Source organism: Dipodomys merriami, unplaced genomic scaffold (assembly GCF_024711535.1).
Source record: "Dipodomys merriami isolate MVZ:Mamm:240054 unplaced genomic scaffold, mDipMer1.0.p SCAF_5, whole genome shotgun sequence".
Classification (NCBI taxonomy): domain Eukaryota; kingdom Metazoa; phylum Chordata; class Mammalia; order Rodentia; family Heteromyidae; genus Dipodomys; species Dipodomys merriami.
Window position 1 is genome coordinate 15348178 of NW_027206068.1, and position 144179 is coordinate 15492356.

At 37.0% G+C, this 144179-nt stretch overlaps 1 protein-coding gene across 7 annotated transcripts; it reads left to right on the forward strand.

The window, feature by feature from the left end:
* The first annotated feature begins 30693 nt into the window (after positions 1 to 30693).
* On the forward strand, positions 30694 to 107581 carry Macc1 (MET transcriptional regulator MACC1). Of its 7 annotated transcripts, XM_069996130.1 has the most exons (8): positions 30694 to 30759; positions 44125 to 44340; positions 44439 to 44545; positions 71337 to 71450; positions 76259 to 76380; positions 79210 to 81233; positions 84455 to 84643; positions 100854 to 107581. In XM_069996130.1, exons 5-8 carry the CDS (start codon positions 76266 to 76268, stop codon positions 101067 to 101069), a joined length of 2544 nt encoding a protein of 847 aa, XP_069852231.1. In that variant the 5' UTR covers positions 30694 to 30759; positions 44125 to 44340; positions 44439 to 44545; positions 71337 to 71450; positions 76259 to 76265; the 3' UTR covers positions 101070 to 107581. The 7 variants fall into 7 exon arrangements, with proteins under 7 accessions (XP_069852231.1, XP_069852229.1, XP_069852232.1 ...); XM_069996131.1 differs by lacking the exons at positions 44125 to 44340; positions 44439 to 44545 and having other exon boundaries at positions 30695 to 30759; XM_069996129.1 differs by lacking the exons at positions 44125 to 44340; positions 71337 to 71450 and having other exon boundaries at positions 30700 to 30759.
* Positions 107582 to 144179: the final 36598 nt, after the last annotated feature.

Below are 144179 nucleotides of genomic sequence, written 5' to 3' on the forward strand. Positions count from 1 at the left end.
CCACTTGAGCCACAGCTCAATTTCTGGGTTCTTGATGGCTAATTGAAGATATGAATCTCAGTGAGATTTCTGCCAGGCTAGCTTCAAACTGGGATCCTCAGACTTTAATTTCCTTGGTATGTAGGATTACCAGCTTGAGCTACCAGTGCCCAGCCAGATCTTTTCCTTAAACCTTGGTGCGTTAGTTATAAAAATCAATGATGAGTTAGTTTGTAGAAATTTATCATTGAAATCACCATTAACAAATACCAAGCAATTAAGCCTTCCACTTCCATTGTGATACTTCATCACAATGACTTAATTAATGACATAATTTCATTTTTCAAATATTAGCAGTGACAAATGCCAGACATACTCACTTAAACACAAGCATAGCTAGATACAGAAAGCATGGATGTTCATGAAAGCAGTGAATTGCTTCTTGATGCTAAATCTACACCAAAAAATACTTGATGAAAAGAAATATTATACTTTAAAATGCATATATTCCTTATATTTTTAGCACAAACATTAATTTTTGACCTTAGAAAAGGGACCCTACTTTTATATTATATTTTATTTCATTTTTCTACATAGGCCTATCTGACTTGGGTTTTTGGTACTTGCCATTGAAAAGTATTGATAAGTACAATGAGTGAATAAATGACCAACATTTTAGCACTTCAACATCACTGTAAATTTCATCACTACATATCCTATATTTCTGTTATTTTCAGAAGTTATATTGGCCTTCAAACACACACAGAAGCCTTAAATAGTTACTGAGTTGTAGTAGTGACCCCTTATTCAATAATGGCCTCTTGACCAGATCTCTGAAACTTAATGTTGATATGCCTACTTAGTTTCAAAGAATTTAGACTAGCATTTTCTCTAAAAGTAGATCAAGGCTGGTATTTCATATATATGCACAAAATTGTCAAAATTAGTTTTCACGATTTTTCTTTTTGGGTTGGTCGTGGGGCTTGAACTCTGGGCCTGGGTACAGTCCTTGAGCTACTCAGCTCAAGGCAAGCGCTCTCCACTTGAGCCACAGTGCCACTTCCAAAATTAGTTTTCAAAACAATAGTATTTCTCTCTCTCTCTCTCTCTCTCTCTCTCTCTCTCTCTCTCTCTCTCTCTCTCTCTCTCTCTCTGTCTCTGTCTCTCTGTCTCTGTCTCTGTCTCTGTCTCTGTCTCTGTCTCTGTCTCTGTCTCTGTCTCTGTCTCTCTCTCTCTCTCTCTCTCTCTCTCTCTCTCTCTCTCTCTCTCTCTCTCTCTCTCTCTCTCTCTCTCCCAGCACTGGAGTTTGATTTCAAGGCCTTTTACTCTAACTTTTCTTTTTCCATTCAAAATGGTGCTCTACCACTTGAACTACACATACCTTCATTACAAGTTTTTGTTTGGTGAATATTAGGATATAAGAATCCTGTGGATTTTCTGCTCTGGCTGACTCCAAAGTAAGATTCTTAGATATCAGACTACTGATAGTTCACTGTGAATATTGATATGGCCATTAGAACCATCAACAGTTCCTCAGAAGTTCTAGGCTTCTTCTCAAGTCTTGGCTTTTCCATATGCTATTTTCTGCTTCTAAAAGATTTTTTGTCTTGCTTTTCTGTGATCTGGCTTCTCCAGAAATGAGCTCAGACATCCTTTCTTCTAGCAAGCTTTCCTGGATACTTAAAGATTAGGGTACAAACTGGGTACCAGTAGCTTGCACCTGTAATTCGATCTACTCAAGACACTGCGATCTAGAGTATTAAGGTCCAAATCTAGTCTGGGGAGAAAAATCTGAGACTTCATCTCTAATTAATCAGCAAGTGCTGGACTGGAGATACGGTTCAAGTAGTAGAGTACCTGCCATGGCAAGAAGATTAAGCAAGAGCATGAAGCCCTGAATTCAAGCCACAGTTCCAGCAAAAAGATTGGGACACATACTGCTTTTATATGCTCTTCCAAGTGTTCTCTGTTTAAACCAGCTGCAAACTTTGAGATTCTGTGTTGGAATTTTATATGCTCTTGATTTTCCTGTCAATGTTTAATGATCAATTATTATTATTATTATTATTCTTTTCTACCCAGTACTGAGTGTATTGTTTGACACACAGAAACACTCAGTAAGGTTGGGACAATTTGTCCAAGATTATATAGAAAATAAGGCTCAGATCTAGATTCAAGTCCAGGTCTATTTACCCCTAAACTATGTATTTTCTACTGTGCTGAGAAACAACTTCCCAGAACACATAGCTATTCAAATCCAAATCTAGAAAGTACTGCATGGCAGGGAATGACAGTCTTTGTTAGAGAATGATCTACAACTAAAGTATATTATTTCGATCCTTCTGAAGCGTGACAAAAGTTGGCACTGCATAGTGAATTTCTACTGAAGGGTAGCTTTGGCCCAAGGACCCGCCAAGTGCATTTCTCGTATGATGGAACAAGATGTGATACCTACGGACCAGCCATGCAGAATGGACAGAAATGTCAGAAGTGAACTGCAAAAATATGTCATCCCCTATCCCAACAAGGCTAGTCAGTAAAACAAATCAGAATCGTAGTGATCTGTCCAATTAAGTTTGCAGCAATGAACTGCTCTGCCAGTGTTTCTGATAATAAAAAAGAGGGACATTCTAAATCTTTTCATTTGAACAAAGTGTATTTTAACTGAATTTTCATTCTGTGTTTCAGTTTGTAATATATTTAAGCTATAAGACATAGGTCTCTCAGCCTTGGCTTCAAAATGAATTATGCAAGCCTGTCTAAGTGTCTTTTCTTCTTTATCATTTTGTGCTCAACTTTCAGACTGTGGTAGCATCACAGACCGTTGCAGCTGTAGAAAGACAAAAAGAGAACCTGAAAATAGCTCTAATAGTTGGATAGAATGTTTTGCTACCCTTGTCCATAGTTCTTATAGCTATACCAAGTGTATTTCATACCCGCACCAGTAAGAAAGTTCCTGTGTCATTCAGATATGCCAGGCTGAACACAATAATTCATTAGATAATGCTGTTCCCCAATATAATAGATTTGCTCTCTGAAGACCTTCATTGCTAGGGTTCTACATAGTGTAATGGTTGTCAATCACTTGGTGTTTAAAAAGTAGTTGGGTAGTAAATTTTTAACTAGGACGTTTAGCAGCAAAATTCTCTATTTCTGACATATATTTTTTAAAAAGCTGGCAATTGGGGCTAGGAAGGTGGCTCAGTGGTAGAGTGCTTGTCTTGCATACCTGAGGCCCTGGGTTCAATTCCTCAGCACCACATAAGCAAAAAGAAAAAATCCAGAAGTGGCGCTGTGGCTCAAGTGGTAGAGCACTAGACTTGAGCTGAAGAGCTGAGGGACAGTGCCCAGGCCCATATGCGGACCCCCCCCAAAAAAAAAGCTAGCAATCGGGGTCAGTCACTCATGTAACATAGTATTGTGAGTAGCATGGCTGTTACCTGCCTTACCACTCACAAATATCCCCAGTCCAACAGCCCTTATATTTTACTTGGCATTGGTTTGACATCTACTATATTCCTGCTTATATTAATAATTATAACTTTCTCATCCAACCAAATATGGCCAAACAAAATCTGTCTTACCAATCAATTGGCTACTGAGATATTTAACCTTCATTTTTCTAGAAAGCACTTTTTTAATTAAGAAAATATTGAGATTGGCCAAAGGAAACATTTGGCCAATATTATTTTTTCCTATCACTTGATTCAGTGTAGTAAGTGTTTATGAAGCATCTATGAAGCCCTGCGGATACAACACCATCTGATTTCAAGAAATGAGATGCATGCTCTACCATTAAACTTTTAATTTTAAACAAATCTAGCAATAGGACTATGGATCCTATTCAGTTCAATAACAATTAGAAGAATAAAATTTTAGCTCCCTATTAGGATTGTGTTTGTTCATAAAGATCTTATAATATATTAAAATTAATTTTTAGTTTTGAAAAAATGTGTCTGTGCATTATTTTCAAACAGAGCTACAAAAAGTAGGTCATTGATTTCCCCCAACAAATTAACTAAATATGTTGGCCCTTAAACTTGAAAAAAAATTCACACTTCAATGTTATAATAGTCATAGTGTTTTTCTATTCTCCTTTGGGAAACAGTTGTTTACATGTTCTTTGGCTTGTTTTGTTGGATTGCTGTAAAAATTCTTCTGTTTTCAAGACAATATACAGAGATTGGCTCATTCTTGGCACTGGTTCTCTTGGATAGGGTTATCCTGTGGTATTTTGACTTTGGAATTTCCCACAACTTTGATCTACATCTCTACAATAGTGGAGACAGAATGAATAGACAGAGTACAAATCAGTTATCAGACATGTATTCTATTAATTTAGATTTTTTAATCTCCTTATAGATGGTACTGGTAGCTTATGCCTATAATACTAACAACTCAAGAGGCTGAGATCTGGGGATCATTATTTGAAGCTTGCCCAGGCCAGAAAGTCTGTGAGATTCTTATCTACATTCAATCAGCAAAAGACTAGAAGTGGAGCTGTGGCTGAAGTTGTAAAGCCCTAGCTTTGAGCAAAAAAGCTCAGGATAGCACCTAAGCTCTGAGTTCAAGCTCAAGAACCAGTACACACACACACACACACACACACACACACACACACACACACACACACACACACACACACACACACACACACACACACACACACACACACACACACACACACACACACACACAATCTCCTTATAACAAATACTTCCTCTAAGAAGATGGTATTGATCACGTGGGTAAGTGGAAATTTTATACAGGTCCCCATTTCCTTATATTCATACTGATTTTCCTACAACTTAGATCAGAACTTTTGTTCTTAAGGTTCTGAGTGAGATCCCAGGACATTTTCTGCATTCAATGATTTCCTAACTCTCTGAGCCTTTCCCCCATGTCTACCCTTGCCATTCTTTTAATACATTTGCATTGGCTATGGTCTCTAGGGAATTGCATCTTGCCAAATTCAGGAGGTCTTGCTCAGTATTTGTCTTGTTGCTCTTTGTGTAATCTAACCTTCCTCTTGAAGCTTCTATTATCTAGCATGACATCTTGCCTTGTGGATGTGAATTCTCTCCTCTCTGCTCTTCTCTCTGTTTGTTACACGGAATTGCTTCCTCTGCCTCTCTTAAATAATATAGACCATATTTTGGACCTATGACTTCTCCCCCATTCTCCAAGTGCTTTGTTACATCTAAAGATGTTTTTCTTATCTCATCAGCTCCCACAGCTGTATCTTGGGAATAGAACTTTCTTGTGCCACATGCTTATGTTCAACTCTTGCTACACTTCTGCTTAAATGGGCTTCAAGTACTTCAGCTTCACGTCAGACTTTGTACCTAAGTTTGAAATTACTCTTTTGCTCTTTATCATGAGGAATGCATGGATAAGTGCAAACTTTCAGGTTAAAACCCAGGACTAACTCTGATCTTCTTCCTAAACTTGATTGTGATATTTTATTCCAGAAAACTGGATTTTTAAAGCTTATTCAGTTTCAGTTTCTGTAGCAAGTTCTCCATTCTGCATACTGTTGTCTTGGATCTTTCACCTTGGCATACTGATTAATGCTGTTATCTGACCTTGGTCTTTCCCCCCATCTCCCCTGAAGACCTATGCAGTGGTTTACTTAAATGTCAATCTGCTCTTAATTATTCTCGATTTCAAATCTTTTAGGGCTCAGTGCTTATCACACAACTTATGAACTATCTTTTTTTTATATACAAGATCCCATGTGAAAGCAGCTTTTATTTCTCAGCAGGTTCTGAGGTGACTCTGCTCTTTAGTATTTGAAAAACACTGACCTGAGATATGAAATTTAAATCCTCCCTTCTGGTCTTCTCTATCTTATCTAATCCTGCCTCTACTCCCCTTCTTTAACTTGCTCTACACTTCACTGATCTCTAAGTCTTTCCATAAACTGGCCACTTTTGCTCTGAGCTTTACTATAGTTCCACATTGTCTACTGGCACGTGAATGTTCCTTCTTACCTTGGGTAGCTGACCCCATCCAGCTCATCTTTTGACCCAATTAAACTGTCCCTCATAGGCCTCTCCCAATCTCTCTGCCAACTCCATGTCTCCACAGTAACCTGAATTATACCTACTTTTGAAATACATAGTCTTTTTCTATGTATCTGTGTGTTTCCCATTGCTACTGTTTTGTGTATACATTGTACATGCCATAAAATATATTTTCATTATTGTTTAAAATGAAATATGGAGTGAAAATCCCCTGACCTGCCTTGTTTTCCCCAAATAAAAAATTATTTATTAATTTTTTTGTTCCTTTAAGTTATTGTATGTTTTGAGGTTACTAAGGGTTTCAGGAGTCTCACATTCCTTTCTTCTGACAGTGCACACTGTGTTCCAGTTTTTGTATATTATGAAAAGAAGTTTGCTATCCAAATATGAGATTGCCATAAGGACGCTCAGTTCTAGAGAGAATATGGGGAACTAATGGGAAGTTTTATAGTTCATTAGGTCAGGAATTCAATATGATATTTTTGGTTTCAAAGTATTAAATACATTGCTGTTGATAGTTGGCAGTAGAATCTTGGGTTGAAAATATTAAATATATAATTGTTTTTTGATTTCCACTGTTTCTCTCTGCATCATACTAACAATAAGTATACTAGTATACTAGTACTTGCCCACAAACTTAGTATAGTAACATACTTCTCCATGGCTACAGTGGCTCATGCTATAATTCTAGCTACACAGGAGGCTGAGATCTGAGGATCATGGCTCAAAGCCAGCCTGGGCAGGAAAATCTATGTGACTTTTATCTGGGGAAAAAAAAACAGAAAGAAAGAAGAAAAAGTTGTAAATAGGGGTTGAGTATTGGCCTTGAACAAAATGTTCAAGTAACGATGCCAGGCCCCGAATTCAAGCCCTAGTAAAGGAACAACTGAAAAAAAAAAGAAGAATCAAGATGAAGTAGAACTCTCCCTCTTTGCAGATGACATGATCTTAAATTTAAAGAATCCCATGGAATCCACTCCCAAGTTATTTTGGCAAAGGAGCAGGGTATAAAATTAACCCTACATTGCATGAAATTGCAGAGCTTCTGCATGGCAAAGGACATAGCTAGCAAGATTAATAGAAAACCCACTGATTGGGAGAAGATCTTCACTAGCCATACAACAGACAAGGGTCTCATATATAAAATATACATGGAACTCAAAAAAATAAATCCCCCAACAACAAATCTTCAAAGAAACAACTGCCCAATAAATAAGTGGGCTAAAGACGTAAAGAGAAACTTCTCTAAAGAGAAAGAAGGATAGCCAAAAGACACATGAAGAAATGCTCAACCTCCCTAGCCATAAAAGAAATACAAATCAAAACAACATTGAGATACCACCTCACCCCAGTTAGAATGGCTATAATCAAGAACTTTAACAAAAACAGATGCTGGAGGGGATGTGGACAGAAGGGAACCTTCGTTGTTGGTGGGAGTGTAAACTTGTTCAACCACTTTGGAAAGTAGTATGGAGGTTCCTCAAAAGACTCCACATAGAGCTCCCCTATAACCCAGAAATCCCATTTTTGGGCATTTACCCAAATGATCACAAACAAGACCATACTAAAGCTACCAGCACAACTATGTTTATTGCAGCATTATTTACCATAGCTAAGATATAGAACCAATCCAGATGCCCCTCAGTAGATGAATGGATCAAGAAAATGTGGTATATATACACAATGGAATTCTGTGCCCCCATTAGAAAGAAAGACATTGCTCCATTTTGTTAGGAAATGGAAAGACTTGCAAAAAATTATATTAAATGAAGTAAGCCAGGCCCAAAGAAACATAGGTCCCATGGTTTCCCTTATTTGCAATACTGGCATATGTCTGAGACAAGCAGAAAAGATCAGATAAGGTGATGTTAGGTGAAATGAACCCCAAGATAAGGACTCAAATGTTTTCTTTCTTGCTATTGTTTCTAATATGTTTATAAGATGATATCTTTGTTGCTTTTGATGTCCCTCCTCCACGGTATAACCCCTGTTTTCACTGTATTTGATGTTGGTATAATTTGTGGAGGGGAAGGGAAAAAACAAATTGTTTAAATAGGGATACAGGTGGACCTATTGCAACAATGAAATGTACAAGTCGTTATGTTGAAAAACCAACTTTACAACTTTGGCCAGGGGTGGAGGTGGGGTGGGGTGGTGGTGTGCGGGGGTTGGGAGATGGGAAAGGATGGGAAGGGGAAACAAAGGAGGAGGCAACAATGCTTGATAAGAAATGTACTCATTACCTTGCCATGTAATTGTAACCCCTCTGTATGGTATTTTCACAATAAAAATAATACATGTAAAAAAATAAAAAATGAAATTAACCCTCAGAAATCAATGGCTTTCCTGTATGCCAATTATGAGAAGAGCGCAGCTGAAATTAGGAAAGCAACTCCTTTTGTAATAGCCCCACAAAAAAATAAAATACCTAGGAGTTAAAGAACAGCACTGAGAAATATCAATTCCAAATCTCAAACTCTACTACAAAGCCATAGTAATAAAAACAGCTTGGAACTGGCACAAGAACGGACCTGAGGACTAATGGAATAAGACTGAAGACCAAGAAATGAACCCATAGACCTATAGCCAGCTAATCTTTGACAAGGGAGTTAAAAAAATAGAATGGAAGAAAGACAGCCTTGAAAAGGCTGAAAGTAAATGGTGCTGGAAAAATTGGTTAATCCCTTGTAGAAAACTAAAGCTAGATCCATATTTATCACCCTGCAACAGAATCAACTCCAAATGGATCAAAGACCTTGGAGTCAAAGCAGACACCCTGAAAATATTACAGGAAGGAATAGGAGAACCTCTAGGACTCCTTAGCACAGGATGAAATTTTCTTAATAGAGATCCAGAAACACAACAAATCAAAGAAAGGTTGGACAAATGGGATTACATGAGTGCAGAGTTTCTGCATGGCAAAGGTCATAGCTAGCAAGATCAATAGAAAGCCCATGGATTGGGAGAAGATCTTCACAGGCCATAAAATGGACAAGGGTCGCATATCTAAAATATACTTACAACTCAAAAAATTAAATCCCCCAACAACAAATCCTCAAAGAAACAACTGCCCAATAAATAAGTGGGCTAAAGACTTAAAGAGAAACTTCTCTGAAGAGGAAAGAAGGATGGCCATTGAACACATGAAGAAGTGTTCATCTTCTCCAGCCATAAAAGCAATGCAAATCAAGACAACATTGAGATTCTAACTTACCCCAGTTAGAATGGCTATAATCAAGAAATCTAGTAACAACAGATGCTGAAGGGGATGTGGCCAAAAGGACATGCTGTTTGGAAAGCAGTATGGAGGTTCCTCAAAGACTACACATAGAGCTCTACTATGACCTAGCAACCCCATTTTTGGGCATTTACCCAAATGATCACAAACAAGGTCATACCAAAACTAACAGCAAAACCATGTTTATTGCAGCATTATTCACCATAGTCAAGATATGGAACCACCCAGATGTCCCTCAGTAGTTGAATGGATCAAGAAAATGTGATGTGTGTGTGCATATATATATATATATATATATATATATATATATACATATACATATATAATTGAATTCTATATTCTATGCCTCCATCAGAAAGAATGGCATTGCCTCATTTGTTAGGAAATGAAAAGACTTGGAAAAAATTATATTAAGTGAAGTAAGCCAGGCCCAAAGAAACATAGATCCCATTGTTTCCCTTATTTGCAATAACTACTTCATGTCTAGGACAAGCTAAACAGGTCAAAAGCTATGTAAATATGAACAGATAAGATGATGTTAAGTGAAATGAACCTCAAGACAGGGATACAAGTGGTATTTTCCTTTCTTGCTATTGTTTTTAACATACTAATAACGCAGCATGTGATTCTTTTGTTTCTTTTGTATATTCTTTCCCTAGGGTATATCCCGTTTTCACTGTATCTGATTCACTGTATCTGTGTCCTGCATCTTGTATATACACTTTTATAATATGGAAAGGGGAAATGAAATAACAAAATGCTGAAAGAAGGATATAGGTTGACCCATTGTAACAATGAGACGTACAAGACACTATGTTGAAAATGAACTTTACAACTTGCTGAGGGCAGGTGGAGAGGGAGGAGTTGGGGAGGTGGGGTGGGAAGGGATAGTAGGGGAAAAACAAAGGAGGAGGTAAAAATGCCAGACAGGAATGTATTCATTATCTTACTCATGTAACTGTAACCCCTCTGAAAAGTATCTTTACAGTAAAAAATTAAAAAGAGGAAGATAAAGAAAGAAAAGAAAAAAGCAAGCAAAATATATGAACATTGTTGCTGGTGCTTTTTCTTTTGCTTGTAAGTAAAGGAAGCCCATTATTAAAAACAAATTGCAATTTGAATCAATAAAATAAAATAAAGAATGGGAGAAATCTGGCCTGTATTTTCATATGACTACTTTTGTATTTCAATGATTTTTACTAAAAATACTTCAAATTAGAAGTTGATAATTGAGTTTTTGAAGTAATTGAGCTGTAATTTCTTGCTATGTACTAACTTGGTTAGATTTGGCTTGATTGTCAATTTTACTTTTTCAGAATAGAAAATGAAATGAGAAAAGTTATGGAACTTCATTCCTGTGTCCCATTCTTAAGTTAATTTGTTTGTGTGTATGTGTGTATAACCCTGTATGTTACTATGTATGTTTGCATATTAGATATAACTTTCACATATATGAAAAACAAACATTGTTTCTCTGAGCCTCAGTTATTTCACTTCGCATAACTTTTTCTAGGTCCATCTATTTTCTTGCAAATGGCATTATATAATTCATTCTCATTAGATGAGTAAAATTCCACTGTATATATGCACCATATCTTCATGATCTGTTGTAGGGCAACTGAGTTGTAAAACATCTGAAATTTTGAACAAAAATTAGTCATGCAGCATCTCTTCCACAATCATGCTTGTGCATATCTTTCTCTTATCTGATCAAGTTATCATCAGAATCCACCAACATTCTTTACTATATTTATACCTTTCCATTCTTTCATGGCCAGATCTTCCTGCTCTGCCTTATATTCACATTCATGTTTATGTTCCTTCCATGACACTCAAAATTAGAATTTGTTTTCATATATAGCGCACATATAAGTGTCATTCATTACCTGGCAGCATCTTTTTATCTTACTGTTCTTAGCACCTATCTCTCATCTCTTCCTGAACAATAGGATTCACACTGATTTCTCCTAACTAGGCTAAGTTAAATAGTCCAGCACACTCCTTCTAACCAGGTATCTGAAATGGCTAGTATCTGAAATGAATGGGGCATGTGACCATTTAGAGTGAATGAAAAAGAGCCAACCTTAAGTAAATTTTCTGAGGACAAATTTCTTAACTTTTATTCTGTGAAGTTTCAAGTGATAACATGGTGTGAGTTCTGGAGCTCATCTTAAAATCAGTTGTAACTTTCAGCCTAGACAAAAGTGACCCCTGCTTGAATCCAGTGCTCTGTCTCTTCCTCCAGCTGTGCTTTTCTCCACCGTGGTCAAGAAACTCATTATAAAGCTATTGGGGAAACAGACACCTCAGAACCCATGATTACCCCATGATGCTCAAAATTCTCCACGGGACCAAAACCTGTGTGGACAGAATCCCTCAGGCTTTCTCCAGTAAGCATCTTGCTGTTAGTGATGTGTATGCTTCCAGGCCTGAGGAGAAAACAGTGAAAGTTTTTGTGCCAGCCTTGGTAGTATGGACTGTGGTGAACATATATATTTGTGTAAAGGAATTATCACACCTCACTCTGAAGAATGGAAGAGGAGGGGAAAAGAAAAGCAGCCAACAGTCACTAACCTCTCTTCACTAACTCATAAATTCTAACCTGTATCTCTGCTCCAGAATGGCACCATTGGTGTCTTCATTGCCACCATTCTCCCTTGTTTTCTTGAAGTTTAGGTCACGTCATAAACCAGAGAGCTGGACAGGGTTATCCCTTTCATCCTCATGTTTCTGGCTCACTTTAAAATTCTTCCAATTAAAAATTGTTTTTCTTAATCACCTCTTCTCCTCCCTCACTCTAGACATTCTGGTTCAGTCACTTTTGTGGATTCCAAACTTATCTCATTCTTCTCAAATCATCCTCTAACATAATCATGAGAATGACCTAACTGGAAACGAATTAACTTCTTTCCTACTTAATCATCAGTAGAGCCTCTCCACCCACAGAACACAGATTACCCTAATCATAGTCTGAAATCCCTTCACACCTTGTCCCCTAATTGTATGTCCAACCTATTTCACTCATTGACCAAATTTGAATGAGTGCTCACTTGATGGCAGGCTGAATTATAGCCGCCAGGGATCCCATAGCTACAAAAAAGGATTTCTTAAGAAAATGTAAATGAGCAGGTGAGTCAATGACAGAAATTGACAATTCTAATAATTACTGTTCATTACATGAAAATAGGTCTTTTAATTTCTAGGGTGATAGTTAAATGATTTAATTAGTTTTTCTACATATCTAATCTGAGACTCAAGTGACTAGAACAGACATCAGAAGTAAAAAAGCATGAACCATCTGATTAGAACAGATTTCACTGTTCTCTAAGGTAGGAGGGACTGGGGGCAACCCAAAATAGGATAATCCACCCCGTGCTTCAGGAAATGGGAGAGCATAGGGAAAAGGAAGGAGACTGGGAAGGGATTGCCCTTGGTTCTGATAGAGAAACTACCACTCACTCTTAAAGCTATGTTGTATTCGCTTCACCTCAAACCTGCAGTTCCCAGAGAAAAGCAGGCTGATACCACCCACTGCAGCTATGTGCATTCTCTGAGTACCTTTCCTTCACCCTGTCCAGCCAATCACTACTCTTCTTCCTGGCTAAAAACTGGTTATATCCTGTGCTAATGCTAACTTGACCTTACCCCTTATCTAAGCAGACTGAAATGATTCCTCCTCTGTGTTTCTTCTTAGGTATATTTTCACTATAATTGCTCCTTGTGGTATTAAGAGTCTCTTCAAGAGCATATTTTATTATCTTGTTTGTTAGCTTTGCATAATCAGGTCTCTCTTTGTATCAGCACAGAATTGGCTCCAGGATCTCAGATGAATACAAAAATCCAAGGGTGTCTGTTGGATAAAATGCCTAAGTATTTGCAAAGATTTTTTAAATATCCTCCTGTGTGTTTTGAGTCATCTCAAGGTTATATATAATTACTAACACAACATAAATGCTATGTAAATGATTGTTATACTGTAATGTTTAAAGGAATGATGATAAGAAGAATAGGTCAATAGATGCTTAGTCCAGATGCAGTTTTTTTTTAAATTTTCTAACCTGGTTTAGATGACTCCAGTTGATTGTACAGATGAAGAAAACACTTCTGAAAATCTCTATACTTTATTTTTTTGAGAGAGAATTTTTTTATTGTGAAAATACTGTACAAAGAGGTTACAATTACATGGGCAAAATAATTAGTACATTTCTTATCAAGCATTGAATCTCTATACTTTAGAATCCTCATACCACTTTGATTTCCTTTCTTCTGCTTAATATGTTATTTTCTCTTTGTCTCTTTCTCTCTGTCTTCATCTCTGTCTGTTTCTATCTCTCTGTCTTTCTCTTTATCTCTGTCTCTGTCTCTCTTTCCCTTTCTCCCTAACTAAGACTTTACAATTTCCTAGGGCTATTTATCTAGCATTTATCCTGTGCTAAGAATTATATATAACTTGAAGAAGAATTATTCAGAGATCTCTTGAATTTTCACTACTACACCAACTGTTTCTGTAATAACGATTGAAAAATATTTTTTCAGTAAGAATCTACTGTTTTCCTTTAAGGCTTTTATTCATATTCAGTTTATTTTCAGCTTCTTGTTTTATTCCTTATCTGATCATCTTGAACATCATTGAGAGGACACAAACCAAAGTCAATGTGTATTTTCAAGCAATTTCTGGGTTTCTAATTATGTGGTAATTCTCAAATAGTTGTGAGTCATATGAGTTAAGAGTTTTATAAGTATTAGTCATTTAACCTTTGCAAGAGTCCTACAAGATAGGTATTTTTTATTCTTTCCACTTTACAGATGAGTCAAATGAGGCTTAGAGAGATTAGGAATTTGCTGTCAGCTTCTGGTTAATACCAGAACCTGAATTTTAACCCACATCTATCTCCTCAACTATTTCAACTATTAACCGTTATCATGTGTACTTTAACAGTAAGCATTTTGTGACAATGCTTTAGCTCTCCAATTTACTATTGCATCTGGGTCACTTTCAAGTGAAACTAAGAATACGATAACATTTCTGTGATTGTTCAGTACTTGAGGTTTATAACCAGTCTTTTTTTTATCATTCTTTGTTGCAATGACCTCCTTAGTCCAGTGGATATTTGGGCCAGATCCCAGTACAGAAATGTATGTGCTCCTGTGAATCAATGTCAGACTCAAGGTTAAGCATTTCTAGATTATTTAGAAGAAAACCCAAGGGGGAGTCCTGAGAAATGTCAGGAATATTAGATTGGATTATTTTTTTTAATTTAATTTAATTTTATTTGTGAACATACTGTACAGAGGGGTTACAATTACATGGGTAGGATAATGCGTACCTTTCTTACCAAGCATTGCAGCCTCCTCCTTTGGTTTACCCTTCACATCCCTTCCTAGCCTCCCCCTCCCCCCCAATCCCAATCCTTCTCCTTCCCCCCCTTCCCCCCCCCCCCACCGACGTTGTAAAGCTCGTTTTGGACATGACAACTTGTACTTCTCATTGTTGCAACAGGTCCACCTGTATCCTTAAACAACTGGTTTTTCCCCATCTTCTCCACAAGTTATACTGACATCAAATATAGTGAAAGCAGGGGTTATACTCTGGGAGGGGGGACATACAAAGCAACAAAGAGATAATCTTATAAATGCGTTAGAAACACATGCATGAAAGAAAAAAAAACATTAAAATACATATCTAAGGATTCATTTTCCTGACATCACATTATCTGACCTTTTCCGCTTGACTCATACATATACTAGATATTGCAAATAAGGGAAACCATGGGACCTATGTTTCTTTGGGCCTGGCTTACTTCACTTCATTGAGATATCACCTCACCCCAGTTAGAACGGCAAAAATCAAGAACTCTAACAACAACAGATGCTGGAGGGGATGTGGACAGAAAGGAACCTTACTTCATTGTTGGTGGGAATGTAAACTTGTTCAACCACTTTGGAAAGCAGTATGGAGGTTCCTCAAAAGACTTCACATAGAACTCCCCTATGACCCAGCAATCCCACTTTTGGGCATTTACCCAAATGTTTACAAACAAGACTACACTAAAGCTACCAGCACAACAATGTTTATTGCAGCATTATTTACCATAGCTAAGAGATGGAACCAACCCAGATGCCCCTCAGTAGATGAATGGATCAAGAAAATGTGGTATATATACACAATGGAATTCTATGCCTCCATCAGAAAGAATGACATTGCCCCATTTGTTAGGAAATAGAATTGGATTATTTATATTGTCAGTCCTGGGGCTTGAACTCAGGGCTTGAATGCTATCCCAAACTCTTTTGTTCAAGGTTAGTGCTCTACCACTTGAGTCATGGCTCTACTTCCAGGCTTTTTGGTGGTTAATTAGAGATAAAAGTCTCATGGACTTTTCTTCCCAGCTGGCTTTGAACACTAATCCTCAGATTACAGCCTTCTGGCTAGCTAGGTTTATAGGCATGAGCCACTGGCATCGGGCTTATAATCAAATACTTAAATACCAGTTCTACACTTTCATTAAGGAATTAAAATACAATGGAAACAAACAAATGTAACTAGTTATATTACAGATAGTTGAGAACAACTAGCCTGATTTGTAAATGCACTAGTTAACATCCACCTGAACCTCCAGTTACTTGATAGATCACAGGAACCAGATGTATGCATCAGAAACATAACCCCTTATGTCTTTGAACCTTTGAAAAACCTTCAGGACTCAGCAAAATTGGGACTAATAAGAGATTTTTTTGTATATAACCAACATTCATATACAGAGGACTGAATTAAAAACTGAGTTAAAAAATTGGGGAAATAGACCAGGGACAGCTTACAGAATTGAAAATTCATTAGGGAAGAAAAATTCATATGTTTGTAGTTCCCAAATGTAGTCTAACTTTTCTAGATAATAATAACAAATAACACTTATTAAGACATTATCATCTTATGCCAGACATTTCCGTAGAAATTTTCCATGTGTCAACGTTCTCAGTTCTAGCAAAATCCAAATGATGTAGGTAATTGAAACAAAGGTCACATGAGTCACAGTCACATCATTGGTCAGGCAAAGAATGGTCAGAAAGAACTGTGTCATTGCCTAGCCTTTAACCACTATATCATTTTACCTCCTTAGCATACATAGCAAACATTGGTGCAGCAATTATGTTTCCTTTTGCATTATTTCTTATTGATAGACAGCTGACCCAATCACTGGGAAGGCTGGCAGTGTTATAGAAGAAAATTGATGCTCAGGAAGTCTGTCTTCTCTAGTTTACAAAGCCATTCCACAGCTTCTTTATAACATAAGCTATCTTTGAGGGGAAATAATAATATCTAGGGTATGAAGTGCTTACTGATGAATAGTGAGTAGTGAAAAAACTCCCCACAGAAGCAACATGATAGTGAATCCAGAATATAATCAAGAAAATCTCTTTTTTTTTTTTAACTTCCTAAATCATGCATCAGCTCTAGCACATTCTTTACAGGCTAGTTCTTGGAGGTCGAGGATCATGTCACAGAATTCTCCATTGAACATCTTCTTCCTCCAATTTACTGGAAAGCTAACCATACTCTGTGGACTTGAATTGGGAAGGAAAAGTGGAAACTCTTTTTAGCCAGTGTCCACTAACAGCACCCCCCCCCCCATTATCCTTACGTAATCTGGCCTTCAGAGTCTATTTCCCCTTAATTGTTTCAAGGAAATTTTCTTGTTATTTGGTATGATGACAAACAAAAATAGCCAGCTTTTTTCATAAAGTGATCTTAACTCACATTGTACCTTAGATAGTTGTAGAAGATGAAGTTCATTCATTTGATTCAGTAACTGTTTCTAGTACACTATTTAAGAGAATGGATTTTGGAGCCAAACATGTTTTAATTTTTTGTCTGTACTTTTCTGGCTATAAGATGGATTAATGCCACAGTTTCCTTTTCAGTCATTTGTGGCTCATAATACACACACACACACACACACACACACACACACACAATCAAGATCATGGGATTATGTGAAGATAAAGTGCCTGACACATAGCAGCTATGCCAATATTAGTATATTATAGAGTCCGTGCTTTATTGTAGGGACTGAGAGTCAAGTAAAAACCAAGATGGACAAAGGTCTTGATCTTATATTGTCTTCAATTATTCTAGTCGGGAAGACTGATAACAAGCATCAAGTTCAACATGTTCACTCATTTCACACTGTATCAATTTCAGTATACGTGTTTGTTTCAGGTTGTGATAGAAATTGCATAATGGCTGTACAAATTCTTGTCATTAATAATATAATATAATATAAATGTATTACATTATCCTCAACAGTTCTTAATCACTTTGCAATGTTTTTAATCTTCATTGAAGATTCTTTGGCCAACATTTAGTAGGGACATATTATTTTAAATCCATCTCTAAATATTGAAAGGTAAGAAACTGAGACAAAGATACCATCATTAGCTTGATAAGTGGTAGAGCTAAGATCCAAATCTATGCTTGTCTCATTTAGGAGTTCATGTCCTTAAACTACTCTGCACAGCCTTAAGATTATGAGATGTGATGAAGCAGAAGTTGTCCCCATTGCCAACCGAAAATATATGACACAAGTAAAGTAAAGAGCAAGGTCATATTGCTTAGTGAGTGGAAGAACTGGGATATTAACCCAGGGTTTTGGATTTCTATTTTTTTTAACTGTACAACATTGCAAAATCCCATAAGAACTTAAAAGATGTTGGAAATATCTAGATCTTTAAACCACTCACACTTTTCATGTTATCATATGACTTTAAAATGACTTAAAAAAAATCCATATTAACTCTGGGTGTTAGTTTGCCGGAAGACAAGGTGGCTTCCCAGAGAAACAGTGGTGAAATAACAGTCAGGTTCTTAGAATAGCCCACAAGCTTTCCTTAGCATTGTGGAGCAAAGCAGTAGAATGTTCATAAAAATCACTAGGCTTTGATGGTTGAATGGTTTTACCTAGATTTATCTAAGGGGATTTTTTTCCTTTGGTATTCATAAAAAAAATGAAAGCAGTACAATATACCTCAGCTGTGAAAGGTAGGGTTGTGGCAAACACAGAAAGGATCAGTGTTATTCAATAGGTTGTTTATTAAAAATTTTTTAATTTCCCTGAAAGAGTTCCATGGCAAACTAGCACACAGTTTTGAATACAATAACCACATACCCTACAGTATTTTGTTTTGCATTTTTGAACCTGTGCTATATAGCACAGGTTGGACTAGAACTATGTAGCAGAAGCTGGCTTTGAATTCATGATTGTCCTGATTCAACTTGCCAAGCACTGCAATTACAACAGTATAACATCATACCCACTGACTTACTTTATCAAGTTTTAGTTCTGAAAAACAGCATTTTTATTAGGATATATGAGGAAGAATCTGCTAATTCTCCATCTCCAACTCTCCAAAAGGTTGTCAGGTATGTAATGATTCTTTGAAAACCACTTTCAGACTTAGCAGTTCTCAGAAACTCCTACAGCTTCAGTGATGATAGAAAATTTGACAAAGAAAGAGACCATCAGGCAAATGAATATAACATACCTATGGAGGTAACTTGTGTGGTGATACCACAAACTAACCTTGTAAGGCTCTTAAATTGGCCTGAAATTTTCTTTAATATTATGTGGTTTACCTTTTGGCAATACAAGCAAATTTATACGAATGAGCCCAAGACCTTTTCATATTTCAGAATTTTTGCTTTTATCTACTAATGACAATGAAAGGGGATTTTCGTTTTTAAATTTTACTGTCAAGGTGACGTACAGAGGGGTTACAGTTACATATGTAAGGTAGTGATTATACTTCTTGTCAAACATCGTTAGCTTATGAGTACAATGCATACTTATCAATGACATCCTTGTCATCATTCTCCCTTAGCTTCCAAATCCACCCATCTTCACAATTTTCCAAGTTCCATTTTCACATAGGTACACTGAATATTATGACTGCTAAAACCACTTTTCCTCTTCTGCCGGAAAGGAGTTCTTTTTAAGCACTTGTTTGGACCACTTATTTTAAAATATTCACAATCACAGTTTTGGAATAAAAGATGATATTAAATGTTACCATGATAAAATAGTAAAACCTTGGATCCAGAGCCCAGAGACCTGGGCTCTTGTTCATTGCATTTATTATACAGGTTCACTTAAATCCGATCTATCAGTTAGTTGACATTGCACAGAGGGCTGTGTGAGTCAAATCTCAAAACACAGCTCCCTACAGTGAGGGGCCCTGGCTTGCTGCAGACTTTGATCTGAAATGAGATTGGGAGGGTCTTAAAAGCAAAGTTTCGTGACCTTTGCTCATTCTCCCTTTTCTTTCACTTCTCCCTCGAACAGGTGATAGAAACTAGAATTTCCCTCGGAGGTGGTCGCCAAAACTGGGCTTCCTCTGTGCACACAAAGCCTAGAAAGGTCACTCCCTGATCTTCTTTTGCCTATACTTACAAAACATGATCATGAGGGGATTCTCTGACCTACTTTGTTGAAAGTAGGTAATAAGACCCTTATTCTTGGTCAGTTTCACCCTTCCTCTTCACTGGTTGGGAGAGAATACTTACAGAAAGACCAAAAAGAATGTGAGCAGACAGGCCCTGCTGAGTACCCTCTCATTATCATTAGGCTGGGCTCACCTTCGGTGCAACCCCATTCCTGTGTGATAATACATTCTACACTGAATCTAAGCTCAGAAACAAGTTTCCTCTGGGTCTTTGGGTATTATCCTGTACTTTTTTTTTTATGAGTCATATGTTAAAGTTTATTTGAAACTGTCAGGCTGTTTTCCAAAGTGGCTGTACAGATTTGCCTTTCTGCCAGTTCCAATTATTCTTTTTTTATTATTATTATTGTGAACATACTGTACAGAGGGGTTACAATTACATGGGCAAGATAATGAGTACATTTCTTATCAAGCATTGCAGCCTCCTCCTTTGTTTACCCTTCACATCCCTTTCTAGCCTCCCCCCCCACCTCTCACACCCAATCCTCCCCCCCCCACCAAAGTTGTAAAGTTTGTTTTCGACATAACAACTTGTACTTCTCATTGTTGCAACAGGTCCACCTGTATCCTTAAACGACTTGTTTTTCCCCTTCTCCACAAATTATACCGACATCAAATATAGTGAAAGCAGGGGTTATACTGTGGGGAAGGGACATACAAAGCAACAAAGAAATAATCTTATAAATACGTTAGAAACAAATGCATGAAAGAAAAAAAAATTAAATACATATCTAAGGGTTTATTTTCCTAACATCACATTATCTGATCTTTTCTGCTTGACTCATGCATATACTAGATATTGCAAATAAGGGAAACCATGGGACCTATGTTTCTTTGGGCTTGGCTTACTTCACTGAATATAATTTTTTCCAAGCCTTTCCATTTCCTAACAAATGGGGCAATGGGAGAAACCCTAGGACTCCTTGGCGCAGGCCTAAATTTTCTTAATAGAGACCCAGAAACACAACAAATCAAAGAAAGGTTGGACAAATGGGATTGCATGAAGTTGCAGAGCTTCTGCATGGCAAAGGACATAGCTAGCAAGATCAATAGAGAGCCCACGGATTGGGAGAAGATCTTCACTAGCCATACAACAGACAAGGGTCTCATATCTAAAATACACCTGGAACTCAAAAAATTAAATCTCCCAACAACAAATCCTCAAAGAAACTACTGCCCAATAAATAAGTGGGCTAAAGACTTAAAGAGAAACTTCTCTGAAGAAGAAGGCCAATAGACACATGAAGAAATGCTCAACCTCCCTAACCATAAAAGAAATGCAAATCAAAACAACATTGATTTACCACCTCACCCCAGTTAGAATGGCAAAAATCAAGAACTCTAATAACAACAGATGCTGGAGGGGATGTGGCCAGAAGGGAACCTTACTTCATTGTTGGTGGGAGTGTAAACTTGTTCAACCATTTTGGAAAGCAGTATGGAGGTTCCTCAAAAGACTTCACATAGAGCTCCCCTATGACCCAGCAATCCCACTTTTGGGCATTTACCCAAATGTTTACAAACAGGACCACACTAAAGCTACCAGCGCAACTATGTTTATTGCAGCATTATTTACCATAGCTAAGAGATGAAACCAACCCAGATGCCCCTCAGTAGATGAATGGATCAAGAAAATGTGGTATATTATCCTGTATTATGAAAAACTCTGATTTAAAATAAGTTTTTGTTGTTCTTGTTGTTATGCGATTGTCAGTCACAACCTTAGTCATGGGTGATGGAAGGTATCCCCTGTATATGAATACTTATATGCTGTGCAAGTTTGTAAAGCAAAGGTGCTCTTCAACTTGAAAAGTTTTAAGCAATTTTTCCATGGTAAGAATCTATCCCTTTTATTTTAGTTTTTTGTTGGTACCAGTACCAGAGTTTGAAGTTAGGACATTCTGATTGCTTGGCTGTTGATCTACTACATGGGCCATTTCAGCCTAGCCTTTTGCTGTTTCTTCTGGAGATGGAGTCTTGCAAATTTTTCTTTCCAGGCTGTTCATCAGATCTCAGCCTCCTGAGTAGCTAAAAGTACAGGTGTGAGTCTATCCTAGTGTCTTTCTAATCACTTTCATGGTATATATGACTGGTCTTGACAACACCAAAAATTGGCCACCAGGCTAATTCCTGGATAATTCATATATACTTAGTCTGATGCAACATTGAGTAGAGTATGACCAATAGCTTTTACAGGCTTGGATAATATGTCTTTTATCAGTACAGATAATAGGAGTGAATGACTTTCCTATAATAACACCAAAATTGACTGTCTTCAAGAAATGAATACCTTAAAATGCATTATTTAACTACCTACAGAAATTAATGTGCATGGTATCTTCTAATTTTTTATGATAGACCTGTATGACAGTGTTTTTCCTTACAGGTGCAGAAATTCAGTTGCATTCATTATTAAATACCATGACTGATTACACATGGACTTTATACCTTGATTTTAATCTTAAAACTTTAAAATTACTAGTTTCTATATCATTATTAGGAAATTGATTGCTGAATTCCAGAATGCAAATTACACCCTTTAAATAAGAACATATATTTAGTAAACTCCATTTAAAATTCCACCAGAGGCACCTGAGTAACTTAAAAGATATAATGTATAGCCAAATTGGAATCTATTATTTCCTTCTTATTGACCACATCACAATGGTTTTAGAATTTAGGATGACACATTACTTCAAGTCTTTTTGTATGTAGGACTAATTTCATTTCCCAGAAAGTCATTGAAGTCTACAGTTTTCTATTTATGGTGGCTCCATGACTTTGCACTCTGACTGTGGTAATTCATAAATTCCTTCTGAAATGGAAATGGAGAAATGATCTTCACAGTATTCCAGCAATGGCCACACACTTTGGGAGTTGGGTCTGTTCACTACATTAATAATCATGAAAGAATGTCCATGAAATATAAATATAGAAAAAGATGAGAAGCTGTTCTGTTTCTATCAGTGAAGTCATTGTGAATAATCTCATTAGCAGGAACATTGCAGAACAAAGTTTATCCATTACTAAAAATGAAAAAGTCTAAAATTTCTCTAGTGATAAGGATCTGTGTGTGTGTGTGTGTGTGTGTGTGTGTGAGAGAGAGAGAGAGAGAGAGAGAGAGAGAGAGAGAGAGAGAGAGAGAGAGAGAGAGAAATCTCTTTTCTGTTCTGGAACATTTTTATAAAAATATGTAAATTTTGTTCCCAGTAATATTAATACACACATTGGATATAATGTTTACTACTTGTCCTTGCATTCAAACTATGTTTAAGAAACATCTGATTCATTCCAGAAACGGTCATGGCAACTGGGAAAATAATGATGACCAAATCCACACAAGCTGCCCACTTTATGGAGCTAACTTGAAGAACATATTTGAATTATTTACAGAAAGTATTATAGCATTAGTACTCTCCAGATGCCTTGAGGAAACTTTTGCTGTAGAAGGGTAAAATCCACAGGAAATGAAGGAGAATGTTTCAGTTACTGGGGAAAAATGAAGACTTCTTGGTAAAAGAAAACCTGGAAAGTTCCAGAACTAAATTAAGTTTCCTTTGGAACGGAGCAAATTCAGAGTGCTAAGGTTATGGGAGTGGAGAGGTCAGAAAGGACTCAAGCATCCACATTGGCTATATTAGTCAAATAGGAATTCCAGCTTTACCTAAGAACAAAGGAAAGCCATTTGAGAATTTAAAACACAGAAGCAGTGTATTTACATTTTAGGGAAAACATTCCAATTTCAATGGAAAGAATGGATTGGAAAGCTTCAAAATGGGTAAGAAAGGATCAGTTAGTCTGCCGTAGTAATCAAGGCCAAATATGTAGAAAGTAGAGCAGGCTGATGATAGTAAATGAGAGAATTCTATTTAGAAGATGAATTTGACAGGATTTGGTGATGGATAAAGTGAGTAGGAGAGAAAGAGATTTGAGAATGTATTCTGAGATTTTTGATATTCAAAATTGAGTGGTTTATGGTGAGGCTGATGTAAAAACACCTGAGAAATTTCTTCCATAGATGATCTTTGCCTAGAAGTGGCAAAGAACTGGTAGTTGTACCATTAAAATACAGAAGAATCAGCAAATGGCCAAGTCTGTAATCCTAACTGCTTAGGATGCTGAAATCTGAGGATTGCTTATGAGACTCTTATCTCCAACTATTAAAAAAGGCAGAATGGAGCCATGGCTCAAGTGGTAAAGCACTAACCTTGAGCAAAAGAAGCACAGCGTCAGTGCTCAGGCCCTGAGTTCAAGCCCCAGGACCAGCACCAAAAAAAAAAAAAAAAAAAAAAATGAGTTAAATGATCCATAGATATTCTGGGCAAAAGTTGCACAGAATACTTTCTATTGCTGATTACTACTAATAATGCAAACACTTGGCCCATATAGCTTCACAGTTAATCCTGAAAGCAACAAATGAAAGAAAATGGAGATGAACTTCTAAGTTTCTGTTTAGTGAGCATTAATGTACGGGTGATTGATTATATAGTTGCGTAAGAATCCACAAAAATGTAATGAAGGACAATATTAAATTGTTTAAAATCTTGACTCACTTTCTTTTTCATATTACTGGGGTTTGAACTCAGGACTTATGCTGACCAGACAGGTTCTCTACTATTTATCCTAAGCCCTCATCCATCATTTTCTTTCTTTCTTTATTCTAATACTGAGGTTTGAACTCAGAGGCTCACACTCTTGCTTAGCTTTTTCATGTAGGGCTGGTGTTCTACCACTGGAGCCAAGCCTTCATTCTGGCTTTTTGCTGGTTATTTGGAGATAGGAGCCTCTCAAATTTGTCTATGGGCTGGCATTAAACCACAATCTTCAATACTTCAATACTTCAATATCCAGAGTAACTAGGATTATCGATGTAAGCCATTACTTTCTTAATGTAGGAAAATAAGTTCAAATTGACCCCAGTTACTTCTGGTCCTAACATTTTATTATGGTTTGAGTTATTCTCTGAAATTAAGTGCTAGTTGGTAGTGTTATTAAAGGCTTATAGAAATTTATAGCATGATCATGACTTAGTAACAAAGTGACCCAGAATGGAAATCACAGTAGACCAATGGCAGAGAGTCTATCTATATTGACATAGAGAAGACTCCAAGGGGACTTTCTTCATAGCTTTATCTTTTCCCTGACAGCCTATGAGAGAAATCTAAACATGTAGAGAAGGTGTTGCTTCCTACCACTATGGAGTATTTGTATGACACGGACTAAAGATGTGTGACATTGAACATAGGATATGGCAAACATTCCTTGAAACAAGCAAACAAAAATAGAAAGACAGTACATTAAAATCCCTATGGTATGGGCTGGGTATGTGGCTTAGTGGTAGAGTGCTTCCCTAGTATGCATGAAGCCCTGGGTTCAATTCCTCAGTACCACATAAACAAAAAAGCTGGAAGTGGTGTTGTGGTTGGAGTGCTAGCCTTGAGCAAAAGAAGTTCAGCAACAGTGCTCAGGCCCTAGGACTGGCACAAGAAAACAAAAACAAAAACAAAACAACAACAACAACAAAAACCTATGGTATATCCTCTGTTGTTACTGTATTTGATTTGGGTATCCTGGTAATGTATATACATTTATTTAAATTGGGGAAGGGAAGGGAATGACAGAATGGTGAGACAAAAGACAAGGGGGAACCAATGCAACAGCAATATATATAAGACAATATGTTAGAAATGGTCTGTAGAACTTGGGAGGGGGGTGGAGAGAAAGTAGGAGAAAATTGAGGGAAGGGGTAACAAGGTTGACAAGAAATATACTCATGTTGGGAGCCTGTGGCTCATGCCTGTAATCCTAGCTGCTCAGGAGGCTGAGATTTGAGTATTGTGGTTTAAAAGCAAGCCCAGGCAGGAAAGTCCATGAGACTCATCTCCAATTAACCACCAGAAAACCAGAAATGGTACTGTGGTTCAAGTGGTAGAGTGCTCGCCTTGAGATGAAGAGTTGATGGACAGAGTTCAAACTCCATGATAGACAAGGAAAATAAATAAATAAGTAGGTAGGTAAATAAATAAATAAAAGAAATGTACTCATTACCTTATTTATGTAACTGAACCCCTCTATACATCACCTTGACAATAAAAAAAAATAGAAAGATAACTATACTTTGGATACCAATGCTTCCTATCTGTAACCTAGCTCAGGAGGCTGAGATCAGAGGATTGTAGGTAAAAACCAACCTAAGCAGAAGGGTCTTCAAGACTCCATTTCCCAGTAATCAGCAAAAGGCTAGAGTGGAGGCATGAGACCAGCCAAGCCAGAGTTTGAGGCCAAATTATTAAGTAACAGTTAATAACACCCTGGGCTATATTATTTTCCCCAGGAAAACCAACCACTAGCTCTACCTTCTTTCCCCTATGACACACAGAGGGAAAGTACATTGTAAACCACTTGTACCATTAGGAGAAAAAAGAATGACTGCTGCATTAGCAAGCAACTACCATGTAGTTGGAGATCTTTTAAGTTAGGAGGAAATTCAGGTAAGGCTTTCTCATTTTAGGTGGACTAATATGACTGGGTAAACACAATAGAGTTTTTCGCTACTTACAGATAAGTAAGACCCAGTTTTTAACTTGGCGGACTCAAAATATGGGCAGAGGTCACTCCTGTGATGATGTTATAAGAGCTGTGTTCATTATTTATAAGAGAATTATAAGGCTGATGCAAGAGTGAATGATTGATATTGAAAACCAGTACACCAAACTCCAATCTTAGAACTAATGGTAGGGCTGAACTCTGGATCAGTTCTTTGTTTCAACTAATCCCTAGAAACCACAGTTTGCATGTCCAATCAGTGCTAGACATCTGGACTTTGCACTTTGTGGTGGCCACAATCACACTGAGAGCAGGGTGCTGTTTGCACAGCTGTCTCTATTTACCAGGACAGTAGATTCTCTTCAGTTCTGCTACTTTCTAATTTGGTCTCAGATAGTTGCATCTGATTAGCTATTCAAAGTGCTCTGGCTCTCCCTTATCTAGCTACAAGAGTAGATGGGACAGAGTCATAACAACAGGACTGTGGACAATTTAAAGCTTACAATTCGATGCATAAATTATTTTTTTTACTTTTTTTCTTCTTCCTTTTCCTTCTTTCTTTTCTTGTCTTTCTTTTGTTTTTCTTTTTTTGCTAGTACTGGTGCTTGAACTCAGATTGTAGGCTGTCCCTTAGCTTTTTCCTCCATGAGCCACAGCTCCCTTAGAGCATTATGGTGATTAATTGGAGATAAGAATCTCACAAGACTTTTCTGCCTGAAATGCTTCAAACCACAATCCTCAGATCTTAGGCTCTTGTGTATCTAAAATAAAAGGCTTGAGTCTCTGGTGGTAGGGAGTGTGCTTTGTTTTATTTTCAGTCTTTGCATTCCTCCTTTCCTTCCTCCTTCTCGAGTTTTTCTTCCAGATGGCAACAAGTGTATGGCAAGTGAATTAATGCCATATTATAATATGGAAGGAAGATGCTTTGTATTTCACATACATGTTTCATGTATTTTTTCCATAGGTGCCCAGGAAGCCATGTTTAATTCTTGGCTGGAAACTTTTCTGGAACACCGTCCAGCATGGCATCCAGTATTGAATGATTCTCATCATTTTCCTTTAGTAATAAATATATTGAGTAGCCTTCTTGTCCTAAGTCCTGACCTCTTAAGTCCACTAGCCCTTTTGGTTCCTTCAAATTCACACTGGAAAATGTGAGAAGGAATAGAGACTTCTCTATTTGCTCTCTCGAATGAGCAAAGCATAGTATGGTGTAGGCTGTGTGACTTATCACAGAGTCCTTGTGCCTGGGTGTCTCCTCATGTGTTTCCATGGAAACCTCTTAGGGTTCCTTTTGATCTCTGGCTTTCTTCTCACTGGAAAGAAGGGACTAGAAGTCCATACCATCCTTCTATCTGCCTAGAAAAATAAAAACAGGTTTGTATCCTACTCTTTTTCTTAGATTCAATAAATCCCATAGATTTCATTAAAGAAATGAAACCATTATTCAGGAGCATGCACAAAGCAGTGACCTACCCAGATAACTGGTGTAAGTCAGTACAAAAAATATGGAAGAAACAGAGAAGGCACAGGGGTTAGAAGTGATTTACTTAAGGAGGTAAGCCTAAGCCATATATGAAGGTGAACTAAAGACCAAGCTTTGTGTAGCTTAGATAATGATTCTCACATAAAGCCTAAGGGGCCAACAATCATGATATGATTAGAGAAGAAGATAGGATTAGGGAAGGGGAGAGGCACGTGAACCAGCTAGACAATAATCGACGTTATCAAGCCAGCTTTTGTGTCTGCTGACAAGAAACTCTCTGTATAGGTCAGCAGGATCTGACTCACTTCCTCCACAGTGGTTGATGGCTAGAAAACAGCCCAGAATGTATGAGGGTTAGGAGAATCCCTTAGAAGGAGGTATGGGGAACTAGCACCTGCTAAGACTTCCTATGCATGGATGAAAAAGAACAGTGATTAAGGACAATGTAAACTAAAGAATAGAGTTTAGTTTTCAGAGTGATGAGATTAGATATTATGGGAGGAGAACAAGAGATGCTGGAGATGGAGATGATGGTCAACAGTCATAGATAGAAGGAGCTTGAGGTTCCAAAAACAAAACAAAACAAACAGTTATGAAAGAGAGAACTCCAGAGAGGCCTAGCAAGTGCACAGCATGAAGTAGAGCTGGTTGAACAATTAATATTGATCCATATTAGCCTGCATTACTGGTAGTATCAGGGGCTGAATTGGTTTATTTAATACTCCAACATTCTGCAAATAAAGAAAGCCATGCCTGTATCCTAGCACTCAAGGAGAAGATCAAGAATTCAAGGCCAGCCTTGAGAGGGCTACAAAATTAGACTGTCTCAAAGAACCAAGGCTGGGGTTGTAGCTCAGGGTATTTGTCTAGCACATGCAAGACCCGAAATTCAATCCCCAGCACTGTAACATACATATATACATACATACATACATACATACATACATACATACATATTTAGTTATGAAAATCATGCAAGAATTTTTATATCAGCATCCCTTCCTGGTATTTAGAGAGTTGCCTGGCTGAAATAGTGTTAAGAATTAAAATCTAACTTAACAGCCAGGCTCTGGTGGCTCATACCTCTAATCCTAGCTATACATCTGAGGAACCCACTTGGAAGCCCTCTTGGGCAGACAAATTCCAGAGATGCTTATGTTCAATTAACCAGCAAAAAGCCAGAAGTAGAAGTATGGCTTGAGTGGTAAAATACCAGCCTTGAGAGTAACAGCACCCAAGCCCTGAGCTGAATCTCCAGTACCCCCACAGAAATGCAAAAACCCCTCAACATTAATACTACAATTATTTTATGCATTGATTTCTTTTCAGAAATACCCACTACATGTACATTTCTGAGTCAATAAGCTGGGAAGAAACTGGTGTCCTTCTTTCAAATGGAAGATATGACAGCTTGTATACACATATCATCACCCAAGGCAATGATGTGTAGTATGTTTTCTGAGAGGACTAGAGATTACACTGTAGCATTTAGTAGGATGGAGGGACTAATTCAGATGAAGTCAAAGAAGGAAAGGGGCCTTCTTGCAGAAGAGTATCTTTTTCTCTCCTTGAAAGAAGAAGATTGTACCTTTTTCAACATGAGCAAAGAGGATTTAAGGAAGAAGAAATAATTTGAGAATGCAAATTGTGAGGCTGGGGGTAATGAAGAACCTGAGTTTAAAAGGAACATACCTAGCATAAAGGAAAGTTAAGTTCTAGTCAGAAGCTGAGGGATCGGTGAAAAAGGGAGCTAGAAGGTTGTGTTTGGATTCTGAAAGGGGTAATACAAGGGAAAGTTTTGGTGGGACCCTGGATAAAGTAGCAGGCTTGAGTAGCATGCATTGGGGGGGGGGCAGAGGCCTACAGAATGGAGGAAGCTGGTGTGCAGGAAAGGAAAAAGGAAATACTTGGTCACCATTGGACCATCTCCCTTGCTATTATGTGTTTGATCTCAAATCAAGCCAAGACACGTCTCTTTCTATTTTCTGGGCTGATTTTAATGGAAAAGAAAAGCATTAGAGAGCTATACTCTATAAACAAATCAGAAAAACACATTCTTAGTTTGAGTTTTATTTATTTATTTTTCATTTTCTGTTGCTGACTGCAAAGTGAAAACAATTACTGAATGTTTCATCTCACTAAGTTTTCCCCATTCCTCCCTGTGTTTTCTCTTTCTTGAATTCTGAGCAATTGAAAATAATGCGGCAATGGAAAGATGAAAATATAGTCTCTTGTAATGGAAAGGAAATTGGAAGGACATTTCAAGAAAGATATTTTCTTTAACACTTTAACCTCTCATACTTCACCCAGATCCCCGACCTTCTTGCTTAAAAATCCAGAATGTTCTGGAACTGGAAGGTTCAAAAGGTCTCCACTGTATGTGTAGCATCTCTTGGGTGATAATTACCGGGCTGATGTAAGAGAAACTAAATCTGGCAGAGGACCTCACCTCTGTAGTCTACATTCACGTGTTTCCTCAGGTATTGAGACAAACCCATCTGTGAGTCAGTGAAAGAGAATCTGGCAGGACAGGTTCAAGGTTGCAGAGCTTTTGTATTGCCAACACTAGAAGGAGCCGCCCTTACTCCTTGGCAAACATGAAACCACTTTAATTTCCTTTTATGGAAGTAGGATCATAAACACTGCTTGTTCTTAGATGTAACTATATGATGTTTGTTCCTATTGCTTTTCCAACTGTGTCCCTTTCCTCTGAGTGAAACTGGCTGTTGCCCTGTCCTCCTGGTTTCGGGTGAGGACATTGGATTGTGGGTATTGTAGTTCTCTTGCCTCTCAGAGTTTCTGGTTGAGCGGCATTGGTGTCAGGCTGGTAGGACTTCCATTCCCAGGTGGCTCTGAGAGCAGGAACACAGGTGCTCCCCATGCTCCCTGTGGAGGAGGAGGCAGGCACCTTTGGGTTCAGTGACTGACTTCCACTCACTTAAAACAATGTGCCTGAGCAGAAGAAGTTGAGGCTCGCTTCCACAGATGTAAGTGTTGCTTTTTCTAAAAATAATATCCAATTCATGCTGATATATGCCGGGGGCTGAGAAGTTGTAGAACTTTCAGGAAAATTGAATAAAACTGACTGCTTCTTTCTTCCTAAGCCCTGTTTGTAAAATGGGAGGTGCTGATATTCTGGGGACTTTGGGGACACAGATTAGAATAATAACTTGAGATATGGTTTAAAATAAAATATTTTTTTAAAAAGGAGGGAGATATACAACTTGACAAGTCAAATCTAAGAAAAGAGCTACTGTGACTTGTTTGGAATAGGTAGATGGCTGAAATCCTCCGAAACCATGAAGTTATTCAAAAGGCATCCAAATGTATTAAAAAGACTCTGTGAGCTTTGGAATCAGATCCAGCTGGATTGGGCGCCCTGTTTATTAGATTTGGGACCCATAATGAGATGCTTTACCTTGCAAAGCCTCACTTTTCTCATTTGGGAAGGGGGTATAACTTACATCATTGGTTTAACCGAATTAAAATAACAGAGTTCATTGCAATAAAAAGATGCTTAGACAATAACTGATGGAGGGTGACTTGGCACCATCTAATGTTTCAACCAAGCTTCCACAACAGATCAAAGAGAAAGATCATAGGATCCCACTTACATGAAGTATCAAGATTAGTTAAATTTTTACAGAAGCAGAAAGAAGAATGGTTGTTGCCAGGGTCTGGGAGAAAGGGGAAGTGGGAGTTGCTTCATGGATGAAGGGTTTTAGTTTTGCAAGATGAAGATCTCCTGGAGATCTTCATTGCACAACAACGTAAGTGTACTAAATACTGTTGGACTGTATACTTACAAATGATCAAGATGATAATATTATATTATATCTTTTTAAAATACAATAAAAAAAAGACCAAAGAGCACAAAGTGAAAATGCTTGTGCCTGTCTAGTTCCTTAAGAAACATCTCAATCTGTATTCAATTTCAGATGTGAGTCACCTACTAGTGTCTGTATTGTAATAGTAATAGCACCAGGTGGAAAGGATGCATTCACACACATTCCTAAAGTTGTCTGGATCTTCATGAAGATTCTTCCATGCTCTCTTTAACATAATTACATGATTATCTTGAGCTCACAACAGTGATCTTAATATGACTTCATAGATAGTATAAACCTATAACCTAGAAATTATGAAGTCATAATTATTTGGTTACCACTTAATTGAAAGCTTAAGCTACAACTCATTCATAAAACAAAGCAATTGTATTATTTATTCCAATTTGCTCACCTCCCCGTAATTAATTTATAAATAGAATGTTTTTAATCTATGTATTCTAAAGGTAATGATGACTTGAGACAGTTTGTTAAGGGCCATGTTATATTGAAATATATTAGCTAATTTGGAGGACAAGGGTTGAGGAGAATGCAGTCATAAAATACAATGTACACTGTACAAAATTAAGAAAATTGAAGGAAGGGGTAGAGTTGGGAAGGATGGGGGAGAATGAAGAAAGGGGTAATATTGATAAAGATTCTTTGTATTTATAAGACTGCTTTGTCAAATAGTGACATTTTGTCACCATTACTTCAGGATAATAATAAATACAATTTGAAAATTACATCGATCTTAACCTGAATACACAAGAATGCTGAACATTGAGAAAATCCTTTCTTGAAAGACTTCACATAGGCCCAGCTGTGAAGACTATGTTCCCCAGGTTTTGGTGATGGAGGAGTGTGTGTGTTGAGAGTGCACAGTTTTGTAGGTGATATACCATGGAAGTGTGAGCCTTCCGGGAGCTGGGTCAGCAAGTCTAGGTCAGCAACAGTGTGAAAGCAAAGATGGGGCGTTTCAGAAGCACTGCACATATCACAAACCACAGTGTTTCTATCACTGAGTCCCATTGACGGTCCAGTTTCTCTAGAAACAGCCAGTTGTTTGTTTGACAAGGATTGACAGTGGTTCTGTAGTGCCCTCCCTCTGGGCTCAGACTGGCGAGTAGATGTATTATTCAGACACAGACCTTGGGCAAGGGGGACCCTTATCTACTCCAGGAACTATGCATTCTTAGTTAGAGGGAAGAAGTGTCCACTCATCAGTCACTTAAGTTGTTCATGGAGTCATTTTCATTCAATCATTCATTCATTCATTTGGGAATTTTCATTTTGCATTAGTATATATTTGTATAAAATGGGATTACACTGTGGTGAAATGCAGAGCACCCTTTGAACATATTCTCCTCCACATTCTTATCCTTCCCATCCATCCTTCCAGCTTGTTCACATATACACACATATATATGTAATATCCTATGACCCTAGGCATCCCCTCTTCCCAGACACCCCCGTTATATCCATGACCCCTCGCCATTCATACTGGAATCATCATCATCATCATTATCACCAGTTCCATCCATTTTCCTGAAAATGATATAATTTAATTTTTCTTTATGGCAAAATCATATTCGATAGTTTCCATATCATTTTTTTTGCTTTTGGACACAGAGTCATCTTTGTGAATCATACTCCACAGTGGACTATTTATTTTGAAGTTATAAAGAAGCTTCCATAAATCTTTTCTTTGACCTATAGTCATACGGAGAGAAAAAAAAGAAAAGGAAAAAACAGTTTGAAACCTTGTGTAGAAGTCATTCAAAACAGAGGGGAGTTACTTCCTCAAACTTGGAAGAGAAGCTTCCCAGGGTGGCCAAGGAAGGGAGAGTCACCCCGCAGTGAATTTCACAAGACACTGTGGGCAACAAATGGTGTTTGCACTCAGGTTTGGAAAGATATGCAGATTAGAGAATGGTAGAAAAAACTGAGGAGAATATTTCATGAACAGTGTTTACCAAATTTTGCATTTGCATTTTGTAGTCATGATTTCAGGAAACATCTGGCCTGAAGAATCAATAGCATTGAAAGGATAGACTGAGAAAGTTACTGTTTTTTTTTTTTTTTTTTCCAGTACACATTCTGTTGTAAGGTAAATCATCCCAGAAGCCACATTTTAAAATATACAATATTGAAGTCTTTATTATACAGATAACAGGCTGCAGGCCTCCAGTTGTTACAAAGGCCTGCAGCACACAAATACACATAACACAGCTAGAGGAAAGAAATAACCAAAACCAATACCACCAAGCCCAATTCTGCTCGAATGGAGAGCTGAGTTGGGATGCCATGATGACTGGTGACGAGCCAGGAGACAGGACACAGGACACAATCACAGAAACACACGTGCCATGGTGTCCTGGCAATTAGGCTGGTCTGGGCCTAACTAGGTCGGCCCAGGGGGCAGATCCTTAGGAAATTCCCAGTCCCAGGGACTGGACTGACAGATTCAGCCAAATGCCTGCCCCTGTCTCCAGGGATCTCTGCATGCCCATCACCTGAGAGGCAGGTGATGGGCAAGGGCATTTCCTTCCCCCAGCATGAAGTCAAGATGCCAGATCCTACCAGCTACCATGTGGCTAATATGGTGCAGGCCAGACCTGACCTCCTTACTTCAATTCAAATCTTCAAGGATCAGTTGGGTTGTTATGACTGAAAATTCTTCTATCACTTGTTTAAAATGCCTTTAAAAATAACAAAGTAAACCACAGGATTTATCAGGAAAAAAGTAGTTTAACAACTGGTTTTAAATGACAGCCATTTTTATGAAGTATTATACATTTATTGCAAGAAATACTGTGGGGTTTTTTTCATTTATAGCAATAAGAGAAATAACCATTAAGTTTTTATCTGAGCTAAATTAGGCAACGATATGGAAAATTAGGTAAAAACATAGTATGATTACATTCCTAAGATGAATGGTTTTGTTGAGCATGAAAATTTAGGAAGTGATACTTAATATACTGATTTTATGTATACCTAGAAAGGAGGGACTTGGACCATTCTATGGATTATTTTAGGGGATTTTGCTGTCCTTTTTTCCACCTTCCCTCCTTTCCTCTCTTACTTTCTCCTTCCCTCCCTTCCTTTCTTCCTTTGTCCCTTCACTTCCTTCAAAAGCCTCACACTCTCACTTGGCTTTTCTGCTCAAGGCTCATGCTCTACCACTTCAATCACAGCTCCACTTCTGGCTTTTGGCTGGTTAATTGGAGTTAAGGGTATTTGTCTGAATGAGCTGGTTTTGAATGGAAATAATCGGATCACAGCTTCTTGAGTAGGTAAGATTATACCCTTTGACACTGGTGCCCAGCTATTCCAAAGGATTTTGATGGAGATGCTAGAATAGGTTAGCTGTAGCATCTGCAAGGAGATTTGGGGTTCCATAGCAGAGATTCAAGTGCCCCATCTCAAGAACTGATGTATTGAAAACCTTGCATGCTGTAGTCAACGCATACAAGGAACAGCGTACAGGGATAAAGACTATGAGTGCAGAAAGAGTGCATTGGAAACTGATTTTGGTCATCTGAGCCTGAATAAATGAGATGTGCTAATGAAAAAGGAGAGAAGGATGGAGTCATTCAGTAAAGAAAAACACTAAGTAAAAATAATGACAGCCAAGATTCTTCTGAATATTTAAGCTTGATACCTGAAGCAACGGCTGTCATTGAGGTCAGAGGGAAAGCTTGTTCTTTTGGGAGAAAAAAAATGCTCCACACTGGAGGCCACTTGAAACTGACCTAAAGAATGGACCTCCAAGTCCTGTATATCACCTGGGGGCTGGAATCCTGGAGTGCCACGTTGGAGACTGCACATTCCCTTGCCTAAGAATGCAACCTATCTCTGATCTTCACCCTGCTCTAGTACAGGCTGTAGAGGAGGAAAGAAAAAGAACCTTCATGTCCTGCAGATGGGAAGACAAAGCAAAGACATGCTGATTTTTCTTTCTAATGTCTTCTTTCCGATGTTTTCCGTTATTAACAGTGACCATTTCCTTCCCAAGAGAAATGAGGCTTCTTTACACTGAAATTCTCTGAATAAACAAAATCATCTTCATCACTAGCCAGAACAGGCACCTGATTTTAACTTCCAGGAATAATAGAAGAGTAGTGTGTATTTCTTACTTCTAGTGGGGGAAAAATTTAATGTAGCTATTACTCTGACATATACAATGGCATTATAGGTATTTAAATATCAAGAGTCATTGTATTAATAAATTGATACATTGAATCAAAACTCCTTAGTACAACTACAAAAATAATAAGAATATTTTTAAAATAGGGACATGTAGATACCACAAAGATTTGTGTGTTTAGGTACTGGATTAAGAAATAAAACATGATGGTCTGGGAAGGTGGCTCAGTGGTAGAGTGCTTGCCTTGCATGCCTGAGGCCCTAGGTTCGATTCCTCAGTACCACATAAGCAAAAAGAAAAAAGCCGGAAGTGGCGCTGTGGCTCAAGTGGTAAAGCACTAGCCTTGAGCTGAAGAGCTGAGGGACAGCGCCCAGGCCCAGAGTTCAGGCCCCATGACCGGACCAAAAAAAAAAGAAAGAAAACATGAAAGGTAAAGCATCTTCATTAATCCTTTGTCTTTGTTTTTAACATTGGAAATTTGTGGTGAATATCTTTTGATTTTAAAATATTTTATCCTTCCACTACATTTGAACTCATCCATGAGTAGTATATAACATTGGTTTGAATGCTTACATTTTTTCTATGAGCAATAAAGTACAGGTTACTGACCTGTCCCTTGCTTTCTCCTCTTAGCATTATACTTCTGAGATCAATTCCTGTTGACTTTTATGAAGCAGCCTATTAATTTTCATAGCTATGTGTGGTTTTGCTATGGTTAATAGCACTATCAATGTTCACTTGCATGCTCTTGTGTACAAATGTAGGAATTACTCTGGAGTATATCTCTAGAAATGGATTTGCTGAGCAACAGGCAAGTTTATCTTCAAATATTAAGAAACTGCTTTCCAGAATATTTATACCACAATATATTACAAGCCAAGGTGAGACTTCCTGTTTCTGCTCATTATCAACATACTTCTTGACCTCAAATTTTCTAATAAAAAAATCTGTCCAGATGTAATTGAAATTCAGGAAGTTGGGACATTTGGGAGACTCAGCTATATGGGGAACACTCCAATCTCCAAAATAGAGAGAAATTTTGAATTTAGATCAATTTTCTGTCTCTTAACCAGTGGTGCTGGACATTGATTGTTGTTTCCAATTTAAGCAACACTTATTTTAGTATTAATTATATTAATAACAATAATGATACTAATATTGATAACAACTGAGTGCTCGCAATGAACCTGGATTGCCCTAAGTAGTTTAAGTGCATTGACTTAACTTTAAGGAGCACATAATAATATTTCACCTCTGTGACAGATAAAGAAACTTACTGAGAGAAATTATATCAAATGTAAGTAGAGACTGGTTTTGTACCTAGGGAGTCTCTTCTAGTTACTATGACAGGTAGAAATTAGGAAGAAAGACATCAAAGAATTATAGTTCTTAAATTCTAGTTATTAAAATGGGGTTAATTTTTAAATAATATAAAAAGCATATTTAAATAATGCAAGGAGTCAAATGAGTGCTATCATCATGCTGAAGAGAATTTAATTTTGCTAAGGAAGACAGATGACTTACAGATGAAAGTTTACTGTCAGCCTGGGAAGGTGGCACAGTGGTAGAGCACTTGCCTTGCACACATGAGGTCCTAGGTTCGAATCCTCAGCAACACATAAGCAGAAAAAGCCAGAAGTGGCACTGTGGCTCGAGTGGTAGAGCGCTAGCCTTGAGCTGAAGAGCTGATAGACAGCACGCAGGCCCAGAGTTCAGGCCCCATGACCGACAAAAAAAAAAAAAAAAGTTTACTGTCTTGGAGACTTGGCAAAAGACCTTTAACAAGGCAAAAATCGAATGTAGTAGTTTTGGGATACATGGAGAAGTGAAAAGTGCAAAATGTAATTTCTAAAGTTAATTTATTCAGTCAATTCAACAAATAATTTTCTGAGCATCTACACTAAGAAAACTAGGCTACTTTGGAATATGGTAATGAGAAAGAAAGATATAATTGCTCCACATAGATGAGTGTGCATGGAGTTACATGATGAAATATGAGCAAAACTACAAAGCAAAAGCTTATAGTTGGTTAAGATTTTCAGATCTTAATCCAAGGACTATCTTTTTTGTTCCCTTGGCGGTGGGGATTGGTGAGGTCATTGTGAGATGAGTGGTACCATTCATTTATTTGTTCAGTAAATTTTTATTATACTCACAGTTTGCTTAGCACTGCAGATACAAGAAGTAAAGTGATAAATAGATATATAAAGTTTATAATACAATGAACAACATAAGAAAGAGGTTTGAATGATGCTTTCTAGGGATAAAAGATACCACTTGAAGTAGTTGGATTTACCCTTTTGTAAAACAATACTTTTTTTAACCATTTCTTGCTGATTTAAAAGTTGTTGCATATTTACTGTAGAAAATGTAAGAACCACAACCAAAAAAAAAAAAAAAAAAAAGAAAATGAACTATACTTGTAGGTGGAAATCAGAGGGAAAAAACTAGGAGAGCGGGAGGAAATGGGTGACATTGTCCATAAAGAAATGTACTTTTATCTGGCTTACATACCTTACCTTTAAAATAATAATTAAATTATGCCTGTAATCTTAGCTACTCAGGAGGAGTCTGAGATCTGAGGATCTCACTTGGAAGTCAACCCTAGCAGAAAAGTCCCCTGGAGATTCTTTTTTTTTTTTTTTTTTTTTTTTTTTTGAGTAAAGAAAAGTAGTTTGAAATTTTTATTAATTTTTGTATTTTCTTTTTTTAAATTTAATTTAATTTTATTTTATTTGTGAACATACTGTACAGAGGGGTTACAATTACATGGGCAGGATAATGCATACATTTCTTACCAAGCATTGCAGCCTCCTCCTTTGTTTACCCTTCACATCCCTTCTCAGCCTCCCCCTTTCCCCCCAATCCTCCCCCCCCACCGACGTTGTAAATAAAGCTCGTTTTCGACATGACAACTTGTACTTCTCATTGTTGCAAGACGACATGATCTTGTATTTAAAGAATCCCTTAGACTCCACTCCCAAATTACTCAAGCTGATTCAAAACTTTGGCAAAGTAGCAGGGTATAAAATTAACCCCCCAAAATCAATGGCTTTTCTGTATGCCAACAATGAGAAAAGTGTGGCTGAAATTAGGAAAGCAACTCCATTTGTAATAGCCCCACAAAAAAATAAAATACCTAGGAATTAACTTAACCAAAGAAGTGAAGGACCTCTATGATGAAAACTTTAAAATCTTGAAAAAGGAAATCAACATAGAACTTAAAAAATGGCAAAACCTCCCATGCCCCTGGAGATTCTTATTTCCAGTTAACCACTCAAAAAACCAGAAGTGGAGATGTGGCTCAAAGTGTTGGACTGCTAAACCAAAAATAAATAAATAAATAAATGTAAATGGAACTGGGCACCGGTGGCTAGCCTGTAATCCTAGACACTCAGGTAGCTGAGTATCTGTGATCGGAGCACAGTTTAAAACCAGTCTAGGCAGGCAGATCTGAGAGATTCTTGTCTCCAGTTAACTAACAAAAAGCTGAAACTGGAGGTATGGCAGAAGTGGTAAAGCAGGAGCTGTGAGGATAAAGGCTAAGTAAGCATGTAAGACCCTGAGTTCAAACCCCAGTAGTAGTCCAAACCTTCCCACTCCCATGCAGATAGAGGTGTGTCTAGTTTTTAAATGTATTTTGGTGATGGAATCCTATTGCTTATGATCTTTACCATGATGTTTATGTAATTATTTTCAGTATCTAATGATGATTAGTGGAGCTACAGTGATAGAATATGGAATTTAAAATATTAGCTAAGAGGCCAAGATAACTGATTTTAGATAACTGAAGAGAGGTATCTGGCCAAAAATAAAAAATCCAGCTCAGAATATTTTCATAACTCTTGAGCTGACTTCTACTTGTAATGCAAAACAGAGGAAAATGAACAGACAGGATTTCGTGAGAAAGGTTTTGTTTTTGTTTTTGTTTAAAGCCGTTTCAATCCTGAGGGATAGAGATGAGGAGAGCTCTGCAGGTGAAGCCCAGAGAAAGTTCTTCACTGCCTGCTCCAGAAAAGCCTGGTGCTTTCCCTTGCTTGCAAAGCTGAGCTTAGGGAGGCTTGCATAGGTGACTTAAGAACTAGATGCAACACTTACTTCATAGGCATTATGTGAAAATCTTCTGAGGAACTCCCAAAGTGAATTTATGAATGCATGGACATGTATACATGCAGACACACAAACACACACACACACACACACACACACACACACACACACACACACACACACACACACACACACTCTCTCTCTCTCTCTCACACAGCAACAATAGCATTAAACCTTAGCAATGTTCAGAAAAAGAGTCAAAGCCAGCTGTTAATCATACAAATAGAGCATTATTTCTCCTCCTCTTTCCTTATCTGCAAACATGTTAACAGAGCGAAGCTGGATGATGGAAAAGGTAAGACAGAAAAAGAGAAAAACACCTTCCTAAGGACTCTGGGCACAAGTGATGGGGGAGGTTAGCCCTTTGTGAAAAATGGGTATACTGATGGAAACCATTTGGAAACTTGGAAGAATCACAGGGTTAAAAAAATAAATCTAACAGTGAGGAGAAGGTCCATGGGACTAGCCAGGTAATTTTCATGAGTGTTATTATGGAAAACTCCACTATTTAAAAAAAAATACTGAAAAAAATTGATCCTAATTTATCTCATCAATTGTGTTTAAGATAGTTACATACCTATCTTTGTTTTCAAAGGGAAACACTCATTCTTAAACAAGAGCTATGTTAATATATGGCTTTCCAGAAAAACAGTTAATTGTTTACTTAGGGGAGGAATTACCAAAAGAGCACCCTAAAACTGTACTTTCAGTGAGGTACCCACTACCTGCATGTGCATTTTAAATTTTACACTAATTAAAATTAACTAAAGTAAGTCAGTTTCTCAGCTGAGTGAGTCACATTTCAAGTGTTCAATGGCTACTTAAAGCTGTTAGCTCTCTGATTGTACTGAGCAAAACAGAACATTTTTCAGCATCAGATGTTTTGATCCTTTATCAGTTATTATACTATTTAATGTTCACCAAACAAAATGGAAAAGGTAAAGCTTTTATTAATTGATGTAAAAATGGAAGATCAGAAAGGTTTAGAAACTTGATGGGTGTTTTGATCCAAGGTTCTGTGTTCTTTTGTTTAAACCACGTTTGTTGACACTAAAGGCAAATATATGATACAAAGTCTACTTCACTATCATAGAGGTGAAAGGGAAGATTCTGTAATCCTGACATTCCTAAGGAAAGGAGACTGTACTCATTTCTGGGATACAGTATCTAGTAGGTATTACAGTTCAGTATTCTGCTTTTGATGTGTAAGATTTAATAATCCACAGATTATATCTACAGAGGTGGGTTAATCCAAAAGATTGGTTTCATAAGAGGGAAGGGTCTTAGTATTCTTAATTTTTAAAATTACCTTCAAGAAGTTGTATAAAGGGGTTTCAGTCCAAAGTGTCAGTTTAGGAGTACAGTGCATCTTGATCAATGTCATCTCTCCCATTATTCTCTCTTATTTGTCCCAACCTCACCTATTCCTCAAGTTACCTGGTGTTAGGTAGCAGGAATGAAGTAATAAGTAACATCACTTAACAATTGCATATGCCTCATTAGTATGGTTCTATAAGATAGTACTCTCTGACTTTGATGGTGGTAGATTTTTCAAGCAACAAACTTGCCTCCTTTATAAATGAAGATAAAGGAAATTTATCTTAAGAAATAAGATAAATCACTGGTGGGTATCAGTGATTATACCTGGTATTCTAGCTACTCAGAAGGTTGAAATCTGAGGTTCAAAGTTTGAAGCTAGTCTGGGCAGGAACATCCCTGATAATCTTATCTTCAGTTAACCACCAGAAAAGCCAGAAAGTAGAGCTGTGGTTCTAGTGGTGGAGTGCTATCCTTAAGCTAAAAGCTAAGGGATATTGGCCAGGCCTTGAATTCAATCCCCACACTAAACATCTTCACAGGAAAGAGTACTTGTTTCATTGGGTAAAGACAATATAGTCAACTGGAAGTCAATAAATTAGCAGTGAGATAGTCCTCTCACTTTCTTTCCTTCATAGTGAGCCAAAGTGGGACTATTTGCTGCCCAGGTGAAGGAGTTTCACTCTATTTTGCTTCCTTGGAGGCAGAAGTTCAGAAATAGTACCTCAGATGGAGCCTAGTACATAATTTCAAGGAGATGAATGATAGTCCCTGAAGCACTGTAAGTGGCAAATAGGGGATAAGGGCACTTGGTTGACTTCTCTGCATTCTTGCTACCATGTTTCTAGTTCCAGCTCCTGATACTTCTTGTCTTTAGCTGTGTTCTACAGTTTCCAGACTCCCTTGAGAAAATGTAAGTCACAAATGAATCATTCTCTTAATTTCAACTCCTCAGAATCTTCTTTATTTTAGACTGAAGTTCACGTTCTTCAGTCTGTCTTCTCACTATGTCAAGATTTCCTCCTCCCCCGCCCCAACCCCAACTTCCCTTGCATCTTTTCCTCTTGTTCTAGTGTCCTCTACCTCAGCCCTGCCCATTGCTCCAGCTGTATGGACCTACTTGCAACTTCCTGAGTGAGCCACAGTCACTTTTGTAAATGTACTGTGTCACTTTTAAACTTCCTGGGGAGCTGGTATTTGAACACAGGTGGCTCAGCATCCAGAACTTATTTTATGAACACTATATGGTAACATAGAGTAAACAGGCTGAAGGGCCTGTCCTGCCTTTTATAGTGCACGATCCTGGCAGCTTCTTGCAGTCTTCTCTGTGGTTATAACTGTAGCCAGTGCCGTCATCCTTTCTGTGTCTAATTAGCACTCCTCAGGGCTTCCTTATATCGGATTCAACAGCTCAGGTGATAGACTACCATATCTCTTTATTTAGATTATTTTTTTAAAGAAAGAAATACAATAATAGAAATCCATTCTACATGGTTTGGGGATGTAGTTCATTGCCAGTGTGCTTGCTTCACATGTATGAGGCTCTGGATTCAATTCCCAGCAGAAAGAAAGATAGAAAGAAAGAAAAGAAAGAAAGAAAGAAAGAAAGAAAGAAAGAAAGAAAGAAAGAAAGAAAGAAAGAAAGAAAGAAAAGAAAGAAAGAAAGAAAGAAAGAAAGAAGGAAAGAAAGGAAAGAAAGAGAAAGAGAGAAAGAGAAAGAGAGAGAAAGAGAAAGAAAAGAAAGAAAGGGAGAGAGAGAAAGGAAAGAAGGAAGGAAGGGAGGGAGAGAAAGGAAAGAAGGAAGGAAGGGAGGGAGAGAAAGGAAAGAAGGAAGGAAGGGAGGGAGGGAGGGAGGAGAAAGAGAGAAAGAAAGAAAGAAAGAAGGAAAGAAAGAAAGAAAGAGAGGAAGGAAGGAAGAAAGAAAAAAGGAAGGAAGGAAGGAGAGGGAGGGAGGGAAAAAGAAGGGAAGGAGGGAAATGGAGGGAGGAAAGAATGAGGGAAGAAAAATCTGTCCTATTAAATAATATTTAATCATCTTCACAGAATTTTTTTAAAAAGTGTGTGGGTGTGTGAAAAACTACCTGGGTAGGTAGAGGTTGAGTTTTTTCTTTTTTCATGTAGAATAATGTTAAATATACTCAACAATGGTGTGGCCTGGCTGCTCAACACACCAAAATGGAACTGGGCTAGAAAATGGTACTTTTTGCTCATACTGAACATCCACCCAGCCTAGAAACAGAGGATAGGCATGAACGTCGTACCTGATCCTTACAGACTTCCAGTGTTGGATAATATGTTTCTAGGCTTCAGTGGTAAGGAGTGTTGTAGGTATCTAACCATGCATGAATGGAAATGCTTTTTCCTGGCTCAAGCAGAAAGGAAATTAGGTAGTTGTGGTGGAGGGCATTGCTTCAGCTCTTCTCTCCCGTAATTGCATCACTTGATTTCTCAAGTCTTGGGTTGAATCTGGCTGTTTCCTAAACTAGAAATTCCCAGTGATTAACTCTTGCAATAGGCACTCTTGCCTATTACAACTTGACGACAATTTCCTTTCTCTTCCAGGATTTATCATGGTGAGCAGTAAGTGTGTTGAGAAGGCTAATAACAACAGCTTCTCAGTAACCTCTCATTTCCTTCACTTTATTTTCTTCATATTTGTAATTTTTATTAAACTTGTCTTGGTATTTAATTTAGCAGTTTTTGCTAATGGGAGATATGTTTTTATATATGTCAATTTCTTGTAACTGCTTAGATGAATATAGTGTATGTCTGTATCTATGTGTGTGTGTGTGTGTGTAATCACATTTTTTTCTTATGCTCTTTTTTCTTTTAAATAATCATACAGGCTAATTCACTTGACCTTGAAAAACAAATCAACACAGCTAATTTTTTTTCTTTACTAAATTACGCACAACTCTTGATTTATCTTTTTGTTGTTGTTGTTGTCATAGGGCTTGAACTCTGGGCCTGGGTGCTGTCCCTGAGCTCCTCCGCTGAAGGCAAGCACTCTACCACTTGAGCCACAGTTCCACTTTTGGTTTTCTGGTGCTTCATTGGAGATAAGAGTCTCACGGACTTTCCTGCCTGGGCTGGCTTTGAATCGCAATTTATTCTTTCAACGTATTTCTTAAAAATAGAATTATGTGCTGCTTTTAAAACAAAAAAAGGTAGATATTGAAAATGAGTTCTGAGATGTTGTATTAGTACCAGGGCTTGAATTCAGGCCCTCAAAACCCAGGTTAACTTTCTTGCTTACTTCATCTAGCATTTTGTTGCTTCGTTGGAATCAGCTTTTCTGCCTGGTCCGACTGTTAACCATGATCCTCCAGATAGAGTCTCCTGAGTAACTAAAGTTACAGGCACCAGACACAGGTACCTGACTTTACAGTTATTTTTAAACAATATTGTATCTCCCTGCTTCACTCCTGTGAGTTTTTCTGCATTAGTTTAAATCCCATGTTAATAAGTGGTCTAATGTCTCTGCATGTTTTCTGCTTCATTCAAGCAACCTTATTTATCCTGTCATTTGAAGCCTTATCTTGGAGCATGGCCCTGAAGTAATTGCTTCCTGATAATTTTAGTATGGCCATTCTGGTGTTGTTGAAGAGTGTGATGAAGGTAGGACTGTTCTGCTTGGCATAAGGTTGATTTCAGACCAACAGGTTGACAAAGCACCTGATTCCATTGAACAAGCCAGGGAGCCCTTCGTGGCATCTCCTGGGTTGAGCTGCTGACTCTTGACCTCTTCTTCCTTTCACCCCCTCCCCTCCTCCCCTACACCCCCCCTCCTCTCCTCTCCGTGTGCCCCCTCCCTTGCCCCCCCCCACTTGTCTATATCCCTTCCCTGTGCTGTCTCTCTTCTCTTTCAGATAGCTCTCACTGGGTGGTGAGTGCTTTCTCCATGACTCTGGATCAGAGAAGGTCAATTCTTGCCAACTGTTTTATCTGGGGACTATGTTATCCCTTCAGTAACTAATAATTTTTTTCTTTCTTGCCCAAGCCTTGTAAAAGCCTCATAATGGTTGTGTGTCTCAATTTCTTATCAGCAAGTAGAGTGAATAACATGGCTACTTTTATCCCGAGGGACTCTTAAGGATTACTAAGCTGGCAAAGTGTTTTAAAATGACAGGCCCTCCACAAATTCAAATGACTATTATTATCATTCTTCCTGGGCAGTGCCATCAGATTAGTCACACTCACAGGGGACCCAGTATTTCTAGATAGTTTTGCATTTGAACAAGTGCTTTATAATATTAATTAATTTAGCCAAGAGGTTTTTTTTTTTCCCCTCTTGCAATCTCAGCATACTTTTTTTTTTTTTTTCTATTTTGTATGGGTTCTGGAGCTAGAGCTCAGAGCCTGGGCACTGTCTCTGAGGGTTTTTAAAAATATTTTTTTATTGTAAAGATACAGTACAGAGAAGTTACAGTTACATGAATAAAGTAATGAGTACATTTCCTATTGAGCATTGCTACCCCCTCCTTTGTTTTTCCCCTACTATCCCTTCCCCTCAGGGATAGGACTCTATTACTTGTGCCACAGCTCCACTTCTGTATTTCTGTATAGTATTTCTGGTAGTTAATTGGAGATAAGAGCCTCACAGATTTTCCTTACTGGGCTGGCTCAGATCTCAGATTCAGCCTCCTGAATAGCTAGGATTATGGGAGTGAGCCATTAAATGCTCAGCTCAGCATCATATTTTTTGTGGCTAAAAATTTTGCTAAGTATAATCCAAATTGTGGAATTGGAACCCCTTTGTACAACTACCAAAAAAATCATGAAAAAAGATACCCAAGAATTTGTTAAGCATACCAAGTAGAATTTTCATTTTCATTGTCTCTTCAATGTTTGCCAGTTCCAATTACTATTATTATAGTTCTATTTTGTCTCTAATTGAAAGGATTTGTCCTCTATCAAGTCTGCTTGGAGTGCATGAGACGTATTCTTTTGATTGAAACAACTAGGTAATATGTAGGTGATTTGATTAATAAATCAGAGACCTCACAGAGTCTTGCATCCTCAGGCATTATCAGGAAGGATCACTGATATTAGGAAGGATAACTGCTGAGGGTCCAAGGTCTGGAGGGAAAAATCCAGAGTTGAGTCTGAGACTCAACTTATCCAGACACAAGTGAATAACCAAAGGGTGGAGCCTGGACAAAATGTTTTCTTGTCTGGATAAGCCTGAAATGTTTACACTAGCCAACTGACCCCCTTTCATCCCCTCAGCCACTGGAAGAACAACTGCCATTAAACATTTCCTTGGCACTGCTCCTGTCTTGATTGTTTACATCCTGAACCAGCACAAAACGCTGGCCTCTTTATCCTTTTGAGATCTCCCATGCTGCCTTCTAGCTGATGCCCAATTCTGCTTCAGAAAGCCCCTGGGACTTTACTCAAGCACTTATTTAATTAGTGCCAGGTTTTTCCAGCCCTGGTGGAAAAGGATCAGCAATTGCTTTGATCAGTATCTCTTAGGCAATGTTTTACTTTTCTTCCTACCACTCTCCTTTCTTACCTCAGATATCAGATGCCCCTCAGAGACCTCTAGAGGCTGTGGTCTCCTTAAGATGTTTTACTAACATCAGGATCTCTTGGCATACCGTTTTTCACTTGAATTTGTCATGGATGTGTCTATGTCCTATGATTACTGGTTGAAGGCTTACTTGCTAGAGGACAGTGTTTTCTTCTCATACTCTCTAACATTAGTTATGCTGAAGTGGTTGTATTAAATATAAACTTCTGTAACAAAATAGCCAAATAGCTTTTCTCTTCTTCATTGTTTGTACTAGTCCTGGGGCTTGAACTCAGGGCTTCAAGCTCATGCTTGGATCTGAGCTCATGGCTGATGCTCTACCACTTGTGCCACATCTCCACTTTGGCTTTTTGCTGGTCAATTGAAAATAAGAGTCTTATGGACTTTTCTACCTTCGCTAACTTCAAATTGTGATCCTTAGATCTCAGCCTCGTGACTAGCAAGAATTACAGGTATGAGCTAGTGTCACTCAGCAAAAGAACCAAGTTACTGTAGGATAGAATAAATGTTGATATTTTATGAAATAAAAATGAAAACAATCAAGAATGGAAGCATTATAGACACAAAGCTAGTCTGACATTGTTGTAAATCATGCAAATACCTATTTATGCATTTTAGGCTAGAAGTATTTGTAAAATAAATTATGCTCTCAGATCATTTCAATACCAGTTTACCGAAAGCCAGCACATGAAGACAAGCTCAATTTTTATTCAATGAGTAGAGAACTTCACATATACAATGTGAAAAACTGAAGTTAGACCAACATGTAAAAAGGTCCAAGGCAGAAAAGTATACTGTCATTAAGAGTCTAAGATATCATTATCCTGGCTTTGCTGATTTAACATATGAAACAAATCATGAAGGGAGGACAATCCTTTGAACACAGAGGTTTAGGAGAGGAAGGAAATGGTGCTGGGCTTGAGAGATAATAGTTGTTGCTTTGAATAAAGAAAATCATAGATCCTCTTTAGTCTTTAAAAAAATTTTAATTAAAATTTACCTTGTTTATTGTAAGGGTGATGTTAGAGGGGTTACAGTACATAAATAAGGGAATGAGTACATTTCTTGTTGAACATTGTTACCCTCTCCCTTGTTTTCTACCAATTTCCCTCCCCCCCAACTTCTCTCCCCTTCAAGTTGTAAAGTTCATTTCCAACGTAGTGTCTTGTATCTCTGTTGCATTGGTTCACCCTTTCATAAAAACCATTTCATAAAACTCATCATTTCATAAAACTTCCAATTGCTTAATCTTTTTCAAAGACTATCATGGTCTTAATTTAAGACATGATTGGTATGAATCTTTCTGTTTTTGACAAAAATAAAGAGCCAGAAATCAAGAAACTGTTCTGGTGGTAACTTGGTCACTAACAAGATGTTCATATTCAAGTCATGACTGTGTTGTTAGTTATTATTTATACCGATAAAGAAGAAGACAGAAATGGAGTATGTACCATGGAAAGTAGGTGTTCTGTGGAGTGAATGAAAAGCTTCCATTATAGTCAAATGGTGGAGGTAGTGGGCCTGCCTTCCTCTTACTTTTTTCCAAAGGAACTTTGCTTTTATTTATTTTTCAGCTGTTTCTTTACATTTTGAGCAATATTTTATTTGCAGAAATAGTTTCTCCCTGCATGATAGATGTGTTTGCCACTATTCATTACACTTTTAGTAAATTCTTTTCAATTTTGAGGATAGGTATTTCTCTGACAGTAAATACTAATATATTATGCACATAGTACACATACATATGCATTTACCTGCATACATTATTTTACACAAATATATCATTTTCCCCAATTTGACCTGTAAAAAGTCATAAACATACATCTTCATTATAATTGGAAATCAGTACCCCATAGTAATAACATGGCATGTTGGGGAAGGACTTAATTACATTAAACAAACAAATCAAAAATCAGGTATTTGGAAGTTACTTCAAGTGGTCACCAACTTAGTCCAAGTTCTCCTAGAGTACAAGTGAAAGCTCAGGGTATGAACAGATCTAGCTCTGTGGTAAAGGACAGTGGTAGTATGGCTCAATCAGAGGTGTGGTAGAGCGCTAGCTTTGAGCAAAAAAGCTCAGGGACAGCACCCAGTTCCTGAGTTCAAGCCCCAGGACCAGTGCAAAGATTAAGGTAAAGAAAGCTTCTTATCTCTGAATTCTAAGAATCATTTACCATGCAAAGCTTATCTGAGGGGAAAAATACACAACATAATGAGCAAGAAGACAGAAAAATGAAGTATATAAAGTTCCTGAATATAAAGTTCCTGACATGGTTTTGCTTAATAGCTTCCCACTGGATCTTGGCAAAATGGGTGCAGAGATCAACGTGGATGAGAACCAGCACAAGTGAGTGAGTTAAGAGCCTTTAGTATGGTGAAAGGAGCAAGGCCTATTTAGCAGGGGCTTGAGACCTCCGTCATGGAAGCAGATTAAAGCACCTCTTATGAGTTTTCCTCTTCTGAAAACCAAAAAGAACATGAGGGAAATCATAGTTAATTGTATATTTTTCCGTATTTGGAAAAGAGAGGAAAAGCTGGATCTTCAGCCTTTATACAACACTGAGCGATGTGTCACAATCGATACATTTCTGTCATCTACAGTTTAGTTCTGACATCTAAAATTTAATTTTCTGCTGAGTGCTGATGGCTCACCCCTGAATCCTAGCTACTCATGAGGCTGAGATCTGAGGATCACAGTTCTGCCAGTCCAGGCAGAAAAGTCGGTGAGACTATCTCCAATTAAACACCAAAATGCTGGATAGGAAAGAGCTGTTGCTCAAGTGGTAAAATAATCAGCCTTGAGTGAAGCCTCAGGACCAGCACAAAAATAAATAAATAAAATAAAATTTTATTTTCTTGCCAGGGACTTGTTGCTCATACACGTACTTAGTAGATTAGGAAGTCTGAAGCTGAGGCTTGAGCAAACAGTTCATGAGCCTGCTTCTCAACAGATAAAAGCTGTGTGGGGTGATCCCCACCTGTCATCCCAGATATGATAGAAAGTGTAAATAGGAAGATCACAGAACAGACCTACTAGCCAAAAGGCAAAATCCTGTGTCAACCAATGACCTCATCCGAAAGGGCTTGGGACATCAGCCTAGCAAGTTGTGAAGCCTTGAATTCAATCCTCAATACTACTAAAAACAAAATTATTTTCAAAGACTCTATGACCTAAAGTTGGCATATAAAGTAAGAGCTATTTAGAACAGTGTGAAATTTCACACTCTCTGCATTTACCTTATTTAGTTATTTATTTACTTAGAGGTCAAAGTCTTACTATGTAGCCCAGGCTGGCTTCAGACTTGTGATTCTCTTGCCTCGGTCCCCTCAGTGCTGGGATCACAGGTGTGCATTACTTTGTGTAGCTATATTTATTACTTTTTAAGTGGACCCCATTTAATTTGTGAACAAGATAAGAGGAGAGTGGTCCCATGAGAAAGAACTCCTCGTTTCACACGGTCACATGGAGGCATTCAGCAAGCAAGGGATGATGCAGGTGATAGAACACATGGCTACAAGCTAAGAGTGCAACTCCAGCTCTTGATATTTCAATTCTACTGCTCTATGATATCCCAAAGAAATTATTATTAAAACAGCAAATGCCTTCTTTAAGCATGTCTGCTTGCAGGTATGTGTGTGTGTGTGTGTGTGTGTGTGTGTGTGTGTGTGTGTGTGTGTGTGTGTGTGTGTGTGTGTGTGTGTGTAGGTATGTATGTGTGTGTACATGTACACACTAAGTCCTGTTTATTTAAAGATGCTGGGTAACAGGAATGGAGAGATTGGCTCTTGCTGTTTGCTGTCAGTAGTGGGGCAAAAAAGCGGAATAGAAAAATGCCAAACTTCCCCACGTCTGAGTTTACTTTCCTAATGACATTTTATTTTCCACATTACACATTGCAAAGTGAGAAGTGGCTCCCCACAGCCAGAACTGCTTTTTGTAGCCTGGACATTACATAATTCCCTTCCTTCATCTGCAGCTCGCATAGAGCATGCATTATGAAACCTCCGAAACTGGAATTGGAGGGAGTTGGGATCACATACTGCTGGCTATAATAGGATGGCAATGAAAAAGGAAATAAAAGTTGGGGAAAAAGGGTTAAGGCCATCACTTTTACATAACTATTTTCCCCTCTCCAAATTGCCTTCCATTTCTTTCTTGTCATATATACATTTATATACTTGTGATTATAAATTATTTAAACTTTCCAGATGAGCTCTCCTACTTTAGAGTTTCTCACGTTGTAAGAGACTTTGTAACTCCTTTTAACAAGATCACCTCATTCCCTAATAAGGTTGATAACTTATAATTTATTAAACTAGTCATCTTTTTGGGGGAAGGTTATTTATCAACTAAATGAAGCACTCTGACAAAGCATTTCAGAAACATAGCTGCCCCTTGCCTTTTGAACTATCTCCTTGGAGATATTCTGATTACTCAAAATGTCCTAAAGAGTCTGATGATTATTAATGTAAATCCTTTAAGGATTGATTTGTGTAGGCTGGAACCCAAAGCTTATACAACTTGTTGGACTGGGCTCCTTAGGAAAAAGAATATAGACATGTTAATAAGTTGCTAGGGAAGTTCTCACCTAGAAGAGATTCCTCACTGAGAGAAACTCTAAACTCAACTAGCAAGATTACATTGTTGAATGGGTTCCCTTCCAACTTCATCAATAAGAATCTAGAACCCTTCATCTTTGATGTGTCCTTCATTCTAGGCCATGTGACTTAATTACTTTCCTTAATTCAGCCAGCATAATCTGATTACATATAACAGTTATACATAACTTTCATACTTTCCTTCAGAACACATTTCTTTGATTATTAGGATGGCTTGTTCTCTTCTTCATTACTCCATAGGAAGCTAACTAACCCCAAAACTCACCATTGAAAATACAGCTTTATTATATTTCACAATTCAGTGCTTGAGGGATTTTGATGAGTTTTTGTGTGATGTGGCAATACTTGAACATTGCTTTTGAAACTGATCTCCCTCGTGTGTGTGTGTGTGTGTGTGTGTGCGTGCACGTGCGCACGCACACACACACAGGTGTTTAAGCCAATCCTGGGGCTTGAACTCAGAGCCTGGACACTGTCCCTGATCTTTTTTACTATAATCTGGCACTATCACTTGATCCACAGCTCCACTTCTGGAGTTTTTTGGGTAGTTAATTGGAGATAAGAGTCACACAGGCTTTCCTGGCAGGGCTGGCTTCAAATTGCAACCCTCAGATCTCAGTCCCCTGAGTAAGTAGGATTACTGCCATCAGTGCCTAGCACTAGGGCCAGTGTAAATGTAAGAGAAATTCTCCCTGAGAATAATAAAGAACTCAAAACCACCAGTACCTATCACATGTTAATAGTTTTTCCATGAAAGTTTATTTCTTACCTGAATTATCAGGCCAATAGCATCATATACTAGCATTTGAACAGAATAATAAAGGTTGAAGCAGAATATTATCTGGTTTTATGATCATTAAAATTATATGCATATGTATGTATTTATAAAATTATTTTATAACTTGCCTAAATCTACTAAATAAGCCTTTCATAAGGTAAAAAGACAATTTCTTCAGCATTAGGATTAAACAAAGTCACTAGTTTATTATTATATTTTATGTTATATCTTCACCTTATATTTGTGTTGTCTTATTCATTATTCTGTTACTTTAATAAGAGAATGAAAAAGATAGCAAGTATTCATTACCAATCCCAAGCATGGTCATATCAAATATCTAATACAAAAAGTTGACTTGGAATATAGGGAATGTCTGCTAGTTCTAGTGTCCATTTCTTTCCTTCTGTGCTCTTATGTGTGCTGTAGGTTTCTGATACCTGACCTATTACTATTCCGAGTTTCTATTACTGTCAAGATTTCATTTAGACTTTTCTGTGATAGGTCCTATAAGGAGACCTAGAAACAAAGAAAAGACAAAAATGACTCACGGTCTCCAGTTTCCAGGTCTCCGACAGCAACACAGAACTATGGACAAATTCTGTGTCCCTTTGGCAGCTCCAGCCCTTGTGGTTGAGAGCTCTTTCTTGGTCCCAGTACTGATGCCAACCCCTCTATCCCAGACTCTATCTCTGTGACCCTCCTTGTCTACCCCAGCACCTGTGAGCATGGTCCCTATGGTAACTCACCCCTGCTCAGCACCACCTCCTTTTCAGTGCCAGCAACAGATACACAGGGCCAGCTGTGTTTCTAGACTGGCTTGAAATGCATCTCACCCTGGCTGTTCTCACATTTACTGCCTGGCATCTCACCCATGCTCTCAGTACTAACAGTGTAGATCTTTTGTGTTTCCAGCAACTTTGAACCAACCCAGAAGTTGAATTAGCAAGGAGAGTGCAGCCTTCTCCCTATCTCCTCCTTCTTTTGTTCCCTGGGAATAGTAGCTGCAAGTATTAATGTCTGAGTTCATTCACATGCTGTATTTTGCTTTTTCAGTTTTCTCAACGTATTTTCCACTAATCCCCTCTGCTTGAAATAGTTCCTGCGGCTTGTGTTTTCCTTACTAGACTCTGATTGATACGGCAGGTGCTGTGTTTCTTCCAGGCATTTTTTTGTTCACATAAAAGTCCATTAAAGAAGCATGCTCAGATCAATGTAGCTGGTGACAAAAAGTTAACCCACTGAATATGCCATTCAGTACATATTGTTGCATTGTTTTCTATGTTTTTAAACATCTCCTTTGTTCATAGGCTGTGTACACATAGTATCAATTACATTCTACAGTCAATGAATATAACATTCTTGGGAGTAACACTTCTTTTTCTTGTTAATTCCAAATTGAATTCTGTATAGCAAATGTCTTGGGTATATGTTCCCACTCATCATTCTATCATCAAAGGTTTACATGTTAAGTTCTCAAACCAAAATATTAGGTCATTACATTGAGAAAGAGAAAGAGAGAGGGTGAGAGAGAGAGAGACAGAGACAGAGACAGAGACGAGAGACAGAGAGAGAGAGTACAACTGGACAAGTGTGGCTCAGGCTATAATCCTAGCTACTCAAAAGGCTGAGATCTGAGGATCCTTGTTCAAAGCTAGCCAAGGCAAGGAAGTCCATGAGATTTTTATCTTTAATTAATGACCTAAAAGCTATAAATGGATCTGTGGCTCAAGGGATTGCATGCTAACCTTGAACAATAAAGCTCAGTGATAGCACCCAAGCCCTGAGTTTAAGACCTAGGACCAGCGCCCACCCCCCCCCCCAAAAAAAAAAAAAAGGAAAGAAAAAAAAAGAATAGGTACTCAGACCTTTAGAAAAGTGAGTTTTAAGGTCATGAATACTTCAAGCCTAGAAATTCACTAGTCATTAAGTGAATGAATTTTGAGATAATTTAGGAAAGTATTTGTTATTGTTCAACGAAGATCTTCAGTTCTCTCTTCCAAGCATTATTCAAACCAGTGTTAGTGACTATGGCTTTGGTAAGCTATATACTAGAACTTATAAAATTTTAGGTTGTATGTTGCTGTAATTTCCCTGGCTTGTTCTTGAGGACTTACCACCTCTTTTGAGAATGTCCATGTAGGTATGACTTGAGGGACCACTGCATGACCACCCCAATTATCTCAGAACAATCAGATAAGATGAGCTCAGGCAATGCAAAAACAATGCATTTGAATTCTGCTGGTGCCAAATGTCACAAGGGGCAACATTTCTGGGTTTTGATGCAGAAAAAAAATGAATCATCATGACATTTTCTAGGCATCACTACATTGGGCTCAAAGGTCTCTGAGTTAGATGCATTGATACTTTTTTATAGTGGCAATTTACCTTCAGCAAAACAATGTCCTAATGTTAAATCAGTGTGGTTATTTTGAAGATTAATTTATACTTAAAACATTAATTAGCAACAGTATTTTGGTTGCATATTGCAAATTGTAATAGCATATGGAACTTATTAAAAAAACTAACATAGACACATGTAAATTTAACTAGCTTTAGGGTATTTGTTTACATTTAAGGCTACCCTCATCTTAAAGATTATGCTTTAAACTTTTTATCTATTATTTAAATTTAAGAAATATTGCTATGTTAAATTAACAGTTCCTTGCTGATTCCAGGGAGGTGGCCTATGACAATGTGTTATTTTAATTGTTAAGAAACAATTCCCCAAATACCTATGACTTAAAACATCAAAAGCTTATTTTATTTCTCTTGTTTCACTTCTTTCACTAGTTTTTATTTGAAGGTTGTGGCAGTGAAGCTTGTTATCTGTAAGAAACTTAGAAAATCAGTATCTTAAGCATTACTCATTCCCCCAGGGGAAACATCTGTAAGCCTTTGGATGGTCTCTCAGTGACAATTGTCCATTCTTCAGGGAATAACACACCTCACTTCTAATCCATCTCATTAGCTAGAGCTAGTCACAAGGAGTCATCTGACCATAAAAAGCCAGAAGGCGTAATTCTATCACATATCCAGAAAGGCAGAAATGTTTGGGTATGTGCAATGATCATGGCTGGGTTGTAGGCTGGGTTCTATCAGGCCACAGAGACCAGAGTACATTAGAATACAAATATTTCTTAGATAGCTTTCAATTAAGAAATACATGTAGATCTCACATGTATGTATTAAAACCTTAATAGCAACGTGGTGAGCTTCAAGAGATACATTCTTTAGGAAGGAGATAATTAGTAAAGGAAAGCCTTCATGAATTGAATTAGTACCCCTGTAAGAAGAGGACAGAGAATTAGGTAACTCTGCCATATGAAGATAGAGCAAGATGACAATTGTCTACAAATCAGGAAAACAGGTCCTTACCAAGAACTTGACCCTGCTGGCTTCCTGTTCTTGGGTTTCCAACTTCAGAAGTGTGAGGAATAAACATTTATTGTTTAAGCCACTTTATATGGTGTATGTGTATAGCAGCTTGAGCTAGTTCTCTCTTCTCCTCTCCTTTCTCCTCTCCTCCCCTCCCCTCCCTGCCCTTCCCTCCCCTTCCCTCCCTTCCCCTCTCCTCTCCTCTCCTCTTCTCTCCTCTCCTCTCTTCTCCTCTCCTCTCCTCTCCTCTCCTCTCCTCTCCTCTCCTCACCTCTCCTCTCCTCTCCTCTCCTCTCCTCTCCTCTCCTCTCCTCTCCTCTCCTCTTCTCTTCTCTTCTCTTTCCTCTCCTCTCTGTATATGCATAAACACTCACATGTGCATGTATGTGTGTGTGCATGTGTATCTGTGCGTCTATTAATGTAGGCAGTCCCTTTGATGTAGAATTTATAGGCTGTGGAATTTAAATATGTTACATCTCGGCAATGCTTTTAAAGCTTTCACACTATGGTTGGCATATAAAATAAAGTCATTCACATAAACTGTGGATATGCTGTATTCGAAAGAGATTTGCAATCCACTTAGAAAACTCCATGTGTTATCATTGGTTTGCTGCAAATGACTTTTACGCTATCAATAATGTCTGCTTCTTTCTGTTTTCAAGGAAAAATTAAAGGATGTTTTTCATAATTTATTACTGTCTACACTGCAAAAAATATCTAACTAATCAGCTTTAGGTTTTCAAACTGGAAATGAATACCTTTACGCATCATTTTTGTTTGTTTGGTGTGTGCTGGGCTCAGGGCTTGAACTCAATACCTTGTGCTCTTGTTTGGCTTTTTCTCCCTTGCTCAAGTCTGGTACTTTACCATTCAAGCCACAACTCCATTTTGGTTTTTTGGTGGTAAATTGGAGAAAGTGTCTCACAGACATTCCTGCCCAGGATGACTTCAAGCCACAATTCTCATATCTCAGTTTCCTGAATAGCTAGGATTTCACAATTGAACCACCAGTGCATGGCTTGTGTACACTATTTTTTTCCTTGACGGAATCTTTAAAAGTTTATTCCTTACTTTCTCTTTGACACATTAATCCAAGTTCCTCAAATCAATCCGTTGATATTTTTGGTTTTGTCACATAGATTCTCTCAAACTTTCCACACATTTTGGTAATACTCTGAGTGGATTTAAGTATAAAAGACTAATTTCCCTTTCAGTATGTTTGGAGATTATTTATTTGTTTTTTTATCTTATTTTTTTCTTATGATGCAATGTTTTTAATGGCATTCCATCTATATCACAACTATATGTTTGCGTAGCCTAGTGTTTTGTTGATGAGATCAATAATTAATTTCTCAGCTAGTTAGTTAACTCTTTATTTTTGGGGACCCATTCTGTGTTAAAAGTTTCCAGAGCCTTTTAGAATATTGTTGGTGATGAATCCCTCATCTGACTTGTGCTGGAAAACCTGGAGAACAGTTAAATTTTTAGGATGCAAGGGATCATGGGAAAACCATACAAGGAAATAAAGAAGAAAAACCACCTCTGAGGCCAGCAAACCCAACTTAGAGCTGGCATGGTTGAAATATAGGTTTCAAGGTGGCTCTGGATTGTTGGTGGCAATTTCACAATCATCCCTCCAGAAGAGCTACTCAGACATCCTCCACATGTGATTCTCAATGTCATGGTAGAGAGCCTGAATTCAGGAGCTTAATTTTGGGAGTTTTGTTCCTATTCTTTGCCTTCTCAGCAGTATGGTGTTGGGTAAATTAACAAATCTCCCTGTAATATAGTTTCTGCAAATACAAAATGTTAACAATAAGATCACCTAACCCATACCATTGCTATGAAAATTAGAGGTGACAGATACAACGTATACAAAAAAATTCCCTAGCAGAGAGGATTTCTAGAAACAGCTATTGTTAATTATTTTTCAATAAAAGGGTAATGTACATTAGACAATCTTACCTTTTTAAGAATAATTTCCAGTTTTATTCAATAGAATTATATAGATTTATAAATGTATCAAAACAGTACAGATTGGCCATCACTAATCTGATGAATGGAAGTGCAAAATATTCCAAGATCTCATTTTTTTTTTAGCACCAACAAAACAAGTGGAAAATTCTATACTGGGAATTTTTTCCATGCATAAAATAAAGATAGTTGAGAATCTCTTTCTTCCTTCCAACTTTCTCATTTTTCTTCTCTTCATTTTCTGTTACCTCATTTAGTTAGCAGTGCTTTAAAAGTATTCAAGCAATGCTATTTCATTTTGTTCATTCTTTTCCTACAATAAAGCAGGTCACTTTCTTTTCAGTTTATTTCTGCTTCGTAGGTGGACTTTGTAAGTGCCACCACATTTTGGGGCTCTTTTATGATTACATGCCATATCTTTCTGATTGTATCTTCTTAGTTGAGCTAATTGGAATGGTTACTTCAGATCTTGTTCAAAGAACAGAAGATGTAGTTTTGAAAAATAAATTTGAAATATGGTCTTATATAATCTTAGAATGGATAAGTGGCTGAAATATTGATAGAATTTAAATTGCTTATTTTGGAGTTCTCATTATAGCAGGGTTCTGGATAAGTAATCATTTCTTGGTAGTTCAGATTTAATTTCTGAAATAATAATACTGTTTTTTTATGATGTTGTCAGGAGGAGGGAGGGTAATGTGGGTTCTACACTCAATAAGAGAGGAAAATCATAATTGGAAGGCCTTTTCACACACTGGGTTTCTAAGTTGAAGTTGTAAGGATTCTGGTTCTAGGATTAGAATTTAATTGAAACTTACACTGTACATCTTTATTATAAATCTGACTGTAATGTAAATAAAGAATATAAAATACTGGTTAATAAGAGTCTTTTGTCAGGTTCCTTTGAATAATCTTTTCTTGAGCCAAACAAAGTCATTTAAAAGATAATGTTAATGGCTACCAGAGGGAAAATGATTTTTTTTTCAAATGTTTAATCAATTTTTCCTGCAAAACTACTCCTCTGGAGAGACCAACCTTTATAGTTAAAAGTTGATTAACCAGTGAACCTATTTTACTATAAATCACAGATTGTTGTATCATCTCTTATATATCAGAGTCTGAATCATAATAATTTCCTCTCTGCAGAACATTCTTTTATATATATGTATATATATACATACATACATTTTTATTGTAAAAATACTGTACAGAGGGGTTACAGTTACATGAGTAAGGTAATGAGTACATTTCCTATCCAACATTGTTACCTCCTCCTTTGTTTTCCCCTACCATCCCTTCCCTCCCCACCTCCCCAACTCCTCCCTCCCCCCCCCCACCAAAGTTGTAAAGTTCATTTTCAACATAGTGTCTTGTACATATCATTGTTACAATGGGTCAGCCTGTATCCTTATTTCAGCATTTTGTCATTTCCTTTCCCCTCTCCAAATTGGAAAAATATATATACAAGATGCTGGGCACTGGCATCAAATACAGGCCAAAAGCTAAGTACATATGACCGTATAAGATGATTAAGTGAAATGAACTCCAAGATAGGGCCACAAGTGGTTTTTCTCTTTCTTGCTATTGTTTTTAATGTATTTTAAATGTACTATGTGATTTTTTTTTGTTTCTCTTGTATGTTCTTCCCCCATGGTATAACCCCTATTTTCACTGTATTTGATGCAGAACATTCTTATGACCCTATATTAAAGAAATAGCACTAATAGAATCCTGTAGATAATAGGCCTCAGAAATTTGGTAGTTGCTGGATGCCAGTGGCTCACACCTGTAATCCTAGTAACTCTGGAGGCTGAGATCTGAGAAGTATAGTTCAAAGCCTGCCTGAGAAAGAAAGTCCATGAGTCTGTTATCCCCACAAAATAAAAAAAAGAAAAGAAAAAAGAAGAAAAGCTGGAAGTGAAACTGTTGCTCAAGTGAGTGTTAGCATTGAGCAAAAAAGCCCAGAGACAGCATTAGGCCTTGAGTTCAAGCCCTAGGACCAACATACATACATACATACACACATACGTACATACATACATACACACACAAACACACACACATCACACACACACAGAGTTTGAGTTTGAGGTTTATAAAGTTCTCTTCTTCTTGCTTGTAATTTTTCTTTTACAGCCAAGTAGGTAGCGAGAGTGAAATCAAAAGGAGTGTCTGAAAGTACAAGAATGAAAGATGTGGAAAATTGTTTCAGAGTGGTAGTAAGCTTAGATAGACAGCATATGTAGGATTGGCATGTACTTTTGTTTGAGCCTAGTTGGGGTTGCAGTAATGTACTGCAGCTGCCAGCATCAACAACAGGCCTTGGCTTGAATGTTGGCAGTCTCAGAGTTTTGCAGATCATTATGATACAGAGAAAGAGAGCTTGGCAGTTAAGACCTGATGACCCATGTGGAGGAACAAAACCTAAACAGCTAAGGAGGTATATGAGGACAGGAAGGAGGGGTAATGTCAAGTATTGAAGGTCTCAGACTTGAAGAATTGTTGACACTAGAAATTACAGAGAGGTAGGGAGGTGGGTGGGGTGAGGAGAAGGGCTAAAAATAAAATTTTGAATACATTTTTTTCTCTAGATGAACTTCCAAATTATCTAGATGTATTAGATTCCCATTTGTGCAATACAAATAATCACACATTTAGAGGACTAGAGTAGTCACAAGATTAGAGCAGTCACAATATGTTTATTCACTGTTCTGCGGAAGTCTAGCACACGAGGCTTGGTTCTCTTTTAAAGGTATCATAAGGCCAAAATCAAAGAGTCAGTTGGGCTAAATTCTCCTCAAAGAGTTCAGGTTATTAGTTTCATGTAGTTGTCAGACAGAAATTCCTGTTTCCTTGCCACTTACATAGAAGGGCCACAAGAAATTCAAAACTGAGCACCACAGAGCATTTCCCCTTTATACTTACATCCACTCTTTCCCTCCATCCTTCTCCCTTGCTATCAACTAATCTGTTCTCCACTTCCATAATTTTTCCATCTAGATTATATTATGTAAAAGAAGCCATATAGCACGTGGCCTTACCATAATGCCTGAAATATATTCACATTGTTGTGTGTACCTAAAGTTTGTTCCTTTTTGTTGCTGAGTAATGTTCCTTGGTTTGGACATCCCATTCTTTATATAGTAATGTACTCATTGAAGGACTTTTGGGTTGTTTCCATTTGGGGACTATTGAAAAAAATCTTGAACTATGAACAATTGTGTAAAGGGTTTTGTACAAACAAAAGTTTTTGCTTATCTGGGACAAATGCCTAGCATTGTGATTGCTGGGCCATTTGGCAAGCATGTGTTTAGTGTTGTTTTATTTGTTGTTGTTGCTTGTTTTAAGGAAATTGGGTAAGGTTAACCTTTGAGGTTAGGTATTTTTCCTCAAAGGTTAACCTTTGAAGTTAGGCATATTTCCAAGTGTTCCTTACTTGGAAAGTAATAGATGAGAGGAAGTAACTAGTGCCTGGGATTTAGAGATGACATACTTGGAGTTCAATCTGGCACTGCCATTACCAGCTGTGATATGAGGCAAACTTGTTAATTCTAACGTGGTTCTCATTTATCTCATGGTTGAACTACTTAAACTTTTTTTTTTTTTTTTTTTTACTGGGCATGAGGCTTGAACTCAAGGCTTGGATGCTGTCCCTGCACATTTTTTGCTCAAGGCTAGCACTCTACCATTTAAACCACAGCTCCACTTGCAGCTTCTTGGTGGTTATTTGGAGCTAGCCTGAAGCTAGCTTTGAATGGTCATCCTCAGATCTCATCAGGAGCCTGAATAATTAAGATTATAGGCACCAGCCACCCAGCCCAGCTTAACTTTTCTTTCTTAAAGTAATTTTTTTCCAGCTTGTTTGAAATATAACTAATAGAAATTGCTTATATTTAAGTTACATAACATGCTTTGTATACATATACATTGTGAAAAGAGAGGAAATTATAAATAGATTGTAATAGGTAGTACTTGCCATATATTTAGACACTGAAAAATATGTTTCAAGAAAACATGTTATACCTAAAAATTGACAGTATTATAAGTAATCATCAAACTTAATATTGTATCTGATTCTAATATTTATGCTGTCAGAACCACAGCACAGAGGCCCAATGAGGACTTAGGTAAGATCAGCCTTAGATTCTGATTCCAACAATGACCTTTGACTTTCAGTGTTGCCTTTTCGTTTTGACTTACAATAGAAAGATTCCCATCAGAATTCCAGCTGAATCTTTGCTATTTTCCAAAGGGTTCTAAAGCTATTGATTTTTAAATCTGCTTAATCTTTACCATCAATAAACTTATTAGCATTAGATTTTCTCATTGGGGCCAAAAGTCATATTAAAATGCTGTTTCTTCATCCAAAAAAAAGGTTGAGAAGGAGATGACTCATTTCAAAATTAAAGGCAATGACAATATTCTGATGAGAAACTTCCAAGTTATCTCAAGCTAGTGCCAGAGCTGTTAACAAAAACTATTATATGAATATAAATATATATATGTACTTACATTGTTATAAAAACATATGTGTATATATGAATTTATTTGAAAACATTGAGTAACATTTAAAAATTTATCGGTTTATATGTTAGATGTACTTATGTTAGAAAGTAATCTAAAATAACGTTTTTATGTTACACTACATGATCAACATTCTTGAAAATCTGTCATTGCTACCCATATTTTAAAACTGACAATCCACTGAGAGGACAGAAGGGCAAAAGATGAGTACATATTTCATATATTTACATAAATTTATTTTATGATATCAAAGATCCTAGATTTATTTATGTAGTCTTTGTATCTTTTCTAGGCTTAAACTCAGGGTCTAGGAGCTGTCCCTGGTCTTCTTTTGCTCAAGGATAGTGCTCTATCAATTGAGCCACAGTTCTACTTCCACCTTTTTTGGTTAATTGGAGCTAATAGTCTCAGAGACTTTCCTGCCCTTTGTGGCTTCAAGTTTTGATCCTCAGATCTCAGCCTCCTTAGCAGCTGGGATTATAGGTGTGAGCAACCAGTGCCCTGCTGGATTTATTTTTAATATTTGTTAAAGTAGTGCATAACTAATTTAGAAGGTAATAATCTCACATCCACATCATATATCTCATATATCAAGGTAAAATCTTGCTCAATAGAGTTCATAACAGAAAAGTTAAAGCCATAAATGACCAGACATTTTGCTTAGTGATGGTGGCTCATGCCTATAATTGTAGCTACTTAGGAAACTGAGATCTGAGAATAGAGTTTCAGAGTCAGGTTAGGCAGACAAATCTGAGAGACATGCACCTCCAAATGACCAGCAAATTGCTGGCAATGGAAGTAAAGCTCAAGTAGTAAAACACCAGCTATGAGGGAAAAAAAGCAGCCCAGTGAGAGTATGAAGCACTGAGTTCAGTCTCCATTTCTGGGTAAAAGAAAAGAACTGGACATTTATATAAACTTGTGCTTGTTTAATCTTTCATCTCAGTGTAGATAAGGCCATTCTAAGCATGTAAACACTGAGAAGGCCATGTAAGAAAAGAGATCTAGATTTGTCCCCATAAAAACGAGAATTTGCTGGGTGCTGGTGGCTCACACCTGTAATCTTAGCTACTCAGGAGGCTGAGATCTGAGGATTGTGGTTCAAAGCCAGCCTGTGAGACTCTCAATTCCACTTAACCACCGGAAACCTGGAAGTAGCACTGTGGCTCAAATGGTAGAATGCTCGCCTTGAGCTGAAGAGCTCAGGGACAGCGCCCAGGCCTAAGAGTTCAAACCCTACAACTGGCCAAAACAACAACAAACATAAACATAAACCCAACTAGAATTTATAATATATAAAAGAACTGAGAAGATAGTGGAAGATGGTTATTGCTATATTTAACAATGTCTTTTTTAAAATTTAATTTTATTTTATTTTTGTGAACATACTGTACAGAGGGGTTACAATTACATGGGCAGGATAATTTGTACATTTCTTATCAAGCATTGCAGCCTCCTCCTTTGTTTACCCTTCACATCCCTTTCTAGCCTCCCCCCCCACCTCTCACACCCAATCCTCCCCCCCCCCCACCAAAGTTGTAAAGTTTGTTTTTGACATAACAACTTGTACTTCTCATTGTTGCAACAGGTCCACCTGTATCTTTAAACGACTTGTTTTTCCCCATCTCCTCCACAAGTTATACTGACATCAAGTATAGTGAAAGCAGGGGTTATAAGAGATAATCTTGTAAATGCTTAGAAACAAATGCATGAAAGAAAAAAACATTAAAATACATATCTAAGGGTTCATTTTCCTAACATCACATTATCTGACCTTTTCCGCTTGACTCATACATATACAAGATATTGCAAATACGGGAAACCATGGGACCTATGTTTCTTTGAGCCTGGCTTACTTCACTTAATATAATTTTTTCCAAGTTTTTCCATTTCCTAACAAATGGGGCAATGTCATTCTTTCTGATGGAGGCATAGTATTCCATTGTGTATATATACCACATTTTCTTGATCCATTCATCTACTGAGGGGCATCTGGGTTGGTTCCATATCTTAGCTATGATAAATAATGCTACAATAAATATAGTTGTGCTGGTAGCTTTAGTGTGGTCTTTTAACAATGTCTTTAGTAGTGTTCTCAAATTTATTATCAGAAGGCTAAGAAAATGGCAGTAAGCAATTTTGCAAAACTATAAAATAACAAATATATTAACTTTTTCATGATATAATAAATACAAAGTGATGAGCATTTGAATGGGTTTTAATACATGATTATTCATACAAAATATGGATATTATTTATTATCCAGACATATACACACATAGTAAAGACATTCTTTTACTACATACTTTATATTTCTTCTCACGTTAATATTTTATATGACTGGATTAGAACAGTCAGTGGGACAATACATAAGATTGAGGGGGGAATGAGATTTCATACTGAAATCCTATGTCTTGCACAATGTTCCTATTGATGTCTCTTGCCAGTGGACAAATTGCTTTGTGAGGATGGGTATCTTGAGCTGGCATATATCTTAGTGTGTCTGGAATATACTTATGTAAAACATAACAAAATGAATATATATTCTCTTCTGCTTATAATTATGATTTGGTGGCTTTCCATCTCTGTGTGTGTGTGTGTGTGTGTGTGTGTGTGTGTGTGTGTGTGTGTGTGTGTGTGTGTGTGTGTGTGTGTGTGATCTTCTGAGAAACTTTTTTTTGGTCAGTTGTGGGGCCTGAACTCTGGGTCTGGGCACTGTCCCTCAGCTCTTCAGCTCAAGGCTAGCACTCTACCACCTAAACCACAGTGCCACTTCTGGCTTTTTCTGTTTATGTGGTGCTGAGGAATTGATCCCAGGGCTTCATGCATGCAAGGCAAGCACTCTACCACTGAGCCACCTTCCCAGCCCTTTCAAGTTTTTTTCTCAGTCATGGGGCTTGAACTCTGGGCCTGGGCACTGTCCCTTAGCTCTTCAGCTCAAAGTGAGCATGCTACCACCTGAGCCAGAGTGTGCTACTTCCTGAGAGACTTATAAGAACAGTGATAGCAATACCTGTCTCTACATGAGATTCCTGGGATGCTTTCTGAACATCAGCAATGCTTTTAAAGTGGTAATGTTGATGTTGATGCTAAGGAACACTGAGGACTAATGTTTTATACTAAACTGGTTGTGGGATGACTCCAAGACTAAGACTAATTCTCCGAAGGGTAGTCTAGGAAGTCCCTGACCTGGCACCAGGTGGTGCTGTGGGCACAACTCTCAACCTTCTTCCAGTTCTTCAGGTGCCCACAAGGAGCCCACCAGTTCCACAGAGCACCAGAGGGTCTCTCTAGAGAGCAAGGCATTCCTGCCCTTGAGCATGACACCTGCTTTCAGTGAAATAGAGGTGGATAGGAGGCATGGCCTCGTGGGAAGGCGCTCAGTCACTTTGGGCTGTGAAGAGATGGGGTTTGACTTTTAAGTTGGTTTTATGAAATAAATAAGGCAGGGATGGGCAATTCTAATTCTGCTTTGTGCTTTTCTTTTCTGTTGTCTTTAATTTACATTTTAGAACTTCAGAGCTGAGGGAGGAACAAAATATATTGAGTTTAATTATTTGCCTATTTGCCTATTATTAATTCAAACATGAAAATAAGTAGTTCAAATATGTATATACATATATATGCATAGGCGGTTTAACAGTGAATTCACACAGAATGTTATCTGAATAAAGAATATTGGGACTTTCAATAAATTCTGTTCAACAACAGTGGAGCAAGTGTAAGCTAAAAGTCATTAAATTTTACTACAGGAAGTCTGTTAAAATCTAATTAGAAAGTCTAGGACAATCTTAGCAGATGAGCAGAAGAGCTCAGTATCTATCTACATATGACCATCTAGGATGATGCTAACCGAAATGAACTCTAAGATATTGACACAATAGTTTTTTCTTTGTTGTTGTTCTTTTATATGATTTCTTTTTTCTTTCGTGTTTTCCTCACTATGGTTTCTCCCTTGTATTTGATTTTGGTGTCCTGGGTATTGTGTATATGTTTATCTGAATTAGAGAAGGTGAGACAAAGCACAAGGGGGAACCAATGCAACACTGATAGTCACAAGACACTATGATGGAAATGATCTGTACAACTTGAGGGGGATGAGGGATGGAAAGAGGGAGAAAAATGAGGGAGGGAGTAACGAGTTTGACAAGAAATGTACTCACTACCTTACTGATATAACTGTAACCTCTCTCCTTTGCCTTGACCATAAAATTAAAATAAAAAATAAAATATACTAATCTTTATCTTCCAAGATAAAGATTAAACAACTAAAATAACAATTATACTTACATAGTGTTTATTCTGTTGTGGTGCTAGGGATCATACTTAGGACCTTGCATAGCTAGGCAAGAGCTCTACTACTGGGCATCACTACACCTTAGCTTGCCTCTTTTCCAATATTCTTTAAGTGCCTTTTCCAGCATTATCTCTTCTTTCTTGTTCAGAACCCCTGGAACTTGCACAGATGTGGTTAAAAAAATGATACTGTAGATAATGATTATTTTAAGCAGTTCTTGGTGGCCATTGGAGGTTCATAGTATTTAATCTTTAATAAAAATAAAAATCTTTTGTATTATTCATATTCATATGCTTATTGCAGGAATATATTGAACTATGTAGTGTATCCTCTCGTCACTGATTGGAGCAACAATGCTCCAATTAGTGAATTCATTTCTAAGTGTTGCTTTGAAAATTCACCCGTTTTATTTTGAAGACAAGATACTTTCCCCAGCAGGTTATCCCAGTGTCTCCGTTGTCCTTAGCGCAGGAATCCTTTCGGGCAGGAGTTGTGGATGGGTGGCGAAGTTGTCTGTGAGGTTGAAGGAGAGGTTGTTGGGATTCCAAGGTACAGCTAGTTGGCAATTAATTTTACTCTTTGGGCAATGAGTGAATGAGGCTTGGGCTTGAGTCATCTGAGCAAGGAAAAGAGCTAGATCTGAGTAGGTTGAAGCCATTTCTAAATTTTGCCTTGGGATAATCTACAGGGAAATAAAAGAGGAAGAGAGGGAGAATCATCTCATATGACATCTTTTATATAGTATTTCCTTTGACCCTTACTGCAGCTTGATGAGGACTTTGGCGTTATTATAAATGAATAATGACTCCATCTCATATTTTATGAGTGAGAAACCGAGTCCTCAAAGTATTTACTAACTTTCCCAAATTTATACTGAAAGGTCAGAAACAAGAGAATTCTAAATCCAAAGCCATTGTTCTTAATCCAAATGTGTTTATATATAAGAAAGAATACAAAAGAGAAAGACGATAGATCAGTCAGGGACAATCAGGGAGAACTCATGACTTAATATCAAGAATTACTTGAAGGAGTGGAGTTTTACAGAGTGAATTCTGTCACAAAAGCAAGTATAGAATTGAAAACCCAGAAATGAACCTACAGACCTATAGCCATCTAATCGTTGATAAGGGAGCTAAAAAAATAGAATGGAAGAAAGATAGCCTCTTCAGTAAATGGTGCTGGCAAAATTGGTTAACTTGTAGAAAACTAAAGCTAGATCCTTATCCTTATATATCACCCTGCACCAGAATCAACTCCAAATGGATCAAAGACCTCGAAGTCAAAGCAGACACTGAAAACATTGCAAGATGGAATAGGAGAAACCCTAGGTCTCCTTGGCTCAGGCCGAAATTTTCTTAATAGAGACCCGGAAACACAACAAATCAAAGAAAAGTTTGACAAGTGGGATTGCATGAAGTTACAGAGCTTCTGCATGACAAAGGACATAGCTAGCAAGATCAATAGAAAGCCCACGGATTGGGAGAAGATCTTCACTAGCCATACAATGGACAAGGGTCTCATATCTAAAATATACTTGGAACTCAAAAAATTAAATCCCCCAACAACAAATCCTAAAAGAAACAACTGCCCAATAAATAAGTGGGCTAATGGCTTAAAGAGAAACTTCTCTGAAGAAGAAAGAAGGATGGCCAATAGACACATGAAGAAATGCTCAACTTCCCTAGCCATAAAAGAAATACAAATCAAAACAACATTGAGATACCACCTCACCCCAGTTAGAATGGCAAAAATCAAGAACTCTAATAACAACAGATGCTGGAGGGGATGTGGACAGAAGGGAACCTTACTTCATTGTTGGTGGGAGTGTAAACTTGTTCAACCACTTTGGAAAGTAGTATGGAGATTCCTCAAAAGACTCCACATAGAGCTCCCCTATGACCCAGCAATCCCACTTTTGGGCATTTACCCAAATGTTTACAAACAAGACCACACTAAAGCTCCCAGCACAACTAAGTTTATTGCAGCATTATTTACCATAGCTAAGATCTGGAACCAACTCAGATGCCCCTCAGTAGATGAATGGATCAAGAAAATGTGGTATATATACACAATGGAATTCTATGCCTCCATCAGAAAGAATGACATTGCCCCATTTGTTAGGAAATGGAAAGACTTGGAAAAAATTATATTCAGTGAAGTAAGCCAAGCCCAAAGACACATAGGTCCCATGAAGTCCCTTATTTGCAATATCTAGTATATGTATGAGTCAAGCAGAAAAGATCAGATAAGATGATGTTAGAAAATAAACCCTAAGATATGTATTTTAAATGTTTTTTTCTTTCATGCATTTGTTTCTAACGCAACTATAGGTTATTTCTTTGTTTCTTTGTATGTTCCTCCCCCACAGTATAACCCCTGCTTTCACTGTAAAAAAAAAAAAAAAAAAAAAAAGCAAGTATAGACAGGCTCAGTTTCTTGGAAAGTGGAAGCCTTGCAGGCTCAGCTTCCTTAGCCATACTGGAATCTGCCTTCAGTCCTACCCTTCTGCCAGGAGCTGGTGGCAGAAGCCTGTATTGCTAGCTACTCAGGAGGCTGGTATCTGAAGGTTGTCATTTGAAGCCAGTCAGGCAGAATAATCCATGAGACTTTCAATCTCCAAATAACCAGTAAAAAAAAAATGGAAGTAGGTATATGGCTCAAGTGGTAGAACACTACCTTCAGCAGAAAGAACCAAGCCAGAGTGTGAGGCCTTGAGTTCAAGTTCCAGTCTGTATTGGAGGAGGGGGGGGGGAATTGAGGGAGGGAAAGGGGGAGGCAGAGGAAGAGAAAGAGAAAGAGGAGGAGGAGGAAAAAGAGGAGGAGGAGGAGGAAGAGGAAGAGGAGGAAGAAGAAAAAAGGAAAAGAAAGAGAGAAAAAGAGAAAGGCAGGAAGGCAGGAAGGCAGGAAGGCAGGAAGGCAGGAAGGCAGGCAGGCAGGCAGGCAGGCAGGCAGGCAGGCAGGCAGGAAGGAAGGAAGGAAGGAAGGAAGGAAGGAAGGAAGGAAGGAAGGAAAGAAGGAAGGCAGGCAGGCAAAAACACAATGGAGAAAACTTCTCTTGCATAGAAGGCTGAGGTAAAAACCAATTAAAAATTATTCAACCAAAGTCCTATCTGACAATTCAAGTTACAATTATACTTATTCCATCCACAGGAATGTGTGTGTGTGTTTTTTTTTTTACTGATGCTATATCTGTGAGAGTTGGCTAGGACCAATGATTACTTAAAGTCAATGCTGACAGACTCATTACTTGAAATATTTTAAGGAAGACACTGGAGATTTGATGACAAATTCATTAATGTGCTTTCCTCAACAAAGTTACTGAAAGTCTTACTCAAAGCCTTTAATATCACAGCACAATACACAAAAGTCAAATAGTCTCTGCTCAGGCCTTTTAATTCCTGGTCTTCATTTGCACAAGAGAACCTGACTTCCATCTGTTACTTAACTGATTGTCTGGGTCTTCAAGAGAGTTTTAGAATCTTTTAAGTTAGTACAGCTAGGAGTTTTTACTGGACCAGGTGATCTTGTCCCTCCTTTGGGGAATCACCTAAAATGTGTTCCTATTTAGAATTTATGTAGGTTAGTAGGGCAAATAGCTGCTCAGCTGGACCTAAAACTTCCATCTGGTTTCATAGAATTACCATTGTATGAGATGATAGCCACCCACATCAAGAGAGTTCCTCAAAAGAAATTTACTACATGGAACTTGTCATAAGGCTTGGGACTGAGGAATTCCTGCTACTGCTGTGCTCCTGCTAAGTGGTTTGTGTAACACATGGTCACAAAGAAGCTTATTTTCTTGTAGTTATTTTTAGACTTTTGTGGTTCATTGATAGTCAGTATACTGGAACTTGCAGCATAATGTTAGTGAAATTATTTTTGTTTTGATCTTCCTACTAACTTCCTGTAAATGTCATCTCTAATGTATCCATTTGTTTTTGAACTTCTGACTAAAGAATAACATACACTTATTTGTTTAAACTTGTGTTATGTGACTTCTTAAGTATTCTGAAATTCTAAACCAAGGAAGGGTCTGGTGGTGGTGGTGGTGGTGGTGGTGTGTGTATGTGTGTGGTGTGGTGTGGTGTGGTGGTATGGGTCATACCTGGGCCCTTGTTTACGGTATTTAGGTGCTTTAGCACTTAGCTACATCTCCCAACCTTCTGTTTTTACAAGTGATGATATATGGCTCTGCTTAGTGAGGGAAAGTCAAATTACTCTGTGAGGTAAAATGAAAACAAGCAGAGTGACCTTACCAATGCTGTAGCAGGTAGGGTATCCAAAGAACCCTTGTGTGGTGGGAGCTGTAATGGTCAGGGAGTGTAGAGCTGAAGCCCCTTGTAGTTTATTCTCATTGAATGCTAGGTTAAATCATTTGGGGGGAGGGTATTTTTTTTTTGGTTAAATCTTTTTGTCATTTTGCTTTGAATTTGAAACTGCTGTTATTGCTTTTTACCATTATATAATTTAAAAGACTCATTTTAACCTGTAGTGTTCATGGAATTGGGTAGAGTTCTTTTCACCCCCTCCTCCTTTCTTATGGAGTTAGAGTAAAGCAGGACAGTGGGATTCCTAAACCTGTCCATGCTGAGTTTGAAACTCAGGCAACTTAAATTACTTCTTCACAGTTTTGTTTTTTACTCTGTAAAATGTTTCCTCCTTTGTCAAGGCCTCCCATAATTTTAGCCCTTTCTCTGGGTCTGAAGGATAAAGGTTCTCAATCTTTGAACCAGGCTGGCACAAAGAAAATATTAGGTCCTTACTGGTTTGAATATGAAGTGTTTCTCATGAGGCTCATGTGTTAAAGGCTTCATTGCCAGCAGATGGGTTTTTGAGAGGTGATTATGGGATCATGAGAGTTCTAACGTCACCAATGGATTAATCCTTTGATTAGTTCATAGCTAAATGCCCTATTAGAAAGTAGGTAGGATATAGCTGGAGGTGGTAGGTCAGTGAAGGCATGTCTTTAATGTACATGTTGTCATGAGCCCTTCTTCTAGGTCTCTCTGTTTCCTGGCTGCCACTATGACCTTCCTCTATGACATTTCTGTATTTACAGGAACCTAAAATCAAGGAATCTTTGGGATCAGAACTGAAGCAGTTCTGTAGCAACGTGCTGGGGCATTGTCTCACATTTTACTTCCTTTGGAAGAGCATATCTGATCATAGAAAGGTAGCATAGTAAAGCATGCAATTGTGTGTTCTAGGATCCAGTATCCTGAAATTTACGCATTGGCTCTGCTGCTTAGTATTTTTATACTCTTATATTTAGAAGCTTCCAAGATAGTGAGAGTTATCATGCCTGGTACCAGGAGTGCAGCAAGCTCTCAAAAGTTAATGTTTTTTTTGTGATCATTGTATTTTATTGTTTTTTTTTCCTAAGCTTGAGATTTTTTATTTTTAAAATATGTTCAGAGTCCTTTATCCTTTTCCTTTAAGATTAATGTTTCTGGAGGTTTTCCATGGCTGCATCACTAGGCTAAACAGAGCTCAGATTATGACCTAGTATTTCTTTATTCCTGATCTGTGTGTCTCACTAATATGATGTTTTGTTTCACAATTATTATAATTTTCCTGAACTTCAGCCCTGCCAGGGCTGGAATGGTAATAAAATATAACCAAATGATAGACATTTTGACATGGCAATATTAAAAGGATGATGTATTGATGTAATGTCATGAATTACCAGCCTTAGAGGCATCACAGAACACTACTAATACTTCCCAACTCACTAGGCTCCCTGCTGCCTTCCACAGAAAGTCATCTGAAGTCATGTTCCTCAGGGAAAAGTGACAGCCAAAATTTGTCCCCTCAGCCTGTTAGGTTCTTAAAATATCTGATCAGAACAATCAGAGGTAAGAATCTCTCATACTACTTAATAACTGATGTTAGGGTATATGTTACCAAGCAGAGACAATTACTCATAAGACAGAAGGTGTCCTTGGGAGTAATAAGCAATAAGCCTACAGTTACCATAGTAACATACAGTATTATCTTAGTTTAATATCATTGCTTATGATGATTCTCTTAGGCTTGACCAATTGTATTTGCAAAGTGGTATGATATTTGCCTAGATTTTGGTACTTGGGAGTGATGGGAAAGTGTATTGGTCCATCAATTACGCTCTTTACATTTTTGTATTTGTTGCCATTTACAAAAGTTGTAGCTGACAAAGAAATATCTTAATATAACATAGTTTGAGAGTTAAATACAGTAGACATCATGGGAAGAGCTAATATAATCAGATTTATAGAAACAATGGAGGTCTGATACTCAAAGATGAATTGAGTAAAATCCTTCAGCCAGCTGGTGGTTAAGGGTCGTGATTTTCACAATAGAAAGAGTAACACAAACTCTTTAAAGAGGCTGAGTGGTAGATCTTTTCCAAGTCTGGGAAAGATTCTAAGTTCCATCCCTAATGCCAGGATGTGTGTGTGTGTGTGTGTGTGTGTGTGTGTGTGTGTGTGTGTGTGTGTGTGTGTGTGTGTGTGTGTGTGTGTGTGTGTGTGTGTGTGTGTGTGTGTGTGTGTGTGTGTGTGTGTGTGTACACATGCCAGGCATAGAGTTTGGACTCAGGGCCTGGCACTCTCCCTGAGATTTTTTTCCTCAAAGTTACCTCTTCCATTTCTGGCTTTTTGAGGTTAACTGGAAATAAGACTTCCATGCCTTGGGCTTGCTTCAAACCATGATCCTTAGACCTCAGCCTTCTGAGTAGCTAGGATTATAAGCCTGAGCCACCAGCACCTGGGTAAAAAATAATGTTAAGCTATTGTTTATCTGGCTACTCTTTCCAAACACTATACTTTCTTTGTTATATAGAAAAGAAAAAGAAAAATATTTGGAGAAGCTTGGTAAATTGTATATTTCATAAATTCTGCCAATTGCTTAAGGTTCAGTTTAAAAAGTAAAATAAGGATTCAACTGTATTCATTGGTTCTTTAAAAAAAATAAACGAACTATGTGCATAATCAGAATAAGTAGACAGCTCACATGAAAGTCTATATCCCTGGGGGGGAAGGGGGAGGCTGGGAAGGGATGTGAAGGGTAAACCAAAGGAGGAGGGTGCAATGCTTGGTAAGAAATGTACGCATTATCCTGCCCATGTAATTGTAACCCCTCTGTACAGTATGTTCACAAATAAAATAAAATACAATAAAAAAAAGAAAGTCTATATCCCCAATTAAATGATAGTAAGCTATCTTCTTTCCATGTATTCATTCTAAAAAGACTGACTCATGCTTCGATAGGCAAAGTTCTTTTTTCTTTTTTGGAGTCCTATTTTGGAGCTATCCAAATTATTATTGAGTATAATTGGAAGAAAATCCAGCGAAATGATCAAAGGCCACCGTTCTCTGCCGCCACCAAGTGAACACACACTGCCCTCTGTAGGTCAGTATCCTTGTCCTTCTGTCCCAACACTTGAGAACTTCTCTCCCCATAGCACTTCTCCTTTGTAAATAGAAAAATAGTGTCTAGAAATAGGATATAGGATTATGAAAGGTATGTGTGAAGTGTGCTTGTGAGAGGTGTATGTGTGTGTGTGTGTGTGTGTGTGTGTGTGTGTGTGTGTGTTTGGTGACACTAGAGGAGGATTTGTTGGGGGATACTGGGATGATGAGCCATTTAAACTAGTTGGTCAGTGAAATGGATTTCAGAATGTACTTCTCAACATGTACCATCAGCATTATTTAGCAACTTGGTTAAAAATAAAAATTCTTAGACCTAATTCCAGACCTTCTGGATAGGAAACATCAGGTGGCCTTGAGGTTACATTTCACTAAATACAGATGATTCTGGTACCAGTTTAGAACAACAGCTGCTATGGGGGAAAGTGGGAACCACTCTGGTGACTGGTAATCACAGACAGCTATAGCAATGACCAGTGTGACTTCTCTGCTCAGATATTATGATCCTGAAGGATCATAGTTGCCTAAGACAGAAATCCTGGTTTCTATGAAGACTTACCTTATACTTATATTTCACTGGATTGTGACTCTGTGTATGTGTGTGTGTGCGCGCGCGCGCGAGCATGCACGTGTACGTGAGCACACACACACACATGCACCAGGAGTAATGCTCAAACTCAGGCCTCACTCTTTTGCTTAGGTGTTTCTGCTCAAGTTAGCACAACAAACATATTTATCCAATTATATGGGCAAGGAAAGTTTGATTCTAGTTTTTGGTTAATATAATATAATGAACATTCATGTAAATTTCTCTTGTCATACTCCTATGTAAGATTTTTCTAGAACACATGCTGGAGTTAGAATTGCTGAGATCTAATTGTGGCCATCTTTCCCAGATAACACTAAATGGAATTCCAATTGGTTTTGTCTAAAATTCTTCCACTAAGACTATGTATGACTTTCCTTGTGTTACATGCTTAGTTGGTCCATTGGTGTCACTGGACTTTAAATGTTTTGCATCAGTAATTGTGTTTTGTGTGATTTTGGTTTTTATGGGATTTCATTTCATGAATTTACCAATGGGACTCAGGATATTTTAATAGAGTGAGGATCATTTGTGCTCACCTTTTTCTTTAGAAATGTTTGCCTAGACCATCTCTTCAGGAATGTTGCCACATTCTTATTTTGAGGAGTATTTTATATATGTATATATATATATATATATATATATATATATATATAATCACTCACATGCACTAGAAATAAATTTTTCTAATTACATTTTATAAATGTTGCATTTTGGTATATATATTCTCACTTAAAATTTTCAGTGGTTTGAATTTCATGTGTGTCTTGCTTAAGAATTTCTTTTATTTTCATAAGATCTGAGGATAATTGCTCAGATTCTCATTTTAAATTGTGAAACTTTCATTCACTTATATGCCTTTAAATCTCTGGTAGTTGATTTTTTTGTGTGTATAGATTTGGGTGGTAACTAATAATATTATTGTAATCATGGCCAACCAATGGTACCATAATGATTTAGTGAATAATTCAACACTTGTACACAGCTAGGTCATGACTACCTTGTCCAAATATAAGTTTTCATAACTGTGCATCTGCTTCTGGGGTCTCAGTTCTGTGTACTTGTTCTATTATAATTCCAATTTTACACTGTCTTGTATAGAACATATCCATAACATGTGCTGATGGTCTTTTCTGGGATATCATGAATATTTGCCACTTGCTTTTCTTATTAAATTTAGTTTAAGTATTTACAAATACCATGCCATAAGTATTTAAAACTACAACATGATATATATGATCAATATAACAATTTGATATATCAATTAAAACTAAATATATTTTTTAATTTTTTAAGAAGTTATAGTCAGCACCAGTGGCTCATGCCTATAATGCTAAGACCTAGAGGATCACGGTTCAGAGCCAGAAAAGTCCATGAGACTCTGTATCTATAATAAGTAATAAGAAGCAAGCTAGAAGACTCTGTATCTATAATAAGTAATAAGAAGCAAGCTAGAGTCCTGAGCCAAGTGGTAGAACTCCAGCTTGCTTGCTGAGCAATTATTATGCTCAATACCAGCATAAATAAATAAATAGGAAGTTACAAACACATACATAAAAGTACTATGCATATATGATACTTCTGGAGTTGTATTAGATATGGATGTGTGTGATAACTGGTAGATTTGTGATATTTAGTAGTTTATCATCAAACAGAGACTATCTTCTATTTATTGAGATTTCAACTTACTATTCTCCTTTATTGTCTTTGAGATTTTTAGGAATTATTTTTTACAGGAGCAATAATGCATTTTAGTTTACTTGTTGGCACAAATCCAGAATCTGAGAACATTTTTTACATTATAATGCTAATATATATCCTAGAATATCTAGTCCACATTTTCCTTCACCAGAAAAGACTTATGCAGATTCTTTTTACCTGTGGTTTTTAATTTAAATATGTGGCCATTTTGTATTTGTTTTATCTTCCAACTTGTGTATGTGTGTTTAGAAAAAAAACAACAACAAAACTTCTCCATTTGTTTTGTAGGTGGAAAATGTTAATCAATGAAAAAAATCACTTTTGGTCAGTAGGAATTACACGAAGCAGATCTGAAGGAAATTTGGTTGATATGGAAGCCCGAAAACTTTCAAAAACTTGCAATATTACAGGTACAGTATATTTATTAATATAGCTAACAGTATACCTAATAGTATAACTATAGTAACATTTTTCTAACATTAAAAAATATGTACGAGTTTTTAAAAAAAATTATGAGATCCCACCATTATCATAGACATATGTGTCACGGAATTCAGTATTGTGGAAAATAGGTTAAAAAAATCCACATTATTGGAATACAGTAAATATTGTAAAGAAGCAAACAGTCATTAATAAGTAAACTTATAGAACCTTGTGTGATAGCACACATATGTAATCCTAACAACTTGGGAGGTGGAAATCAGGAGGATTTTTTAAAAGGCCATTCCAAGCCTTAATAAATAAAATCAAAGTGGTATGTGCCTGGCACATGAGAAAGCTAAATAGGAGAATTGTGGCATAAATATGATTCCCGAGCGGGGCTCCCGTGGAGCTACTCAGGAGGCTGAGATCTGAGGATCACGGTTCAAAGACAGCCTGGGCAGGAAAGTCCATGAGACTCTTACCTCCAATACACCGCTCAGAAAATTGAAAGTGGTGCTGTGGTACAAGTGGTAGAGTGCTCGCCTTGAGCTAAAGAGCTGAGGGACAGCGCCCAGGCCCAGAGTTCAAGACCCACGACTGACTGGGAGGCTGGGAAGGGATGTGAAGGGTAAACCAAAGGAGGAGGGTGCAATGCTTGGTAAGAAATGTACGCATTATCCTGCCCATGTAATTGTAACCCCTCTGTACAGTATGTTCACAAATAAAATAAAATTTAAAAAAAACCAGAAAAACAAAAAACAACTAAAATTAAAAGAGGTTGGTGGCATTGTTTAATTAGGACAGCTTCTGTCTAGCAAGTGGAAGACTCTGAGTTCAAACCCTGGGACTGACAAATAAAGTTTCAGTATGCTTTAAATATAGTGAATTTTGGGGTAAAGAGATCTCTGGAGGTTGGAGGACCTAATTGTTTTTCATAGAACAGAAAACCATTGAACTGATCCTCAAAGAAAAACAAAATGTTAGGAGAGAAACTAGACAGAAGGATAAATAAGAGAAATTTTCCTATATTATATAAAATACATCTTCTAATTTTTAATGTGCAACATTTAGAATTCTTTAAATCAAGTAAAAATTCTATACATATTGAAGAAAACAGTGTGATGGTGCTCTAGAATCAATTTTTTTTTTTAGAGAACCTCTGTTAATTTGGTTGCTCATTCTTGCTTTTATTTTCTCTAAAGCAGTAGAGACTCACCAAGTCCCCAGGGTCATTAGTGACATTTTCTGTGAAATGACCAAATATGAGTCATTCTTAACACATCAAAAAATGGCTTCAATATTATAAGATATAGAGGAATTCTTATACTAGAAATGCAAATGTTTTAATGTGTTACAAAGTCCTTAAATGCTCACTTTACAAAGTAATTATCAATGTCTAGTGCTTGTGATAAGACATATTGGGTCAATACAAAGTCATGAAAGGCCCAGTGAATTCCTGCCAGGAGGAAATCCAATGGTGGTCTGTTATATCAATGTTCTTTTTCACACACACACACACACACACACACACACACACACACACGCACACACACATGCACACACACACACATACTTCAATGTTATTAAGGTTATCACCCCTTTAACAGCTACTTAGTATGTATAAAAATATACTGAAAAATGTATCAGTGCATGGACCTAGAATAAATCATGCTAAGTGAAGTAAGCCAAGTTCAGAAGACAAAGGGTGTATGTTTTCTTTCATACATGGAAGCTAGATCTAGAAGATAATTAGGCATGATACTTTTTATAGGACTATAAGCATTTACATACAAACAGACTAAAGGAGGATACCATCAGGTGAGAAATCCAAAGGCATAACTTCTCTGAACAGCTAAAATACAATTTATGGAAAGGAAATCTAGGAAAGGGAAGCATGGGTTTTTGTTGTGTTGTAGGTGGTGGTGGTAGTTTTCGTTGGCTTTTGGGATTTGTTTGAGGTGGGGAAAGGAGGGACACAGACAGGAAGGAGGAAGTGTGATTCAATATATACTATATGGAAAATTACTATGTAACTTATGGGCAGGTATGGGAGGGGGACACTGGGGGAAAGTGAAGAGATGACATTGTCCAAAAAAAGAAATGTACTCATTACCTGACATATGAAATGAGATGACATTGTCCAAAAAAAAAAAAAGGAATGTACTCATCACCTGACATATTTACAACACTTGAATAATATTATATTATATTAATAATATATGGTAATATATTAAAATTTTTCAATGCAAAGTTGCCAGAAAATAAGGAATTAACAATGACCATTAAATTAAGCAATTAATTTAGGTATTTTATAGATGCATTTGATGTTGCTATTTAATTTTGGATCCTATCTGAAAAGAAAAGCATTAAATTGAAATGCTAGATATAATGGCAACGACTAATTTGTGTTTAGAAAATTCAGAATAATTGAATCAGTTCAAATGTTTGCCTTTGTGAACAAAATGAAACATGACATAATGCATACATACATACATGGTAGTCTAAGGCAGTGTGTTAAAACATTATATTGATTATATTGCAACATATTGCCTATCTATTAATATGTTTATATATAGATGCATTGCTATATGCATACACACACATATATATATATATCCTAGTGACTAAAGATAAATATAGTCAAAATTTTCTTTTCCTTATTTTCAAATGAGACCTAATTATAGTTTTGTATTAGATAATAGACGAGATCAAAAAGTCAAGCAAAAAGCCATGTTTGGACTTCTGAGCTTGATCTTGGTTGTAACTCCGAGTGCCTCTTTACTTGTGTTTCACTTTGTTTTTGTTTACATGACAAGAATGCCACAACTGGCCAGATGCTCCTGCTCTTCCAGTTCCTGATACCTCCAAAGCTCCCAATCCATTCTGGAACGAACTGTCCGCTTCTAACCCATTTTTGGACGACATAACTCAGCTAAGAAACACCCAGAAGAGAAATACCATTTCCATTCTGAAGGAAGATCCTTTTCTGTTTTTAAGAGAAATAGAAACGGGAAATTCTTTCGATTCTTCGGGTGATGAACTCGATGTGCATCAGTTGCTCAGGCAGTCTTCCTTCAGGAAATCAGTAAGATCGAAAAGTGTCTCAGAACTGCTGCACATTTTAGATGACACGGCCCGTGCTTGTCAGAGTACGCATAACTCTGACCAGATCCTAGCTCAGGACTTAGAATGGCTGCAGAATGATCGAGAAGCTTATAAAATGGCCTGGTTAAGTCAACGCCAGCTGGCCCGCTCCTGCCTGGATTTGAATACAATTCACCAGAGTCCTGGCTGGGCTCAGACTCAAGTTGCAGAGACCATCAGCGTTTGTAAATTAAACCACCAAGGAGGCTCTGTACAGTTACCTGAATCCGATATCACTGTTCACGTGCCCCAAGGCCATGTGGCTGTGGGAGAATTCCAGGAGGTCTCTCTAAGAGCTTTCCTAGATCCTCCACAAATACTTAACCATCATCTTTCATGCACTGTCAGCCCTCTGTTGGAAATCATGTTAAGCAACCTTAATACAATGGAAGCTATTTTGCTGGAGATGAAAATTGGGGCTGAAGTGAGAAAGGATCCTTTCAGCCAAGTCATGACAGAAATAGTGTGTTTACACAGTCGGCACAAAGAGGGCCCTTTCAAAGTGTTAAACAACTGCTATATATATGAAGACACTATCCAAGTCAAGTTAATTGACTTGAGTCAGGTGATGTACATAGGGATAGCTGCCCAGGCTAAAGCCATTCGGCCACCGGCTGCCACCATTTGGGATTATATCCACAAAACCACCTCGATTGGCATTTATGGACCGAAATACATCCACCCCAGTTTCACGGCTGTTTTCACAGTTTGTGGACACAGCTATATGCCATGCAAACTTACAGTCTCGGATATCAGTAAAGGTGGAAAAAATACATCTCCAGTTGTGTTTCAGCTCTGGGGAAAGCATTCCTTTTCACTTGACAAGCCCCAGGATCTGAACATTTCTGTTTTCTCATGTGATCCTGATTTTGAAGTAAAGGTAGAAGGAGAAAAGGAAGAGATTAAACAAAAGCAGTTGGAAGCAGGGGACATAATTCACCGACAAGTTTTATTTTCTTTGGTTGATCACAAAGACATGCACTTGTTCGTCTTCCGAGTTCAGGTGGCGCCTCCCAATGGTAGGCCAATTTCACAGTTCTTTATCACTTCACCTGACCCAGCGCCAAATCTGAAAAGGCTCTCAAATCTGCCAGATCCTTTGCAGAAACGAAAAGAAGCCAAGTCTTCTCCTCTACCACCAGCAGTGCTTGTGAAATACCCCACATTTCAGAATAAAAAAGTGAACTTTACGAACTACGGTGTAACCCTGAAGACTGTGCTGAGACAAAGCAAGATAGAATACTTGCTCGAATATTTTAAAGGGGACACAATAGCTCTCCTGGGAGAAGGGAAGGTAAAAGCCATTGGACACTCCAAAGTAAAAGAGTGGTATGTGGGCGTCCTCAGGGGTAAGGTTGGCCTTGTGCATTGCAAAAATGTCAAGATAATCTTAAAGGAGCAAGTTATGGGTACGTCTGATACGGAGTGTACCACAAGGAACCTTCTTGAACAGATTGCCCTGCCCTTTAAAAAACTGACGTATATATACTCAGTTGTATTGACGCTGGTGTCAGAAAAGGTCCATGATTGGAAAGTTTTAGCTGAGGTGCTGGGTTACTCACATTTGGCTCTGCAAGATTTTGATGGAATACAAACTGAAAAAGAATCAGAAAAGGTTTCTTTTGTTGTGAAGAAGTTAAAGGAAGATTGCCACGAAAATAGAAATACGAGGAAGTTTCTTTATGAACTTATTGTGGTGAGTATTTCTTGGCTATTATCATTTATTTATGATAAAGCACACATTACACTGATGATTATGATTATGATTTTATTTGCTTGCGGTACTAGGGATTGAACCCAGGGATGTATGCTTGCTAGGCATCTGAGCTGCCTGCCACCTGAGCCATGACCCTGGGCTTACCACAAGAAACATTATTAGCTTTAAAATATTTATAACCAAACATAGGAGAAAAGATTTTTTTAAATTTTATTTTATTTTATTTGGGAACATACTGTTCAGAGGGGTTACAATAACATGGGCAGGATAATGCGTACATTTCTTACCAAGCATTGCAGCCAGAAAAGAATTTTTTAAGTAGAAGTTTCAAAAATGTTTAAGACATTTTACAGAGAGTCTAGAATTTTTCCTACAATATCATGCAATTGGATTCTCAGATTTGAGATTCAATTTTTATTTGCTCAGAAAAGAGGTCCTCAAAGATTACTTTTAAAGAGGCAAAGATGAAAGATTCTATGTGTTCTGGGCTTAAAACTTAAGAGACATTTTCTCTTCCTTTTGTAAATGTTTAGATAGCTCTTAAAACATCAGAGAACTTCCATATAATTAGATAAGAGAAAAACTTAAAAGTAGCTTTGTCATCCTTGGAGGTCCACATTTTATTTAGCTTCACGTTCGTCTAACATATTATTAATATGCCTTGTTTGGAATTTAATATTCTTTTAAAAATATTTTTATTGTAAAGGTACTGTATAGAGGGGTTACAGTTACATGAGTAAGATCATGAGTACATTTCCTATTGAGCATTGTTCATCTCAGTGGACAGCTTAGTGGAAAATCATAAAGAATTATTTTGTCTTTATAAAAGTAGAAATTCATTGTGTTATTAAAATATCATTATCATATATATAATAATCATTAGAGTGTTAAAGTTTAAATAATAACTGTAATTTTCTGGCTGGTAGCAGATACTTTCTTGAAATGAATTTGTATGTTTATGTACGCTTTTGTGTGTGTGTTGAATAAAAAGTTTTGAATGTATGGTAGTATTCTATCTGAAAATCTATGCCCTGTAGGAGATAAAAGAGATGATACAAGATGATATAGAGAAGGAAGGTTTATATATATATATATATATATATATATATATATATAGTTAAGATACTGTATATATATACATATATAGTACATGAATAAGGTAATGAGTACATTTCCTATCGAGCATTGTTATCCCCTCCTTTGTTTTTTCCCTACCATCCCTTCCCTTTCTACCTCCCCCGACCCCAAAGTTGTAAAGTTCATTTTCAACATAGTGTCTTATACATCTCATTGTTACTGTGGGTCAACCTGTATCCTTGTAGAGGGAGAAACTTTTAATCAGGTACAAACAGAAAGAAAAACAGGAGAATCAATTTGATCTGTGACATTAACAATAATTTACATATTAAAGATATAAATACATAAAAACATTTAATTGTTTTCAAAGTTTATTATAACTCACAATGACACCAAAAGGAATTAAACTTAAAAAGCCCAATATCCTTTTGGTGAGCTTTTGGTATGCTATTTTTTCCACTTAATCTGGTCTTGTGGCTACTGAATGCTATAAGCTACTCTACTTGGTACAAGCTGAAAATTCATTTTCAGTAGTTCATTTGCAGCATGTATCCATAAAACATTGATATTGGAACTGTATTCTTTGTTCTCTTGGTGGCTGGAGAGAAAGTTACATTGCCTAATGATCTGAAAGTTTAAGCCTGATCAGATTTCAACTTTTTGGCTTCAGTAGCGAATTAGACAATGCTGATGGAAATCAGGTCCCAATGGGTGCCCCAAACTTACACTCATCCTCAGGGAGCTGTAGGAGTTCCGTGTGAGAGTTTTAGGCCTGTCTACCTGATAGAAAGACAATTGAGTATGGTATATAGAGTTGCCTCTTGAAACTTTATATGCATAAAAGTATAATTTTTTTATACTCTGTGATGCCTTTCTGTTTCTGGTTTAAACTTCATTTCATTTCAAAGAATTAGGAGAGTTAAAAATAATTAAGTAGAGATAGTGAGTTATGCATATGAAGTTCTATATTTTGGGGATATGGATTTTAAACTCAGGTTTTATGATTCCAAATGCTGATTTTGAAACCCTAAAGGAAGATACCACTCTACATAGTGGTAAAACCATTTAATAATGCTTCAGGGCCTGCTGGGGCCATAACTCCCAGTATAAAAGTGGGAATCTTGTAAACTCTATATAAAAACCATATGTAATCCTTCTAATTTTATATCTCATGGGCAATAAGTAATCTAAAGACTTCAATAGTTGTCTTCATCACTTGTTTTTACTTAATGTGTCATACTTGTAGGTTGCACATCTAAGTGCCAGTATCAGATTTATTTCCTAATTTGAACAGATAAGTACAGACGGACCTAATTACATCTGAAATATATCCAAGACAAAACAGAAGCTACTAGACTTATTTGACCATGCAGGGTGAGTGACAAAGTCCAGGGGCTGAATGAAAGAAGAAAGACTCTGATGGCTTTCTATTTCGCATTGCAGGAGATGGTCTTATTTTAAAAACCCTTATATAGAACACAATTACATTAGTGGTAAGGAACATAGGTAGTTGTTTTAAAATTTATAAATACCAATACTTTTGTTCAATTGAAGGTGTGTCTGTCATATTTTTATTCAATTTGCATATATCCTAGGAAATTTTAAATCACATTGTAGTGAAGCATAAAATAATGTGTACCATTACTAGTGTTCTCATTCTTCACATACACACACACACACACACACACACACACACACACACACGCACACACACCATTTGTTAGTCTTTCAGTAAGGGAAGACATTATTTTTTGTGCATGAATGATCACTACTAGACTCATAGATTATCACCTGTTACAACGTCAGAGTAATTTTGAAGTGTGCAGTTCACCTTTCTCCTTTTACAATGAAAGATATCAAAACACATACTAGTTGACAAATATTAGTTGGTTAACCTAAAATCCATAATTAACCATTGAGTTTGTCCTATATCTTCCCTATTTCTGATTTAGTTATGGCTACCATCTTTGGCTTGTTAAATTTGCCTAAAATTGAGCCAATATTTTGAGTTTGAAAAAAATCCAATTATATGGTAGAGAAAAGAAAGACCTACAATTTCTGGAATACTAAATGAAAAGTCAAAGTGACTTGCTTTTCATGATGATGTATAATTGCTGTCTCAGGGTCTGCTAAAGATGGATTGCCAAGGGTTAGTGGCACATCTAATCCAGGAGGCTGTTATTCTGACCTCAGCAGTCAAACTTGGAAAAGGCTGGAGAGAACTTGCTGAAAAGGTTGTACGGCTCACAAAACAACAAATGGAGGCATATGAAATTCCCCATCGTGGCAGAACTGGAGATATTTCTGTAGAGGTAAGATCTGTGTTATATCTAGTTCAATGGTGAAAACTTGCAGGCCAAACAAAGAAATGTTTTCAAGCCTGGACCACATGTATGGATTAATTGGAATGTCCACAAACAACTACCACCTGAAGTGACTACCCTTGTAAACCCATTGAAACTACCTGAAATAATACTAATTATATGCACACTCTAAAAGGTGTGGAAGGCCATTACGATATATTGACATTTTTCCTGCTGTTTTTCATATTAACATAGCTTTTGACTAGGTTAGCTGATCAAAATAGATTGATAAGAAGTCAGGGCAAAACAAATAAAGAGAAGAAGCTGGGGAGGGAGCAGAGAGAATGTAGGAAAACATTCAATGTATATCCTACAAAATTAAGAAGAATGAAGGAAGCGGGGGGGTTGGAGGGATGGGTATGAATATTGAAAGGAGTAACATTGATCAAGATTTGTTATATTCATCAACTGCTTTATTAAATGGCAACTCCTTTGTACAAGCACTTAAACATAATAAAAATCAGTTTGTTTGGTTTTTTTTGGTGGTCATGAGGCCTGAACTCTGGGCCTGGGCGCTGTCCCTCAGCTCTTCAGCTCAAGACAAATGCTTTACCACTTGAGCCACAGTGCCACTTCTGGTTTTCTGAGTGGTTTATTGGAGATAAGAGTCTCACAGACTTCTCCTGCTCTGGCTGGCTTTGAACCATGATTCTCAGATCTCAGCTTCCTGAGTAGCTAGATTTATAGGCATGAGCCACAGGTATCCAGCATAAAATAAGTTTTTTAAAAAAGGAAGACAGGGCTTTTAAGAGCTTATGTCATTTGACAGTTAATTTTGATGGGAAGCCTTTGAATCAAGACAAGGGAGGAAGATACATTCGTCAGAACTTATAGGCTCAGGCTTTCAATCAGTCATCTGTGGTAGACCAGGAACACCAAGATGGTGGCTGATGTGGAGCCACTGATACTAGGGACAAATGCCTGAGAGTTCATTATCTTTTCTACAATTTTTCATACAGTAAGAATTAATGATATCCTATACAGAATTACAGTGTAAATATTTATCATACAAGTACAATTATAACAAACTAGCACTCACAGCAATGAGAAACAATTTTCATTCAATTAAATAAAATAAAATAGCATAACTAAACATAAATAAATAATAGAGATTAAAATATAAAACAAAATATTCCATAACATATATAAAGTATAAGAATATTCCCATAAAAGTCTCTGTATCTTTTAAATTAAAAAAAATTCACAATGTTTACAATCTTTACTGTAACTTGATCATGACATGGTAAAAACAAAAGCAATGTTCTCTACTTTTGAGGTATGATCTGGATGCTAGAGTTTTTTGAGAATTTTCTTCCTCTGAAGTAACTGTTCCAGGTGGGTGATGAGGACAAAGCAGCCTTTGGATGAGGAGTGAAGCATTAAACCAAGTCAGCTGAAACCCAACAGCTGCAGGAAATATCAGCAGACTGGCCATCTGGCCGGAAGCCTGGGCCTCCAGCAAGACCAGCTTAAAACATGACTAGCCAGGAGCAGCTGGAGACAGAGCACCTATTTCTCTTATAGACTATCTCTATAAGCTTTGAAGGGCATTGCAACCTATAACTGAGCATACAACAGCTCTGAACACAGTGTACAATGTGGACACAGGCATTAGCTGAATGAAGATGAAGTGTAAGAAATCCTTAGGAAGGAGATGAGAACCATATTAAGTGGAAAGTGCTATTCTGAGTTAGAAATTTCAGCTAACCAATTAAAAAAAAACTGTCTAATTGAAACCTTATTTTTTCCTTGATAAGTTCTTAAAGACTTTGTTGATAACTTTCAGAGGGTGAGCTGTTTTAGAAGCCTTTTTAATCATCTGGATTCTTTCTAATTGTGGTTGTAGTTTATCTTCCCCCAATCTTGATGGAAGCCAACAAAAGCCTACTTTTCCATTATTTACTTTTACACACCCCAAATAATAAATGACTAAGTCTATGCTGGAGGCTAGAACTGCTCGGAAGCATAAAGGAAATCCCCTGGATGTTTTTTCATGGTGTCACAATTTGATTTGTTTGATTAATACTAACAGTCATTACTCTGGTCCATGTTATTCAATACTTAGAAAAATCTAGGGTATGTTATTCTAAAGCTATTCCAATAACCAATAAAAATATGTACCTATTAGGCTATTTAAACTAAAGGATACTGTATGCTAATTTGCATTCTACTAAAAACGTATAGTTGTGTAATAGTTTTCTCTTTGGAAGGATTTTTAAAAGTATGATCAATTTACAAATGAAGTAGTTGATTTCAGAACACACCGTTTGAACTGGGAGTCAAAGTGCAGAGGAAGGGAGCTGGCATTAGGGCAGGAAAGAGACCCATGTTCAGTGCCCTTTGCTACTTTTGTTTCCTCTCAGGGCATACAAATTCCCAAAAGTGTTCCTGTATGTGTGTTGGGACCTATAGTAGGCTGGGCTTTCTCTCACTCTTTTTTAACTTCTTTTTTTTTAAATAATTTTTTTATTGTGAGAATACTGTACAGAGGAGGGGTTACAGTTACATGAGCAAGGTAATGAGGACATTTCTTATCAAGCATTGTTGTCTCCTCCTTGGTTTTTACCTTACTATCCCTTCCCTAACTTCTCTCTATTCTCTTTGTTCCGCTTGTACCATATTGAACAGAGAGTGATCCGGCACTTGTCTGTCTCAGGCACACTTCCTAGAATATTACAAATATGGCTTTTCTTGCGAACAGCCGTGTCTTTCAACAAACATTTGATGGGCGATGTAGAAATATTTGTTGACTGGCCTTATTCTATAGAGTTAGAAGGTCGTGCTCCAAGTGCAACATGGCAAACCTCCACACTGAGCACCTGGGGCTTGGGCTCTCTCACTACTCACTTCATGTTTTCTTTGTTCTTATTCAAGCCACGTTACATTGCTTACCAACTTTTACCTGGATAACGTCAAGCCTCAAGCTGACTAAATAAGGGGGAATAGTGATAGTATGTTTTTTCCATTTTTTCTTGGAGATTTTTAAAAAAATCTTTTCATGTTCTTTTCTAAAGTGAAGAAAGAGACTTTCTGTGTAGAGTTTCGATAATGTTAAATTAACCATCTCCTCAAATTAAATTTTAAGAAATTGTAATCTATTGTTATCATTCCTACATAAAACTATACACTTACAATTTGATTATAAGCAAATACAATTTACAGACTCTGATGGAAACAATATGTTTGGGAGATACAAAGATGTTACTCCTGCAAGGTTTTATTATACTCCCCTGGAAGTTCAGTGAAGCTAGCTTTCCTAATCTTAGTATTTTTGCCATCTCAGAAACCACTCACTTGCACAAAGTCATAATCAGCAGTGTATATCTTAAGTTTGTTTTGTGGTAACCATTGAACCAGTAAAAATGAAATTATCTTTTGTATTTTCTAGGAATAGTCTTTATCCCTTTTCATTTTCTCACTAGCAGCTGGAGTGTTCAGGGCATTTATTCTCTGTCTAGTTTAAAGCTGGCAAAGTAGATGATATTGAAATGCTAATTTTATGCATTTTCTTAAGCAATTAAGAGATCCTTTTTATAATCCCCCCCTCATATATTTTTCTCTCTCCTCTTATCCTTGGCTCAGTCTTCTATTCACCCACCTACTTCAGCAGATTTTCTGAGTATATAAATTCTCAACATTGAGTTTGGAACTACAAAAACACAAACAGAATACAAAACAAAGACATTTGTCTCTTGAAAGCTAAATTTATTTATTTTTTTAAATTTAATTTTGTCAAGGTGATGTATAGAAGGGTTACCGTTATATGAGTAAGGTAATGAGTTCATTTCTTGTCAAACATTGTTACGCCATCCCTCATTTTTCTCCCACTTTTCCTCCCTTCCACTCCCACCCCCAAGTTGTAAAGTTCATTTCCGACACAGTGTCTTGTGAGTATTGCTATTGCATTGGTTCACCTTTTGTCCTTTGTCTCACCATTTTGTTGTTCCCCTTCCCTTCCCCAAATCAGATAAACGTATATGCAAGACATGGGGTAGCAAAATCAAATATGGTGACAACAGCGCATAAACAAAAGGGGATAAAAAGAATGAAAACAAAAAATAATTTCACACAGTACATTAACAACAACAAAGAAAAACCTTGGAGTTTCCATATTGGAGCTCATTTAGATTATTGAAAGCTAAATTTAATGTTGGCGTGGAGATGGTTAATATTTGAATTGTTATAATATCTTAAGTTAGCATATAATTAAATAACAATTATGGTTGTAGTGATCATAGTTGCCATTACTTACTAAATGTCAGTCTTTCTGAACACTTTACAATATTTCATCAAACTTTGTAAGAAATGATAACCATTTGATTTTATATATATGCAAACTAAATGTGAATTCAATTAGGTGATTTATCCAAAGATTCATGGTTAATAAGTGATAGAACTATAGAATTTGATTTTTTTATTTTTGATAGATTCTTTTTTGCTTTTTTAAAATAAGTTTTTTATTGTGAAAATACCGTACAGAGGGGTTACAATTACATGAGCAATGTAATGAGTACATTTCTTATCAAGCATTGTTGCCTCCTCCTTTGTTTTTTCCCTACCATACCTGCCTCCCATCTCCATGACTACACTCCCCCCCACCCCCACCCCCACCCCCCCAGACCCCCCCCAAGTTGTAAAGTTCGTTTTTCGACATAGCGTCTTGTACATCTTATTGTTGCAATGGGTCCACCTGTAACCCTATTTAGACAATTTGTTTTTTCCCTTCCATTCCCCAAATTATACCAACATCAAATACAGTGAAAACAGGTTATAACATGGGGGAGGGACATACAAAGTAATAAAAACAATCACCTTATAAATATGTTAGAAACAATAGCAAGAAAGAAAAAAAACCACTTGTGTCCTTATCTTGGGGTTCATTTTGCCTAACATCATCTTATCATCTTATCTGACCTTTTCTGCTTGTCTCAGACATATATTAGTTATTGCAAATAAGGGAAACCATGGGACCTATGTTTCTTTGGGCCTGGTTTACTTCACTTAATATAATTTTTTTTCAAGTCTTTCCATTTCCTAACAAATGGGGCAATGCCATTCTTTCTGATGGAGGTATAGAATTCCATTGCATATATATACCACGTTTTCTTGATCCATTCATCTACTGAGGGGCATCTGGGTTGGTTCCATATCTTAGCTATGGTAAATAATGCTGCAATAAACATAGTTGTGCTGGTAGCTTTAGCATGGTCTTGTTTGTAATCCTTTGGGTAAATGTCCAAAAGTGGGATTGCTGGGTCATAGGGGAGCTCTATGTGGAGTCTTATGAGGAATCTCTGGTGTTGTTTTAAACGTGGTTGTAACCACTATGCTAAGCTAATAATAAGCCCTTTTAAAAATAGATAAAAGGGGCTGGGAAGGTGGCTCAGTGGTAGAATGCTTGCTTTGCATGCATGAGGCCCTGGGTTTGATTCCTCAGCACCAGCAGAAGAAGCCAGAAGTGGTGCTGTGGCTCAAGTGGTATAGCTAGACTTGAGCTGAAGAGCTGAGGGACAGCGCCCAGGCGGAGTTCAGGCCCCACGACCTGCCAAAAAAAAAAAAAAGATAAAAGTTGTCAGGAACATTCAGGAAATATATTCTAGTCCCAAAGGATCCTTGAGAGTATTAGGAGAGCCCCCCGGCTCTAAGTTACTTTTAAGTTCTAGAAGCCTTTGAAGAGAAAATTGGGGTAGAGGAGGATTTGCCATAATACTTATTGGGAGGTATGGTGGATGCAGATGCATATGTTGTTGGCATGGAGGGGGACAGTCATTCACAGCACAGAAATAAAACTTCTTAATTGGACTTCTGTCCCAATGGTACCATTTACTTTCCTAGGATCCTGAGGAAATTGTATGACTTTTCTAAACATTTTATTAAAAATTTATTTATTTTTTTGTGAACATAATACAGAGGGGTTACAATTACATGGGCAAGATAATGAGTACATTTCTTATCAAGCATTGCAGCCTCCTCCTTTGTTTACCCTTCACATCCCATCCCAGCCGCCCTCTGCCCCCCCAACCCCATCCTCCCCCCCACACCAAAGTTGTAAAGTTCGTTTTCGACATGACAACTTGTACTTCTCATTGTTGCAACGGGTCCACCTGTATCCTTAAACGACTTGTTTTTCCCCATCTCCTCCACAAATTATACCGACATCAAATATAGTGAAAGCAGGGGTTATACTGTGGGGGAGGGACATACAAAGCAACAAAGAAATAATCTTATAAATGCATTAGAAACAAATGCATGAAAGAAAAAAAATTTACATACATATCTAAGGGTTCATTTTCCTAACATCACCTTATCTGACCTTTTCTGCTTGACTCATACATATACTAGATATTGAAAATGAGGGAAGTAAGCCAAGCCCAAAGAAACATAGGTCCCATGGTTTCCCTTATTTAAACATTTTTAAAATTGTTGTACAAAGGAGATGCCATTTAACAAAGCAGTTTATAAATGCAATGCATCTTGATCAGTGTCACCCCTTTCAACATTCTCATGCCTCTTTGACCTACTCCTTCGCTTACTTTTGTTAATTTTGTGATATATAAAATTACTTCTTCACTGCCTTCTCCTCCCCTTCTCCACCACCCCCTTTCACAAGTACCCATTTCCTGGTGCTTATTTTATTGGGATTTGACTTTGTCTTTCTAAACAATTACACTATTTGAGCTCTCCATAGAATCTACTATACTTCAGTTAATTCATCTGTAACTCCTTGCATACCACCCAATGCGATTACTTATAACTTACAGGCTCATTCTAGCTAACACAAATGAGAGAAGCCATGGAACCTTTGTTTCTCTGGGCCTAACTTATTTCACTTAATTTTCCCAAGTCTTTCTATTTCCTTATGAATGGCACAATATCATTTTTTCTAATGGATGAGTAAAATTCAATTGTTTATATATACCACATTTTCTTAATCCATTCATCCACTGAGGGGCATCTGGACTGACTCTATAGCTTGGCTATGGTGAATAGTGAAGTGATGAAAATGGCAATATGGTGGCGTTATTGTAACAGTGTTTGTTATCGATTGTATAAATGTCCAAACTCTCTGACTTACCAGATATTGGAAGAGAAAATGAAATATACACATGAAATATTTTGGACCGTGCTCTGTGAATTATAACCACTAAATAAATCATGTAATATAGCAACTATATGACAATGAATGTTTTTTGGAAAATAGAATAAATATGGTAATTTTTTTACTAATATCACTGGGAAAGAATATAAAGAAGAAAAATGTCAGCAGTGATCTCAATATTTTTTTTTCTGAGAAACTAGTAGACTGCTAATGCAGGGGGAAATGAGAAAAGGCCTTAGCTGAATAGCTGTTTTTATTGGGCTTAACAACATCTAATGTTCCCTGGAAAATGTCTCTTGAAAAGGTACAAGATTGTCCTCAGATTCTTATGATTTTCTGGCTAACATGGCAACTTCTGAACTTTGTGTACAGGCATGCTGTATTGTCCAAGTTGGTCTTTGACCCTGGTTCTGTTTAACCTTATTACTTAAGCCTTTGTTCATTGTTGTTTTGCAGTGAGAATTTTACGTACATTTTCTTATAAGAAAAAGCATTGTGTGGAAATTCATGTATCAGTGATAAAGTATATAGAACATCTCAAATCTTTTCATATTTAAGCTGGAAATTTTCTTAGATTATCATCCACTTTACACAGTTTTATACTTGCTGTAATATTCAATTTCAAAATGATGCTTCCTTTTTTTAAGAGATGAAAGACAGAAGTCAAAGACATCATATTGAAATATTTGGAGTAAACACATTACCTTTGATTTGATTCTGTATCATATGTCAAGTTATGCACGGAAAATGAAATAGAAATAATTATATCATGTTAAATGTTTTACATGTGTTTAATGTTAAGTGTTACATGTGTTTAATGTTAAGTGTTTTAAAGGTATTTATATGTGAAAAATCTTTCATTTTAGCTTAGATTTTCTTTACTAAGATCACATATACAATAAAGAATCTTAGAAAATCAAAATATAGTTAAGTATAAGACCTACATCACTTACTACTTGAGATTGGTTCAAGAAGTGGGGAAGAGATAAGGTAGATTAATGCAGGGAGGTGAGTTTGATCCAAGATACTTTGTATGTGTACATGGACAGATCAAAATGAAGTACCCTGGTACAAATAACCGATGCTAATGTTAAAAAAAACACTTGTTAACAAAAGCAATTTGGGGCCAATCTTTGGAGAAACGGTACTGAAATTATTACTTAGACAATCTGGATTTTTTCCCTCGATGTTTGATTGTGGATTTTTACCAAAACAACAGATTCATTTGAGCACCTAATGTATGTTGGGGGATATTTTACATCTGTTCCTTTATCACCTTAATGCTTCTATGGCATTGAAGATACATTTTTCCCCTTTTGACAGGAGGGGAAAATCAAAGCCAAAAAATTCTATAGCCCACTGCAGATTTTAGAGCTGTACTGTCAATGGTATAAATTAAAACCTAAACATGTGCTCTTAAACCCTCTAGCTCTTACCATTGTATTTCCACTAACTTGATTTAATGTTTACCTAGAGAAACTGGATTATGGAAACTCAGTTTCTCCACATTTTGACATTCAGATTTCTCTACCAATAAATATTTCATGAAGGCAAGGAGTGCTATTAAGAAGAAAGCAATGAGGGCTGCTATCTAGGAGTTGGCTGGTTACCCTGTGATGCTGGGCTTTAAAAAATATTTTTAAGTAGTTGTAAAAAGGAGTTTCAGGTTAATATGTCTGTTTATGAAAACAATGTTGTCATTGAGCAGATAATCCAGAAAAGAATAAGACTTGTCTTATTGCGGTTTAAACAGCTCTTCGAGTGTGGGTCATGCTTAACTTGTTGCGAGTGATATTTTTATTGCACTTAGCAGGCTATTCTAAGCACACTCTTCCTAGAGAAGCCTACATCAAATTTTAACTAAGCACCTTCTGAGAAAATAAGGACCCCTAATGTGTTACTTGCCCTTCTCCTTAAAGACTTACTAATTACATGAGATGTTAAGCCCTACCAGGGTGCTGTGAATGATGAACTGAAGACAGTGCATATGCAATAGTTATTAAGAAGGAAAAAGTCCTAGTACTTCTTCAGCTGCTGGTACTTAAAATGAAACATGGCACCTAGTAATTTTATGAGAAAAGCAGGTGGATTATTAATTTTCAGATGTGGCAAATGTAATTATCCAGAGGTAGTTAAAATCAATTACATTCTTTATGCTATTCCTATTTTAAGAGTTTAAAAAGAGACCTGAAATGCTCTGCTCAAATGTGAATTGCTTTTTTTCACGTCATGGCTCACCATGTAATACATCATCTAATGAGCCTTATTGCCTTCCAGGAATAAGCACTCTAAATTTGGAACGCTTTATCTTTTTGTATCTATTCCTATTTCCCGTTTTCCTTTAGCATCCTATATATTATGTTTTCGTTGCCTTTCTATATTTTACTTTCTCCTCTAATACTGAGAAGATAAAGCAAAAGAAAATATTGAGACTTAGAAAAACAGTGAGAGATTAAGTATTGTGGTATTACCCTTTATGTTAAAAGATCAAAACACATAGATGAAAAATTAACCCTGTACTTTTATCAGCCTGTGCTTCCTATTCAAAGATGAACACACAAAACTATAAGGTAACTACAAACTATATGTAAACTGTAAACTATAAACTATGAAGGAACATGAAAAAATGTAGCAGTAGAAGCACAAAGAAATGAAGATTATCTATCAATTATTTGTGATAGAAATGAGAAGGCTGAGAGAAGGGTTGTATGATTAGAATAATCCAACACAAAAAATTCTTGGTGGCCATCCTTTCCTTCTGATTTGCTGAAGGCTAAGTTCACAACTTACCTTAATCATAGCATTAAACAAGGGTGGGAGAACTATTTTTTGAAAGCACAAAATAGAAAGATAATATAATCTTGGAAGAGATCCTGGTAGACTGCAATCTGTTTCTAGTCTTTGTAAGATGATATATAAATCAACCCAGGAAGATAATTATTTATTCTACTTACTTCACCTGTTTAAATATTTGCAGAAATGATTATTTTCCTGTGATTTATTACAAAATGTAGAATCTTTTGTGACCTTGCTGGTATATTTTTATCTGGACAGAATTTCACAGAGTTAATAAATATATGCAAGTTACCTCTTGTGCTTTTGCCTTTGACAGCATATATTTGCTTTCATAAGAAAAACTAGAATAAATTAAGATAGAAAATGCTGAAGAAGTCAGTGTAGGTATTTAAATTTTTACATCCATATGTCATATACCTCTTCCATGGCTGATATTTGCTTATTAAAGGAAAACTATCTTCTGAAATTGAGTGGTTTTATCATTGTATCTAGTACATAAGTACTGAATTATGTTATTTCTTGCTCCTTCCCAATTTCTCTCCATACTGACCCTCTATACTATGTTTAGATTTTTGTCTAAAGGTAGATAACTTTTTCCTCTTGGAGGCTTTAGTTTTACTGCCTCAATAATCCTAAATGTTTTATTTATCAAGGTAAGGAGTTAAAAAAATAAACTGCTAGTATATGTCTTGAGTCAAGCAGAAAAGGTCAGATAAGTGGATGTAAAGGAAATGAACCCCAAAATAAGTATTCAAATTTTTTTCTTTCATGCAATTGTTTCTAATATATTTATAAGATGATTTCTATGTTGCTTTGTATGTCCCTCCCCCACAGTATTACCCCTGCTTTCACTGTATTTGATGTTGTTATAATTTGTGGAGGGGAAGGGCAAAAACAAATCGTTTAACTAGGGATACAGGTGGACCCATTGCAACAATGAGGTGTACAAGTCATTATGTCGAAAAACAAACTTTACAACTTTGGTGGGGGGCGGGGAGGATCAGGTGGGGGGGGTGGGGGGAGTAGGGGAAGGGATGGGAAGGGGAAACAAAGAGGAGGCAACAATGCTTGATAAGAAATGTACTCGTTATCTTGCCCATGTAATTGTAACGCCTCTGTATATGTTTGATATTGGCAAAAAAACATAAACCGCATCTCCATAGAAGAACATTAATTTTTATATGTTTTTCTTTGTAAAAAATGCCTCTGTTTTCTGCTTCTTATTCTTCCAATTCACTCTCTGTTTCTATAATACCCAGATTCCACGTGACCAGGTATTCTGGGTCTTTCATTTCTTTGGCATTTCTTCATACCTGTTGTCTACCATTTGTTATGATTTCCAAGCTACCATCTCCAAGGTTACCAAAAACCTGATAACTAGATTCCCACATATCATGAGTTGTAGTTAGAATGGAAGTCCTTTGTTTGCAGTATGGTGGTAAGTGTTCAACACTGGAAAACCTCTAATTTATAGCCTATGCTGACTTCCATAGTATGCATACTTCAATCCTGGATGGTTTGTAGTGTCTAATGTGTCACTAAATAACATCAGCAGTGAGGGGCTCTGGAGTCAGCCCCAACCAGTCACTGATGTCCTTTGGGGGAAGCTTCGAGTCTCTGGCATTCCTCCTATTTTCTATCACTGATCTGACTTCTCTCTATTCTTTCATTCCTCCTGTATCTGTCTTTATCCATTAATTCAAGATTTAGTTGAAGTATATATTTTTATCTCTTTATTCTCTTCCTTTACAGTTTCTTTAATTCATAGATTTTTCTCCACCACTGTAACTGGAATGATGCCCAACTTTTGATTCTCTGAGGATCATCTCTCCATTGCAGGTCATCTCCCCACCCCCATTTTACCTCTAGTTTTAGCTCTACTCATTAGACCTAAACTATGTAGAACTCGAAACTCTATAATAGAGTTAAAACTAGGCTTCCTATTTTGCCCCATGCAAAAAAATTACTAACTTTCCTCCAAATACTTAAAAAATATTACATGAAAAACGACATACTGGACATTTCATAGGACTTAATTAGGACTTAGGAAATATTATCCGTATTTTATAGATGGTAAAAATTCAAACCCAATTGACTTCAGTGTTTCAATGTATCCTGTCCAATAGTTAATGGAACTGGGATATGAACATAAAGTCATATCAGCAAGTTCTTTCTGTTACAGCATTATGGCTCTTGGTCAGTGGAAAGATCATTTTCTCCTCACACTACTTTAACCATGCTAGTAAATTTGGATTTCCTTTTTAATCTGTTGTTAATTATTGAATCCTTTCTCCTCACGCACTGTGCCAGTATTTGAGTAAATATTTTCTCTTTCTTTCAGGGCTGTAAGCTTCTAAAAAAAAGGAGTACTGGTGGCTGATGACAGTAATCTTAGCTGTTAAGGAGGCCAAGATTTGAGGATGGTGGTTCAAAACCATCTGGGGAAAAATGTTCCTGAGATTCTTATCTCCAAGTAACCAGCAAAAATTTAGAAGTGGAGCCTACCTCAAATGGTATCACATCAGTGTTGAACAACAAAAAAGCCAAGCAATTGCTCAAGGCCTCAAGTTCAAAAGCCCCTTGACTAACACACACACACACACACACACACACACACACACACACACACACACACACACACACACACACACACACAGAGCAAGAGCAAATGTCTTCTTTATTTTATTCCCCGATGTAACAGAATTTCTGGTAGCGGTAAGCACTAAGTACATCTTTAATAAATAAGATAGTTAAGGAATAAAGATATATTTTGAACAGATTCACTTCATTTCTCCTCTAATAGCAATTATCACCTGAGAGTTGATGATTTTATATAATAGGAGATCAAATATATAATAGGAGATCAAATAATAGGAGATCAAATTTTACACAAGAAATATGCAAATTTAGTTTGATGCAAGATGAACAAGAAGAAAAAGCATTCCAAATGTACTAGGATTTTAGTGGAAACTATTGTACCCATTTCTGTACAGATCATGATTTAAGCTTTGGTGAATATCAAATGACTTCAGGGAAATGTCCTTCCTTGCATATCTGATTATTACAGGTGACTTCTTACACTTTTAAGAATCTTCCTTAGAGAACAAGACTCAGCACTCAAAACCCAAATCTCTATGCAAATGCCTCTGAATTATAAGAGCTAGCTTCACTGTTTTGCAGTCAGTAAGTGGCAAATATGTGGAGGTTGTGGGCACTCTGCTGCTGTTCATGAATAGATGTATCTCTGGAGCTTTCCCAAGTCTGTAGTCTCTAGTTATGTATCACTTTTATGTATTTCACTGCTCACGATTGAGTGTGACTCAGGGTTCTTCTATAGATAGCAATCCACAGAGCTGTGACAAGATCTATGACTCAGAGTTTGTACCTTGGAAAGTTGATGAGACCATTTCGACTATTTTTGAGTACAAAGGTACCTGAATGCCCTCACATTATCCACTTGAAATTTTTAAGTGGCGTTTTCAGAAATATTTTATAATAATCTACTATGCCATTATCTTATAATTGAAATCCTGTCAGTTCTTGTTCATCATTAATATTTCCAAATACATTTCAAGTTTCTTGCAGACCTGATCACAAAGAAATTTAGAACAGTCTTAGAAGACAATAGTTGTCAATATCATTCTTGAAACTAGTACATGAGAAATTAAAAAATAGTGTACCAATTGGTTGAGCATCTGAAACTTTTTGGTGAGTACAGTGTGGAACCTAAGTCCCAGAGCTGTAACAGACAGGAAAGACTCACTACAAAATCATTTGTTCATTTAGTGCTTAGTATCTCATTTGGTCAGTGAGAGCCAAGTTTGAGTTTGGCAAAAGGCTTCCATTGCTGAGCTACTAGTGCCAATCTATACTGTGGGAAACATGCTTTCAATATAAATCTACATAGATAAATGGGACCACATACTAGTCACATGTTTCAGGGGCAGAAGATATAATTCTCTGTAAATAGGGTTTGTGAGTGTAAAGCTCAGATACATAACACTGAGTTGATTTCTGTTGCTGTAGTGTCTACCATAACATGTTATAATTTTGATAATTGTCTTTTACTGTCTACTTTGTAGAACTGAGCTCGTCATAATTGAGAGTAGGGATATTCATGCCTTCCCAGGAATACTGATTTAGACAACTACTCTGTGAGCCCTTTACATGGATTGACTCAAAATATAATAAAACCTCTTGCTTCGTTGGGTCTTCAATTATTCCTTCTTTAATGGTAGCTTATGCACTGATAACAGAGGAAGAAAACAAATTCTAACTCAAGGCCCCACTTCATGTGATATTACACTTAATGGAAGCTCTATTTTAAGAGATCGATTCTGCATAATATTAAGCCCAGAGTCTGTGCTCCTACATTTTGCAAATGATAAAATCACAACTGAGTTAATTTCAAACAAGTAGTGAGTAATAAAATTTACATTCTAAATATTCCCATTACAAGTGCATGCTCATTTTGTTATTTTTCTAGAAAAGGTTTGTTTAAATCTCTCTGTGTGTGTGTGTGTGTGTGTGTGTGCGCGCGCGCGCGCGCGCTCGCTCATTCGCTTGTCTTATTTGGCTTGCTTTTGTCTCTGTTCTCTCTGAGCCTAGTTGCCTTGGTTACCATTACATACGTGCTTGCATGTGAAATTTCCTTTTGACGTACATTTATTTCTATGGAAACAGTGATGTCGCTGGTGTGGGTAGGTGTTAAGGAAGAGCAAAGTAACTAACTATTGAATATTGATCTTTCCTTTGGTTCTAACAATAAGTTTTCCTGACCAAATGATTTGCTTTAAGTCATTAAAGCCATTTTGGAATTAAAGAGCTATATTTTTGTTTGTATTTTGATGTGATCATCAAGCTACATTTTTCTTTGTTTATAGACTTGCTTGCCTAGCATGACATGTAAGTTTTAGAGTTCCTTTTTATGATATGCAGTGACATAAAACTCATGAATAGACATGTGTAACTATAAGAGTTACTTATTTTTTTAAAAAGTAATAATAGGGTTAGGAGCTAGGGCCTTGTGTGTGCGAGGTCAGTATTCTACCATTTGTAAAACCCCCATCCCTTTCTTTTTTTTCTATTTTCTATTTTTATTTTTATTTATTTATTTTTATATTTATTTATTTTTATTTTTATTTTATTTTTATTTTCTTTTATTTTTATTTTTATTTTATATTTATTTATTTTTATTTTTATTTTTTCTATCTTTTATTTCTATTTTTCTGGATAGGGTTTGCTTTTTGTTTAAAATTTTATTTGCATAAAGTTATTAAAGAAGGGTGTTTCATTGTGACATCATGCATACATACAATTTACCCCAATCAAGCCACACTTTCTTTCTCCCTCACCCCTGCCCCATTTTAAAATAATTTCAACAGGTTTCACATTTCTCTTTTCACATATGGTATAAAGTACTTTGACCTTGTTCACACTCTGCAATGGCTATCCTCCCTCTTGCTGGTCATAGCCCCCACCAACACAGCCAGTTTGATTTTCTGGTCATTATTTAAGATGTATTCATTTTACAAAGGAGTTTTACAGTGGCATTTTGTGTGTGTAAATTATTATATTTTAGTCTGATCAGCCCTTCAAGTAAGTACTCTGTAAGTACTCTTCAAGTACTCTCTCTACTCCTCTCTCATTGTTTTTTTTTTTTATTGTGAAAATACTGTACAGAAGGGTTACAATTACATGGGCAAGATAATGAGTACATTTCTTATCAAGCATTCTCTCATTGTTTAATAATTTTCAGTGTGATGCTTTATGCAGGATCTTGATTTTTGCCTATGGCAGCCTCTGACTTCCATCCCCCTACCTATGATTCCCTTGTATTTGGAATTACAGGCATATGCTGCCACACCCAGCTAAGAGTTATTACTGTAACCTTAAGTGTCCCTCAGAAAGTGAAGTCTGTAGTAATAACAAACGTTATTGTCAAAAAATGGTTCAAGTGATTTTATAGCCACGTCAAGACAATGGGCAATAAATGATGGGTTAGAAGTATAAAGACTGTAATTGTAATCATTGTTTTATATTATCTCTAGTTTTATGCAAACAGGACTATAACCAGGTAATGATACTTATTAAAACATGTTTTTCTATGGTATCAAATAAGCCCCTGTAGAACTATAGTCTACTTTCTCTTAGGTTTTAGGAGGCTGTCAATGTGGTTTTTTTTTTTGGTGGGGGGAATCATCAATATCTCTCTCTTTCTGCTCCTCCTGCACAATCCTTCAGCCTAATCTGTTTTCTTTCCAGATGATGTGGAAGCCTGCCTATGATTTTCTGTATAATTGGAGTTCACACTATGGAAACAGCTATAGAGATGTGTTGCAAGACCTTCAATCAGCTTTAGACAGAATGAAAAACCCTGTGACCAAACAGTGGAGAGACCTAACTGGAACTTTAATATTAGTGAATTCCTTGGAGGTTTTGAGGGTAACTGCATTCTCTACATCTGAGGAAGTATGGTAAACAACAGCATGTTTACAAGGGCAGGGAGAATGGCAGGGTGAGGGACAAATGTAAGTATATGTGCTTAAAAGAAACGAATCTCAAAAACTGTATCATATTTATTTTCTTTTTTTTTTTTTAAACCTGGTGAAAGTAATGCCTTGCATTGTATCCAGAGTTGGATTTTATCATCAAACACCTTCTCAGTGCATGATTCAAAGGCAAACATTAGCTGCTTCATTGCTGAGAAAGCAAAGACAAGTCATTTTTTACCTCTTTTGAAGTTGCTTTCAATTTTCTTCAGTTAAAACAAATTACGACGAATAATATCACACAGATGTATGTGAATCAAGAGTGGGCAAAGGGGCCTGGAGTTTCCCGGCAGACTAGAAAAGGGGAGGAGCCATTGCAGAACTGCAAGCTTCCTGTCCATGGTCTCATGTTCCTTGGTGCTGCTGGCCAACATCACGCCCAGGCTTCATGTGGAGAAGTGAAGGACTGAAGAAATCAACCAAGGCCAGCATAAAGTAGAACATCTGCAAAATTCATAACCTGTAGCCGAATAGCAAAAAGAATAATAAATAGGAAAGAATATTGAAGCTTACAGCAAAATTGCAGTTACTCCATCTTAAGTGAAGCTTGTTCATCTTTTTTAGCCTGTCTTGAAAGACTGCCTCAAGGAAAATATGAGTTATCAGAAATTTGCCGTCTGTATACATGGGCCTAGTGTTTTTATCTCTACTTCCTTCAGTATCTTGGGACCTATCTAATCATGCCTAACGGGCTTCATCTGTAAGATCCAAATGCAAAGTAGTTCTCTGGTTCTGAGGGATTTTTTAAATAACAAAAGTTATTAAAAACAACAACCATCACCAAACGCTGATTTATCATTGTTGATATTACAACTTTAACTGCCACAAATATAAGGCATCTTTGTGCATGCTTGCATAAACATATATATCCTGTGTGTGTTTTACAAAGCTTATAGGAAACAAGGCTAATTTAAGAAGATGGTTAGTATAAATACTGACACCTGGCAGAATTCACAGAGATGTTCCATGCCTTACAATATGCCCAATCCTCTGACAGACTGGCAATGTTTATGATTTTGGTCCTTTGCTTACTTTTTCACTTGACAGATGGGAGTATATGGCAGGCACATAGGTAGGAGTGTGGGGAATCATGATCTCTGACTTCAATGTTAGTAAGTGATAGAGATACACTATAAAATATGATATGATTAAGTATGAAAGGGCATCTAGAATGATAGCTAAGGTGGAGAGATTACTGTGATGCTCAGAGATGCAGAGACAGAAGAGCCATCCTATGAGTTTGTATGTCAGTATCTGGTACATTTTCTGTGGTGAAGAAACAGGTTAAAAGAAGACCGGGCATTACCCTGATACAAGATATGATACTGGATGTGCCATGGCTCTCCAAGCAAAAGAGCTCTTGGGAATGCAGGGATCCGGGGAAGGAGTACAGGAAGGATGAGGTCAGAGTAGACAGGGATGAGGCCACACCAGGGCCATAAAAACCACAAAGATTTAGAAAGGAATGACACATCCTTAAAGATAATGTGGATGAGCTGAATAAGGACTTTGTTTTGAGATCCTGAATAAAACATGTCCATTTGGCTAAAAAAGTAAAAGCAGAATCTTTTTTAGAGCGTTTAATACACCCACCCTGGGGCATTTGGTATGCTAGCAAAGGTAATTTGAATTGGAGAGTTTTAGAACAATCCTTAAGGCTTTCAATATTTATATCTGATGATTGAGAAAAAAAAAAACACAACCAAAAAACCTACAACAGCTTCACCAAGGAGTTATGTACACACATTCAAGGACAGAATTTATTTTAATTGAAAATAACTTTAGAAGGAAGGAAGAAAAAAGATCTAATTAGTTAGTTTGGGATACAACCATTTTAAATGATGATTTTGCTGTCTTTTGGACATTCTTGGAATTAGCATGTCAGTAAACCAGAGGATTTCGGGAAGGGACAGTAAGGAATTAATAACTGGGTTTTTTCAGGCTACAAGCTGTGAGAAGACAGAAGACTTGTTCGCTGATTAGTGTAGTAAGACTCAATAAATCATTCCAAGTTACACCTCATCATGTTTTTAGACTGTGGTTGGGGATTTTAAGAAGAGTTTAAAAAATGAAAAACATTGCTAAGGATGGAACAATGGTTTAAATATTAATACACATAAAGTTATCTCATGATCAGAAAACAAATCTTTCTGGGGAATTTTTTGACTATGTCTAAACATTCTATTATTAAATTATTCCAGCATTTTGACCTAATTTGTTTCTTCTTTTCTGAATTTTATATGTTTTCTTGCTTGAATGTATTTTCTTAATAGAAAAGGTTAACTTAGAATTGCATTTAGTATTTGGCAGAAGTCAAATAAATTAATATGGTATTTACAAACTGTATTTGACATCATTATAAGCATCAAAGGTTATTCATCTACAACTTCTTGGAGCATTTCAAAAGTGGAAAACGTTTAGATGACTCTTGCTATTCTTCAGTCTCTTCATCTAAGCATGCATGAATTAGTTTCTCATTCACTCCCTAGCTTGAAATGTGACAATTTTTCAATGCATGGCATTGATTGTTTCCTTTCGTGAAAGTCTTCATAGGAAGCAATAAAATAATTCTTTCAGTAGTATGTTATTAACTGCTCATACCAGTATGGAAATAGCACACTTGATGCCCTGTGTTATAGACAATATTATATGTTTTGAACGTGGAGATAACAAGTTTGCTGGAAGGAATAGAATGGTGTCGCTGAATGCACCAAGGTGAGGAAAGTTACTACTAGTAAACGGTGTTAAATATGTGATGAGAACATAAAATAGCATAGTTTAAATTATATAATGCTATAAACTAGAAGCTTCAAAACAATTTTAATATTGTGCTAATGCAAGTGATATATTTGGTGAGTTTTAATACCTAAGGAATATTTGAGATGAAATATAAAAGGATAATATGTGAACACTTGTGTCACTAGAGGTTTTTCTTGTTAAAATAGATCTTTCTGTTTATACATGTATCATATATACTTTCCTCATCCCTTTTCTTTATAAAGTTTTCTCCTAGCATATTGAGAGGAAATTATCATAATATAAACCAAAGATTAAATCTCACCATCATGCTGAGTTGACTACAAACACATTTTTCAGAATGAACGAACATGTTTGGAGGTTGGTTTCTTGTATGCATATTTTCCAATCCACAACGCAAAATCAAAAGTGAGTACTTATGTGCAGAAACTTTAATTTTTATGTGTGTAGTATTAGATATTAAATATTGTTGTAAAATAGATGTATGGAATATTGTACATTGACCTTCTATTTATGGAATAAATAATTTTGCAACATTGAGTCATGGTGTTGGTATATGTTGAAGGAAATAGGAATTAGTCATGACAAAGAAGACTCCAGAGCAAACGCTGTTGGAGAGCATGAATGGTTTATATGGCATTAATCCAGAAGTTGAGAGCTATGACTTCCAATCTTTGCCAATTTGTCTAGATCAGTTCAGACAAGTCACTCAGCGTATGGAGCTTCATTTTGCCCATCAGCGAAAGAAGGACTTTGAACTAGGTGATTTCTGAAGTTCCCCTCTAACTGAAGTATGTGTGATTGTTTACTAAGCAGGACATATTATAGTATGTTGATTTTATTTTGTGGGAAGAGACTTGCAGTAAAGAGTAATTTGAATAGCAATTATCCATGATTAAATAATATCCTTTCTGTGCTAGCACATTGTGTTATGCAGACTTTCTGGCACAGTGACAGCTACCTAAGTGAAATAATTTAAAGGAATTAACACATTGGCGCAGAGTTCCAGAGGTTTTGGTCTATGGTCTGTGAGCACTGCAATAAATCAGATCATCATGGAAGGGCATAGTGGAGGGAAGCTTCTCATCTCCTGGAAAAAAGAAAAGAGGAGGGAAGGGGGGGAGGAAAAGAGAAAGAAGGAAGGAGGGAGGGAAGGAGGAAGGATGTGGTCCAGGGTTTAGCCCTCAAAGTGATCTATTTCCTGGAACTCCCAGAACCTCCCAAGATCGCATCAAGCCTTTAATGCATGTCTATAACACATGTAAACTTAAACACACTAAGCTATTACAGTTATTATCTCTGTTCTCCATATAATCTTATGAAATTCGTTGTGAAATATGTGCTGCTATAAATTCTTGGTAACCACACTTGTTTTAGAATAGTTTTGACATTATTCAAAATAAACTAATATGGTGTTGGAGCAGTTGGAAGGTTACTAGGATTTACTCAAAGTTACACCACCAAACATCACCTAGTATCTCATTTAAAGTTGACTATGAAGAATATATGTTAATATTGTACTTGCTTCTGTTCTTGTGTATTTTTATTGATTGACTATCATTTGTTATACCTATTGAATTGATCTTACCTCACTGAAAATATATTTGTAGCCAACAGAATACAACAATCTATAAAACTTTTCACAGCACAATTACAAAGTGATTACAATTACAAACATTTGCTAATAATGTGCACAGATAATCTCTTTCCAAAAAGCATTTAATTGGATGGTGACTGAGAAGTGACTGATAAATTATATAGGACTCTGGTCATTCACCTACCAAAGGAGACCAAAGGAGGCTATGCACAGAAGCGGTGGACAAAGGCCCAATAGCTATGGACAGATGATCATATAAAATAATCTTCTATGAAATGAACCCCAAGAAAAGGAAACAAGAGACACGTTTGAGTTGCCATTGTTGCTGGTTTTCTTTTCTTTTTCTTTTGTTTTGTTTCTTTTTATTTGAGAGAGTAAGGGAGGGCACATAAAAGGTGAAACAAGGATGAACAAATACAATGGTATACTCACTAGACCCTATGTAGAAATGAACTGGATATTTTGTGAGTGGGAATGGGAGAGAAAAACCATGAGAGGGGAAGGGGAAACATGGTTCAAAAAGAATTGTAGTCATTATTCATTACTTGATTCATGTAACTGTAACCCTCTGTATATCAACTCTACAATACCAATTTAAAAAGAAAATGATAAATTGAATAACCTAATTTTGATCTTAATGTGTCCACTCTTACCTGCCACCATTATGTTTCATTAATTTTTCTTTGGTGGATGATTGGAACATTTATGGCTTTCTAATTTTTTTCTGTGTCTAAAAATATAGTACTTGTCTTTTTATGCTTGAAAATAAGTTTGAATGTTCATAATACTTAATTCCTTTCTTAAACCCTTTGAACACAGCCAGGCATTTAATGCATTTGTATAAATGTGATTAGTAGTTAAAAATCAAAACTCAATTGTGATGAAATTCTTGCTTTTACTTTATCAGACTCCACCAAACTCAATATTTTAAGCAGAATTTGAGATTGGTAAGTTTGGTGGAATAGTGATCTTACATATATTACATATATTACTTGCATACATTACATATCGACTTTACTTACATATATTAGGTTAAATAGCCACTACCTACTAGAGTGTAAAATCTGATACTGGAACAAACTCCTTTTAATCCCAATAAGTTTGCACAAAATGCTCAGTCCCTTTACATCTTGGTGGGAAGCAAGAGAGGTGTGAAGGGGAGATAGGGAAGAGTTAGATTGTGTTCTTATGGAAGGAAGTTATCTATGAAAGATAGAAATTCTGTCTGCATTCAGTGATCATTGGAATGGTTGGACATTAGTTGTATGCTAATTCTGGGGTCCTCCATCAAGCCCATCTGGTCTGATAGTTTGAAAATCATTAGTCAACAAATCAAGATTTGTTCCTAGAAACAGCAAGAGGTGGATACTGCTATTTTCCACTAAGAATGTGATGTGAGATTTACCGTGCCACTATTTCTTGCAACAAGAAACATTCTTTGCTCAAGTGTGATTCAAGAAACTCATCTTCTGAGTCTTCACGGGAGACTTAGCAGTACCTTGCTTCTATAAACCTCTGCACTAAGTCAAATTCTGAGTAAATGGAATCACACAGGCCCTATCTGGCTCTCTGTATTCCGACTTAAAAATTGCTGATGGGATGTCTGAAACGTTCGCAAAGGGCTATCCGTGCATCTGGCCCAGAAGGACTGGAGCAGGTCATCTATTACTTTGCTGACTCTCCAGAAGGACTGACTAGTGGCTGCGCTTCACCGCTTGGCAGAAAGAAACAGATGGGGAGAGAGCAAGTGAGTTTGGAGTCCCCAAGGATGCCAGATTCAAAAAATTCTAACTGGGATGAGTGGTGAAAAACAACAACAGGGTAAACTCCTGAATGAGATTATGGGATGCTCCAAGGTCAGCTGTATTTCCAACTGTGTCAGCCATGTGACTTCTTACTGAAGACCCTCATCTCCTATTGAATAAGTAATAACACTAAATGCGACCCAAGGGGAAAGTAGACCAGAAATAACTACCAAAGCTGTTAGACCTCATCAAAATATAGGTCAAGATCAAAGGAATATTACAGAAAACAGTGCTGTTTGTTCCTTGTTTGAAAAATATGCCTAATAGCTTTATTAAAGTATAATTCACACATCATAAAATGCATCTTGTCTGTTCGTTTCTGAAAGCCCATAATCGATTTTCTCCTTCGTATACACGTCCCATCTCATGTTTGTTCAATTATATTCGTAATTGATTCCATAGAGAAATGCTCCTGACAGGGACTATCACACAGTTAGCCTTTCCAAGGTTGAGTAGAATGTTGTGAGTTGTGGGAAAATTGGAGTAGGAGGATCAAGGTTATTCATGAGAAGAAGGGGAGAGAACACTTAATATTATATTTATAAAGCTATTGCTTCTGTGGCAATTTGGAAGTTAAAAAGTCTAAGATCTACCTTTCACAAACTTTTGAATTTCTTTCTATTTTGATGGCAGAGTAGATCCTGTGTTCTTAGGAATAAGAGTCCTTGTTCCAAATGCTCTGTATGTAATGAATCCCTTCAGCCTGAGTTCTTGCCTAGAGCAAGATTTTAAATCCATCCTTAATGAGAACTCTATTTTGACCAGTTAGTAAATTCTGTGTTTATTTACTAGAAAATTGCATTTGTTCGCTAAGGTTTCCATAGCACACTGAGTACCACACACTGAGTATCTTAACACCCAAAGTTTATTTTCTCACAGCTCTGGAAGCTAGCAGGTCTTGGCAGGTTTGGTTGATTCTAAGGAAAGGATTTGTTGCTGGTTTTTCTCCTCACTTCTTTTTTCTTCCATACGGGAAGAAAGGCCAGTTAACAACTGGCCTTAAGAGGATGGGCTGGGAAGGTGGCTCAGTGGTAGAGCGCTTGCCTTGCATGCATGAGGCCCTGGGTTCAATTCCTCAGCACCACATAAGCAGAAAAAAAAAGCCAGAAGTGGCGCTGTGGCTCAAGTGGTAGAGCACTAGCCTTGAGCTGAAGAGCTGAGGGACACCACCCAGTCCCAGAGTTCAGGTCCCATGACCGGACCCAAAAAAAAAAGAGGAGACAGCCTCCTAGCCTCTTTTTAAAAGGGCAATCCTGTTTGGATTAGGATCCACCTTAATAACCTCTTGTTAACTTAATTACCTTTCCAAAGACTTACCTCTAAACATAATCCTTTCTTAGATTCTAGGGGTTTCCCAATTTAACCTAGAAACAGGGGCCAGGCAAATCTAAACCCATAACTTATTAAAGAGAAGAAATGTAGTCAAAATACTTGATGTGCACTAAAGGGGAAACAATGTAGCTTACTAAAATTGGTTTGATAGTGAGATGAGGGGAATGAGGGTAGTGTCTTGTGGACATGAAAAAACAAAATCCCCTTGTACAACCAATTGATGCTAATAAAAACATAACAGTAATAACAACAATAAAAAGCTAACTATATCAACATTTGTGTAGATAATGCATACTAGTAGGTAATTTCCTGTGGGATTTCTTTGTTGTCTCACAGGATCTGAATAGTGCAGAAAAGGAATGCTACTTTAGCATTTTTAATTTATTTTGTGAAAGAGACTGTTGCTATGTTGCATAGACTGGATTCAAATTCCTGGGTTCAAGAAAGGGAAGTTCTTTAGCAGTGGAAGACTACAAAGATGAGGTAAGATAGAGGACAGAGTATTGTGGATGGCTCTGGACCCCTTTTGTTATTTTTTTAATTGGAGAACACTGAGATGCCTAGAAGGCTAATGTCTCTATAGAGCAAAGCACAGTGTTGGAAGGCTTGGGTCACTCAGAAACCACACTGCGTTGAAATACAAGGGTATAGAGCATGGGGGAAAGGCAGGATATCCCAGCTTCCCCCAGATATTGAGTAGCTCATTTTGAGCAGGGAACGAGGGGAAAAAAATCTGCAAATGAGAACTGCAGTGTGAGAAAAGGTTAAGAAAAAATTTTCCTCATGCACCATATAGACTTCTTTTAGTAAATTGAGAGTAAACATTTCTTACAGTTTTGTCCAAGACTGCAGTGTTTCTTGAGACATGGGACGTTTTATGCTTAGGACCAGAAAGGTTTTAACAAACAGGACATTGGATTACTTTAATTTTATCACACTGAATGTCACTGGTAAATATAAAGGGGGAAAGTGTTAAAGACAACACTACAAATCATTACCAGTCACTCTGCAGTATAGCTCAAATAGTGGCTACTGTAAACCTATGGTAGGGAAGGAAAAGAAATGAGTATGCATATATGTGAAAGAAAGAAAACTTATATTTGGAATGGGCAAGAGTTGAGAATAATGGAAAGATGACTGATTAAGATGCATTGTACACCTAAATGACATGTTAAATTAAAGTCACCCCCTTGGACAACTATTTGAAGATAAAAAAAAGAATTGATATGGAAATATATTGAGAGCAAACTTGATATTCAATTTCTGTCTGAAGTTCAGATATGATATAGCCCTGCCCCTCTCATGTGAATAATGCTTGCAAGGAAGGTTATTTGTGAGTTTAGTACTTAATTATCAATTTCTCTGATTACAAAACACCGAACTGTTGACTTAAGTTAGCCAAAAATAGATAAATAGAAGCAAAATACATAAATAGAAGCAAGACAACTTGTGACTTTGCGTAAAGCACAGATTATGGAAAAGGTATTATCAAAAAGATTATTTTTGTTTCTGAACCTATAATAGGCACATTTATTTGCATAATAAATAATAAAAACAAAAAATGTGAAAAGCTTTTATGCCTTTGCAGAAGGCCTTAGGAAATCTTTCTCAAGATTATCTAGAACCTGGTAATAATGTATTAATATGGATTTTGCAGTTTTCAACTAACCAGGCACCATTTGCAGAATAGATTTGGTGCCAAGCCAGGCACCAAATGTGTGAGCAATGATCCAAATAAGTGTATCTGGAAATGGATTCCTTTCATTATGACAATCCAGCCAATGCCAATCTCCTCTTTCTCTGCTTTTATTTTCTCTCCTCTTCTTTTCCATCACCTTTTTGTTATTTTTCTTCTTTTCTTTTTTTGTCAACAGCAGAAAGAGTCGGAGTTGGCCCATCATTCTTAGAATAAAATATGAAATTACTACTCATGAGGAAATAATTTTCTTGGTAGATCTACCATGTCTAAAGCATAATGCGTGGAATGTGATATGACTGAGAATAATCCCCATTTTAGGCCATTTGCAATGTGATGAATGAGCTAAGTATATAAAATAAATAACTATAATTATGATAGGACAAAATGGCCATCAGTAACTGAATTGACACGTAGAGGGGGACTTGAATCAAAGCTTACAAAACATGATATATATATATATATATATATATATACACATATATGTGTGTATGTGTGTGTTTACATATAAATGCATATATACATATGTATGAAAAGTAGTAAGATCTATAATTCTTGTAAATCATTTCTGTTGCTACCCTTGTGATGTAAAAGCACATATTTTTGCATTAACTATAAATTGTTCTTTTTCATGTTTACATTGAGCAAGAAAAATTGAACTTAGCAGTTAATTTCAACTGATGTACTTAGAAAAAAACAACTTGAAGTTGTATCTTTTCTCTGGACTACCTACTCATTTAATTCTATTTTCTTATGGCCTAGGAATGAAGAGTAAGCAAAATTGACCAATTTTCCTGCCTTCTCAGCCCTATTTGTATTTTGATAGCCTTTGTATTATTTAGGAGAGAACACACCTTCAAATGGAAAGTTTTAAAAATCTTATGGGAGACTTTTTCTTATTAAATATTACAGTGACAACTATGTTAATGCACTTCTTGATTCCTTGAGGGCAAAGGGCGCTTGGAACACAACATTTAAATCTCTGTGTAAATTCAGGAATTTCTCTGTAAGTACTGACTCAACAGAATTAGGCCAAATTTACGGGCAAGGCTCTTACATTAATAAGAGATTGTATTTCCAAAACATTCCAGTGTTTAAAAAAGTCTTAGAATAACTCTAACACTGACTTAACAGTGCTTAAGTAGAAATAATCCTACCACTGTGTACTTTATACTTGAAAAAACCTTAAGAGAGGCTTGATTTTAATAACTATGAAAATATGATTTTGATGGTGTTCCTTATTTCTTTAGACAAAGTAGAATGACCATTTCAATGAGGGAGGATATAAAAATGAATATTTTCTGGATATTGGATAAGGTAATCCAAAAAAAAAAAAAAACTCTCCTAGTATCAAAGATCAATGTAGTTCCCTAAAACACTCTAACCAATAAAATCGGAGAGAATCAAAACATATCTGTGAAAGGATTATTAACAATTATATATTACATAAATTTCATCATTTATGATAGCCATTCCAATGAGTGCACAGCCATTTTAGCAGAAATGTATAATGCAATAGATTTTCAATGTTTTTTTAATAAAGCATTTATTTTCCATGTAAAACATACATTTCATTGTTTAAACTATTTTGCTAGAAGAGTTTAATAGAATATCTACTTGGAATGGTCTTATTGTCATTGCATCTTCCTTTTAGTAGTGATAATAGACTGACTTTATTTAGCTGTGCTTCTTTTCTGGTGGCCCCTCCATCAATACCACGATTCCTAGGGTGGTAGGATAATCTCACTGGTAAAGCCATTTGTGTGGGTAGCGAATATATTTACATAGGCTATACTTTTCAGGAAGAACTGGTTCATCAAAATATAATTCACCAGAAATCCAATGAATAACTAAATTAATCTATCTGATAGCCACCTGGAGAACATTTCAATTAGCTAAATACTAAAGCTCACTATTCAGGAAGACAAGTCACTCCATTTTTTAACATTACTCCTCTGCAGTTATGCTTGTACTTGAGCCCCAATCTGCCTTTTGTAGCTCATTAATTCATACATTCATCTTTTGATAAATACTGATTATCTGACCAGTGCCAGAGATCCTGTGGATGACAATAAATAAAACCCATTCCTGGTTCTTAAGGTTCTGGCAATAAGGAGGAAGAAATAACATTTGGAGGTGAGTAAGGAGCTTAGAACTTGAAACATTACCTGATTTAAGCTACATACCTAAAGTAAATCTCTTCATTTCAAATAGCTTCTGGAATCTCCACTGCTTTCCTTGTGGTTTACTAAATCCTATGCCCTGGTGAGCATACTTATCGATTCGGTCATTCCACACTTATCATATTCAGTCATCATAGAAAACATGTTTGGTAGTTGTCATGTATTAGATAAATGTGAACAAAACAAAAACTTCTGTTGTTAAGGAGTTTATGTGCTAAAGATGATGTTAAGTGAAATGAACCCCAAGATAGGGACACAAGTGGTTTTTTCTTTCTTGCTATTGTTTCTAACATATTTATAATGTATCATGTGATTTATTTTATTTTATTTTATTTTTTTAGTTATTGTGAGAATACCATACAGAGGAGTTAAAATTACATGGGCAAGATAACGAGTACATTTCTTATCAAGCATTGTTGCCTCCTCTTTGTTTCCCCTTCCCATCCCTTCCCATACTCCTCCCCCCCCCCCGCCCCATCCAATCCTCCCCCCGACCCCCACCAAAGTTGTAAAGTTCATTTTTGGACATAACGCCATGTAATTTTTTTTGTTGTTGTTGCTTTGTATGTCCCTCCCCCATAGCATAACTCCTGCTTTCACTGTATTTGATGTAGGTCTAATTTGGGGAGGGAAGGGGAAAAACAAAATATTTAAAAGGGATACAGGTTGACCCATTGTAACAATGAGATGTACAAGACACTATGTTGAAAACAAACTTTACAATTTAGGCAGAGGAGAAGGGGGGAGGGGAAGTATAGTTGTGGAGATGGGGGGGAAGGGATGGTAGGGGAAAAACAAAGGAGGAGGCAACAATGCTTGATAGGAAATGTACTCATTACCTTGCTCATGTAACTGTAACCCCTTTGTACAATATTTTTACAATAAAAAACTTATCTAAAAAAAAGGAAATTCTGCAATGATTAAGCAAACAAATGCTTCTCTTATTCTGCACAGCACAGTTTTGGTTTTGGCCTGTGCTCTGAAGATAAGGAAATGGATATTAATAGGCTTATGGTGTTACCATCTTCTATGTCAGATTAAGGAGTTGTGTCCCAGGAATAAAGATAAATGCAGCAAATTCATAGAGATAAACAAATGACCCCAAGACTTCTGGGAAATAATCCAAGTTTGGAATGGACAGGATTTTTATAAGTGAAATTAAATAATTACAATAGACTTTCAATGATTTTTAACAGCTCATGGATATATTTTTAATCATGATTATTTTTAAAAAAATTGGAAATAAGAGACTATGAAAATATTTGTGTAGTACCAAGAAGACATAGATTTTTCACCATTATGAGTTAATAAAAGGTTTGTCTTTTTTTCCTTTATCTCCTAAGGAATGACAATTTATGTGTCTATGACATGGTTCTTTTAGTGATATCTTAGATATTGATGTTCTTTCTCTACATTCTTAGCCTCTTTAAGATGGAGGAAGTTCCTTCCTTCCTTTGCCCTAATAATTCCTGCTTCTGCTATCAAGGAGAATCAATGAATAAAATAGTTTTAGTCATTCATTTACTCATATACTTACTGATGACATTTCACAGATACATTAAATATTCAAAATAAATTTAGGACCTGGCCCACATTTGTGGGAATGAAGATATAAATGGACTGGGACATAGGTAATCAAATTCATTTCTCCATGAAGACATTCATGAACTTTGATGGCCATAATGAGACAGGAGTTTATTTCATCTGAGTGAAACTAAAAGTCCCTGGTAGACGAATGATGCCTGCAGTACAGGGACATCACAAAGGACACCACTGGACAGCAGGCTGGCTAGATCTCTGACATGAATCTTACTTCTGATGGCTAACAAGTGTCATAATGCTATGTATCTAATAAAACCAGGGCCTGATACTGATAGAGAGAGAGAGAGAGAGAGAGAGAGAGAGAGAGAGAGAGAGAGAGACAAGAGACAGAAAGACACAGAGAGAGAGACAGAGAGAGATACATGAATGAATGAATGAATGAATATATGATATGTGATGAATAATATTGGTATATATATATATATATATATATGGTGAATGTTGTTATTCCTTGTGTCTTTCTTCTGATCATATAGGTGTTTCCTAACAACTGCTATTGAGTGTTATATATCATATTGTTATTAAATATTTTAAATATGACTTCTACCACTATGAAATCTGCTTTCAGCTCGGACACCACTTTTTTGTATATATTTTTTATTATAAAAATGCTGTACAGAGGGGTTACAGTTACATGAGCAAGGTAATGAGTACATTTCCTATTGAGCATTGTCACCCCCTCCTTTGTTTTTCCCCTACCATCCCTTCCCTCTCCACCTCCCAAATTCCTTCCTCCCTGTCGAAGTTCTAAAGTTCATTTTCAACATAGTGTCTTGTACATCTCATTATTATAATGGGTCAAGCAGTATCCTTATTTCAGCATTTTGTTATTTCCCTTCCCTCCCCGAATTAGAAAAATGTATATACAAGATGCAGGGCACTGGAATCAAATACAGTGAAAACAGGAGTTATACCATGGAGGAAGAACATTCAAAAGAAACAAAAACATCACATTGCACATTATAAATACATTAAAAACAACAGCAAGAAAGATAAAATCACTTGTGGACACCACTTTTGAGTGGCTTTTTCCATAAAAGATTTCCCATGATCCTTCAATCGGCTCAACATGATGGAGTGTTAATAAGAGGCACAGGTATTCAGGTTGCTGAGCTGTGTGGACAAATTGGTAGCGCTGGCAAGTGTCATTTCTAGGATGATGAGGTAAGATGCACTTAAAAATCGTGTTTTGCTGAAGAACATTGACTATTCATTAAACCCACAAATTAATGAGGAACAGGATAAAGGTTAGGTAGCCCATTCTCCCTGATTTTTTGTCTGTTTCCATTTCCCTGAGACATACTTTCCTGTAGTCACTTTACATCCATCTTAGAAGCCTGAAAAGAGTGGTCCATCTTCCAGTGGCAGCATTCTTATTTTTTGCATTCATAAATTGATTTATTGAATGATAAATCCTTTGTACAAGATAAAAATAATAAAAATATAATTTTTTAAAGATGTGATTTCATTATCTACTATGCTCATAGTTTACACTGAAAAGTCAGTCTTTAAAGAGCAGAGCACCAGCAGCTCACATCTGTAATCCAAGATACTCAAAGGGGTGAGATACGAGGACCATGGTTCAAAGTCAACCCAGGAAGGAAAATAACATGACACTCTTATCTCCACTTACCCAAAAAAGCTGGAAGTGGAGCTATGGCTCAAGTGATAAAGCACTAGCTGTGAGCAGGAAAGCTTAGGACAGAGCCCAAGCCTTGAATTCAAGCCCTAAGTGCAAACACACACACACAAAGGTCAATCTTCAGGCTATGGTTGCTTCTTCTATTTAAAGTTGATTTTAAGATTTTTCTCTTCCTCTATTTTAATTTTTTATACCAACAATGGAGCTTGAACCCAAGGCAGGATTCTTATTATATACAAAGGCTCTAACTATGGACTATCAGACCACTTTTGCTATCACCTCTGACCACACCTGTGATCAAGGACTGTTTTAATTATGCATATCTTCTTGCTTTCTCTGTCTCTGTCTCTCTCTTTCTCTCACTCTCTCGCTCACCACCATTCTTCCTACTTAAGCAAAGGCAAATGTCTGTATCTGTGCAGATAGCTGGGACATATGAAAGTGCTGTCTTCTATTGGCTACCACATTATAAATCTCCCTCTGTTCTTCATCATGCCTTATTATTTGACATATAGGAGCAAGTGATTAGACTTGATGTATAGAACTCCTGAAGTTTGGGCCTGCTGTCTCCTTGCAGGAAACAACAACAACAACAAAGACCCTGGAGGTACTAGCATCACACAGTTAGTGGACCCTGGATGGAGGACTATAATGGAATTGGTTCTCCACACATCTGGAATTACTTTTTTTATTCCAGGGACTTTTTATTATGTTTCTGCTTTGGCATGGACCAGTTGCTTTTGACTATCATCTGGTGAGGCAGAGAACTGGACATCTGGATGGTGGGAACCCTGGTATCTGACCTTGGTGAGCTCTCCTGATTTTGCACTTTGGGTCTCTGGGTATCTGGAAGCTTTTCTAATCCATTTGGGATTTGGCTGAACTAACTTTGTAGGGTTCAGTTGAAGTATTGGGGCTTTTTACCATTTGTCTTGCAAGAAAACTTGGATCCCTTGTTCAGAAGCTTTTCTGAGCATTTCAGATCATTTGAAAATTTTGCTCTGATAATTAGCAGGGAAAGGACGTAAAATGTGGAGAAATCAGAGTGTTTGTGGGAAACCTATGTTGCAATTTGCTCAACAATGAAAAATGCCGATTTTAGCTAGTCTCTTAGGAAGAATTCTACCTGACTGGTCTACTGAGTAATAGCAACAGCACAAGGCCATGGGATGATTTGTCTTAAGAATGTACTTCAGATTCATTAGAGGTGCTTGAAAGTTTCTCTGTGTTGCTTACTTGTGCATATGAATTAAGCAGGAGCAGAACAAAGACTAGGCATCCCCACCTCCTCCATTTTATATCTATGTCCCTTTTCCTGAGCCATTCTCTTCTAAAGTCACTTTGCAGCCATCATGGAAGCATGGAAGGAGCAAACCACCTGCTAGGCATCAATGATTCTTTTTGTAACAAGGCTTCACCTGAGCAATCTTGAGGCAAAAATCTGCCAGATACGACCTAACATATCACTTCTAGCTACCTCTGACCTCCTCTGAATATATTTGTGACTTAGGACTGTTTTACTTTGTACAAACCATTGCAACTTCTACTTCCAATTCTTCCTATTTAACCTAAGGCAAATGTCTGTACCTGAAGAAAAGGCTGAAGATATACAGATGTGTTGTTTTCCCATGGCTGCTATCTAGTAAATCTTCTTTCTCTCCCCTTCACCATGTCTCTTTATATGAAAGTTGGAGACAAGTGGCAGGAAGTGACATATAGAAGTTCTGATTTGGCCCTGGATTCTTAACAACTCCAGTTTCGTACACAGGATGGCCAAGGCTTTGCAAGATGAAAAGTTATTAGAAAAAGCTTTTATTAAATATTGTACTTAAATATATTTTGGTCAAGCAGAGATTAAGAAATATGGTTCAGGAACATAGAAGAAACCCCTAGAGAAAATAACAACATGGTAAACTGACCAGCTGAGGGGGAGCTCAAGTAGAAGTTTACCTGGTTATCATTCTTGTCTTGCCTCTTCACACTGATTCCTCTCTATACTCATAATCCTGCTGTTTCTTTTTTGTCTAATAATGAGACCTAACCTGGTAGATCAAGTTCCCACTCTAAGGAAGAGCCTCCTTTTCACATAATTGCCTCTTTAAAATATCTTGTCTCCAAATATATATTTAAGGTACCAAGGATTGAAACACTGGATTATAATTTTAGAGATGGTTCAGCCTGTAACAGTGTCGTTGGCATTCAAAAGAGAAGTGAAACATCAAAGAAACGATATGCTCAAGTCTCAAGTGCTATTCCTACTTTGTGTTAAATAAGAAATGTTCTCCAGGTACCAGTATACATGCGTACGTGCACACATTTCCATAAGGTCATATGGCCCCAATCACAGGGATCGATATAGAATTGTCATTCCCAATATGGACTTTAAGAAGATTGCATTATCTTCATTATCTTTATGCAGCTCTGAATCATAAAGTTATCTAGATGTCACTATAAATATCAGGGTTGGTTAACCCAATTTCAATATTTGAACAAAGTATCAACAGCCAAGTAGAGAGAGAGAGCCTGTTGACAAAAGGCTCATGTCTCTCGGGGTGTGTTAGTTGCTTGCCTTTAATGGGGCATTATAATAAAGCTCTCTAGCTTTTTGTCCCAGTATTTTCTAGGGAAGGCTGGGGATTGGCAAGGAGGGTGGAATACTAGGGTTTAAACTCAGGGTCCAGGTGCTGTCCTTTAATTTTCAGTTAAAACTTGTGCTCTGCTACTTCTGCCATAGCTTCAATTTCATAACTGGGCAGCTCCTACTGTTTTGTTTATTTTTTTAAAGGATCTGTTTGTGAGCACAGATACAAGTTAAATTAAATTAGTAGGCTAAGTGCCATGGCTTATGCCTGTAATCTTAGCTACTCAGGAGGCTGGGATCTGAGAATTATAGTTCCACGCCAGCTGGGGCAGTAAAGCCACGAGACTCTCATCTCCAATTAATCACAATTTGCAGAAGTGGAGCTGTAGCTCAAATAGTAGTGTGTTAGCCTTGAGCAGAAAAAGCTCAATGGCCATGTCCCGGCCTTGAGAACTAGTCCTGGGACTGATTAAAAAATAAAAGTAGTGAGCTGTTTTGAATGCTTTAACCCCTCACTGATGTGAAAATCAAATGAGCTATTGAAATGTAAAGCAAGCTATTGGTCAAACGCTAAGGGGACTGACAAGTAAATAACCACTTGAATTTCTTTGGGCTCAGAAGGGGCCAGTTAGAGACCTGCACTGTGACTGGTTGGTCTCATTCCAAGACTTTCTTAGAAATCTTTCAATTACTTGCAAATTCTGTATTATACATTTAGTGTGGGATGGATGACAGTAGAGACCTGGAGACACATGACAAAAGGAGTCACTGAGCTATTGAAATTACCCAAGGTTGCTTATGCTCTAGTCATACCAAACAGGTATGGGGAATTTATATCAAAAGGAATAACATGCCTTATAGAAGTTTAGTTTCTCCTTTAAAAGCATGGATAATGCAAGGTGTTAGAAGTGCAAAGCCATTTGTCTTTAAAGGGAGGATGTTCAAAGACAGCTCTGGTGGCAGATGGGGGAGCTCATAAGGAAGATTTGTTGAGCAGCTAGATTTCAAGGGAAAGTAAGAGGAGGAAGTTTTACAGACATTTTTTTTCCTCAGGCCTAAACTCAGAATGAGGCTGAGAGAATATTAAGAGGGGTTCTCAGCACAGGGGATGAAGCAGGAGAGAGTCAAGAATATTGAAGTGAATGGGCAGTAACCTTGTACAGGATTGAAGTCTGAGAATACTTGGAATTCTTCGCCATTCTCCAGTAAAGATTAAAGCACAAAGCATTTTCTTTGCCCTCTTATCCTAATTTCTTATAATAGTTTATTGCTTGCTTACTTGGTATTTCAATCCAGTTTTATTATGTCAGTTTTTCATATCAAGTATTATGCTGCTGCATTAAAGGTGATAAAATACATGGTTTAAGTTTTTGCCTTATAGACACCTGCTACTTAAATATGCATTTTCCTAGATAGTTATAAAGATAGGCCTATATTAGGCCTGCACTTGTCATATGATTTCACTCCTACACATATAATATCTGAAGACAACCCTTCCTAACAAAAACCTAGGACAAAAAAATTACCTTGCTCATGTAATTGTAACCCTTCTGTACAGTATTTTCACAATAAAAAACTAAAAAAAGAAAGTAAGGCAAAAGTGGATTCATATACTAGATTACACTTCATCCCTATTTGAAGCATACACACACACACACACACACACACACACACACACAGAGTTAAATTAGTGACATGCACTAGAGAAATATGTGACAATTCCAGATCTGCAGATGGAGAGACACTGTTAGAGGGACATTTACAATTTTTATAACATTTTTATCTCTTTCTTTTGAAATTTTATTTAAAAATCAATTTTATTTTTTATTGTTATTGTAAAGGTGATGTACAGAAGGATTACAGCTATATAAGTTAGGTAATAAGTAATTTTTTTTCCTTCCATCCTAACCCACAAGTTGCATAGTTTATTTTTAACATAGTGTCTAATGAGTACCATTGCTGCATTTGCTTACCCTTTGTCCCTCCATTTCTGTGCCCCCCCATCCTCACAGAGACAGATAAATGAACAAAGAAGATAAAAAGAAAAACAAAAACAAAAATAGCAACAAAGAAAAAAATCTCTTATTTCCACTTCGTAGAAATCATTTTGATAAATATTATCAAAGACATTACACCTTTGTGTTCCTCCCATAAGAGTATCCTCCTTTGGTCTCACTGTGTGTGAATGCTACAGTCTTGTATAATTTATCATGTCCTCGTATATTTTAGATCTAGCTCATTTTTATCTCTTTCTAAATGGAGCTTGCAACCATATGCAGCAACTATTGATGTATGCTCAGTTATGTTTCTGTACATAAATCTTTGCAGGGACAATATATTCTGTATTTTTTTGAATATGATAAATCAGCCAGTAAAAATCAATTAAACATTTTTTTAAACCTCTGTCTTCTATTTGTGGTAGGAATTTCTTCACCGAAGAAAACCTGAAATTGCTTATCATTCTTAGCTATTATCTCCATTTAGTAGTTAAAATACCCTTTTCGGCTAACATTAAGTGTCAAGAGTACTTTCATTTTTTAAATTTTATTTTGTGCCCATACTGGGGCTTGAACTCAGAGCCTGGGTGCTGTCCCTTAGCTTCTTTGTTCAAGGCTAGTATGCTACTACTTGAGCCACATCTCTACTTCTAGCTTTTTGCTGGTTAATTGAAAATGAGAATCTCATGGACTTTTCTATCTGGGCTGGTGTAAACTCATGATTCTCAGATTTCAGCCTCCTAAATCGCTAGGGTTATAGGTGTGAGCCACTGATGCCCAGCAAGAGTACCATCCTTAAAATAGTTATATATTACTATTTAATCAAAGAAAACTCATGTACTATAAATTTAATATGTGATGCACTTGCCAGTGAAATTACTGTATTTTTTCTCTAAAAAGCTAAACCTACACAAAAATTCATAGAGGACAAACCAATTGAATTTACTCATTGACATGGCAGGTTAACCCCTCTGGGTATTCATTCACCTCTTCACTTGCAAAAAGGAAGATTTAGCATCCTTCTTAGTCCTGGATTGGCTCAATTAATGCCAACATAGCAAAGTGTAAGCAAGGTTGCTTCTAAATGCAGACTGAGGTATATAAGAATAGTAATAGTTCCTTCTTCTAAGGTACTTGTGTGACTAAATAAAACTACTCCGACACAGCTCTTAGAACTGTGCCAGTCAATATGCAGGGGCTCACAATTTTTATTGCTCTTCCCTGTGCTCACAACAGCTCATAATGCTAGAGTTTGAAAGTTTATAGTATCAGCTTCTTTGTGTTGATTTGTCACTTGTAAAATCTTTCCCCACAACTTCATTAGGCCCCAGAATTGAAGATATATGTCCTCTTCCCTGGGCCTTGAGGAATTACCAGAATAGTTGAGATAAAAGAAATCAAGTATAGGAGCTAATCACTAATGAGACTGTCTGTAAGAAGACTGAGTGGTAAAGGTTCATCCTCAGTTTAGAGGAAGGATTCCAGGATGAGAAACTTCAGTGTGTGGGGGCTGCAGCTGTGTCAAGAATGAGTCAATAAGTAACGTGGGAAGCCAGTTATGTCTCAGAGGCCATTGTTGTCTTAGTCGCTTCTCAGACCCTGTCAGTTCTAGTTAATGGAATAAATAACAAAGTCTTGACTGGTTTCATCACTAACAATGGGAGTTCTGGGTTATGGGAAGAATCTGACTTAATTATTTACAACCTGGGGCAAGAGGTTTATGAGCCAAAAATCTGCATTCCTTTGTTTGATAGTATGAATTCCACTCATTTCTGAAGCTCAAGTATTCTCTGTGAACAAGTGATTTCCTTTTTATTCTGCTCAGGAAAGAATGCCTCCACACACTCATTTGTGCTCAGTGAAGCAGTGCACTTTTCTTGTGATTCTTAAGTACAACCAGAGGACAATTGAGACTCACAAAAGAAGGAAGCCCAATGTCCTCCACTGTCTAGCATGGCAGTGTCTTACCCACAGAGAGGTTGTCCATTCTCTTTGGCTGACTGAGCAGTGTGGTTAACTGCATTAAACAAAAGTTTGCTGAGCACTGGTGGTTCAGGCCTGTAATCCTAGCTACTCAGGAGGATGAGATAGGAGGATTAACGTTCAGAGCTAGACTGGGCGAGGGAATCCTAGAGACTCTTATCTCAATAAGCCACTGAAAAGCTGGAATTAGAGGTATGGTTCAAGTCCTTGAGTCCCAACCTTGAGTGAAAAAGTCAAGCAAGAGCTTAATGCTTTGAGCTTAAGCCCCAGTAAAAGTTCACTGGCCATTTGATTTGGATGGACCACTATGTTCTAAAACTACTGAGATACACTTAGCCAAGTTGCTTAACTTCCCTGAGACTATATCCTCATTTTAAAATAGAAATAAATGTAGACTTTCCTTTATTGGAGAATTAACAAGACAGTTCATGTAATGTACTTAGCAAACTGATGAACTAGCAGTTCACTGTTAGTGTGGCACATAGGAGTAACTACATCTGTATTAGTTCCCACCATTTTGCTTTTCCCAGAAAATAAGCGCATTTTAATATTAGTGATATTAGTGCTTTTCTTGTATTCTCTCTCTAAAAATTTAAAGGGGACACTCAAATCTTCAACAATTGAAATAAACTCAATAAACTAGATTCTTAAGAGAGAAAAGACTATCATGAAAAAACAGTCACATAGTATACAGTATATTCTTTTACACCACTCAAGTTGTACAAGTCTGGTTATTTTATCCCCATTATTCGCTCCATTGGCCGTATTTATGAACATTTTGTTGCTGTAAGAATCATAACATCCCTTTGCTTAAAATTTCAAATATGTCCTTTCAACAGCTAAGTTTTTGCTTTGCTTTGTTTTGTAGTTATTTAAATTTCTCATGTTATTTGCTGTAAAAGGATGTTGAATGAAGAGAGTTTTCACTGAGCTCTATCGTATAATCTCAGAAATCTGATTTAGAATCACAACTGAGTTACTGTATTCCTTTTTGTTTTCATACTATTTGTTTTTACCTCAACTGGCTCTCCAGTCACAAACCCATCAAATCATTAAAAACTCTTTTGTATTACCTTACACAAGGAAGGAGAAAGAAAATGTGCTATTTTTGCTCGAAAAGAAGCCACATGGAAGTGATAACTGACTTCTGCTTTTACTTCAGGGATCTGTCTGCATTATCAGTGTGACTGTTTCAGAAGAGATGACTAGAATGTAACTCTTCTGAGAGTGCTCTGATCCCCTGATAGCTTTCCCATTAGTGAAGGCATTTCTGGAACTCAAGTGTTTTCTCAGTTTTCCTTACTTGGCTAGAAAAACACACAAAATATCTGGACTTCTTTCTAAGATGACTATTATGCTGAAACCATATATAGCTAAGGAGACTAAGAATAAAATTGTGGGCATGCTTATGTATTATTATCATCTAAATGCATTGTGAAATGCATTCCACAAGGATTTTTAATTTTACTCATGACTCTCTTCTGCATACTTAGTTATTATAATAATAGAAATACCTTTAGTTTATCAAACATGAATCACATATAAAATATTTTTTTATTTGGAAATAGTTTTATTGATTTAAAAATTATTGGTAGTGCATTTTTAAAAATGATTTCCCTCTATTCACCTAAAATGTAATCTACTAAATGCCTCCAGAAATATAGTTTTTAAATACATCAGTCTTTAAATAAAATTTTTAAATCTATCTTTTAGAGTTTAAGTTTATATGATTTGTGTAAAATATTTCTACCTAGAAACTTTACATAAGCAAATAGCACATGCTGACAACTTGTGGGGTTTAAGTCCGAGGCTCTAGACTCAAACTCGTGCCTTTGGACTCCAGCAGAAACATACTTGAATAGTGCACTTAGCTAGCTGAAATTAAAGCTTTACTTGCTGTCAGTTACCATTTGGAGTATGTGTATAAGAATGTTTTAAAAGCCCACTTACCTCACCAAGATGCAGGCTCCATTTTGTCCATTTTGAGCAGTCTTGTCTCAGCTCCAAGTTCTCGTGTACAAGAAGGCTCCCAGCTATTTTCCAACATCAAATGAATATAAAGATTAGTAGAAAAGGCAGAGGTGAAGGTCTGAAAATGCAGTTCAATGGTAGAATGGTTGTTCAACATGTTTAAGGCCTTGGGTTTGATTCCTAGCACTGTAAACAAACAAACAAGCAAACAAAAAGAACAAGAAAGAAGAGGCCCAGATGACATTATGCTATTGACTAAAGATCTATCATAAGAGGCTTTTGTTCCCTGAACTCTAGCATAAACTTCCCTGGCATGCAGTAGATATGTTGGCTATTTAAGTACCTCACTAGTTTTTGAGTTTTAATATTTTAGGAAGATATGTAGCAAGTTGCTATAGAAAATACATCTTCATACTCTTTTTCAATGTTATATCTCATCTTAAATGAGAAAAGATATTTGTTTTAGATTCTTGTGTCAAAATTGACCTACAAGGCATACATGAAATCACCAAGTGTGTTAGCAAGGCCAGTGAGCAAATGACAAAGCAGAGTATGCATCTGCCATTGATATAGAAAAACTGTTTCTGTGTGTCACAAGACTAAAACTGTGTAGTTATTCCACTAACGTTTAATTTGTTTAAATAAGAAGTCCCATTTTATGTACCATCTCATTTATCATTTAAAAAATTTTTATCACAATATTCTTAGACTATAGTGTAGAATTTCCTACAATAAATTCTGATGCAATAAATTTCCTATAATAAACATACTCTACATACAATAGAACTTAAACATTTTTATATTTTTCCACTTCCTTTCTAACATGCACAAGGCTCTGAGTCCAATTCTCAATACTGAGATAATAGTAGTAATAATGATGATAATAAATAATAATAATAACAATAATAATAATAGGTCAAGCTGTGGATGTATACACACACCTGTAATGGAGACATCTTGCTTCAAAGACAACAAAATTAAACCTTCAAATGAACCAAATTCAAAGTATCAGAAGACACATTCATGAAACATCAACCATCCAGAATATTGAATGGAATCTCACATGAAACTTAAATAGATCCACAAATAAGATAAAAGTAAAGCCAGAGAAAAAACTAACTCAGAACCAATTAACTTGAACAATGTACTTTAACAATCAACTTAAGAGCTATTATCTGGTTTCTGTGTTTATCATAGAGGAGGAAAAATAACATAGTAAAGAGTGGTGTGTTGATAGAGAAGCCCTGGTTATCAGTAAGGGCTGATAGATGCTATCTGAACCTCCTGAAGTAAGAAAGCTTCAGTTGTCTTTAGAAGGGCTGAAAATATATGTGTCAGCTAATCAAATCTGTTCCTGTTCTGTCAGCAGAAGAATGAAAGAGCATATAGTTAAAACACCCAGGACTAACCCTGGCTATTTTTCTTTGTTTCCTTAACTTCAAACTTTGGGTAGGTGTCATTCAACTCAGCCAAATGTCATATAAGTTTGATCACTTTGTGGTTAGTGTCCTACGATCTGTCCTAGACTTAGATTTTGCAAGACTGTTATCAGTAACTTGAGATAAAAATAACAAGTTTTGCCCTTGGGTGATAATGAGGGTTTGAACACAGGGATCTATATTTATTTGGTTGGTGCTCTGCTACTGAGCCATACCCCTAGCCCTTCATATTTTTTCTTATTCTGCCCAATGTCAGCTCAGAGTAAAGTTATCCTTTTGATTTATAATGGAACCATTATTGTACCATAAAATTAGCTTGCTTTATTTTAATAAGTTTAGACTGATCCCTTCCCCTAACTACAAAAAAACCCTTGAAAATTCTAAGGTAATTAAATAATAAGATATATGGTTTTATTAAAAATGTAGGAATGGCCAGGCACCAGTGACTCACACCTGTAATCCTAGCTACTCAGGAGGCTGAGATCTGAGGATCCCAGTTCAAAGCCAGTAAACCACTCAGAAAACTGGAAGTGGTGCTGTGGCTCAAGTGGTAGAGTGCTATCCTTGAGCTGAAGTGCTAAGGGACAGTGCCCAGGTCCAGATTTCAAGCCCCACAACTGATAAAAAATAGAATTAAATAAAATGTAGGAATGTTAGTATGTATCTAAAATTCTGTAGAAAATAACTACAAGTGAAAATGTGTAACCCTTTATTGGACTCATTTGAAAGCAACAATGACAGTAAACATTCTCTTATTTAAGATAACAGGCAACTAACTAAATATTATAAATGTATAATGCAATAAATATGAATATTGTAAATATTAAACTTAAAAAATATTCTTGGGAAGATAGTTTTATGAAATGTATGAATGGTAAGTGTAGAAAGAGCCAGTCTATATGAGGACAAGAAGGCTGAATCAGCTTCATTCTAAACCACCAACCTCTGTGACCTTGGAACAAATCAATAGAACCTATTTGGCTCATTTTCTGGGAAATAAAGTTAATTCGTCTTCTAATGCATATGAATTAATATTGACTCATTCACCCTGTGCTTGGGATATAAGCGGTTAACTTGATCTTTACTAATCCACAATCTAGATAGGAAACTAATTCTTGCTCAAACCCCAATGCAAAGTTGGTCCAGGGCCATTAGAAAAGCAGAGAGTTAAAGAGACATAGACAGTGGCTGGATTTTTATGCAAGCTGGAGAAGGCAAGCGTCTCTCAGAAGCTTACATTTATATTCAGATAATTAAGAAGAATTCCTTTTTCCTTCCTTTTTACAAAATCTCAAGAATCTTTAGAATTATACACTCTTTCTTCTTTACTGTCCCTCCCCCACAGTGTAACCCCCGCTTTCACTATATTTGATGTCAGTATAACATGTGGAGGAGATGGGGACCTGTTGCAACAATGAGAAGTACAAAATGTCATGTCAAAACTAGCTTTACAATGTCAGTGTGGGGGGGGAGGGGGTATAATTGGGTGGGGGGAGGGGGGAGGCTAGGAAGGGAGGTGAAGGGTAAACAAAGGAGGAGGCTGCAATGCTTGGTAAGAAATGTATGCATTATCCTGCCCATGTAATTGTAGCCCCTCTGTACAGTATGTTCTCAAATAAAATTAAATTAAATTAAAAAAATTCTAATTTCCTGATATGTAAACTACTTATTTTGTAAAGAATTAACGAAGTAAATTAACTTTTTTAATGCAAACGTTCTGCCCTGTATTTACTTTTGAAGATTAGTGTTGGAAATAGGTGTTCTAATTTTTCAAATGAGAAATCTGAGTCAAATAGATAGCTCAATAGAAAACTGCCTTTCTTCTAGTCTGTACAAAGAAAGTATTATATTGTCTGGACATGTCAATTTTCAATTCAAATCAAACCAACTTTAAAAAATCTAGATTTTTTTTCCAGAATTATATATGTTCAGGCATTGCCTAATGAGGGATATTCATTCTTAGAAATGTGTGATGAGGTGATTTTATTATTATGATGATGTGGGGAGGGGCGTGTGCCACTATTACAGTCTGAGCTCAGGGCCACACACTCATGCTTGGCATTTTTGCTTGAGGCTGATGTTCTACCACTTGAGCCACACCTCCACCCCCAGCTTTTTTTTTCCTGTTTATTTGGAGAAATGAATTTCAAAGACTTCTCTGCCCTGGTTGGTTTGGAACTGCATTCCTCATATCTCAGCCTACTGAGTAGCTACTATTATAGGTGTAAACTGCCAGTGCCCAACATTAGATGATATCATTAGTAGATGAACACCATAGAACTTATTTACATAAACTAATATGGGTATATAATTAAAGAATATAATTTTAAAGGAACCACCTTCAGATATGTGTTTCATCATTGACAGAAATGTTACTCAGCCCAAGTCTGTATTTGCATCTGGAAGGGCATTTGACTGACACATTCGGCTTTAGATGATAGAATGCGCTCAATGATTTGATGCCTGGCTTTTGGCTTGGTACAGGCAATGTCTTCATGATGAGTGGCTCAAAATTCAAATGTATAACTTGGGGAAAATGAGCTATAGCGTTTATTAAGAAGAAATCTTACCATCTCTCCAAATCAAATTCAATTTAGAGGTTGTTATGAGCAAACATTTCCTTGAATAACTTTGGATTGACTCAAATAGCCAAGCCAAGAAAAGACAATAAATTATGTTCCATTGAGGAGGAGGAGTGATAAGACTTTGGCTCAAACATTAAAAATAAAATGAGCAGCTGAGAGGAAAAAAGTACACACAGAAAAGAAACCAATCCTTCCTCTCTGAACCATTTGAAACTGTTTCATTTCCTCATGATATATAAAAAGACAGGTTGAAACATACAAATTTTCCTCTTTTCCATTAGGAATCATGAACCATCTGTACAGCTCAAATGCATGAACAAATGCAGTGTTCCAACATGCAGTAGATGAAATGAGATGTCTGAGGAGTTAGATTAGGAAGATTTCATTGTCTAATAATTATAAAACCCATTTCACATGTGCAAATAGTTGTGGATTAATCTCTTTGGGGCTTTGATTATACTTTTGTTTGAAATCACAGGACTAATAGTTATTCAACGTAGAGAGGCTGAACTTCAATTCCCACCAGATGGTTCTGAGAATCATTTTTCAAGCCAGTGGAAGTGCAATGCTGAGCTAGGTTTTTCTATTAATAGGGATTGATTTGATATGAACTGAAATTGGATGACTTGTAAGTTTCTTCCTATCAGCCAAAGAGATGAGAGGACATTCATTTCTGATGTTCTTTCTCACAGTCAAGGGGAAAAGGGTAGCTTTGGAATATCATATGCTGGTTTGTTTGGTGATCCTAGGATCAGACTCATTGAATTGCAACATAGAGCTCTAACCTTGTTCAGTTGACTCCTATCTTATTTATTCTCTGAGTTTTAGCAGTACAGTTGGTGGCAGAATCATTAAGTGTGTGTGTGTGTGTGTGTGTGTTTGCACTAGTACTGAGGCTTGCACCCAGGACCAACGATCTCTCCCTTAGCTTTTTCACTCAAGGCTAATGCTCTATTAATTGAGCCACACCTTCACTTTCAGTCCTGTGCTGGTTAGTTGGAGATCAGAGTCTCTGGATTTACTGCCCTGGCTGATTTTGAACTGCAATCCTCACAGCTCAGCCTCATAAATAGCTAACTAACACTACAGGTATGAGCCACAGGCATTTGGCTAAAAGGTGTTTTATCGGTCTGGACATATTTCAGTTCTAAATATTTGGTTATCTACCAAATATTTGGTTATGTACCAGAAGGTCCTGCTGACTTTGCCAAGAAGACTGTGCTCTCTCTCCCACTCCTAGTTTATGACCTTGGACCATGTTGACTTAGTGAAGACAGCAGCACACTCACAGGAAGTGCTTCTCTCTTAAAAAAAAGTCTTCATCTGGGCAAGATTGGGAGTGGCAATAATTTATATTTTTGTCTTTACAGCAAAGATAATTGACTTTAAAAGAGGGTTATGTCCTATTTCTTGCATTCCTTGGTGCTCCATACCCAAACTATAACACAATGGAGAGGTTTAGTGTCAAGACACATGATCTATGGTTGGTAGAAATTTGGTAGAAACTTTTTTGTTTTAAAAACTGTTCTCATTCTTTTCCTTGTTCATAGTTTTTTTAAATGGATGCCTATAAAATGTACAGAAATTGTAAGTAGAGGGTCAAAATCACAGGCTGCCATCCCAACTTAGTATTGGATAAAAGAATACCCTCTGCAGTCATGATCTTTAGTCTGCAAACAAATCCTGCGGTTTAAATGAAAAGAAGAGGCAATGCCAGGAGGTGTGTCTGGGACAAGCTCCTTGATATGTGGTGATGGTAATGCAATGGCCTTCCAGCCTGGGATGGCTTCTTCATATTTTTTCCTGAGAATCTGTGGGCTCGCTTCTGTCACAGCTCAGGACATCCTAGGTATGTAATAAACATTTCTGAATGAATGAAAAATAAATAATCCCCTTCAAAATTACCATTCTTACAAAAGAATTGCTGGTTTGGTTTTTACTGGCTAGTTGCAAACATTGTAATCTCTCTAGGTAGGATTATAAGCATAAACCACCAGCACTCAGCTAAAAACAGGTTTTAGTTGTGTGTGTGTGTGTGAGAGAGAGAGAGAGAGAGGGAGAGAGAGCACAAAAGTGAGTCTGTGTGTAAGAGATACCTCATATATTCATGCATATTTAAAAGCTACATTCCAAACTTCAGAAGTACTAAAAATCAGAAATTCAATGCATCTTAGCAATAAAAGAATGCACGTTAGCAAGAACTTCATAAAATCTGTACTGGACATTTGTGTCACACTTCTCTTTTTCTCACATCTCCAACAACCCCCAAGATCAGTAGCAGATGCCTTTATTTATGCAGACACTAAGGGAATATCTAGTAGATTAAATTCTGAGGAGGAGGTGAAAAAATTAATTGAATGTTTACTCTGCATACTTTATAAGAAAGGGAGTACAGCACCAGATTTTATATCTTAAAAACAAACAAACAACAACAACAATAAACTACAGCAGGATGCTGGCTATAGCTACTCGGGAGGCTGAGACCTGAGGATCACAGTTCAAAGTCAGCTAGGGAAGAAAAGTCCCTTTGAGATTATTTTTTTAAATGTTTTTTTATTGTGAAATTACTGTACAGAGGGGTTACAGTTACATGAGCAAGGTAATGAGTACATTTCTTATCAAGCATTGTTGCCTCCTCCTTTGTTTTTCCCCTACCATCCCTTCCCTCCCACTTCAACTACACTCCCCCTGCCCACACTCACCTAAATTGTAAAGTTTGTTTTTCAACATAGTGTCTTGTACATCTCATTGTTGCAATGGATCAACCTGTATCCCTATTTTAACTCTTTGTTTTTTTTCTTCCCCTCCCCAAATTATACCACCATCAAATACAGTGAAAACCCTGTGAGATTCTTAACGCCAATTAACCACTCAAAAGCCATAAGTGGAACTGTGGCTCAAAGCTGTAGAACGTAGCCTTGAGCAAAAGAGCTCAGAAACAGTGCCCAGACCCTGAGTTCAAACCCTACAACCACAAACAAGTAAAAAATATATAAATAAACTGCAATTAGGAAAGAAAACCCTAGAAGTCCCCTCCTCTGAGAGTTCATTCTTGGTGAGATGATTTCATGATTATTGTTGTTTGTTTCAACTTTGCATTTCCTGTACACACACTCCCATAAAGCCTCTCAAAGCAAGAACAGTCAGTGCTGACAGCACCTTGCTTTCCTTATACAGAGTTTCCATTGTGTGTGTGTGTTTTTTAATCTCAGTTTATCCCCAAGTCTTGTTTGCTACACATGCTCTCAGCTCCTTCATCATCTTGGCTGTTTCTTGTGAGAATCTGCAATTACACTTAACAGCAATACCACATTCTATGATATCTCATTAGAATACATCATCATAAAACTGGTCTCCAGACTTTGAAGTATACAGTACTCACACATTGTTTTCTTTGCTGTGGGAAGGGCAGCTAGTATTAATTCTTCTTTAGAGTAGAATAGATTGAAGCTCACATTGATTAAACACAAGGTAACACAGCCACCAAATGCCAGCTGAGGAGCTGCTCCTGAGGGATGCCACAGCTCTGACAGGTGCTCAGGAGAATCCCAGGCTTTTCTCATGCTCTTTTCTCTTCCTTTCTTTGTGATGGATTACTAAAGGAACTCTGATTATATAAGGAAAATGTATATGACTAACTAACACCACTCACTGTCAAATGTCTCATCCAATGACCAATGTATTTTGCAAGCAATTCTCTTCTGTTTTCTCCCTCTGTCTCTTCTTCTCCTCCCCTTCCTGCTCCCATTTCCTTCTCTCCAGCTATTGAAGACAAAGGGCTCTGCAATCAGGAGGCTTCAGTGCTTTCTGGGATGGTTCATTTCTGCCATTTTAGCAGGTGGATGTTAATCTCAAAATTCTTTTTCCTCATTTAGAGTGCAAGTCATGATCCATTTCTTACTGGAGACTTTGAAGAATGCCAACCAGCACCTGGGTCATGCTTGCTTGAGTGCAATGCCAGTGATCCACTTTAATGATTCTCAGCATCCTCCCACAGTGGCCCAAACCTGTGCTTCTTCTGTTGTTCCCTGTGGTTGAATAGTAATCCAGCTACTGAAGACACAGATGTATCACTAGAAGATCTTTGTATTCACCCCACATACCCAATCAAGTCTAGTCACTTCTCCTCTTGATTATCTCTTGAATCAGATCCCACTTTTTTATGGCATCCCTGTCTATGAGCTGAGATGTCCTTGATTCCATTCACTCTTCACTCCCCCAGTGCTAGGTCTTTCTCTGTGCATCCCAATTAAAGCTATTTCAAGGCTGGGCATGGTGGTTCTTACCTTTAATCCAAGCTAATTGGAACAGGAGATCCAGAAGATACTGGTTTGAAAGCCAGACTGGGCAAAACTTTGCCAGATCCTTATTTGAAAAACTAAGCTGAGTGTGGTAGCATATGCCTATCACCCCAGCTATGAGGAAGTCAGAATCAGGAGGATCATGGTTTGAGGCAGAAATACAAGAAAGGCAGAAAAGAAGAGCAAAGGATAAGTTCCCAGTGATGGAGCACCTGCCTAGCAGAAACCAGGCCTTGACTTCAAAATCCAAGCACCACTAAAAAAATCAGAGCAAAACATCACAGTACATAAAAACAACGCCAATGTTCCTCGTCACTTCTGGGACAGAAATCCCTATACTTTCTTGCTATGCTCATGCTTTGGTCCCTTCAGGCCTCTCTGGAGCTGACCTTCTCTTTATCTGACTCCTAATAGTTAACCTAACTGCTCCCTCCCAAACCATATGCTACCCCCCTGGGCTTGGAGCATGCTCTCTTTCACCTGGCTCACCTGCAGTTTTCCTTCAGAGTTCCATTCCAACACTTCCTTCCATATCTTCTTGGACTGCTCTGAGGTCTCAGTACTCCTCGCACAGCAGCTCATGCCATTCCTCTGTTTGCTTTCGTTTGATTAGTGATTGGATCACATACTGTAAAGAAGGTTACCAGTAAGTCTGCAGCCCATTTTTCTCTGCTTGAAAATATCTCAGGCAGATTTCCTTTCAGCCATAACCATCCTTCAGAAATACTGACTACTGAAATTTCTGGGCTTGCAGTGACTTATGGCAGGTGGGGCAGTTTTCAGCAGAATATTCCTTACTAATGTGGTCCGTTTATTGTAAAAGCATCTGTAATTTATAGCTATATAAAGTGTAGCTGTACTGATGTAGACAAGTTAATCACAGGGATAGAACTTAAGTAATGACAGAGGTAATGATGGACACACTAGGAGACCATAGCACCGAGTCCTCGCTTAAGCTATGCAATGTGAACACTGATTCACTTTAGATCCAAACAATTACATAATGCCAAGAATAGCAAGAGGCATCCTGATGCATGCCAGACAGGGCTGTGACATGATGGCCTTTTTTTTTTTTTTGACAGGCTTTGCTAGTTATCTGTAAAGCTTAATGCTGGGTAATATTTGTACTGCATATGACTCTTCCTGAATACTCAGGCTTTCATTAATGCACAAATAGACTTATCTGTGCAAAACTTCCTTTTATTCATCTTCTGAGCACCATGAAATCAAAAAAAGGACCATTTTAATCTCACTGTTTTTTCCCTATTTCCTTGGCCAGCACTTGGCATGTGGTAGATATTTAATGTTTGAGTGGTAGAAATTATCCTATCCAATTATTCTTTCCTGTTTGTAAATGGTTGATATCCTGTGTGATTAACTTGGAGCCCTTTGGTTAATTTTTGACAAATTGAATGTAAATTTGAGAGGGAATAACATCCTTAACTCAGAGTAGATGCAATGAAGATTAATTATAAATTATCCACATTATTTTTCTAGGAAATTCAGAAACTTGAGTTGAGATGGTTTTAGGGAAAGATGGCAGACCTGCTGTCATTTTGGGGTTCCTACTAGAGCACAACTTCCTATCCATGTTGGATAGCCTGAACCAGAAATATTAATGGATTTTGTGAAGTGGTTCAATGATCCACACATGGAATTCTGCCCTATTCTCTCAACTTTGTATACTCTATATATTAACTAGCCTACATAGTCTGCATTTCTGAGCTGTCTTGTTATTCACTCTTTCATTCTTTTGATGCTGATGTCCTTTTTCTGTAGTTCTTTATTGTACAGTAAATGTCAGACTTTGCTGGTTAGTACTTCTGTGGTAGTACCTCACTTCAACACATCAGTAAAATACTTGAGGCAGTGTAGATGACCTGGAATCAGGCAATCAAACTAAAAATAGGAGCTTTACATTAATGACTAACATATACATCCTCTATTCCTAGTTTGTATCCTCATAGGATATTTATCTCTGTATTTCATAGTTCCCTAAAAAATGGGTAATGATTAAAATCACCTCAATAACATCATAAAGTGACCATTCTAAAGTCTACTGTACTTAAGAATTCTGGCCCATCATATGTATATGAGCCCAAGGAATTTGCATTTTAAACATTACTCCATGTTGAAACTGGAGCCCCTCTGTCTATCACCTTTATAATAAAAACACATTAAAAATAAAAAGTAAATATTACCCTGTTCTCCATATATAGTCACTGCCAGGTGGAGTCACTATAACAAAAAGTGTGTGAGCCTTCTCTAATTTATATCAATGGCCCTCCCATCCTGGCAGCATATCAAATCTATGGAAAACTTTAAAAAATACTATCAATTCATAGTCTATACCACACACAGATTGTATCTGCCTATCTAGAAGGCAAGAAACATAGACAAATTTATCTTCTGCATGCTATGGCTCAGTCTTTTCATCAATGCTTAGAAGATCTCCTACTTAAGGTGACTATTGCATGAAACTAGTAAACAGGCACCATTTGGTCCACAGTCCCTTAACTGAGAAAATTGACACAGAGTATTCTAGAGTCAAACTGAGCAAGTGAAAATTTCTTTAAAATTTGGAGCATGAAGGCAGAACTTCTGGGTAAACTATTAACTTGACAGATCTCATTTCCTCTCCTGTCAGTTCTAACCCATCTGTTCCTTTCATGCTATTATAAGCAGGCAGGTGAAGACTGAAGATTGTGATCCTTTGCCTGGCAGAACCCTGACAGGTGGAGTTGATGTGAGATCATCTTGTGGAATGGGGGGGGAAAAGGTTGCAACAAGAGCAATAGAATCCACAATGAGCATAAGAAAGATGTGTTTGGGCCAGGTAGGTGTGGGGAACCAAGTGAGTGACTGAAAATAGAGAAGTCCAATGAGTGTAAACAAAGAAGTGCACTTACATTCTGTGTTTGCTTTTGACTTTTCATAAATACAGGAATAACTGGAGGGTTGTCTGTATGTGAGCGCTAAAGAACAGAAAGATGTTCTACCACCGGAAGACACAGGGCGGTGGTTACACTGTCAGTCTACACAGACGCGGCCACCCCCATGGAAGTGGTCCTTCAGTGTTCCTCAGTATCTGTGCTTTATATTTGTTTTTTTTTTTTGCATTATTATTGTTATTGTAAAGGTGATATACAGAGGGGTTAAAGTCACATAAGTCAGGTAATGAATCCATATTCCTTTTTGAACAGCGTCACCTCTTTCTTCATTTTCTTCATTTTTTCCCTCCCTCCCTGCTTCCTCACAAGTTATATAGTTCATTTTCAACATAGTGTCTAATGAATATCACAGCTGCATTTGTTCCCCCTTTGTTCCACCATTTCTGTGCTCCTTCTTATCCTTCCACAAAAGAATAAACTTATATACAGGACAAAAGGTTCAGAAATAATTTAAAAAAACAACAACAGCTGGACTTTAGATACATTTAGGGAAGATTCCAGAAAACTACAGCTCACCAAAGAGATCCCAAAAAAGAGAGAAGAAGAGATGAGGGGCCTTTAAATTAGGCTCCTGGTATGGTACACATGCTGCATTTTTTTTTTTTTTTGTCGGTCATGGTGCCTGAACTCTGGGCCTAGGCACTGTCCTTCAGCTCTTCAGCTCAGGGCTAGCACCCTACCACTTGAGCCACAGCGCCACTTCCAGTTTTTTCTGCATATGTGGTACTGAGGAATCGAACCCAGGGCCTCATGCATGCAAGGCAAGTGCTCTACCACTGAGCCACATTCCCAGCCCCACATGCTGGACAGAATTTATGAAAAACATACCAAGCTTATAAAAATCTTAGAGTTCAGTCATGATGAAATATTAAAAGTTTCTATATCAAAAGGTCAGTGCATTGTCAAGGCAGGACTATCAGATAAGAATTGGGCTTTTCACTTCCCATACTGGGAAGTAAAAACTAACATCAAAAGATCTCAGTCCTGGCTCACATTAAATCCTCTGAGTACTTATGTTTGGATCTTAAATGTATCTCTCTGTAAGGCTGTAGGCCAAAGGCTTGGTTGCCAGTCCATGGCACTCTTGCGAGATAGTGAAACCCTTAGGAGATGGGGCTTAGTTGAAGGAAATTAGATTGGGGACATGGTCTTGGAGGGGTTCTGAAACCCTAGCCCTTTTCTCTATCTTGGTTTTGTGGCTACCATGAAGTAAACAGATCTTTTCTGCCAGTCCTTGCCACTATGTCTCCCTCACCACATGCCATACTGGCAACAGAGCCAGTCACCATGCGCTGAACCTCTGAAATTCCTGAGTCCAAATTTCTTTCCTCTTGTGAGGCCATTTTTCTCAGGTGTTTTTCTCATAGTGATAGAAATCTAATACACCTGAAGCTCTACACAACTGTTGATACTAGATTTCACTCAAGATGAATTAATGTGGTGTTTTTAATGATTTGCTAACATTTCAGTCGTATGTATATATCCTTGGGAAGAAAAGGAAAGTAACTGAACAATCCTACACCTAATTAACTTACATCCACATACCATGGTGAATGACATTATTTATGCATTAAAAAATAAAATAGCATCACTGTTTACTGGATTCAAGGCAACTGAAATCAGTTAATTTAGAATACTGATTGCGAAAGGTAAAGTTGTGATAGAAGAAACACAGATGCACAAGGAGCTGCACAAGATCTGTTTATATATAAATGGAGAAGGACAGAGATGGCTACTGGAGCCTGGGACTTCACTGCAGAAGATATACAAATGGGTTTTGAAGAGAAGAGAGAAAAAAATGTTGCAAGGATACTACAATAATAGTTTAGAATTGAAAAGTTTAAATTACTTCCTTGAAACTTAAGTTGCTTATCTTAGTTATGGTAAATAATGCTGCAGTGAACATAGTTCTGTAGCTTTAGTGTGGCCTTGTTTGTGATCATTTGGGTAAATACCCACGAGTGGGATAGGAGAGCTCTATGTTTAGTCTTTTGAGGAACCTCCATACTTTTTTTCCAGAATAGTTGAACCAGTTAACATTCCCAACAACAATGTAGTAGCAAACCCAAAAGGATTTGGCCACATCCCCACCAACATCTGTTATTATTTATTTTCTTGATAATGGCCATCTTAACTGGGGTGAGGTGAAATCTCTGTTTTTTTTTTATTTGTATTTCTTTTATGGCAAGAGATTTTGAACATTTCTTTGTGTCCATTGACTATTCTTATTCCCTCTACAGAAATCTCTCTTTTTAATTCATTAGCATGCTTATTAATGGTGAATGTTTCTTTGAGGATTTGTTATTGAGGGTTTAGTTTTTTGAGCTCTAGGCATATTTTTGATATGAGGCCCTTATCTATTTTATAGCTAGTGAAGAATTTCTCCCAATCTGTGGGTTTTCTATTTATCTTGCTCACTACATCCTTTGTCATTTATCCAGCCTTTCTTTGATTTGTTATGTTTCTGGATTTTGCCCCTAAGTAAATGAATGGATCAAGAAAATGTGGTATATATACACAATTGAATTCTATTCTTTCATCAGAAAGAATAACATCACTCCATTCATAAGGAAATGGAAATACTTGAAAAAAATCATAGTAAGTGAAGTAAGCCAGACCCAAAGAAAACAAAGGCTCCATGATTTCCCTCATTTGTAATAATTAGTATATGTCTAGGACAGTCATAGCAGAAGATCACAATAGCTCAGTACTTATGTATATATGACCATATAAAATGATGCTAATTGAAATGAATGTCAAGATATGGAAACACAAGGATTTATTTTTGATGGTTGTGGGGCCTGAACTCTGGGCCGGGGTGCTGTCCTGCAGCTCCTCAGCTCAAGGCTAGCACTCTCTACCACTTGAGCCACAGCATCACTTCTGGCTTTTTCTGCTTATGTGGTGCTGAGGAATGGAACCCAGGGCCTCATGCATGCAAGGTAAGCACTTTACCACTGAGCCACCTTCCCAGCCCCATAAGAGGATTTTTAAAATGCACTGTGTGAAGTTATTTCTTTTTTTCTTTCTTTCTCTTTTTTCCTTTGGTTTATCCCCTGTTGTCACTGTTTTTGATTTTTTGTACCCTGTGTCTTGTTTTTTGGATTTGGGCAAGAGAAAGTGAATAACAAAATGGTGAGACAAAGGACAAAGGGTGAACCAATGCAACAGCAATACTCACAAGACACTATGTTGGAAATGAATTTTACAGCTTGAGAGGGAGGGAAGTCAGAGGGGGAGAAAGTAGGAGAAAAGGAGGGATGTAGTAACATTGTTTGACAAGAAATCTACTCATTATCTTCCTTAGGTAACTGTAATCACTCTGAACATCACCTTTAGAATAAAATAAAATATTTAAAAAACTTAAGTTGCATTAAGCTCATGATAAGAAAGGTGAAATCAGGATTCTAAAGATTTCCTCTACACTTAGAAGAAAAATACAAGGACAAGATGAAGATCATTTTATCCGTGGAGCATTACCACACTAAGGAGATTTTTGATGGAGAAAATTGTTGGTATCTATTTTTTATACATATAGGTAGGGATTTTTATTTGTAAATAAACATCAACAATGGGGAAGAATCATACACAGCAAGAAAAATAATCTATAATTGCACACAGAGAGAATAGCAAGCAATTTGACTTAAAGGACAAAATAAGGTAGAGGATCTTCAGTGTTTAACTTTGCCTTCTAGCTTTCTTACTATGGATTATACCAGGACACATTGTCTAATCTATGCAATGATACATTTCCAGAAGTTTTCCTCTTTTCTGATATCATTAATGTTTAACTATTGTTTTTTTTCTGAATTGCCATCCAAACATGTTGCTTTTGCTCCACACTTGAAAATAATACTCTTATTCCACGTCCCCTATGAGTTACAACCTCATTTACATACTCTGTTTTAAATTCTTCCCTTCCTAACCTTTATCTTAATCACATTTTCTGTATCCAACCTCTGTAGCGGGATTGTGGCCTACATGTCCATGTTAGTAAATCTAGTATTCAATTTTCAGTCTATATCATAAGCTTTCAGCAATACAATATGAATAGTCACATTCTTTATATCCTTTCTGAATTTTTCTTCCAGGGAATCACAGGACCTGGATGGATTGATTGTATTAGTGGTTGTTCTCTGTCAAGCCATTCATTTCTTTTTTGAGTTTTCCCCAACCACCTTATAATAAAGTACTCCAAGTTCAAGTCTTCTATTTCTCTACCTGCATGGTACCCACTTTCTTGAAAATCTCATTCTAGCTAATCACTGTCAATTCTCAAAATTATATTTCCAGCCAAATCTGTAATCAATACCCAAATGCTCACTTGATAAATCCCCATTTTGATACATAATTGATATCACAAATCAACCTGTTAAAAATATAAAACAAACCCTGTCTTCTCCATCTGACTCAATGTGAATTTATTCTTTTGGTTGATCTTGGCAAATAATCTGTTTTGTCTTTTTTTTTGGTCATAGTCTTGAACTCTGGTCCTGGGTGCTCAAGCTCTTCAGCTCAAGGTAAGCTATCTACCACTTGAGACACAGCTCCACTTCTGGTTTTCTGGTGGTTTTTTTGGAGATAAGAGTTTCATGGACTTTTCTGTCTGGGCTGGCTTTGAACCATGATCCTCAGATCTCAGCCTTTTGAGTAGCTAGGATTACAGGTGTGAGCCACCAGCACCCAGCTTTTTGTCTTAATTTTTAATGACATCAGCTCTCTGCAATCCTTTAAACTAACTGTGTGTGTTATTTGACAACCTCTTTTCCTAGGCTCTTTCCTTTTCCAGGATCACATTTTTCAAGATATGTATCTCTATCACCATTTTAAAGCTTGGTTCAAATTTCTTTTTCTGAAGAGATTAAAAAATACTCCCTCTTAATTACAGAACTTCTAATTGTCCTTACCTGATGCTATCATTTCCTGATACTTATCACCATGTGACACATTCACATTATATAGCATATAATCATTTGCTCCTTTTGTTTACTTTGTGTGTAGTCCTCTTGAATTGTACTCATTTTCTCTGTGAGCTGGAGCCTCATTTACACAGTCTGTTTAAATCAAGGCAAAGATGTAGTAATCCTCCCAAGCCCCCAAAGGCCTGTGATGTGCTTAATTTCAATGATAAAGTGAGATTTTATAGATTTGCTTGAAGATGGCATGTCCTTTAGCAGAAACTGGTGTTATAGAAAAGTGACTCAAGCATCCACAGTGCAGTACTGAACTCCACATAACCTGAGCACAGATAGGTTTCTTGACTGATGGTCTCCTTGGAATCATCTATGGTATATAGATACTAGAAAACACCAGGTTTATATAGACATATATACCAAGTGTCTACTATAATCATATATTATTTTAGGCATTTATAGACAGATCATCAATAGGGAAAATTAGACAATAAACTCTTCTTTTCCGTGGAATTTATTTCCAGATAGAATATGTGTTCTTTAGAAAACTAGCATAAACTACTAATATTGAATCATGGAGCTATAGATTTCAATACTATTTTTACCTACTGTCAAATTAAGATCTTATGACAGACTTCAGCATTCTCTTGAATTATCGTAATACACAATAATTAAGTAATCTAAAATACTATGAGCCTCAGTCACAACCCTGTGAGGTTTTCACATGGAAAACTAATCAGCGTAGCAGTTCTATGTTCATGGCTGAGTGTGTTCATCAGAGAGCAATTTGAACAAATGCAGAAATACTAGGACACAAATCTGCAGAGCCCATTGATGTTTGTTTGTTTTTGCTTCTATATTGCTATAATCACACCAGACATTGAGGGAAGCAATAATTACTTCATTAACTACAGCTGCTGCTGTTGAGTCACCTACAATTTCTATATATACCAAAGGAAAACATTCCCTTTCAACTGGAGAAATATTTATGTAATCCTCTCAATATTTATTCAATAACACTTTTTGCAACATTCACTGTGTGGTAACAGATGCAGGCTCATCTGTGGGGGGGTTGAGTAGTGAATCAGATAGAGGACTCCTGTCTCTAGGAGAAGATAAACTAGTCATGGAAGAAAGCGCTTTGAGTGTGTGATCTGGTAGAGGGTTTTGGTGCAGAAAAGTTGGCCCATGTCAGTGGATGTGGAACTTAAAAACAATCCACTTTACTTAGAAAAAAATGCATAGCCCCAAGGAATAAATAACACATTGAACTAATGTCTGATTAGTTTAAAAGTTTGATTGCTGTAATCCAAAGCAACATGTATCTTTCCAGATTTTCCAAAAGAGAACATATAACAGAGGTTCAAAAATAAGAAAGACTGCTGGATGCTGGTGGCTCATGCCTGTAATCCTAACTACTCAGGAGACTGAGATCTGAGGATCACAGTGGAAAGCCAGCCCAGGCAAGGAAAGTCCATGAGACTCTTATCTCTAATTAACCACTAGAAAACTGGAAGTGGAGCTGTGGCTCAAGTGTAGAGCACTAGCCTTGAGTTTAAGAGCTGAGGGTTCAAACCCCAGAGTTCAAGCCCCACAACTGACAAAAAATAATAAGAAAGACAATTTGAAGAGGCTGTTGATATGGACAACCTCCAATACTCTTACAATTTTTTTATTTATCAGTTCTTTGGGTTTTTGTTTTGCTGTATTTTGTACAAAGATTACCTCATATTTATCTTCCTCCCATTTACCTTTTGTTGGCTTTTTATTTCTACTGACATTTTTTTAATTCCCCAAAGTTCTTGTCTGTTTTGTTTACTTAAAGCAATGTAAGTAGAATCTTTTCACATCTCAGCATATATTGATTCTAATGCTTTATTGTCGTGAATAGTCTCTGTTTCTTCTGATGTTGTTTTGCCCTTTTTTTGGATTGTCTTTGTCCTCCCATCCCATAATAATAGGTGTCTCTGTCAAAATAAGTTAAATTTTGGTATTCTGTTCATATGTAAGTGCAAGAGACAATAGGTGACTGTAATCTTGGTGCAATTTAAACTTTCCTGGAAGATCATCTGAGGAGACCGTTTCTGAAAAAAAATCTAAGGTTAACACATAGCAGCAGTGGGACTATTCAGAGTTGTAAATTCCAGGGGACCCCTGAAGGAAAAGGATGAGTAACATGCAGTGGTTTGGCACTCAGTGTTTGGAGTCTCAATGGTTACTTATTCTTCCAGGCTCATTTCATGTGATCTCCAAAATCATCCCAGTCTCCACACAAACACAGTTTCTAACTTATACTAGAAAGCAAACCCCAGACTTTGCTGGGGAGGTTTCTAGTGTTGTGGTAGAGTAGTAGAGTGGTAGAGCACATGAGAAAGAGACCCGCTTCCTAGTGCTCCCTGTTCTAGAATTTTTACCTCCTTCTACCCTCGTTGCTTCAGTCCCTGGACTTGTTAAAATAGAAATTGTTACTTCTCTGTTTTCCCTATCACCAGCTTTAATTATGACCTCCTTGGCCTAAGTCAGTGATCCTTGTGTGAATGAAAGCACCCCAGATTCCCTTGCTGAGCGTAGAGTGAAAAGCTGGATTTTATCTCCTGCTGGTGAGCTTATCCCAGCCTTGGTCATTTGCGGCAGCCCAGGGCACCAGAGTTCCATCTGCTCTTTATCTCATTGTTGTGTTTGCATTTTCTTTAAAAAATAAAATCCTTCCCTAATAGCTTACCTTTTTTTTTTTCCTGGAGGAAGCTAAGTTCTATGTGCTTATTTGACCTGCTATCTCAGCCCACAAGTGATATTTAGAGGGGGAAAAAAGTAAAGTAACTATTCTAAAATCATTTTCTTGACAGATCCACTTAGAAATTTGTATTCTCCTTCTGTAGCTAAAGAATTATCTGGTCAGAATTCTTAAGACAGATAATGTAGTAATTGAGATCAAAATATTGCTACGCCAGCAATCCTGAAGAGCATAGCATTTCATTTGTAAAGCAAATTCAAAACCGTATACTTAGCTTGGGCTGGAGAATATTGAGGCTTAGATGTCAGTGAGGATAAGCTTGATATTTAAAACTAATTAAGCAGTTGTGCAAATTGCACATAAACATATTACTCAGCATATCCTGCATAGTTCAGTAATTGTAGAACATGATTCATCTCTTTCAGTGACCTCCCTTGCAGGGGTAAAAACACAGATTTCTTTATTGTCAAGGACAGAAGCCAGGAGCTTATATTTTGGCTTTTCTAAAGCAATGGAAATTACAAGCATGTGGGACTCCCAGTGTTCTTTGTGTCACAGAGGTGGGGGTAGAAATACATTACTTGGGTCTGCCTCTATCACTATGTAGGAATTTGTCTTAGAAGAGCTTTGTAAAACACATTTTTGCCTGGTGTGATGACACAGGCCTATAATCCCAACTACCCAGGAGGTAAAATCAGAAGGATCTGGATCTGAGTCAACCTTAGGCAAAATGGAACACTTAATCTGGACAAATAACTAAAAATGAAGACTGGGCTCACATGTTAGAGTGTGTGCCCAGCCAGTGAAAGACCCTGAGTTGAAACTCCAGTCTCACCAAAAGGGAAAAAAAAGGATTCTTTTCTCTTTACCTGGGGGCTAAAAAATGTTTTGATGAGAGGTTCCTCTGCTCCAAACATCCATGTGAGATTACCTTTTCCTCTTGCAGTACCCTATGCCTCCCTATCAAGGT

Coding starts and splice junctions, on each gene's coding strand:
- Macc1 (XM_069996128.1), top strand. Junction 76,381..79,209: donor AAAAACTTGCAATATTACAG/GTACAGTATATT, acceptor TTACATGACAAG/AATGCCACAACTGGCCAGAT. Junction 81,234..84,454: donor TTCTTTATGAACTTATTGTG/GTGAGTATTTCT, acceptor TTGCTGTCTCAG/GGTCTGCTAAAGATGGATTG.